At 32.4% G+C, this 113,404-nt stretch overlaps 15 protein-coding genes and 1 long non-coding RNA gene across 30 annotated transcripts; 9 read left to right on the top strand and 7 right to left on the bottom strand.

The window, feature by feature from the left end:
• Nucleotides 1-5,340: 5,340 nt before the first annotated feature.
• On the top strand, nt 5,341-6,963 carry LOC121211212 (heavy metal-associated isoprenylated plant protein 31). Of its 2 annotated transcripts, none has more exons than XM_041083745.1 (3): nt 5,341-5,621; nt 5,713-5,791; nt 6,469-6,963. In XM_041083745.1, exons 1-3 carry the CDS (start codon nt 5,613-5,615, stop codon nt 6,795-6,797), a joined length of 417 nt encoding a protein of 138 aa, XP_040939679.1. In that variant the 5' UTR covers nt 5,341-5,612; the 3' UTR covers nt 6,798-6,963. The 2 variants fall into 2 exon arrangements, with proteins under 2 accessions (XP_040939679.1, XP_040939680.1); XM_041083746.1 differs by having other exon boundaries at nt 5,484-5,614.
• A 3,773-nt stretch (nt 6,964-10,736) lies between these two features.
• Nucleotides 10,737-11,752, top strand: LOC107936861 (heavy metal-associated isoprenylated plant protein 39). 2 transcript variants are annotated; one of them, XM_016869637.2, is made up of 3 exons: nt 10,737-10,873; nt 11,002-11,080; nt 11,304-11,752. In XM_016869637.2, exons 1-3 carry the CDS (start codon nt 10,817-10,819, stop codon nt 11,555-11,557), a joined length of 390 nt encoding a protein of 129 aa, XP_016725126.2. In that variant the 5' UTR covers nt 10,737-10,816; the 3' UTR covers nt 11,558-11,752. The 2 variants fall into 2 exon arrangements, with proteins under 2 accessions (XP_016725126.2, XP_016725125.2); XM_016869636.2 differs by having other exon boundaries at nt 10,792-10,873; nt 10,999-11,080.
• A 2,065-nt stretch (nt 11,753-13,817) lies between these two features.
• LOC107936904 (pentatricopeptide repeat-containing protein At3g60050) lies at nt 13,818-16,850 on the bottom strand. 2 transcript variants are annotated; one of them, XR_005906542.1, is made up of 3 exons: nt 16,677-16,849; nt 14,798-16,453; nt 13,818-14,287 (listed from the first exon to the last, which is right to left on the bottom strand). XR_005906542.1 is itself a non-coding variant. In XM_041083747.1 (2 exons), the coding sequence occupies exon 2, from the start codon at nt 16,406-16,408 to the stop codon at nt 14,924-14,926; it is 1,485 nt and encodes a 494-aa protein (XP_040939681.1). In that variant the 5' UTR covers nt 16,409-16,453; nt 16,677-16,850; the 3' UTR covers nt 13,818-14,923. The 2 variants fall into 2 exon arrangements, 1 of the variants encoding a protein (XP_040939681.1); XM_041083747.1 differs by having other exon boundaries at nt 13,818-16,453; nt 16,677-16,850.
• Nucleotides 16,851-17,794: 944 nt separating this feature from the next.
• LOC107936859 (low-temperature-induced 65 kDa protein) lies at nt 17,795-20,049 on the bottom strand. Its single transcript, XM_016869634.2, has 4 exons — nt 19,893-20,049; nt 19,583-19,810; nt 19,027-19,494; nt 17,795-18,950 (listed from the first exon to the last, which is right to left on the bottom strand). Exons 1-4 carry the CDS (start codon nt 19,924-19,926, stop codon nt 17,989-17,991), a joined length of 1,692 nt encoding a protein of 563 aa, XP_016725123.2. The 5' UTR covers nt 19,927-20,049; the 3' UTR covers nt 17,795-17,988.
• A 1,837-nt stretch (nt 20,050-21,886) lies between these two features.
• Nucleotides 21,887-31,445, top strand: LOC107936874 (protein SHORTAGE IN CHIASMATA 1-like). Its single transcript, XM_041083748.1, is given in 11 exon segments — nt 21,887-22,215; nt 22,839-22,907; nt 23,014-23,100; nt 23,191-23,259; nt 23,768-25,418; nt 25,421-25,576; nt 25,579-26,038; nt 26,610-26,817; nt 27,881-28,369; nt 28,906-30,525; nt 30,616-31,445. Coding segments are annotated over 11 exon segments (5,205 nt in total). The 5' UTR covers nt 21,887-21,915; the 3' UTR covers nt 30,712-31,445.
• LOC107936889 (putative leucine-rich repeat-containing protein DDB_G0290503) lies at nt 31,338-36,611 on the bottom strand. Of its 2 annotated transcripts, none has more exons than XM_041083750.1 (9): nt 35,772-36,611; nt 35,484-35,684; nt 35,267-35,389; nt 35,131-35,168; nt 34,940-35,036; nt 32,763-34,778; nt 32,392-32,544; nt 31,892-32,007; nt 31,338-31,751 (listed from the first exon to the last, which is right to left on the bottom strand). In XM_041083750.1, exons 1-9 carry the CDS (start codon nt 35,841-35,843, stop codon nt 31,562-31,564), a joined length of 3,006 nt encoding a protein of 1,001 aa, XP_040939684.1. In that variant the 5' UTR covers nt 35,844-36,611; the 3' UTR covers nt 31,338-31,561. The 2 variants fall into 2 exon arrangements, with proteins under 2 accessions (XP_040939684.1, XP_040939683.1); XM_041083749.1 differs by having other exon boundaries at nt 31,338-31,754.
• On the top strand, nt 35,254-37,472 carry LOC121211213 (uncharacterized). Its single transcript, XR_005906543.1, has 4 exons — nt 35,254-35,501; nt 35,619-35,711; nt 37,051-37,097; nt 37,192-37,472. It is a non-coding gene; the product is annotated as an uncharacterized lncRNA (long non-coding RNA).
• A 5,415-nt stretch (nt 37,473-42,887) lies between these two features.
• Nucleotides 42,888-44,482, top strand: LOC121211214 (25.3 kDa vesicle transport protein). The gene is made up of 5 exons (XM_041083751.1): nt 42,888-43,142; nt 43,341-43,501; nt 43,606-43,749; nt 43,834-43,907; nt 44,163-44,482. The coding sequence occupies exons 1-5, from the start codon at nt 42,940-42,942 to the stop codon at nt 44,268-44,270; spliced, it is 690 nt and encodes a 229-aa protein (XP_040939685.1). The 5' UTR covers nt 42,888-42,939; the 3' UTR covers nt 44,271-44,482.
• Nucleotides 44,483-45,675: 1,193 nt separating this feature from the next.
• On the bottom strand, nt 45,676-47,659 carry LOC107936866 (transcription factor LAF1). Its single transcript, XM_016869643.2, has 3 exons — nt 47,255-47,659; nt 46,521-46,650; nt 45,676-46,409 (listed from the first exon to the last, which is right to left on the bottom strand). The coding sequence occupies exons 1-3, from the start codon at nt 47,394-47,396 to the stop codon at nt 45,803-45,805; spliced, it is 879 nt and encodes a 292-aa protein (XP_016725132.2). The 5' UTR covers nt 47,397-47,659; the 3' UTR covers nt 45,676-45,802.
• A 13,072-nt stretch (nt 47,660-60,731) lies between these two features.
• On the top strand, nt 60,732-68,908 carry LOC107936854 (DNA mismatch repair protein MSH3). Of its 5 annotated transcripts, none has more exons than XM_041083753.1 (13): nt 60,733-61,840; nt 62,359-62,541; nt 62,853-63,017; nt 63,490-63,588; nt 63,684-63,935; nt 64,343-64,606; nt 64,720-64,851; nt 64,989-65,249; nt 65,331-65,402; nt 65,917-66,073; nt 66,549-67,000; nt 67,192-67,511; nt 67,815-68,908. In XM_041083753.1, the coding sequence occupies exons 1-13, from the start codon at nt 60,860-60,862 to the stop codon at nt 67,816-67,818; spliced, it is 3,342 nt and encodes a 1,113-aa protein (XP_040939687.1). In that variant the 5' UTR covers nt 60,733-60,859; the 3' UTR covers nt 67,819-68,908. The 5 variants fall into 5 exon arrangements, with proteins under 5 accessions (XP_040939688.1, XP_040939689.1, XP_040939690.1 ...); XM_041083752.1 differs by having other exon boundaries at nt 65,917-66,066; nt 66,530-67,000; XM_041083754.1 differs by lacking the exons at nt 67,192-67,511; nt 67,815-68,908 and having other exon boundaries at nt 60,732-61,840; nt 66,530-66,889.
• A 1,962-nt stretch (nt 68,909-70,870) lies between these two features.
• LOC107936890 (membrane steroid-binding protein 2) lies at nt 70,871-73,445 on the top strand. The gene is made up of 2 exons (XM_016869667.2): nt 70,871-71,376; nt 72,761-73,445. The coding sequence occupies exons 1-2, from the start codon at nt 71,066-71,068 to the stop codon at nt 73,104-73,106; spliced, it is 657 nt and encodes a 218-aa protein (XP_016725156.1). The 5' UTR covers nt 70,871-71,065; the 3' UTR covers nt 73,107-73,445.
• A 4,392-nt stretch (nt 73,446-77,837) lies between these two features.
• On the top strand, nt 77,838-81,878 carry LOC107936902 (methyl-CpG-binding domain-containing protein 13). 3 transcript variants are annotated; one of them, XM_016869688.2, is made up of 6 exons: nt 77,838-78,284; nt 79,231-79,356; nt 79,474-79,569; nt 79,694-79,792; nt 80,044-80,224; nt 80,430-81,878. In XM_016869688.2, exons 1-6 carry the CDS (start codon nt 78,201-78,203, stop codon nt 81,596-81,598), a joined length of 1,755 nt encoding a protein of 584 aa, XP_016725177.1. In that variant the 5' UTR covers nt 77,838-78,200; the 3' UTR covers nt 81,599-81,878. The 3 variants fall into 3 exon arrangements, with proteins under 3 accessions (XP_016725177.1, XP_016725176.1, XP_016725178.1); XM_016869687.2 differs by having other exon boundaries at nt 77,843-78,284; nt 79,649-79,792; XM_016869689.2 differs by lacking the exon at nt 77,838-78,284 and having other exon boundaries at nt 79,227-79,356; nt 79,466-79,569; nt 79,649-79,792.
• A 954-nt stretch (nt 81,879-82,832) lies between these two features.
• LOC107936853 (ADP-ribosylation factor-related protein 1) lies at nt 82,833-85,520 on the bottom strand. The gene is made up of 7 exons (XM_016869625.2): nt 85,368-85,520; nt 84,506-84,702; nt 84,275-84,415; nt 83,909-84,017; nt 83,732-83,793; nt 83,203-83,306; nt 82,833-83,117 (listed from the first exon to the last, which is right to left on the bottom strand). The coding sequence occupies exons 2-7, from the start codon at nt 84,596-84,598 to the stop codon at nt 83,015-83,017; spliced, it is 612 nt and encodes a 203-aa protein (XP_016725114.1). The 5' UTR covers nt 84,599-84,702; nt 85,368-85,520; the 3' UTR covers nt 82,833-83,014.
• Nucleotides 85,521-86,595: 1,075 nt separating this feature from the next.
• On the bottom strand, nt 86,596-88,081 carry LOC121211482 (F-box protein SKIP23). The gene has a single exon (XM_041084246.1). The coding sequence runs from the start codon at nt 88,079-88,081 to the stop codon at nt 86,726-86,728; it is 1,356 nt and encodes a 451-aa protein (XP_040940180.1). The 3' UTR covers nt 86,596-86,725.
• A 757-nt stretch (nt 88,082-88,838) lies between these two features.
• Nucleotides 88,839-92,658, top strand: LOC107936852 (3-hexulose-6-phosphate isomerase). 5 transcript variants are annotated; one of them, XR_005906544.1, is made up of 4 exons: nt 88,839-89,541; nt 90,943-91,016; nt 91,658-92,319; nt 92,389-92,658. XR_005906544.1 is itself a non-coding variant. In XM_016869622.2 (2 exons), the coding sequence occupies exon 1, from the start codon at nt 88,931-88,933 to the stop codon at nt 89,528-89,530; it is 600 nt and encodes a 199-aa protein (XP_016725111.2). In that variant the 5' UTR covers nt 88,839-88,930; the 3' UTR covers nt 89,531-89,541; nt 92,389-92,658. The 5 variants fall into 5 exon arrangements, 1 of the variants encoding a protein (XP_016725111.2); XR_001694507.2 differs by lacking the exon at nt 90,943-91,016; XR_005906546.1 differs by lacking the exon at nt 90,943-91,016 and having other exon boundaries at nt 91,668-92,319.
• A 1,017-nt stretch (nt 92,659-93,675) lies between these two features.
• On the bottom strand, nt 93,676-97,161 carry LOC107936867 (berberine bridge enzyme-like 28). The gene is made up of 3 exons (XM_016869644.2): nt 96,444-97,161; nt 96,205-96,207; nt 93,676-94,685 (listed from the first exon to the last, which is right to left on the bottom strand). Exons 1-3 carry the CDS (start codon nt 97,130-97,132, stop codon nt 93,731-93,733), a joined length of 1,647 nt encoding a protein of 548 aa, XP_016725133.2. The 5' UTR covers nt 97,133-97,161; the 3' UTR covers nt 93,676-93,730.
• Between the last annotated feature and the right edge of the window lie 16,243 nt (nt 97,162-113,404).

Genomic DNA, 113,404 nt, shown 5'->3' on the forward strand with positions numbered 1-113,404 from the left:
CAGGGAGATATCTGATTTGTAATACACATATGTCAGAGTAGTCGAACCCTGAAACAGGGGAGACTTTAACTAATAAACTGTACTAATTGGCCCAACCAAAAATTCTAGAAAAAAATTAGTAGATAGATATATGAGTCTAGTTTCAGGAAAAATTTACGGAATTGGATTTCGAGTTTCGGAACTCGAGATATGAATTTTTAAGAAACTATGACGCAGTTGGACAGCTTGTCCGAATTTGTTTAAGTGCTCAAATAAGTTTAGTAATGCCTCGTGCTCGACTCCGGCGACGGTCTCGGGTAAGGGGGCGTTACAAACTCATGTTTAATTTACTCAAATGTTTCAAAAAGGATGATCGTACTTTAAAATATTTTCAAATCTTTAATTTTCGACATTAAGACGTAAACTAATCAATGAAGTACCGATTTTGGGCGTAATGGGGGTGTTAATCCTTCCTCATACGTAACTGACTCCCGAGCCTATTTTCTCAAAATTCGTAGACCTAAATGTTTTATAAGGTGGCCCAATCACACCACAAAAAGGATTGGTGACGACTCCGTATCTTCGTTTTCAAAAGTCGATTCCCCATTTTTAAAAAAATGGTTTCGACAGAACATATTTAAAAAAAATATTATACTAAATATTTAATACTACTCTAACATAAATATTAAAATAATGTTAAAATGACTATATAAAAAAATTCAATAAATAAAAAATATATAAATTTATTAAATATCAAAATAATATTGGTGGACTTAAATGGGCTTGGATATTATTTTGCAAATATGGACAAGTTTGAGGAGAGCTTTAAGCCCATATTTCGGGTTGAGTCGGGTCGGGCTTAGACAAGCATAAAGCATGTTAATATCATCTTAGTCCCGACCCTAACTCGAGCCAACCCAACCCATGAATACCTCTACTGTCAATTTTTATTTTGGTTTAATGCAATTTTTTTTGTAATAGATTTATTTATTTTTTAATAATTTTGAACCACAACTTTTAAATTTTAATTAAATTTGATTTTTTTAATTAAAATTTTAACTTGTTTATTAATATTTTAATAGCATTGATATGGTAACTTGTATGGTAGTCTATATAATTTCCGTTGCTAATGTAGATACTTTTGTTAAAAGTAATTATATGTTTTTTTTGGAATTTTTTTATATTTTTTAATAATATTTATGAAATACATAAGGACTGTCCCATGCTCTATCATTTCAATGTTATTATAATTTAAAGGTTTAACCAACTCTTTTATTTAAAAAATAACAATTTTTTAAGCTCGAAGGTCAAAGTGATAAAAATTAAAATTAAAGTGAGAGAAAATAAAAATAAACATTAAGGGTTAAATTTATTATTATACTATTTTATTTTAATTCAAGTTCATATTTTTATTTGACAACTGATACATTTTTGATATTTTTAACTGATAAAATTATGTCACGTATAACCATCTCACCTCTATAATTTTCACCAAAATATATATTATAAATTCCTAAATTGTTTAGCTAAAATTCGAAATATATTTTATTTAATTACTATACATTCTATACATGTTATAAATTCGCATTTAGCTAGATTCATGTGAAATGTTTCCATACGTTCTATTTGTCTAGATTCGATTTAATTTAAAATATGTACTTAATTATTTATTTAAGCTTGTCTTAGATATAAAATATAAAAAATTAAATCCATCTCAATCCAATTATGTTTTATATTAAAAATATTTTATTGAAATATTTATTAAATATTAAAAGTATTTATATTTTAATACTATTGAACATATGTTCAATCATTTGATTTATATTTTTAATTATTTTTATTTGAAGATAATATAGAAATATGAAAAGATAGAAATGCCATAATAATATTATTTATAATTTTAAAAAAGGGTTATTTTGACAATGACATAACTGAATTGATGATCCTATTAAAGTTGACATCAACTTAATAAAAATATTTTCTTATGGTAAAATAACTTGTCTTAAGAAAACAGGGAACATAAACAATACTAGAGATGTTCCATCGGGTTTACTCAATACACTCGATCTTAAATCTCTCAAAAATATCAGATAAATAAAGCCTTAACAGCAATGCGATCAGTGCGACTTGGACCTAGACTATACATAAGACGGTGAACACCCTAACTACTAGGCCACACGTGGTTGATATTAAAATTATTATGAGCCAAATCTGAAACCAAAATAGCGGAAATAAAAAGAAAGAGAAACATCCAACGATTGATTATTAAAATGGATTTGTATATTAGGTGAAGGCTTTGATTTAAAGCCACATAATTAAAATGGGTTTTGGTGTCTGGGCTCAGATAAAAAAAATTTCTGCCCCAAGGTTTGGTTTATATAAAAAATTTCTCATATTTTGGATAAATTTTTATACTTGAATGGGTCTAAAAATAAGTTGCTCAAAAGAATAAATATATTTAAATAAAAAAATATCTTAACAAATTAATTGTACAATCAATGCTTTTTAAAATAAAAAAATTAACTTCAATCTTTTTAAAATTTTAAATTTTTATCTTCACCCAAGATAAAATTTGTAGCTTGAGTGCATTAACTAAATTTTGGGGATTTGAGAGAAAGTTTAAGACAAATTATGTCTAAAAATGGTTTTTTAAAGGATAATTTATTAATTTATTCTATAAATAAGATTATATAATTTGAAAAAAATAACAACAACCAAACACTAATAGTAGGCCATCAAAAAACAAGCTTTATTAATATAATAAAAACTTTAATTAATTCTGATAAATTTTAACACGTAAAATGATTACAAACATTTAATGTCATGAGATCAATCACGAATAGGTGTCTTTTCCAAATTACGTCTCATGATTTGCCTTTGCACGTCGTTAAGTCATTAAGGTCCCATTTTGGTCGACTCCATTTCTTACATGTTTAAACATGCAATAATTTTGATTTTGCTTAATTTGAAATAGGCAAGATAGTGTTTTTTTTTTTAATTTTCAAAAGCTGGCTTTTAGCATAAAGACGTTATTTTGATTATCTTTAAATTTCTTGTTTTTTTTTTATTTCATTAATTATTCTTTTATATCATGTAAATTTATTTTACAATTTTTGTTTGGGGTTCGTGACTTCCATTCCCAACAATATTATTTTCAAGATTCGAATATACATTCTTTTTTTAAAAGTGCTATATGTATTATCATATATTTCATTAATTTTAACCCACCACAATATACCTTACCATGTATTAGAAAGATTTCAACTCGGTATCATCTCAGTCCAAATAAAAATAATCACACATTATAAAACAAACGAAAACACTAATAATTATAAAAAAAATCGTGTAAATTAATATTGGTATATAAATTTATACATCAAATAAAGAAAAAAATTAAATTACAATTAATTTTGGGTTTTGTTCAAATATGATTGGTTGGATTGTGAGCATGAAAGCTTTTTATTTCCCCATTATTCCAAAAACATCATTACTATGATGATTTTTTTGGGTCATAATATTACTACGATGATTATGCTCCCAAAATAATCCTAACAAATTATACTCTAAATTTACCTTTTTTCATGTTTGAAGAGACAAGAGCGACTGATATGTTCTTTCTAATCTTTCTTTATGTCAACCTCTCATTTTTGCAGCTTTCCAATAGAATATATATTATTGTATGTGTTCTTTATAGTTTGAAAGCTACTGCTACTCAAATAAAATTGATTTTTTAAATTATATTTTATGTAAAAAAAATTATGTTTAAAATAATAGAAATATTCAGAAATAGGAAACAATGTACTTTTATTTAAATAAAATTTAAAATTCATATGAAAAATTGAGAATTTGTCATAAATGATTTAAATATATAAACTCAGCCTTGCCAAAGCAAGTTAGCAGACAACTTTTCAGTGGTGATCATTGATAATTTGACATCATGAAAATCCTCATAATCTAACGGTCACAAATATCATCAGCTTTTAGACTGTAAGACCCCCTATATTAGGGAAACAACATAATCTGCTTTAGATAAGCAAAATTCATATATTAGGAAATACTTGAAAAAAAAAACTAGGTAATTCCGAAAAATAAATATTAAAGTTTTATATGCACAAATTTTAATTCAATATATTTAAAAATTATATAAATATAAATGATATTTTAAACAGGAGCTGTACATAGCTGCATTTTTGGCTGCGGATTATCCAGTTAGGAAGCTTATGTCACCGCATATCTTTGTCTTGTCCAAAAAATTAAACTTTTTTTTTTTTAAATTTGTTGATAGATACTTTGCTTTGAGAAAGGGAGAACTATCTTTTTGCAGTGCCAAAGTTGGTTCAGTAAAGCCGACTTTCTTTTTTTTGGTCTGTTAGTTTCTACCTTCTGTGCACTGTGTACACTGTCATTGTCTCTTTGCAGACCTCACCACATACAAATAAAGAACCCTATGAAAAACCACTACTTTCCTTTAGAGCGCGTCTCAAAGACTCAAACTAATATTTTTATAATAGGACATCAATTCGGTATGATGAAAATCTTTATATTAGAAATTAAATTATATTTTATTTATTCTATTAAAAATATATATAAATTAAAATTAAAAAATAAATTGATTCTTTATATTAAAAATTTACTCATTTGTATTATTAAAAATTAGTATGATTGATAAAATAATTAAAAAGTGATATATGACATGTCACATGTACATTATACTAATGTCTAAGGATTAGTTTTTAAGAGTAGAACTAAATAAAATTTTTAATAGAATGACCAATTTACTATTTAGTCTAACATATCGAAATTAATTTAACTATTTTTAACTAAAAATAACAAAATACAATCTGATTTCTAGTCAAGACACCTCTATAGTACTATTATGATTGGTGGATTACCAATTCAATCATTAAAAAAAATTCCTAATAATAAAATTAAAAACTAAAAAAATACAGATAAATAATAATTTTAATATATATTTAAAATTTATTTATTTTTTAGATTGGGTTTTGCTTATTTAAGCCATATTTTTATTTTGAGTTTTATTTTATAGTGAGGATTTACCGATTGGGCAAAATTTTATGGGATTAAAAGTGTTCAACCAATTCCGAGTAATTAGCTCAAGGCCTAATTTAATACCTGCTCCTGGATTGATATATTTATTAATTTTTGTCTAATCAATTCAACCTATTCATCCAATTATATTATTTAAAATTTAGGACTTGATGAATATATTACTATTCAAAAATTGTGGGTGACGATTTAAAAAAAAAAAAACTCCTCGAAGCTTAGAAACATTAAAGCATAAACATGGTGTTATTAAATGATTTTAAGTATATGAGGGGAAGGGGGGTCCTATTGTTTTTTGCCCCTTGATTTGTGAGTGTTGCTAATCATTTCACAAAAGGAGCGTGGCATGTCGCCATTTTTACACTGGCATTGAGAAAAAAAAAAGTCACGCTTTTCCAATCCCACGCGTGAAGCCTTCAAATTTCAAACCCCAAGGCTCCTTCATAAAACCCCCCAGGGCTTAGGTCCCAGCGCTTGCAAAACCTGGAGCTCTTTGTTCTTTTTTTTTTTTTTACCATACAAAGCTCCCATAATTTGTCATCTCTCTTATAGGAACAGCTTATACAACAATGTCTGCAGTGAGTTATTATTATTATTATTGTTATTTGTGTGTGTTAGTGAATGCTTTGGAGTAATAATAATTTTAATGTGGATGTAAACTTAATGCAGATGCTGGAAGTAAGAGTTCCAAACTTGGATTGTGAAGGTTGTGCTTCTAAGTTAAAGAAAGCTCTTTTAAAGCTCAAAGGTACTCTCTATCCACTCATTTAAAACTAATCTCTATCGTGTCGTGAGCGTCGAGAACGCTGCCTTTTCAACCAACATGTTGGGTGGCCTTGGTACTTGGTAGAGTTGCTTTCATAATATATACGAGAATTTTGGATAGCCTGGCTTACATTGCTGCTACAACATGGTGCTTGAATGGGTACCAAATGTTCCAATTTCAAAAATCCAACTTATGATTGTTACCGGTTTAGCCGATAATGCCAACATACTTCAAGAGAGTTAAGATTCATTAATACATAAAAAAAAAAGTAGAGGGTAAACTACGTTAGTAGTCACTCAACTATGAATTTTTTTCTAATCTAATTATGAAAAGTTACACAATGATCATTCAACTATTCAATTTTATTTTTTTAGTCACCCAACTATCATGAATTTTTTTTGAGTATTTCCATTTTAAAGTTAACCAGTTAGTGATAAAAAAAGACAAAATTGATAATTATTTTATAACTTTTTATAGTTGGATGAAAAAAAAACCATAATTAAATGATCATTTTGTAACTTTTTTATAATTAGGTGACCAAAAAAATAATTATAATTGGGCGACCTTTATTGTAATTTACCCAAAAGTTAAATTGGACCCAAGACAGCCCAATTGTCTACTAACTTGGGGTTCATATGTGTATATATATTTTTTTGTAGGGGTTGAAGAAATAGAGGTAGAAATGGAGATACAAAAAATCACAGTTCGAGGTTATGGCCTAGAAGAAAAGAAGGTGCTGAAAGCTATTAAACGCGCCGGGAAAGCGGCGGAGCCGTGGCCGTTTCCGGGATATTCTCACTATGCATCGTTTTACAAGTACCCAACCTATATAGTTAACCATTATTATGACTATTACAAGAATGAAGCTTCCAATGGTGTTCATACTTTCTTTCAAACTCCGGCTGTTTACTCGGTTGCCGTCGCTTCCGATGAGGCTGTCGCCTCGCTTTTTAGTGACGATAATCCACATGCTTGTTCTATCATGTGAACGTAGTTAATATTGCAAAATTTGTTTATTAGTTTCTTTCAAGTTTTGTATTTGAAATGACTCTTTGCGTTGAAAACTCATTTTTTTGTATGAGTTGTTATGTATGTATGGTGCATGCTTTTTGAGTGTTTGCCAAATATGATTCATAGCATTAAATGTGCTACAATTTTTCTTTTTGAGTCGGGATAAAGCAACTTTTGGTAATTCTTTTCATATTAGTTATTGATTTTTTTTCTATATTAGTCTTTAAGATTTATAAGGTTTTTTTTAGTTCGGTCCTTAATGATCATCTACCATTCTAAATTTGTTAGTCTTTGAACTTGGTAACTTTTGTCAATTTAGTCCTTGAACTTGAATTTTGTTAGGTTTGAAGATAAGCCCCTACGAGATTATGAAACATCATCGTTTGAATTTTAATTTTTTTTGTTGTATATTTTTAGATTTTAGATAATATTTTTAAAAATTTTCAAGTGACGGTATAATACAATTTTAAAATGTCACATCATTATAAATTAACAAAATTCAAGTTCAATGGTCAAATAGAAAAAGTTGTCAATTTACAAAACTAGTATAGATTTTAAAAAATTGAGAAAAATTACCGAGTTTAAAAAACTAAAATGTTGTTTTATCAGTTTTTAATTTTTAATTTTAATTTCACTTAAAAGAACACAATTTAAATGAGTTTTTAAAATGTAATTAAGCTATAAAATTAAATCAAACCCTTGATTCAAAACTCTATTAATATTATTTTCTCAATCACAAAACTCAAATAAAAAACTTTAAAGAAAATATCAAATTTCTAACAATTTGATCCAACAAGTTATGGTTTATGTCAAACATTTACAGGGTTTTGTATTTCTTTTATAAGAAATGAGATACGAAGTGTCTAAGAATCAAATCTAAAATTATTCCATCAATTAAAATCAAGGGCAAAGCTAGAGGGGGGCGAAGGTAAAGAGACAAGCGGGCCTGCCCTCCCCAAAAAAGGAAAATTTGTTACTTTAATCTCTTAAATATTTGTAAAAGTTTAAGTTAATTTAATAGTGAAATTGTATTTTTACTTTTTTTTAATTAAAATTTTAAATATATTTTTTTCTAAAAACAAAAAATCTATAATTTAATCCCTTAAAATTTATAAAATTTACATTAATACAGTGTTGACCCTTTCAAAAATTCATAATTCAAATTTCGCCCTTAAAAAGAATCTCCAAAAATTTACTACGTACTTTGGTGATTAAGAGGAAACAGATAATGGTGGCCGGTGGGTATTGATTTGCATGGAAAGTATAGGGCTGACCTGGTAAAGTGGAGATATTCAAAAAAATCATCCTAACTTCAATTAATTTGTAGGTCAGCAAAGGCCTATATTACTCACTTTTTGAATGGGAGAATCTTGGTAAAATTACAAAAAAAGGCCTCCCCTTCTCAGCTTGTCTTTCACCAAAATATTTGAAAATGACTCGTTAAGAAAAAGGAGCGTGAAATTTTAGAAACTGCCACTGCCACCCTCTAATGTACTTTATTTTTGTTTGGCCTTTTTTTTGTTGTAATTTAAAAAAAAAGGATAATATAATTAATTTTTCACCATTGAAATTATTGGTTTATAGCTCAATCTTTAAAAAGAAAAACCATTTATGATTTTTAATATTTGAATACTCTTTTTTGATAAAGGTGCAAAAATAGTCACTTTTTTAATATATGAATTAATTGTATAATTTAACTTAAAATTTTTGTTTGAAGTAATGAATTAACGTGACACATCAGCTTACTGTTACACCGTTAACAATAATTAACGGCTTAGCGACTAAAATATTACAACATCTTAACATAAGTAATTAAAATATAACATAAGGTAAACAAAAGTTACTATTTTGATAGTTTACTCTTTAATAATTAATAATAACATATTTTTATGATATATATTTTTAACTTAATTGTAACATATCTAACTACATATTCTGAGATATCCATTATTAAATTATTAGGACATGCTTTATTTTTGTAAATAACTAGTTTGGATTTGGATATCAAAATCTATTATCTACTTTATTTTTATTTAATTATTTTTTTTAAATTTACTAAAGGCTCATTTGTATTGAATTGCATAACTTTTAAAAGTTATAAAATGATCACTGAATTATTCAATTTTCATTTAAGTCACTGAACTGTTAAAATTATTGTTGTATGCCTTCTTTGTTGACACCGCCTACACTAATTGAAAACTCTCTTTTTTATTCTCCAAATTAGGCTCCCGTTTGTTTCACTAAAAATAGCTTTCGAAAAATGATTTATGGAAAATGACTTACTTTTCTGGAAAAATTGATATTTTTTTGTGTTTGAATAAATCTGTGTAAAATGTTTTCTGTTGTTTGGCAAATTTCCTAAAAATATTTCATAAAAGTTATTTTCATGAAACAAACATAAATTTGAAGTATTTTTTTCACTCTATCCCCTTTTCCTAGTGATGTTTGTCTATTTATATGATATGTGTATTGTTTATTGAGATGACAAACTAAGTAGGCTCCATGCATGCAGGCACATACCCTATTCTAGATTGAACACGTGTTATGCGTTCTCATGCACGTATAACATCGCAGAGGAGTAGGCTCAATGAGCGAGCTCTGTCTGCGAGCTCAGTTTGCGACCTCGTGGGTTTAGGCCGATGCTGGCCCAAACCCAAATGGGTTTTGGACTGATGGTGGTAACCATCTTAACAATGATAAGTAGTAAATTTATTACAAAGTGATGTTAAGGTGAAATTATAGTAAATAAATAGTCTTCGTGATGTTAAGGATTAAATTGTAAATTTTGTGAAATTTATAATTGAAACAAGAGAAGTGATATGTATGAAAATTTGTTATGTGAAATAAGATATTATGATGAATTATTTGATTAAAGTGCTTATATGGTGAAAAATAAATTACATGGCAATAGGGACTAAATTGAAAAATATACAAAAGTTTAAGTGTGAAACAATTTAATATGTGAATAAGGAAATTATGATAAAAGTTTAATGAATGTGTTATGAGATGATAAAATATGTATAAAGTATTGTAAAAGTGAAATTGTGGAAAAATATGGAATTTTTATGATGATAGGGACTAAATTGTTAACCTTGAGAAAATACGTGGATGAAATAATAAAAAGTGAAATACATAGAAATTTGATATGTGAAACAAGATATTGAAATAAATTATGTGATTAAAGTGTAACAAGAAAAAATATTGATATAATATGATTAATTAGTGAATATTGAACATTTATGATAAAAATGGACTAAATTGGAAAATTATGAAAGTTTATTAGAAAATATTCAATAAGTGAAGAATGTAGTTGAGAATGTAACATTCCAATGCTTTGACTTGATATTCGAGTCAAGTATGGGGGTGTTACAGTGAACAGAGCCTTATCAATTTGAAAAATGTCTTACGGAAAAAAAATTGGTAAGACATTTTATAGGAATAAAGGGGTAATTTTACGTTGACTATCCTATTTTACATGAAACAAACATCGGGAAAAAGCTAAAAATATTATTCGTAAAAGCTTTTACGTTGAAACAAATAAAGCTTTAACTATTCTCTTGAAACAACTTTAAACGTCATAAATTTATGAACCAAAATTCAAACAACTTTCTTCTCTAATATCCGACACTGACTGTCAGATTGGCTTAGAACTAATGTATATTCTTTTACTCGTCAATGAGTATTGATCCACAATACCGATTGTCAAATCGTCACTTAGAGCTCGTTAGTCAAATTTTAAGAAAAGAACTTAACAATATAATGATTTAAATAAAAATTTTGGAATAATTTAGTGACCAATTTATAATTTTTTTAGATTATACTATCATAAAATAAATTTACTAATAATTTAGTAACATCGTAATAATTTATCCATCGTGATACCTACGATGAACAGCAGCCACCAGTCCAGCGCAGCCATACACAAAAAGGACTCCATTGTAAATCACATTATAATTTTCACTCTTTATAAAGGCCAAAACTGGCCCTCGGAACATCATGTACTTAGCTATTGCTCTCAATTTCACATTATTTCCCACACCAAAAATGGCTCAGGTGTTTTTTCTTCCTTTGTTCTTTATGATTCTACTAAAAATCCCATTTATATTCAATTTGATGTTATTTTCATTTTCATTTTCATCCCCTATATCTAACGTAGTCACCTTGTTCACTGTGTTTAGCAGAAAGTGGTATTGAAAGTTCTAACCATGACCGACGAAAAGACCAAGCAAAAATCCATAGAAGCTGCTGCAGATATCTTCGGTATTTCATCAAACAGTTTGCGTGCAATATTAATAAATTCCTTTTTTTTCCAGCTCAAATCCTTATAAAAAAAAATTCAGATCTTGGCGTTAATATTATAAAAACTTTCTGGATCTCTACTTACCCTTTTTTAGATACAATTAAAAAATCAGAGAAATTACACAAAATTATAAAAAAAAAATCCTGGAATGCTTGTTTATGTGAAAACTATGGATGACAACAGGGGTTGATTCAATCGCTGCGGATCTAAAGGATCAGAAGCTGACGGTGATAGGACAAATGGATGCAGTGGCGGTGGTGAAGAAACTGAAGAAAGTGGCAAAAGTGGATATAATATCAATAGGACCTGCTAAAGAAGAGAAGAAGGAAGGAAAAAAGGAAGAAAAGAAAGAGGAAAAGAAACAGGAGAAGAAAGAAGAGAAGAAGGAAGAGAAGAAAGAGGAAAAGAAAGAAGAAAAGAAGGAAGAAAAGAAATAAATTTAAAAAATAAAATGAAAAAACCCCAAACCATCTTCAAGGTTTCTCAACAAATCTCTGCTTGTAGTGTTACAGTGTATGCTCTGTTTTTTCTTTTTTCTTTTTTCTTTTTTGGTGGAAATAAGGTTTTTTTTAGTGATTGTCTGAAAAATAATGAAAGGGGCAATTAGCAATGTGAAAAGGGTTTTTGCTTTAGATTATAATCAGATAGTTTGATTGTTAGATAAATAATGTAAAAAAGATTTAGCTTCTATGTTTCAATTTGGGTTAGGACAAGATTTATTGGATTTGTCCTTTTTCAACAAGTTGAAGCCTATGCTACGTTTAGTAGAAATAATTTTTTTTTAAAATTAGGATAAATTTCAATTAAGTTCATTAAACTATTAATAAGTTTATATTTTGATTACTCAATTTTAAAAAGTTATAAAATGATCAATGAACTATTTTAAAGTTTTGATTTAAGTCATTGAACTATTTTTTAAAAAATTATTCAAATCATTGGGATATTAATTTTTTTTTAAAATTCAGCCAGCAAGTTTCAAGTGATAATTGAATGATAGGTACAGTGAATCAATATTCATCAATGAGTAAAATAACATATCTTAGATTTAAGTCAATTCAACGGTTAGTGTCAGATATCAAAGATAAAAGTTGTTTCGATTTTAACTTACCAATTTGTGACGTTTAAAATTGTTTATTGAAAAAAAACTATTGAAAAGAACGGAAAGAATAGTTTTCGATTGTTGCAAGCGAAATGAACGAAGAAGGCCATACATTGATTTTAACAGTTCGGTAATTTAAATGAAAACTTTCAAATAGTTCAATGATTATTTTTGTAAATTTTTAAAAATTAAGTGACAGTTTTAATGAACTTTAGCATTTATTTAAAAATTTAATTAAGATCTGGAGGTTTATAATAATAATAAATTATATAAAAAATTGATTTCCAAAAAAGGAAAATGATAAACAAAGCGTTGGATTCACGTCACGAGTTTCCTTCCCAAACGGTTGAAGTGTTCCTTCAATGGAGGAATAAAGGGGGCGTCACGGTCTAAATACGGCAACACTTTAGTCTTATAAAGTATGATCAGTAAAATCGCATCATCCTTCCGCCCCATGTGGCCTTAATTCATAAAAACGAAAGCCTCGTTAATATACTAAAAGAACTTTTATACTTTATTTAAACAAATCATTATATTATTTTTGTAATTAACTAAATTCTTAATTATTTTTGTAGTTAAATAAATCCTTAATTTATTTTTACTTATTTTTACTTATAAAAGTCTCATATTTTAATATTAAAATAAAAATGTTTAGAATTTTCGCATTTAATGTTGACATAAATTTAAAGAGAATATAAAAATAAAATAATATTTTAAATTTTTTTAAAATTATTTTTATACATAACAAAATCATTCTGATTGCATTAATAAGAAATTAGGATAAAAACTTAAAATTCAAAATATTTTTACTTTAATACTAAAATGTATAAGAACTTGTTTAAATAAAGTGCAATTATTTAAAGACTTTTTAAAACTATAGTATTATTTATTATTTAATTTCTTAATTTGACAGTTTAATTTAATTTGATTGCTAAACTTTTTTATTCATATTAATCTCAAAACTTGAAAAATTTTCTCAATTTAACTTGTATTAATCTCAAAACTTAACAATTTTTTTCTCAATTTAACCCCTAAAAAATATCTAGCCCCTGAACTTAGATTCAATTTATGGTGTGATAACATAAGACTATCTCAAAGTTCCACATTGTCACCTTACTTTTAAAACCTTTATGTAAAATTATAAAAAATACTATAAAATTATAACATTTAAAAAAAATCAGGTGATGACATGCATGACTTCAAAATATCATATCATCACAGTTGAACGAAATCCATGTTTAGGGTATTATAGAGACAGTAATAACCCTGGTTTCCAAACACAACATTGTGATTCAATTACTCGACCAAAGCCGGATCCGGCTTTAATATGTTCACGTAACGTATCAAGTTCCAAAAGCAACAATGCTGACGGAGAAGTTGCCACATTGAAAATCCAAACCTAGCTACACATTTTAAGCATCAACACTATCTATAAGAGACCAAGACTATAAGAGACTATTCCTTGAAACTTTGAACAGTTTTTTTTTTTAATTAAATAAACTTAAAAAGTCCTCGGAAGTCAACTACGAGTAGGTACTTCGATTGTCTTCTCTAGGTCAACGTGAGTACAGGAAGATAAAGCAACAAACTTTAAGGAATTGCCAAAAACTGTTTGTGCTTGTATATAATATCATGAAATGTAAAACAAAATATAGAAGGAGGCAGTTAACTGTTCAACCTAGCTACATGTTTCTCCTTCTTTGTTACAATACCTAATGCTAAAAGAATGAAACCTTTATTCAGGCGTTGTTCTAAAACTCAAATGAATTGATGGTGATGAAAACCAGGAAATAAAGGCATGTTCCACATAAGCCTAGAAATAACAATTATTGGAACACTAACAGGAAATGCCATTCTTTCTTCTTTGTCAGGTCATTTAAGATTTTTCACCTTTGTAATGTTGGATTAAATCTCGATGGAAGTCACCAGAGGAGTGGCAGCCTTGTAAACCGGGAGAAGCCGGAAAGGTTACGGAATGAAATGACATACCGGACAGGCTACCTCCTTTGTCTGTCTGATATGGAATCATAGGCAAAAATACTTCAGTGATGCACGGAATGTTTGATACCTGCATGTCAAAGAAATAAAAGAGCTGAGTTGCATTATCCCTGACAAGTCAACAACCAGGTAAAAGTACCATGGAAACCCTTGTACTAGAAGTTGGATTGCATTTTGCCCCTTTTACTAAAAAAAGGGGCAAATAAATCCTTATACTTTATATCAAATAGCAAACTGGTCCTTTTTATTCAAAATTTCATCCATTTCTAATGTTAAAAACTAGGGTAACTAACAAAATAGCTAGACAATTCCACGTGACGTGCCATATATACCTCATGCTGACGTATAGAAATTAGGTTTTAGCATTCCTCCAAGTTTATCTAAGCTCCTGCAAGTGCATGATCCTTAAACGTAAAAGGACTTTGTTTACCATTATCGTTCAACACGCCTACTCCCAGGATTAGGTTATTAGTTTCAACTTAGAAAAATAAAACTAAAGAACAATAAGATAAAAGGGAACAAAGAATGCTATACAAATTGAATGCCAAAATAATGAGGAGGGAAAGAAGAATGTGCATGCTTTGTTCTTTCTACTCCCTTGACATCTATTACAGGCAGGAGGTACGTGGCGCTGACATAGCTGAACCAATGAGTATACTGGCAATTAAGTTACAATAAACAATCATTATATTGTACAATCTACTGCTTAGCATCTTCTATATCTCCTGATCTTTGGGAGTAGATGAACATACTGTCCTTTCTCCACCATGTTTCTTATTACTTCACGAGCTTCAGAAAGCTTTCCAGTACTCCGTAAATGACTCACTAGGGTACTGTACACGACAAAATTTGGGTTACATCCTCTAGCCTCCATTTCCTTAAGTATTGCACATGCCTCTTCGAACTTTCCAGCCATACAATAACCACGAATCATCGAATTGTATGTAAACACATTCGGAAGCTGTCCCTTGGTAATCATATCATCAAACATTTCCTGAGCTTTCTCTAGGTCCCCAGCGGCAATGAATCCTGTAATGATTACCGTATAGCAGACGACATCAGGCATGCATCCGTTCTTTATCATTTCATCAAAAAAATACTTGCAAGCATCCAAGTTTCCAGCACGACTCAGGCCATCAATCAATGTTGTGAAATGAAGAACACCTGGGTTTAATCCCACCTCTTTCATGTGATTCAATAGATTAAGTGCTGCAAGTGGTTTATCTCCTTTGCCAAGAACATGCAGAAGGATGTTATATGTATGAAAATCAGGGGAAAATCCGGATCTACTCATTTCATCAAGTAACCTGTGGAATTGATCTAACTTCCCCAATCTGTATTTTGCATACATAATAATATTGTAAGTTAAAATATCGGGGGAAAAACCCTCTGCTAACATCTGCTGGTACACCCACTCAATTAGCTTGTATTGATTAATGGCAAGTAATGTATGCAGAATAGCATTGTATGAATGCTTAAATGGCCTATAATTGAATGTCTTTGACTTAATGAACCTCTCCACAACTTTCTTAGCTAAGCCGGTCTCTCCACAAGCACATATCAAAATGTTAAATGTCCTTGCTGTTGTAGGCAAACCATTCTCTACCATCTCATCTACTAATCTCCACATTGCCTTGTATTCCTCACACTCTGCAAATATCTTCATTATCAAATGATACGAATCCACGGTATGCCTATAATTTTCCTGCTGACCAGCCCACACGAAAAACTTGTATCCGAGTTTTGCACACCTGGTCTTATTCGTATAATTTGTGTTCTTCAAAACTCCCAAAAGAACTTCTCTCACAAGGAACCCCGAGACCCTCACCTGCATTTTACTAATAGCAGCTTTCACATCAAATCCCGGTCCATCTTTTTCTAAAACTTCAAGAATCGTCCTAGAATCGTCTCTCCCAGTCTCAAAAAACCCTTTTCTAGTTGTAAATCGGAACTTAGAACTGTTCCTGTTCCTGTTCCCGTTCCCGTCCCCATCACAATCATCATGAATTTCATCAAAAACAGAGTCTAAACTGGTACCCTTCCACATTCTCTTCAAGGGTTCATCCGAACAATAAAAATCACTATCAAGTTTACCACTATCAAAACTACCACTACAAAATTTCCTCGATAAAACGATAATATAACATGATTTAAAAACATTCCTTACACCGAACAGAGCTAAAGAGTTCATTTTGTGCAACGACTAAGCATTGGGTCACTCCCATTATCTCTGAATCTTTACAAAACACAAAAAACCCAGAATCAGATTGGGATACCCAAACACGGAAAGCTTGTGAAACGCAGTGATCTTGAGTTGGTAAATACCCATTAAGCTGAAAACACTCGATTGCATGACAGCAGTTTATCGGGATAAGATATTTTCATTGAATAGCTACAGTTTCTTTATGAATAGTTGGAATCAGTTTGACGATGAATAAAGAATGGAAGGGGGGACTTACCTGGGATTTAAACTTGTTGACAGAGGGATTGTAAGCTTTTTTGAGGTGGTCGGAGTTTATTGGGCACCCAGGGTTTTTGGAGATTTTGGTGGTGAAAAGAGAGTTGAAGAGGCGAAGTGAGGAATAAGGAGATACGATATGTGAGGGAGTGTAATCGAGGAGTGCAGTCTCAATCAGGGTTTTCTAGGAAACGACGCCGTTTATTGTTGCTGCCGTTCTTGCAAGGGAAGTAAACATTTCCAATGGGCCGAGTGGCCGGATCCGACATGGGGTTTTGAAAGTTTGGTTTGGCCCGGTTCCTAAAATATTTCTTTTGTTAATTTTTATAGTGATATTAAGGTTTAGGGTGTTAGATAATGACTAATGTGCTACTAGTTTATTGGATAATAAATAAAAAAGACCCTTAAATTACTAGAATTTATCTAAACAAGCCTTTAAGTTATTTTTTTAGTTAAATAAATCCCTATCTTATGACTTTTCAAAAGTAAAAAAATAATTTTTAATTTTTTTAAAAGTAATCACCTTAAAATCTTTTATTACTTGTTTAAATTTTATGTACAAGAAGTTGAGATAAGAACTTAAATTTTAAAATAATTTCTTTAATATTAAAATGAATAGCAAGAGTTATTTTAAGAGCTTATTTAAATAAAGTATGATAATATATATAGAGAGAGAGATTGAGGCTAAATACATAATATACATATATCTTTGAAAAAGAAAATAATTTACATATATCTATTAATAACAGACAATCCACGGTCTTTGCACTATGCCAATGAGTAATTGACTTAATTGAATATCTAAATTCAAATTTTATAATAATTTAATACTCGAATGAGCATCAATTGCCCAAAATCCAAACGGGGAAAAGTATATCCAAAAGGAACCAAATTATATGTTTTAATTACTAGTCTATTTGAATTAATAGATTCCGGGTTGACGAAAGAAGCCGTATCCAATTCAAGACAAGGATGGGGTCTCAACTCTCAAACCCCAAAGCCCCAAATTAGGCAAGCGAGAATGGAAAAAACCGAAAAACAGGGTTGCTTCTCGTGACGAATATTCTCCCAATATCTGATTGAATTGCCAACAAATTCCCAACTTAAAAACCTGACTTCTTTTTTGGTGTGAAGGGCACCCAATTTTATTAACCAGAATATATACTAAACACTCTAAAAAAAGTACACACATGAAACAGAGGCCATAAGCCCTTGGCTACACACATTCAATGATTTTTTTAAAACAACATCATGATCTCCACACAAAGCGTAAAGCGAAATCGATATCATCCCTTGTATAGTTCTTAATTGAATCAATTGCCCGATTCCTGGAGACGTCGCTCGCCGGTAGAACATGGAACACCATTATTACCAGATGATGAACCATGTCCCTGTTCAGTTCCCTGGGAAGACACTTCACTTTTGCCAAACCAGGAACCAACAGTACCTTTAAGCTTATCCACTACACTCTTAGTGGGACTATTCATGGATCCTGAACCTACCCTTTCGTTTGTTTCGTCCGTCGTGCCCAATCGCCTTGCCACCTCCTCCGACTCCGTCACTTTCCCTCTTGCCGCCGTTGTTTCCTTCTCTGGTTCCTCTTTTCGCTTTTGCAAGGCCTCCGAAATGACTTCTGATAGTGCCCTGTCTTCTTCACCAGGCTTCAATTTCTCCGCGATATAGCTTTTCATTGAGACCCCTTTGTCCTGATCTTGAACCTGATCAGGATACACTTCGATTGCCGTCCCAGAGCCGGGACCGTGTAGCTTCGACACCATGGTGCTTCCCGCTCCTGCAACTTTCTCGTAAACAGGACTTAGTTTATCCGCCATAGTTGCAGCCATTTTCTTTCCATAATCTATAGCTGATCCTTGCGTAGTCGGACTTGATCCATTCGTGGTAGTCCTACTCTCGTCCTTTTCTCCATATCCGAGCTTTGAAGCTACAATGTTCTTAGCTGACACTGCTTTATCTGCAATAACAGAGGTCGCCGACGATATTTTCTCAGTGTAACTGCTCTGGTTTACCGGCTCATCCGCAGCAACATTACGTGGGTGTTCTTCAGGCTTTGTGTCCATGGTTTCTGCCGGAGTTCCGGTGTCTAATGGAGGACTTGGTCCGGGAGAGAACTGGTTATGGCTTCCAGTAGGGTATAATTCTGATGCAACAGGATGAGTTGGAGGAGGTAAATTGTCCTTTCTACCCTTGTCTTCCTCATAGATACTCATTTTATCCATTGAATGCAAAAGTGGGGTTATCCCTCTTGCTTCTCCACCTGTTACAATGTCACCATAAATAAGCAACACCAATTTATCATAAAGCTTATGATTTACAATTTGAAAGGACTTAACCTTCTCCTGTTGGATCTGTGACCTTGGACTGATAATTTGTAGTAACATAAGCATCAGGATTGTCCTTAGGAGCAGCAGGGTCTTCCTCCAACCCTATGGGTCTTTGTAAATTAACTTTTGGCTGCCCTGAATATCCTCCTCCTTCCCCATGAAGAAAAGTCCTCGTAGGACCGGTCGTATCTTTGCCTTGAGAACTCGGCATAGGTGTGTTTTGCGGCGCTAGTGGTTCCCCAACAGCATCAGTCCTCTTCCCAAAGTCGACCCTCGGTTGTTCTCTTACTAAGCCTTCCAAGCCACCAACAGCGCTGCTAGGTGGTTCATTGTCTTTTGTCCCGTAGTTTCCGGTTATTCCCCTTGATTCTAGAGGATCCAGGATCATGGGTTTTGACATTTCGTTTGTAATCCCAGGACGGCTCAAGTCTTCTGGTTGTCCAGACACAACAATTTTAGCAGCGGCAGACTCGTACACTTTCAAAAACACGACAAGACATTCCACAAGTCAATAAACAAAAAGAAAAAGGAACAGGGAAAGATGATGAATTGAACGCCAACATACTTGGTGCACCGTGAACTTCGGGATCTTGAACAATTTCATCTTCTTCTTCATCGTCTTCCTCGTCCAGGTCATGATCATCAGGGATATGACCTTCATGGTACTCATGACCATGATCATGGTTATGCCCATGCCCATGTTTTTTAATTGTATCCTTTATCTTCTTTGCTTTTGCCTTCACTTTTTTCAAAACTGAGTTTTTCTCATGGTGCTGGTCATCTTCACCTTCTCCTGTGATAAGAAATTAAAGAATGTTAAAAACTTAAAATGCATTTCTATAACTATAAATAGAAACAGAGATAGGTTTTCTCACCATGCTGGTGAGGATAGGCCGATTGGGTATTCATTTTTTGTTTCAGAAAAGTGATTTGCAGATAGAATAAGAGTATAAAACTGCACGAAAGGAGAAATCTCGAGTGGGAGGTTTTATAAAGTGAACTAAAATGCCATTGCTTCGCCACCTTTGCATGGCGGTGGCGGTCTAACATTGGCACACGTAGAACATGACCGACAGGATTCTATTACCAGCCACGGAACTAGAGTTTCATTGTCCACGTGGCAATAATTCCTGTTTTTATGGTATGGGATAATTCATGATTATCTTTATCAGAAGATATATGCTTTTATGTTAAAAACGACGAACTGCTGGACTTGGGGAATGATGTTTAATAAGGGGAGAAAGGTCCCATTGGGAGTAGGTGTCTGGTGTGGAAGGGAACACGCGTATTCAGTCACCTATCCAATAGCAACCTTCAAGACATCGACACACCAATTTTTTTTTTTAAAAGCTATACGCGCTTCAATTGTTTATACAAAGAATGGGTTAATATAATGTAGATTTTTTTAGTTCACTGATAATTAGATTTGACAATTAGGTGCTTACCCAAAAGGAATTTGACAATTAGGTTTGTTTGTGTAATTGAACTTAGGTTTTCACCCAAATTTAATCGCGTGGTATTATGATATTGTTGATTGGAGTTGAGTCCAACATCCAATTGAAGTTATTGTTTAATTAGGGATGTATCTTCTATAAAAACTGTCAAGAAATAATAGTATAAAATTATGATTTAAGTAATTAATGTTAATTATTTATAAATTTTAATTTGAATATATATGAATTATATTATAAATATTAAAATATAATCATTACAAATTCGAATATATAATGTTATATATTTGAAACAAATTTCAATAATGAAATAATTATATATCCTACTAAATATTGCATATAATACATTGAATTATAAATGAAGTTTAAAAAAATATTATTTTGACCAAAAAATGCTTCTTCTTTTTTAGCGCAAAAGATAAAATTTTTTAACTTTTGCATGTTAAGTAAAAATCACTTTTTAACTCCAAAAAGTGTTTTATTTAGCAATATTCATGGCCCCTGAAATGATTTTGAAAAGTAATGATAAACAAAGTATCAATTACTTGTCATGTTCATGTATTAGTGTAGAAAAAAAAATACAAATATTAAAATAAATATAATTGTAAAGTTTAGAGATTAAAAATTATATTAATCATATATAAATTAGAGTTAATTCTATAAGACGTACTAAAAATATAACTTTTGATTTTAAGTTGGCCTCCAAAATTTTAAATATTCCAATTAATAATTAAAATTATTAATATTTTATCAATTAAGGTTCTTCTATCAGCCTATTTATCAAATTAGGTGTAAAATGCCATTTTAAATTTCACATACAATATATTTAAAACACTTATGACAGATTTGATTTGACGTGTGTTGTTTGTGTAATAAATACATGCATGCCTATAATTTGATTCATATGTTCTAAATGCTACATGTTAGATTTAAGATGACATTTAATGCTTAAATTTAGAGGATGTAATCGATATAACACTAATATTTAAAATATTTAATTAAAATATTTTGAAAATTTGAAATTAATTTTAAATTTAAATGATAATTTAAGGTTGTTTGTTACAATTAAAATACATAAATTCGAGTATGTTTAATCATATAATTTATAAATATTGGTATAATTAAGTAGCACACTTAAAAGGGGTTTAGAATATGATGTTAGTATTTGTGCATGTATAAAATATAATTTTAATGATTGGATTGAGATTTTTAAATAAAAGATTTAATTTTTTAACCTTTTAAGCATAGGGACTTAATATCAAATTTGGTAAAAATACAGGGATTAATAGCATATTTTAACAAAACACGCACAAAAAGGAATGAACAACGGTGCGCGCCATTCATGCAAGTGGTAAGCGAAACAAACTCCACCAATTTAAATTTTAAGCGCCAAATTAAATTTCATGCTCCATTTTCACCTTCAACAAACTCGTAGAAGCCACCACCGATGCGAACTCGATTTCTCAACGTCGATTACTTGAGCGCCTTTCAATCCCCAGCCGAAACCCTAAGCTTCCTCAACCTACCGCCTCCTCACTTCCCTCCTCATACTTCCAACTTCACTGACGATCTTCTTCACTTTGATTCGTTCCTCAACCTCCCTCTCCAGACCGAGAGATTGCCTATCGATGCCGCTCTCTCCAACTTCTTGTCGGAAGCAATTCCTCCGTTCATCGATGTCGATATCAGAGATTTCGAGGATACTCGGTTTCCAAGTGGAAATGCCAGCGCAAAGTTCTCCACCGAGGTAAAGTGATGAGTTCAGTTCTCTTTAGTCTCCGATGCGATTTTAATTTTTTTTGCCGGATTTGGAATGAAAAATAGCTGATTATGATGTCAAGTATGAAAATCTCGATGGTTTTGGATTATACTGGGGAGATTCCATTTTTTACGTCGTTTATTTCCTAAGAGCTCTCTGTCTCTGTTGATCGATGAATCGTCGATTGTTAAAGGTGCTTCAATAATGGAAATTACGGAGTTGTATTTTCTTAATAGAAGCAATCTAGATTCAATAATGTCTAATGCTTTTCCTTTTTCTCCACGTCATATTGACTCGAGCTTGATTTTGCATACCCTGCTTTTGTTAAAAGAAACTGCGAAAATGCATGTAGAAAGTTTTTTTTCTAAATATTTTTAGTCAATGACTAAGACTAATGTTATTAGAGAGTCTAGGTTCTCTTGAAGGATTACAAACGGAAAATTAATGTTACGCATTTCGTTGTTGAGAAAAATTAAGACAGTTGAGGTATTCTTACAACTGGATTGTTTTATCATAGTGAACTTGTCTTTAGGAAAGATCTTTATAATCCAGCAGCTTTGCCACCGACGGTCTTGGTCTTTTTAGATCTAGATGATTTTATTGATGTGCAGGAGGAAACTACGGTTTGTAATGAGAAGGAAGCAGGGAGTCAGAGAACTTTTGGATCAGAAATTCAGGAGGTTAGATTTGCAAAAAGCTTTATACTAACTTTCTCAAATGATGTTAATCTTGTTTCACTTTGTTCTCTTTAGGATCTTCCATAAAGCTTAATTCATGCCACTGCAGGAGGATAATGTAACCTGTGGAGCTGATAAGGATGTTCGGAGGTTAGACGTGATACTGTTTGAAACACCCGAGCTGGATACTTTTTTGGTATTATCTATTGTTCGTTATATATATGAAAAGTTTATTCAGTATCACAGCAGGTATTTGGTAATTTATAACTTGTATATTTCTTTGCAGGATAATGCCCACTTTTCCAAGAAAGAGATTGAGACATTTTCTGGAATTTCAGAGATTGATAATAATAAGGTAAATAGTAATTTATTGAATAATTTATTTTGGAAGTCTTATATAGTATATACAATCGCACTTTCCAGTCTTCTTACAATTTCCTTAGGCTTAGCTTTTTTCCTTGTGGATGCAGAATAATAGATACTAATCTTTGGCTGAGTTATATTAAATATTAAAATTCATTTCTTTTTAATTTGCGTAAAGTAAGTTTACAGATCAAGTTTAATGATTACCTCAGTGCTTTAGAGAGGTTTTGTATATTTAATTTAACATTTAAAAACTCCTACAGATTGGTCTTAATTTGCTCAGTATGCTGATGGATCTGCTGTTTCTTCACATGTCCTATAGGCTTCTTTTTTTTACACTTGTTTCCTACATGCAGCTTTAGTCATATCTGGCTCGTGTATTACCTGGTTGAAAATTGGATGCAAGTTTTATATTACTGTCACTGCTTTAAGTAAGCTTTAATGATCCTTCAAATTCTTAGAAAAATTTGGTGTCTCTTTTGAATTGAATCTTTCTTCAGGATGAGACGGGCCCTATACTGCAGTTTCCTGACAAGATTCAAGAATCAGTTTATTCAGTTGAAGATGTTATTTCAGAGTGCAACAGGGAGCAAAATATTTATATGCTGGAAGAGGATAGTTCTTTTGGAGGTCGAGAGCCCTTACAGCATAGCACCTTCCCCATTTTGGAGGTGGACGAAATAAGTCTGGGTATCATGACAAGTCATTCTATCGATGATGTACTTCCTACTGCTTTTGAATCTATTGAATCCCAGCTGTGGACTCAAGAAAATGATGTGCTTACTGACAGCAAGGAGCTCTTGGGCTCTATTGGGAATGATATCTTAAAGTTTCTTTCTGATCTCTGTTCAGTGGAAAAATATCCGGAACCTGAGCTAGCCTTCCCAGAGATGTTCCTGGATGTGAACATTATATGCATGGTGGAAACTCCTCAAGCTGATGGGAATTCTGAACTTGTTATGGCAAAACAGGATGCTGGTTATCTTTTTCCCACAAACCTCGTTATTTTTGAGGAATTCCAGATTTTTGATGTTGATTTATCTCAAAACTTTGATGTGTTTTTGAACAGACAAATAACCCACGAGCCAGAAGCATGTAACCATATGTTCAAGGAAGACATGAATTTCAAGAGTTTCAGTGAATTGGTTGTTAGTCATGAACTTGTGTTGGTAGATGAAACATTCAAATCTTTGCCTATACCTGTTCTCTCGGATCATGGAAGGTTGAGGTTACCATGCACAGTTATCGAGGAATTACTGTCTGATTTGAAGCCGCTGCCCCTATCTGCATCTGATGGTATCTACTTGGACTGGTATATATTGGAAGATGATAAATGCAGCAGTAAAGTTCATGCTTTGTTTCAGAATATGATGGAGGAGATAGATGCTACCAGCATTGATTTTGAACAGGAAAGTTTTGAGGGTAGCAAGTTAGTTTCTGACTTCATTTTCTCAGATGATGCTTTAACAGGATCAGCTACTGAACAATACGAGGAAGTACCGAATGTAACTTTTGATCGCGTACCTATGCTTAATGATAATTTTATGGCTGTTGAGTCCAATAAGTTACAAGACAACGGTTTCCCAAAACCAGGAAACTCGGAACAATTAGCAGAAAAAGATGATAAGAGGGCTTCATTACTATTCAAGACTATGTCACAATTCAATGATCTTGCTTTTTTCTTGAATCCCCAGAAAAGTAGCGCTAGAGAAAATGCTGGACCTGAGGCCATGTCTTCCAATCCAAAGGCTGAATTACCCAATGTTTCATCTGGTCGTTCAGTTGAAGCATGTGAATCCACTGGTCTACAGTCACAAGTCAATGGTCCAGATTTTTTCTTGAATCCCCAGAAAAGTATTGCTAGAGAAGATGCTGCACCTGCGGCCAGGTCTTTTAACCGAAAGGCTGAATCACCCAATGGTTTATCTGGTCATTCAGTTGAAGCACGTGCTTACACTGGGCTACCGTTACAAGTCAATGATCTTGATTTTTTCTTGAATCCCCAGAAAAGTAGCACTAGAGATAATGCTGGACCTGCGGCCATGTCATTCAACCCAAGGTCTGAATTACCCAATGTTTCATCTGGTCATTCAGTTGAAGCATGTGCATCCACGGGTCTACTATTGCAGCAGTGGGATATCATGGTTTACAATATAAATTGTCAGATGATATCTTGGCACTGATTGAAAATTTTGAAAAGTGCTATCTAGCTATCTTGCAGAATGAGACAGAGCTAATTTCATTTTTGGGAGAAGATAGGTATGAATTGCTTAGCCTTCCAAAGAAAAAGTTAATGGACTGTATTAAGAAAAAATGGCACGAAGAAATACTTCCCATGGTGATGAAGATATTATGGCATTTGTCACGTTGTGCGCTATTAAGCAAATGGCTTGGTACATGTGTTTCTATGGCATCAATGCAGCTCACTTATACGTAGACAAGCTATGTCGAAGCCTTGGGTGCATAAAGTCAAGATTAAGTTTCCTTCATTCCTTGATTGAGGATGCTCGTGGCAAGGTTGATAAGGAAATAACTACATCACATCCCTCACTCTGTGTTATACGGGGAATTTTACAGTCAAAGTCCAGCTCAAGTAATTCCAAAGTGTTGATCTTGGCAGAGCAAGTCTTCTGGTGGTCTTTGAAGAGTTTGTTGATGTCTATGGGATTATCCTGGAACGAGCTATCAAGTTTCTGCGCAAACGCAAATCCATCAGGTGCCTATAAGATGGATTCTCAGCTAATTTCAGATTGTTGGTTGGTATCTCAGGAGTAAGTTCCAAACCTTCAATATCTAATATATTGTGGCATATTATTTGCAAAATGCTTATGAACAACTCACTTCATTTGGGGCTATATGATTTTTTTTTTCTTTTGCTCTGTGAAAAGGCCAACTTAATAAAGTTGTTACTGCTGGACATAGGAAATATACAGTATGTATAAGCTAACCACTTTTAAAGGATAGGTGACAAGCAGGAGACGTGATTGTGTATAGTCTGCAAATGCACAAATATTCCTAGATAAGATTGCTATGACACATCTAGAACCAAATATAAGATGCTTAGTAAATTTGGGAGATATTGTTGGAATTCAACAAATTATAGCTTTGATTTAACCATGTAGGTTAATTGCAGTATTTCTCATAGCAAAGGCATGTGGGACCTTTTTGAAATATTTATCCAACTTTTAAAAGTCGCACGAAAAGATTAAGAATGCAACGCATTGCACATTATGGAAAACTAAAGATAAAACTCTGAAGTGGGTGGGTCCATCCGAAACTTTAGTATGCCTGTTGTGCAGTGTTAGGAAGCCATATGTGATACTCTCTTTCTTTCTCCTCAAGGAATGTTTCTGCATCTTTTCCATTCAACAAGTTCAACGTTATTGTGGAATATGGAGGCTTTTGTGGCTCATCTAGAGTATCTTCTTTCCCCCCCAAATCTGTTGGCTTGACTCATCTTCACTTTCTGAAGATTGAACTGGATGACTCTAGTGCTTCCAAAGCACTTTGCGAAGGTGTTGATATCCCCCAGATTGCAAAGAAGTTGACGGTGACTCTCTTCTTTCTTATTTGATCAAAGAATTTATCTATTCATTGATGATATCTATTCAAACCTGCTATTTTGAGTAGGATTATGAACACAACTGCTGAGCTAAATGCGTGGGTGTACTATTTTGTAATTTTAGTTTTACTCCTAGAGCCACATTTTGTGTAACAAAATTCAAATAAAAATTATAGAACAAAAAGACATTATTAATTCTAGTAATACCGTTAAGAGGGTTTTGTTAGGTATTAGGTCAAGGAATGAAGACATTAAGAGTTCAAAAGATTTGTAAATTCTTATAAACTAATGAATACATCAATTCAACACCAAAGTTGAAATATGTGGTTAGAGTAAACAGAGGAACAAAATATTGCACGTAATTGATAGAATGACCCCTTGGAATATAAATTGTGAATTTAAGCATGTTGCTTGTGTTAGTAGTTTGCAATGTTACTGGTTTATTTAGCACATTGCTCAGAAAAGTTTAAACTAAATAATATAAAATTACCTATTCGTATGAATAAAAAAACAAGTTAAGTGCTAAGCTCAATGGATTAAGCTCATTTGATGGGCTTTATATATTATATGGGTTAAGCCCAATAGTTTTGCATTAGAATAGTTAATAATTGCATGCACTTTTATGATAGTCATTTAAAAAACTCAAAAGCCTCAGAGAAATTGCCTTATCCATCAGAGTTTGTTTTTTATTACTTTTCCATACATTATTTCTAGCAGCTTGTGTTTGAAGTTGAGAAAATTTCTCTAGGACTAGTTGGGGGTGCATAGCTGAGTTACAATATGGGTGCATGATTTGTATTAAATTGGTCTTTACCATTGAAGTTGATATCCTTTTCAATCCTTAGGAATGAAAACAATTTACAAATTATTTATATTCATCAATTAAATAACAGCCAAAAATTGACTGCTGCAAGGGATAAGTTCTGAACTTTAAAGTAATATATTTCCTTACGGAATTAGCTGCGTCTCTGATTCTTCATGTAATTGTTTATTGCTCTGTAATCATAGTGGTAATCACAGACATTCTCTGAAGATGGTACCAATGTTTTAGGAAGGGGAGTTTCATTCAATCCTGGCCCTTAATGTGAACTACGAGAATGTGGAGGACCTACTGAACTTTGTACCCATTGTAGACAAGCATAACAAGGGGTCTGTCGGAAGTGGGAAAGAAGAAGAAGCCTATAGTTTGCCTCTGCCAGTTGCAGTTGAAACCAATCCAAACCCGCAGAGATTGGCAGACATGGTAATTATTGTGAACATTCAAAATTTTGATAAGGAAATGATCGTATCCAGAAGATCTACTTATCAAAAAATTCTTGCAATGGAGAAAGAAGGAGCTCAAGTAGTGGAACGCGATTCAAATCTTCCAGTGGATGTCATAATTAGCTCTGCAATTTGCCTAGTATGGTATGATTCCAGAAACATAGGAAGGAAAGCTGCCATTTCAGATGAAACATCTTCTTGCTTACAGTTGTGCATTGAGAATATTGCAACTAACATTTTGACATTGCTGAGTTTTACTTTCAGTGGCTGTTTCCTGGTAATTTTCGCAATTTACATCAAATTTTTTAAACTTTGACTTTCATACTTAACTACTTTGAAAATCTTTAAGTTTCAAGAAGATAAATGCCAGGTTTTGTTTCTGGTAACTTGGGATGCTTAGAACCAGACAACCTAAGTTTTTGCTTCGTAGTACCTTTCTGTTCATCAATATGGTTAGTGTAGGTTTATTGGACCTCTAATAAAAAATCTTTAAGTTGCTTCTATTCATTTTCTGTGTTGCTCGTAACTGATAATCAATAAAAACGATTATCCTAATTTGATGCTGCTTATTTGCATTCGTAGCCATCTTTTGCTGGCTTGGTCAGAATCAGCAGATTAGTAGTTATAGGTGATGTTCTTGCTTTTCACTTGAAGTATGGACGTTTAGTTTAGGTTGAAAATTAAAATAAACCCTAGGGTAGACAATTTTGTTCATTAAATGCGCAAGATGAGACATGGTGCTCTTGTAAGACGGAAATTCTGCACTATTTTCAGTAAAACATTACTATAAATTTTATGTACTTTCTGTTCAAGGTATTTGAGGGAGGCATTGGCTTCCTTTCTACTGTAATGGAATCCTCAGCTGGACTCTATGCAGCAGCAGCAAGTTTGGGAATTGACTTCCAGCTATTTTGTTCTTATTCATCTGAATCAACTGATGAAATTATACAAAACTGCATTGACTATGCTGCAAAGACGACCAGGGGCCGATATCCAAAGATGCCTGATTCAGAAACTCTTGCAGAATCGTTCCTTACTAAATTTCCTTCAGTTAATCCTTTGACAGCGCATGCAATACTCTCTTCGGGAGGAATGCTCGTTGAGTTCCTTCAGTGGTCACATGAAAGCAGGATTCAGGCAGTTCAAAACTACTGTGTACCAGATGAAAGTATTGCTCTTTTCAGTGCTTTGTGCAAGTACGGTGAGCGGGAGGACTCAAAATCTGTAATGACAGACTGCTCTTCTTCTGTATCTTCGGGTCGTAACTCCGACAAGTGTCATTACAATGTTGGTTCTCAAGGAAAACAAGGCAAACGCAAAAATAGCTCTAATAAAGTCAGCACAAGGATGGATGAATCACAGCATTTTGAGCCTGTGAGCAAAGATGAGATCCTCCATCCTTCTGGACTGTCGAAGCAATATGATTCTTGGAAATCTACAGGTTCTGAGATGTTCCAGGATTACAAAAAGCTCAGTTCATCTTTAAATGATATATTTGATCAAGAGCAGGATTTTGGTTTTCTCCCTCAATTTCCTGGGCGATATGATTCTGACATCTATGAAGGTCCTAACATGTTAAAAGAGGCAAAAAAGCCCAAACTCGATGTACCCTTGAAAGATAATATATGGGATTACAATCTGGGAGAAAATGCAGGTATGCTGAATAGTTTGGACTGGCAAATCACCAATAGCTTTGAGAATAAGCGCGAAGAACTTACAAGTGAAGTTACTGACTTTGCTGACAGTCCGATGTCTGGTGAGGATTTCTCTTGCTTTGGTAACTCTAATCCTTTCTCCTCTTTGGTGTCGGAGATTGAAGAGGATTCTACTAGTAAATCCAAAATTGCTAGAAGATTGTCATTTACTAAAGACAGTCACACTGTTTTCCCATATGTTTCTGAGATCAACATTGGTTCAGATATGTTGAGTTCTGTAACATGTCCTAGACAAGGTCTTGTAGGAACTAGTCCTAATTCTGATGCAAGTCCCAGCAACCAAGAAAACTCCATACGGGATGTTTTAGCTCAGCGATCTGCAGCTTGCAAAGGATCACTACTAAAAAACGATGTATCAAATCATAGTGCAACATCACTCTCAAGGGCCATTCTTTCAAACCAACCACAATTAGATTCACCTTGGACGATAGAATTTCTTAACAGGATCAGGGAGAAGAGCAGATTACGTCAGCAGAATCTTCCTTCTGATACATCTGCTTCACCCTTTGGCAGATCAGGAAATATAGCAAAAGTTCCTAAGAGAAGAAGTCCATCAATTCTTGAGTTTTTCAAATACCAAGGAGGCAACACTCCTAAGAAAATACTAGAACAAAGGAAGCAGAAAAGACCTCCACAAGCATCCAGCTCATCTAAGAATAAAAAGACTTCATCCTCCCTTACACAAACATCGACACCCACTGATAAGAGAACAAGACAGGTTTGTATAAACTACCATCTCTATTTGACGTGTACTACACATACAACTGCATATGTCTACAATTTAAACCATGCACTTTTTCTCCTCCAGACTCTATCTTTTGAAATGAATGGAAGTGGAAGTCAAACTAAGCTAGTTTGGAGAGACGGAGGAGCACATGGTTTGAGCAAAAAGGTTCGCTATTAATAATCACGATCGAAACAAACGTGGTCCAATGTATAAGTGTATAGATTCATTTGTAAAATTAGCAGGTTGGTTCTATTATGCTCTCCAACAGTTTCTTTTTCCATTTAGAAATTAGCATTAAATACTGAGATACACTATCTTATTTAAATTTACTTGTTTTATGCAGAACTTCCTTTAAACATTACATGAACTTGGAGCAGTTGCGACACTTTTTTCAAGAATGTATCCATATGGCTCAACGGTAAGCTCAAATAGCAGAATCATGCCAGAAATATTTGATTTGCTCAGAAATTTTGAACTGACTAGCCCATAGGCAGCTAGGATTTATAAAACGATCATTAGGTGTGATGTGTTCAGGCTTGTTTGTTAGTTGGAATGATTGTTTTTTTGTTATAGTTTTATCTTTTATGATAATAGTATTATACCCCAAGAAACAGAAAAGCTCCATCTTAGTGAATCAGTTGTTAGCTTGAAGCGAAGTAGCAGGACTGGTGACAAAGACACGACTTATTAGTGATGTTTCCACAAAATTAATTCTAGATTTTAATTTATTGAGCAGAATGAATCGGTTCCTATATAATTAATGGGTCCCTGTGTATCTATAATTTAAAACCTCAAAATCCATATTTGCTGCTTGAGCTTTCATGAAATTGGTTGAATCTAATTTTTCACTGTTCCTAACAGGAGAGATGAGCAACAAATAAAGGAAGAATGCTATTTTCACAAATTCAAATGATAGGGATTTCTTGATTGGACTTTGATGTACCTATCAAACACATATTTCCTTTTAGAAGATCAGCTGCTTTACCCTGCTTAGCGTTCTGTCCAGCATACTGCATCTTTGAAAATGCTAGTTCTTCTTGCCATTCTTAAGGTTTCTCACTGTCATTACAAGTTGTTGTCTTTCCCCTTCCACTTCTGCAAATTTGAGACTTATTTCAGAATACCTTTCTTCCATGTCTTTAAGCTCACGCTCCATAGATTTGTTCCTTTCCTTAAGACCTTCCACTTCTCTTAGCAATTCGGCAAGATTAACATCACTGCTGGTATCGTAAGTAGGAAAGACATAAATGATTAGCCAATGAACTCATCTACAGTAAATATGTTGCTTAATAACTAACTCTGATTCTTGAGACAAACAGATTGGCCTTGTTGTTCACAACTTATTGTATGCTCATACCTTTCAACGGGTACTGCTGTTGTTGACAAAGGCATGCCTTCTGCAACGGTAGTCTTAGAATGGAGCTTATCTCGTGACTTTCTTCTTTCCTCAGATTTGTTAACATTTATAGGTTCCTGTATTTTGAACATTGGTAATATTGAGACTGGAGTAACTATCTAGAACTAAATGGATGGAATTGGAAGCATATTAACAATAAGGATGAAACTGAGATACAAGTTACCTTAACTAAAATTTCAATTGTGAGGTCTAGAATTAAAGGAATTTCTATCTCAATTATGCATTGATTGATATAGTTTTGAAGTGGCAACGTTATTTATGTCTTTATTTCTTTCCCGTTAGTACTGCTCAATAGAGTCACTCTGTTTCTATAGAGTTATAATAATTCTGAAATACTGTTTCCATGATTGTTTCATGAAACTAAAATATTGCTGTCTAGTTGCATGAGAAATAACAAAACTATATTATTCAATGCATTTTTATAATTGTAATCCACAAACCTTTTGACATCGATCTGCAGAAAAACAATGACAAACTTTGAGTTGTTCCATGAAGCTTTCGAGCTCTTCAATCATATTGCTGAGATTACTTTCCTTCTCCGGAGCTGAATTAGCTGATGTTTTCCAAGCAGTTTCCTTGAGGTTTATGCGTTCCTGCCAGAGGTGGTGATATTATTAAGCTTTGCTATCAATGAATGAGAACTTATATCGGCTTGGATGTTTGCATTGCATGAAAACGTAGAATGTAAACATTTCATGACTAGATGAAGGATATTATATATCAATGTGGTTTTCTTCCACCATTGATGTTTGTTAAATATGACACAGAATTTTTCCATGCATAACAACTAATTTTTTTATAGAACAACTACCTTAAGCAGCCTCATTTTTTTCAGCAAACTATGGATATCCTTGGATTCTTGAGGAGCTGAAGTAGAGTGGCTGCTCCTTGAGGCGATGTCAGCTTGACCACCACTACTTTTGAGTTCTTTCTGCATAGAGCCGATTTCTTCTTCCTTCTTCTGCAGGTCATTCTTTAATTGAGATACCTGTTTCCTCAGTTTATCTTTCTCCCTTTCTTCCCGGACCAAGCTATGTTTTAAGTCATTACACTCCACTCTAATATTTTCCATTTCCGACTGCAAATTTGAGATCACCATCTCCTTTTTATCCTTCAAAGACCTCGTGCTAATTAATTGTTTCTGTGCCTTCTCCGTTTCCTTCTTTGCTAAAGTGATTTTTTTCTCAAGTTCATCTCTTTCTTTATTCCATCTTTGTATCAGCATCTCAGTTTTTTCATTTGATGCCTTCACTTTTTTGGTTTCATCACTTTGCTTCCCATTTTCTTTTGCCAAATCAGAAAATTGGCTTCTCTGCTCTTCGAGCTTCTGGATCTCAGTCTTAAGCATTTGAATTTCTTTAGAGAATTCCTCCTGCTTTTCCTTCTCTTGCCTTTGTGCATATTCAAGTTGTGAAGTCTTATCATTAAGTTCCATTGACATTTTCTCTATTTGTTTTGCTTTGAGATCTAGTTGGTGTGAAAGGTGTTGCCATTCAACTGCAGTCTGATCTTTAAATAGCTCAAGTTCTTCATTGGCTTTTTGGAGCATTTCTTCCAGATCTCTTTTTTGCATCTGCAGGTCATTTGCTTCTTCAACCGCTTTCATGGTCATCTTTTCATTCTCATCAATCCTACTAGCCATTTCAACGGACAGCTTTTTAAATTCATCTTGAAGCCGCTCGGCATTTGCAGCATTTGTCCACCTTGACTTTCTTGATGCCTCCTCTGCTCGGATTGCCCTCTGTTCCTGCTCGGTTTTGGAATGCATCAAGCTGTTGAGTTCTTCTTCAAACCCTTGTGTCCGATTCTCCAGTTCTTTGTTTAATTCTTTGACTTGACTTTCTAATTCATTAATGGCAATTAAAGACTCTGAGTATTCTTCTGATTGCTGCTTGAGTTTGTCCTCTAGTCTTTGCACCTGAGATTCAAGTTCATCTATAGTAGCCAAATATTTTGAGGACTCCTTTTGTGCCTTTATCGATTCTTGTTGCTGGTTTTGCTTTAACTGTGAGGAGATTTCATTATTTTCCCGGCTCAGTTCTTCTATATGCATCTCTAACTCCTCCTTATGCTTCTTGTAGAACTTCAACTCAGCATTCAGGTCTGTGATTGTCTGCTTCATCATGTGTACTTCATCGGCATCATGTTGTTCATTCAACCGCACCTCTTCAATGCTGGTACTTGCTTCTATCTCACTGGAGAGGCGAGATATTTCCCTGTTCTTTTTCTCTAGCATTTCATTGAGGTCTCTTACTGCAAGAATCAAATTAGAATTGGAATCCTCCGTCTTCTGCAACTGCAAACGAAGATTGGCATTTAATTCCTTTTGATGATCCAGCTCCTGCCTAATTTCCTTTAGCAGAACCTTTGACCCCTCATTCTCATCTTCCGATAGACTTTCAAGTACTTCCTCATCTAGATTGTTCTTTGACTTGAGTCGTTCAAACTCCACCTTCATTGCATCTCTTTCTTCTTTAAGGCTGGTAACTTGTCTCGATAAATCTTGAGTCCTTTTGTTCTCCTTCGTAATCTGTTTCCGAAGAGATTGCAACTCTAATTCTGATACTTCTACCTGCCTCAATAACATAGCATTTTCACTTCTGAGTTTCTCAACAGGATTTTCTGATTCCTTATTCCATTCTCTTGGGACGTCTTCGGGGCTAATAGTTAACTCCGCTAAACTTCCATCAGAAGTTGAACTGGCCGACCAATCTGTGTTTGTTCTCCGGTGCATGTTCTTTTTAGTCATGCCAGTATCCACTGCTCTCTTAGGCATAGAGTTCTGCCGTAGAGATGAATATAATTCAGCGGGGTCCAACTGCCCATCCTATGAAAGAATTAAAGAATTCATAATTAAAGAACAATTTAATTGTAAACTTGCATAAAATAGCCATCTGTTCCAGGTAGTAATTTCAGGATGCTTTAAAACCCAAATCATTGCCATGCTAAACTATAGTAAAACCAGATAAGTGGGGCCTTGGAGCTTACTTCTGTTAAAGTTTGGACATTGTCACTGTAATTGATGCCTTGGCTTTGCAGGCTTCCCTCCCTGGAAATGGTCAACCCTTCACTATCTCCAATATATCTGATATTGAAATTTCGTATAGGTAAATGGAGCAAGAAAAAAAATTAAGGTAAATAGTGAATGAATAGAGATGGGTTATTAATGCTTGTATCACCTCTGATCTTCTGCTCCTTCAATTTTATGAATTGTCACCTATGGGTCATCATGAATTTCCAGAACCAAATTAGATTTTGAAATAAAAAAAATTAAAAATGCTTGAGGCGGTCACTAGACAGTGAGAGAGAACTAACATGTAGAATGGCACCGGAGTTGGCAAACTTAAGCGGCAGAGATACGGTAACAGGTTCAGTTTCTGCAGCAAAATCAGCAAAATCAATCGAAGCTTCACCGAGAAACCCTGCTTTTGAAGATCCCTGCAACCAAACCCAGAAAAAATCAGCAAAAACCACTCACCAGTGGAAACTTAAACAATGGGGAAGAAAAGCCAAAAAGCTGAGGAATTATTACATTTGAAACAACGAAATGGTAAATTTTTTCACTCAATTTCCCTGTTTTTATCTCTTTTATCATTTTCACAGTTTCATAAACAGGATTCTCCCACAAACAACTCCCATCTTGAACTGCCACTTTCTCTAATTTCAGCGTCGGCCTCCCAACCTCCTCCGGCACCAACGCTATCGTTACGGCGGACTTTTTCAACCGTGGCACCTGAAAAAAAAAAAGAGGCTAAATCAGGTAAGAGATCTTTCAAAAACTCTAATAAATTTCTTAACTAGGAATCTAACTCAGTAGTACCTGAGTTGCCTGAAACTGCAATTGAAACACTACTTTGATCTTCTTCTTGTCGCTCTTCCATGCCTTAAACATCGTTTACTTTTTTTTTTCAGTCGTATATATGCTTTTACTTTCTCTGCTGAATGTTTGCTGCAAATCGCACTTAATGCATTGGGATTCTGACTGAAAAATAATCCACAAAAAAAGGGGGTAGTTTATGAACAGCTGGGGGAATGCTAAAGTGTGGTGAAAGCAATTAGATCTTCCAGTCTGTTAAATTCCTTTAGTTCAGGAAATTAGAGATTGTCAAAATGGAAGATGACTCAGAGTCAAAATTAATAAATTTAGTGCATTACAGTGCAAATAAAGAAGCTTCTTTATAATATATTAACCAAAAGAAATCTACTTATAATTCTAAGTAATAAAAGTTTTGGAATTGGAACGTAGTTTTCTTTTGATTGCAGCAAGGCACGGGGTGCCAAACTTCAAACCAAACAGATGGCTGTTTCATCTTATATAAAATTTAATATATTAAAAATATATTTTATATAAATTTTACATACTTTTATATTAAATATCATATTATTTTTATCCACAGGATTAGTTAAAATGATAAGGATTTTTTTACTTTAATTAGTGATTGAAAGTTCAATATTTACTTTGAATATAAATTAATTTTAAAATTCATAATCAGGATCTATTTTCTTATTAGTAATTTAATTTTCTTTAATAAAAACCTTAAATTAAAGAAAACATTAGTGTGTTATTTCGTAAAATTAAGTTTGATCACGAGGAAAACAACGAAAATTAAGCAAAAGAAAGGAAAAAAAAAAGGCACGGCAGAAGTTAGCACTTAGCTGTTACTTATCATATCATTAAAGCATCTTCCTTTTTATATTTGTATCACATTTAAGAAAGGTATTGTGGACATCAAAATTACTCATTTTTAGGCATTTAATAAAATTTTAAATAATAGTAAATACCGTACAAAGTGAAATTGGAAGTGTCCGTTGCATCAAACCCCAATAAAAGGATACAAATAATAATATTTAAAGAAAATAATTAATAAATGGTTCTATTAAATTTAATAAAAACAGTATGATTAAATAAATTCAATGAATTAATTTTCAGTTAGAGCATTTAACCACTAATCAAAAGAAAATATTATTGCTTATTAGGACAGTATTGTAACTGCCAAATGATTAAACCATGATTTGACAAAAATTATAGAGATGTGATTTAAAGGTTTAGAATTGGATGGTTTTTGGAATGGATAAATTATAATTATGTGTGGTTTTAGGAATTATTGATTAGCGACAGCGATGGCCACATACCGAAACCCTTGAGGTTCGACAATTCTGATCCATGTTTAACAAAAGCTTCATCGTTTCCAGCAATGCTAAAAAGGCCTTGACATTTATTATTGGGTGCTTTTTTGTAGGTCAAATCCCCGCCAATTTGCTCTGTAACATGTGTGGAAACACGTTGATGCATGTGCTCTCTTCTCTCTCTTGTCCCCACTCACAGACACCCACCTAGACTTTTCTAAGATTGAAGTTTATGGGGTTAATTTGTGGAAGTGAAATATTTTAATTTTAAAATAAGAGTTAAATATTATCACATTTTCTATAAAAATTGTACTTATAAGTGGGATGTATCAATTTTAGAATTTTCCTTTTAAAACTTTCACTAATAATATATTAAATAATTTTTTTAATTTCATTATATTTATTTAAATATTAAGATAATACTTGAAAAATCACTTAATAATTGGATTTAGATATAATTATTTATAATTAAATAATGATGATATGTTTGAATAACTGTTATAATTAATGAGTCTTATTGAATTGGATATAATTGAAGCACTCTAATTATACTTTCACCCTATTAGGAGGAAAGTGAAAATTGAAATAATTACACAAGTTACATTCAAAGTCAATTTTTAAAAAATTATTTTTATACAAATTATAAAATTTATATTATAAACATGAACATGTATGAATATTTGAAATAATTATGGCAAAAAATTTCTTATATTAAAAATCCTAAAAAATTATATTATAAAAAATATGTAATTTTTATAAAATTATAATAAAAATTTATATTATTTAAATCCTAAAAAATTAAAGTTATAATTAAAAAGTTTGTAAAAAATTAATTTACATATTATAAAATGGTTAAAATATATTTATTTATAAAAAATTATAATAAAAAAATATGAATATAACTTGTTTATGTGTCCAAGATATATTAGAAGGTTCATTACTTCAATTGAGATAATGAAAAATCATTTCATTTTTTAGTTAGAATTTTAGGTGGTTCTTGAAAAAAGATAGCGAAAAAATTTATCCCTAAAGTAGATACTAAGAGGAATGTATAAACCAATGCTTCCATAAATTCAATCGTGGTTTACAATTATAGCTTCCATATCTATTTATTTGGAATCATCTCCCGAATAAAATAAAGAAATAACAAGAATAAAAGAAAAGACAGTGATTTAAATTAAGATTTTTCCATCAGTCTATAGCAAATAAGAATACTTGCATCAGAATACTTGTCTTCTTGTAGTTTGATCTGCAAGTTTTTGGAATGCTCCAAATTCTACTTCAGCATCCAAATCTGGATCAATACCTGCAAAAACATCGTTATAAAAATAATACAGTTATTCATAAAAAAATGTTATAATTTTTTATCAAAACTTAATTTATAAAAAATCCTTTTCTAGAGTTATGTTAAAAAATTATATCATTTATAAGAAGTGTTATGACAGTTATTAGATAATTTTAAAAAACTTTTTTTATGAATATTATATGTTATAAATTTTATATTGTTTTTTTATTTAGTTTATTTATTATAAAAAGGGATATAACCTAGCATAAGTTTTTCTCCAAATTAAATTTGTATAAGTTTTTATAATTAATGTTATAGACTATTTGGAATGTAAACTCAAATATTATAAGCTCGATGCTAATGATGCAAATACAAAAGGTTTTTTTGCACCATACCGTGGAGTATGATACCATTTGACAGAATTGTGCTAAACACAAATGCTATAGATAACTCACGAATTCTTTAATTTGAGACATTCAAGATTTGAAAATGTAATTGAAAAGACATTTGCGATTCTAAAAAAAAAAGATATTTTTCATATTAACAATATTACCCTAGTATAATATAAAAAATAATAAGGTTGGATCGTACTAACATATTGCATATTTCATAACTTGAATTATAGGTGAAATTGATATGATACTTTGAAAAGTACATGGAAGAAGGAGATATAGATAATCTTAATGATATAGATTCAAATTCAGGTGATGAACTCGGTTAATAACCAGCAATGATGATAAAAACATATGTTAAATATTAAAAAGGGAATAAGCCAACAAACATGCACCGGAAGAGTTAGGTAGAATTACTTATAATGCATAATTTTCTTTTTATTTTTATTAATAATTGCTTTATCAACAATTTTTTTAGACTAACATAATACATGTGGTGATTTAATTTTAATTTTTGTTACTTGTTTAGAAATTATTTTTACCATACTAGTTATTTTTTATAATTATTAATATTTTTTTAAAATAAAAATTATATAACTATGTAATTACAATTTTTATTACCAAACATTACATAGAAAATTATGATATAATTACACTCTATTAGTCAAACACGTATAATGAATATAATTATTTATAATTACAAGGGAGTGTAATTACTATCATAATAATTACACTTTCATTTAATCCCTCTGTGTTGTCCAAGTATACCCCAAATTCATTCAAGATGTGAAACCTTTTAAAATTAAGTTTCATTAGTTACTCTTCAACTTATGTGTTAGTTAACACATTAAAGGATAGTTTAGATATAATGTAAAGAATATTTAAAATATATAAATTAAATTTTAAATATGTAAGTATTATTGCATGGGTACCTTAGATCTACGTACTAAAATAATAATCTTATTAAAAGTTATAAAGGCTATTTTCTTTTTAAGTTTTCTTAGCTAATTATTGTGACTTTAAATAATAAATTGAATAGGAGAGGAAACATATTTAAGATATATAAATTAAAATTTAAATATATATACTATTACATGAATAGTTTGAGTCTCGTATTAAAAAATTAATTTCATTAAAACTTGTGAAGGATATTTCTTTTAACCTATCATATTTAAATTTATAGATATATATTTAATTAAAATTTAATTCATATATTTTAAATATGTTTTATATCGGAATTTATATAAATGTCTAATGAAATTAATCTAATTATATAATTGTTAATATTTAGATCCAAATAAGAAGGAAGAATTGGGTTTAGTGGCTAACACCTGCCATTGTCAGATGTCAGCACTCACATGGCGTTTCAGATGAGGTTAGTTTTTTTTTTTTTTTCTCTTTAATCATTCAACTCTAGAAAAGACTGATAAAAAGCTGATTGAATGTCTCCTTTCCTCAAATTGCAACAATTGTAAAGCAGTTTGTGTAAAGCCAACGTTAAAACTTATCTACACCATCCACAGCCAATGAACAAAATGGGGGTGTAGTAGGGGACTGAGTAACAACAAGTATTTTTTCACTATATTGTAATAAGTGGTTGCCATGGTCCACTCTCGTACCGCCATTTGTAAAGGAACAAGCAAAGCAAACACACTCGAATGGGATGTGGGGCGGGGCCTGGCTTGGGGTATAGTGCCAGGAAATTAGATATTGATGGTTATAAATTCTGGGTTTCAATTCAATTCTCACAAGGCAAGGCAATGTCGCAGCCTTGAATGGTAGTTTTCAGTTAGGTGTCAGCAAAATTCAATTCATGGCCTTAAATGAAATGAGGGAAGTATGTATGTCTGTAGGATTATAAAGCTTTCTTGTGATATGTTGTGATGCTTTTGTTTTTGTTTTTATGTGTACACGTGCAAGAGGTGAGTCTCTTTAGCTTTAAGTGAGTTTCAACTGCTTCGAAGAATTTTCTAAGTTGGTATGATAGTGTTGTTTATATTAATTGGATTAGTTTGTTGGATTGAGAATCAGACTGATTTTAAAGTGTATTGAAATATGGATGAATTGGTTTTATGTTTTTTGTCCAAAATTCATGACCCAAACTGGTTTTTTATGTTTTATAATTAGTTAATTTTGGTTGAATGAATGTTGGACTTTCGGATTAAAACATTTCAAGTTTTAGAGTTAATGTTGATAATTTTGTTAATGTTTTAAAATTTTAATTGAATTTAGAATGTATAATCGATGTTTATATTTTTATTGTTATTTATTTTTGTTTATAAATTTATTTAACTTATTTAATTTTTCCTATTTTTTTTCAAAATTGTCTTTATTTTTAATTTTTTAAAATTATTCAAATCAAGAATGAGTAGTCTAATCGATTCGACCATTGGTTCAGATCGAAAAATATTGGACATAATAATAAATTTAGCTTTCAATATTTACCTTTTTATCATTTTGACTCTAATTTTTATTTTTGGATTACTTTAATCTTCAACTTTCAAATTTTAATTAAATTATTTTTTAAAATGAAAATTTTGATTGGACTGTTGAAATTTTAATGGTACTAATGTGACAACTCAAGTGACAACTTAGGTGTACATCAAAATTTAAAAAAAAAATTGAAAAATATTAAAAAAATTCAACAAATTTAAATGCTCATATTTTTTTTTCAAAATAATCCATGCTAGCAATGAAGTATATGTAGATTATCATGCGAGTGGTCATGTTAGTACTATTAAATTTTTAAAAATTCAATTAGTTTTTTAGTCCAAAATAATTTTACTAAAATTTAGAATTGAAATGCCGAAATAATAAAAAAACTAAGGTCAAAAGTAGTTAAATTTATTATTATCCCTTATAAATTTGCATGTATAATTTATAGAGCCTCACTCTTTGTTTAGATTAAAAATTTAATATTTTTTAATAAAATAATTATTCAAACCCAAATTATTTTTAAAATAATTTAACATCCAAAAAAAGCCACAAGTTGAGTACGAAATTTAATATTTTTATTTTTGTGTAAAAGAATACTCTCAATTTGAAGATAAAATAGAATATTGGGCCTTTGTTAGATCCAAATTCCATTGGTAAATAAAGTTGGAAGCAACAGTATGGGCCAGCTTTATTTCGGTGCAACTTAAAGCCTGGATGAAATTTTTTTAATGGACAGAGAAAATGAGCCAAAGCCCCAACAATGAGACCCAGAAATTATATGACTTAAATTAGTTAAGCATCAATTGATCCAAATCCAAAAAAACCACTTGCGACGACAATATCTCATGGACCAAGACACTAGTGATCCCCAGACCCATATAGAATTATCTGCTTAAACTTGAAGATTCGTTTGATATTTAGTAGGATTTTGGTAAAAATATTAGGCCCTAAAATGATCTTGAACAATGCAGATATATATTAATTTTTTTAAAAAAATAATATAAACGGATCTAAAATAAATTTAGGTTAGTCATTTATAAATACAGATAAATTTGAGCAAAATTTTAAATCATTATATTAAACTAAATTGAGCTTAAATAAACATATAGTAATATCATACTTAAGCTTAGTTCAAATCTAATCTAACTAAACTTATGAACACCTAGCTTCTACTTTTAGTTACCATTCCTTCTCCTACATTCTAACTATATCCTTTTACTTCAAGCCCACAAGGAGAATTTCCTCAATCACCACCATCCCATCTTTATATCAACAACACTTAGTATTATTTTATCCTAGAGGTTCAACAAGATTAAGGTCTAAACTTCACAACTATCTTCACTGTATTAATTACATGTAGCCTTCATAAAATTTGCTGTTGCTTTTTTTACCCACAGGCTCCTCAAGAAGAGTAACTAATTCCCTTCAACCATTTAAGTTTCCATTATTGTTCTTAATTCCAAACTATAAAAATAACTTTGAATCAGAAAATGATCCTCGAATACCCCAAAAAATATATATTAAAAACAATAACATTTCTCCTCATGAAACTTGCTATTGACCCACCGCACAGGGTTTCATTTTTTAGCTTTTGCACGCAGCCGAAGTGGTATAACTTCGTCTTCATCTTCACGTCTAATATAATATCAGCTTTGCCTTCAAAGCAAGCATTTCTTCCCTTTATCCCCTATATAACCCATCACCCACGCCTTGAGAGACCAAAAAAGAAATTGTTTCATAATCAAAAAATGGTGAAGCTAACCATTGTTGGAAGAGTGAAAGATGGGTTACCACTGGCACAAGAAGCAAGGTACATGAACAACGAGACGACGACGTCTCACAACTTATCATCTAACTACAAGCAACAAGCTGAGTTCCTTCTCAATGAAATCTCCAAAGGAGCTTTACCACTTCCCTCAATGACCATCCGCGTTGATCACCATTCTTTCAAGTATCCTTTAACCCCACGCAAACTATATGTGTGTGTGTTTTCATTCATATGCATATATGCATACAACTTAATATTTCTTGAACTGCTTTCATTCATTTAATTGGTTTTTGAAGGCAATAATTACACCAACTTTTTGTTTTTATCCGACACGTATACAAACATATATTAAGATGAACTATTTTTGCTCTTTACCTTAAGCTATTTGGTGGTGAATGGAATCTGCTTCATCACATTATGCGATTCTTCATATCCAAGAAAACTAGCTTTCAATTATCTTCAAGATTTGCAAAAGGAGTTTGACAAGTTTGATAATGGCCTCATTTACAAAATTACTAAACCATACAGCTTTGTTAAATTCGGTATAATGTCCCCATTAGCAATTTTTAAGCAATAGTTCATTACATTTCAATGTTAAACAATCAAATACATATTGAATTAATATATTCTGGTTTTGAATTTGCAGATAGTATTATTTCTAGTATTAGGAAGCAATACATTGATACAAGAACACAGGCCAATTTATCGAAGCTGAATGCTAATCGTCATCGAGAACTCGATATAGTTACCGGAAACATGTCTGATATCGTAGAAAGAAGACGAAATTCGGGTAATTTTCGGTTTAGATTAAGGAATTTTTGTGCTTAATTAAGTATGAACATTGAACACATAAGAATAACTTTATTTTGTGCAGAAATATTAGAGACACCAGCAGCTAATTATACCCCTCAGAGCTCTTCTCTATTATGGGGTTCTCCACGGCTTGAGGCATGTCTTGATTTTTTTTTTTCTCGTTTGGGTTAATATAACTTTTAATACTTGAATTTAGTAATTAAGTCCATTCTAATCTTTAAATTTAGATTTCATCAAAATTTGATGAAATATAAATATCAATCTAGACTTAATTATCAAGTTCAAGCACTAATAATTTTATCAACTCTTTTTGGTTTCACCAACCTTTTTTATTGGGTTAATCCATTTGCAAATGTTAACCCTTTTCTTTTTCTTAACCATTGTTAACAGGCAATTGCATTGATTTGGACACCCATTGCAATCATTACTGTAATTGCTTGGATTCTTTTATGGGTTAGCCTAGTTTTTACAGATGACTACTTAATATCAACTTTGTAGAGCTACTCAAATAATAAATCATGATCAAAGAAAGCTTCAATTCACCGCAAGAACTTCAAATATATGTGCATATATATATACACGCCAAAAACCATGATATCAATTGATCATGCATGTATACGTTATGTGTTTCATGTACTATGCTTCCCATTTATTCAGATTGTAAATTAATAGACCTCAATCAATCAATTTCTCAATCCAAGTTTTCATCATTTTAGTATTGTCGCAAATTGAAATGGTAAAAATATTGTGAAAGCTCTATACTAAGATTCAAATTATATTTTATTTTTTTGTTAAAAATTTGACAATTTAGTCCATATATATTAGATCAAAGAGAAAATTAGTTTTTTCTTGTACAGTTAATAACTGGCATGAGTAACAGAATAATCAAACAGTGATATGTGGCATATCATGTGTACTTTATGTTGACATAAATAGATCAATTTTCAACCGTATAAATGAATAAATTTTTTAACAGAAAGACCAACTGCCCTTTTATCTAATGTATAAGGACTAATTTAACTATTTTTTAATAGAGAAGATAAATTACAATTTAGCTCCTAATATAAGACACTCTATAATACTTTTACCAGTTAAAAATTGGTACATGAAAACACTTTTAGTAACATTTACCACCCTTTCTCTCGATGTACCGAATTCAATGGCTTTTGGGTGAATTATTGTACTACCATTTGGGTTCATTGTTAAAGGACAAAAAAGAGCATCATTGACCTTACTAAATATGAATAAAACGTGAAGATGATGTAAGGCAAAACAGTTTGGCCTTTTCAAACGTACTACCAAAATCCCAATGGATGCTGCACTTAAAATTTATTTACAGAAGTCAATGAAACTATAAATATTTTCCAATTTCTCAATGATAATTTAGTAAATATATAATATGATAAATAAAAAATGGGTCAACCAAATGATTGAGTTCACAAAATATATAAAATTTTGCTATTAAAAAGAGAAACAAATACAATGTTACACTCTGTGAAACCTGTCCTTTTGAAAACAAACTATGGGTACACCAAGAACAACATCATGGAAAAATAACAAAAAAAATTAAAAATTAAAACTTTAAAGCTCTTTTATTACCGTATTTGTGGGGTATTAAGTCGGTAAAAGTATTACGAAGGTTTTTATATTAGAAGCCAAATTATATTTTGACTTTTCTATTCAAAAAATGGATAAATTAGTCTCTGTACATTAAATAAATTGATCTTTTTTATAAAAATTTCATCTATTTTTACTATTAAAAACTGACGTGGCTAACGGAATAATAAGACAGTAACTCATAACGTGCCATGTCCACGTCATGCCGACGTACAAAGAATAGTTTTGTAATAGTATAAATGGATGAAATTTTAATAGAAAGACCAATTTACTCTTTGATCTAATATATAGGTAATTTGCCCATTTTTGAGTAAGAGGGCAAAATGCAATCGGACTCTTAATACAATAAATTTTATGGCACTTTTATCTCATTATATCTCTATACAATGAAAGGAAGTATCTTTTTAGCCATTTTACATGTACATTACATTGTTATTCATATTGAAATCACTGCATATATCATCCCCAGATAAGGAACCAACGAACTCGTTCCCAGAAATTTGGGTTTCGAAATCGAATTGTGAGCTAAACATTTCGTTTGCCGACCCGTTGCTTAGTCCATCGTGAAGATCACTGCCACCGAATGTTCCTTCGTTTAACAAGAACGCGTCCATAAAAGGGTCTTGGAAGTTTGAACTTGAATTGTGATTAAATCCATAAGAGGTAGCCGCCGGACCGCATTCTTGATCAAGCGATAGCCATTCTGCGAATAAAACCTTTGGCAGGGGACTTCTTTGTGGCTCTTTGGAGAAATCGATAACATGCTGCGGAACGGCTCGATCAGTGCTTACCGAGAGTTTATCAATGTGATTGAACGATTCATAGGTTGGCATTTGGTCAGAGAAAATTCGAGAGGAGGGTGTGGATTGTTTGTTTTCCGAGCTTGAAGTTGTGCATTGACTCCTTGCTTGAGAATCCATTTCTTCAGCTTTTGCAATTCTTTTTTTCAGATATGAATGCCAATAGTTCTTTATCTCATTATCTGTTCTCCCAGGCAAATTTTGTGCAATTTGTGACCACCTAATCAAATACAATCATCATTAGTTCCATACATACATACAAACATACATACATACATACATACATACATACATACATACATACATACATACATAAAGTGTTGTTGCTTACTTGTTGCCTAACAAATGATGAAGGGTGAGAATCGTCTCCTCCTCTTGCGGCGTAAAAGTTCCTCGTTTTAGCCCCGGTCTCAAGTAATTAATCCACCTTAATCTGCAACTCTTCCCATTCCTCAGCAACCCTGAATGTACAATTATGCCAGAAAATTGTTTTAGGGGAGGTCAAAGTGGAATTTTACCATTATACTAATTTATAATTTCATAAACTTCATAAGTACTACAAGATATATTAAATACCGCTTATATACGCCTCAGAATTACGTAGTAAATACCGGTAAATTTACAACATCTACAATTTCATGTGAAAAAAACAGGGGAAAGCTGTTTAAAGTGTTAGATGATAAGTTCAGTTTAGTTATTTTTACAAACAGAAAGTAGTCATCAATCATCATCAATCCCTTTCACTTTCTTTTCACTTTTGCTTTAGCCAATAAAAGAATCAATCGTTTTCCTTTTAACTCAAGATTTTTTTTTACCACAATTTTTTTTTGTTTTGTGTTGACTCCCACCATCAACACCACCAGTCCACCACCACTACCAACAAAAACAGAAAAAAAAAATCTTTAATGTTTTTACACAGACAGGGCAAACCAAACAAAGTACAAACGATAATCTTTATCACATGACATTACTAGTTGCAAAATCATTTAAACACCAGTCAATCAACAAATAAAGAAAAAACCCAGAAATATAACAATGAATATGAGAAGGGAAATGGAAAGTAACCTGCATTGATGGGAACAGAGCTCCAACAACCATGGCCATGTTTAAGGACATAGTTTCTAAGCTTTAAATCTTCTTCGGGTGACCATAAACCCTTCTTATGCTTAGCTTTTGGCTTATTATTTTCAGATGGCTTGGAAACCATTTTCTTTTAGCTTTAGAAGGAGAAAGAAACCAGTGCTTGTCCTTTGGTACAAGCTTTAAAAAAAAGGAGACAAAGAGAAAAGGGAAAAATTAAGGGGCAATAAGCAATGAAGCAAAGGGCAGAGACTGCAAATGCAATAAATAGCTGACCCCCAAAAAGTTATTAATGGTATAAATCTAAGATTAGTTGTAAGTTCACTGATTTTAAAAAAGGAAATGAAAATAAATAATATTGAAGTACTTTTATTAATACTACTTAATTATGATATAACAAGTTTATCTTTGGTCCAATAAATAAACTTCTTTGAAATTTTGGGTAAATTGCCCTCAAGGTCATTAAACTATTAGTAAATTTACATTTTGATCACTTATCTTCAAAAAGTTACATAATGGTCACTATGAAACAACTTTGAACATAAATAAACTTCTTTGAAATTTTGGGTAAATTGCACTCAAGGTCATTAAACTATTAGTAAATTTACGTTTTGATCACTTATCTTCAAAAAGTTACATAATGGTCACTATGAAACAACTTTGAACATAAGGAATATGCGAACCAAAATCCAAACAGCTTTCTTCTCCGACATTCGACATTGACTTCAGACCGACTTGGATCTAAGGTATGTTACTCTACTCGCCGATGGTATTGACCTACTATATTGATAGTCGAATTGTCGTTTATAACTCGCTAGTCGAACTTTTGAAAAATAAAAATTTAATAACCCAATAACTTAAATAAAAAAAACTGTCGAATAGTTCAATGACTTAAATGAAAACTTTTGAATAGTCCAATAATCATTGTGTAACTTTTTGAAGTTGAAAGACTAAAACATAGATTTACGAATAGTTTGGTGACTTTAAGTGTAGTTTACCCATTTTTTCATTGAAGAAATAGTAATGATGATTATTTGTTTTGTTTAGAATCAATATTATTTTGCTTAATTACAATCTTATTGACTTTGTGATACCTAACTTTGATGAAGGGGAAAATTTATTAGATGAATTTTGGCCCATTTAAGTCTTAGAGTTATTATTCATGAATGGATTAGATTCAAATAATAAAATTATTTGTTGAAATTAATACAAGCCTGTTTAGACCTTAGCTGGTAAAATTAACTATACAATTCAATTTTTCTATTTTTTATTGTTTGGTAGTACAAAGGAATATTTCCAGATAAGAATAATTTCTTTTATTTTACTTTTTTGGGTTATGCTTCTTGCTCCTTGGCTTTGTACACCTTATCTTAATCTTATTAAATTATTAGTGGTTTTATATTTTGATCATTTAATTTCAAAAAGTTATAAAATGGTCATTGAATTATTCATAAAAAATTATTAAAGTTATTGGGTTGTTAAGTTTTTTTTTTTTTAAGTCTGGCTAACAAGCTCCAAGCGATTATCGGATGACCGATACAATGGATCAATATCCATTAATGAGTAGAAGAACGTGCCTTATATCCAAGTTGATTTGATAGTCAATGTCAGAAATCAAAAAAGAAAATTATTTGGATTTTACTTCCTAGATTCGCGATGTTTAAAATTATTTCATAAAAAAAAAACTATAGAAGAGAAGAAGAAAAAGAACTTTGCAAATAAAAAAAAAGGCCATACAAGAGTGATTTTAATAACTCATTGACTTAAATGAAAACTTTAGAATAATTCAGTGACCATCTTGTAACTTTTTAAAGTTAAGTGACCAAAACATAAATTAACTAATAACTTAGTGACCTTGGGTGTAGTTTGCCCTAAAATTAATGGCTAGGCAATAAAGGGTAAAAGTGTCATGGAGGCATTGTATAGTTGTATTAGAAGTCGGATTACATTATGTTTTATCTACTAAAAAAAAGGGTAAATTAGTTCATGTACATTAAATCGAAAAGCAAATTAGTTCTTTTGTTAAATTTTCATTCATTATTACTATTAAAAATTAGTCATTGTACATCAGCACGAGGCACACGTGGTGTGGCAAGTATAATTGTCTGATTATTCTTTCAACTACACCAATTTTTAACAATAAAAATAAATAAATTTGTCAAAAAAACGTATAAAAATTAATTTATTCATTATTTAAATAAAAAAGGCAAAACACAAATTTATTCCTAATACAAAAGATGTCCATGTTAAAGGGAAATTTTTTTCTATTATAACTGTTTTTTGTTATGAACTATTATGACCGTAAAAAGTAAAAGTAAGGGAAAAAAAGAATATAGATATAAAAGTAAAAAAGTAAATGTTTTACTGTGGATAAAAAGAAAAGGAATATAATTTTGGAAAGTTCCAAAATAATAATATAAATATTGAATCCAAATGGGTGAGAATATTTGTTTATTGAACTTGTTTTAATATATTTGCAATGTAATCCTTTTTTTTTATTCGATCCTTTTCTGTACCGACAATTTATATTTAAAATAAAAAATACAGATTTATTAAAAGAAAGAATACAAGCATTTTTAACACTATTTTAATATTGAAATTAAACACATTGGTGCATGAATTTCAACCTTTATTTAATCAATTTTTTTTTTGGATAAAAGAAAGAAAATCATTTTTAGTTTAATATAATTGAAACAGTGTTATGAAAAAAATAATTAATTAAACTTTTTTTACGAATTAATTAACTTATTTTCTAACAACTATAATCGTGTAAAAGTACTCGAAATTATAAGTTTATAAATAGGGTTTATATTCAAGGTGACTAAATTATTAGTAGATTTATGCTTTGGTCATTTAATTTAAAAAAGTTATAAAATGGTCATTGAATAATTTGAAAGTTTTTATTTAAATCATTAGGCTGTTAAATTATTGATGTATGGTCTTATTTATTTATACCAATTGAAATTTCTATTTTCTTTTCTTTTCTAAATTCAATTTTATTTTCATGATTTGCGAACCAAAATCTGGACAACTTTCTTCTTTGATATCCGATATTGTTCGTCATATCAACTTGGTTCTAAGGTATGTTCTTCTACTCATCAATGGGCATTGATCCATCATATTGATTGTCAAAATGTTGCTTGGAACTCTCTAAACAAATTAAAAAAAAAAAAAAACTTAACAGCCTAGAGACTTAAACTATGAGCGAAGCCAGGAAATTTTTTTAGGGGCGGATGAAATTTTAATTTTTTATAGTTTATATCTTTATAATTTGTAAAGGATTAAATTGAATTTTTATAATTTTAAGAGGGCCAAAGTACAATTTTACCTTTACTAATTTAAAATTTTTAAAAAATTTTAAGGGCCAAAATAATAATTTTACATTTTAAGGGGGCTGGGGCCCATGCCAGCCCCCCCTGGTTCGCTCTTGACTTAAACAAAAACTTTCAAATAGTTCAATTTTCATTTTATAATTTTTGAAATTGAATAACCAAAACATAAAATTACTAATAATTTAATTACATTTGATGTTATTTACCCTTATAATTATCATAATAAGTTTAATTGATCATCTATTCTTCTCAAACCGTTGTATACAAATCAACTCGATTTTATACACTATAGATAAAATGAATTATCGCCAACAAGTGGTTGGATGTAATGGTAATTCATATTACAGTTCTAAGGAAAAAAAACGTAAATTTAAACCATGAAGACAATATTATTAAAAATAGCAGCCACGAATCTCACGTATAAACTGTAAATGAATATCTAATCATATTAAAAAAAACTAAATTCGTATCATCTAATTATTTAATATTTTAAATTTGTTACAATAATTATTGAAGAATTTCGTTACGTAAAGGAACTTTCTTACTAAGATGCACTCAACTGTGAACGCCGCAGTATAGCTCATGGAGACAATAATTTTACCATCTATGAGACTATGACCTTATCACAAAGTTTAAAAATTCGAATGTCGGCTTTAATTAGACTGGTAAAGTCCATTAATTAATATATTTAGTGAGTCAATAAACTAAAATAATTCAAATAACTAATAAAAACCATAGTAGTATCATACGTATGTTATTCAGTACTTGACTTTAATAATTATATTTATAACAAGAGTAAATTTTATAAATAGTCATTTAACTATTAGTTTATTATTGTTTTAATCACGTAAGTGTAAAATTTTCAATTTTAATCATTATTACTATAGAAATTTAATATCTTGGTCACTATTTCGTTAAATCACAGCGTGATAACAATTCTTACATAATATATCAAATGATAAAAATGCCCTAATACTAATTATTGTAATTTTTATAAATATAATAAATTTTCAATAATTTCTCAATTAAATTGAGGCCTAATTGATTGGTGACATTTAGAGGTGTAAATGAGACACTGGTGCTAACAAACTACTTGAGTTTGATTAAAAAAAACTCAATTTAATAATTATTGAACCGAATATAAGCTGACTCGAACAACTCATTAACCTCGTTGAGATTTTAATCTTCAAACTTATGTTATTACCATTAATATATATTATTAACTTAAACTTAATTACAGAACAAAATTCAAGCTCGAGTTAGAGTACATATAAATTTAATTAAATTCGAGTTTAAGTAAAAAATTTGATGAACGAACTTAATTAAGCTCAAACCTAAAACTAAATGTAGATTAAGTCGATATAACATTTAATAATAACATAGGTTTATTATATTGAATAATTAAATGTTTTTTAATGAAGTAATGAAATTCATTGAATTGGGAACCTTGGGTTTTGTATTAATGTCCTATACATCAAATTTATTACTTTTATGAATTGAATTGAAATGATAGGAATGGTGAGATAAACTTAAGAAATGATTAATCAATAATTGCCAATTATGGACCCTTCACTCTTCTTCTGTTCATTAACTTCTAAACAATATATTTTGACAGATTGTATCTACAAAATTTGATTATTGTAATATATATTAATTATTAATTAAGCTCAATAATATTATTTGTTTATATATGTCAACTTCAACCTCTCATTGCTCCTTTGAATTAACCAAAATAAAATATATTTTTTTCCTCCTAAGTTTACTGCCGCTAAATAATCGCTAATTCGTTTTTTATTTATTTATTATATTTACCAAAAATGCACTGTCAATTAAGTCTTTTTCATTATACACGTGCCAAAGTGGGAACTGAGTTCATAGAATTAATTCAAGCTTGTTACCAAAATTCATATTAGACAGGTTTAATATAGAACTTTATATATATTTTTTAATTTGGTACCTAAATTTATTAAATGTAATACAAATTACGCAAAATATTAACGGTGTTTCTTTTTTTTTGTTATGCTACAAAAATATTGTCAATATTAGAATAAATTCATGTTAAAGAAAAAGTGTAACAATTGTTGTATACATCGTAACAATTGAATCTTTAAACCTTTAAATGTTTAAACCAAATAAAAAAAAGTATCAAATTCAAGTACTAAATATTATATTAAACCTTGAAAAAATAATAAAATATAAACATCGTAACAATTGAAGTGATGTAAATATATAAATTTATTAAAAATTATATAACATAAATCATGTTAAAAATATATATTACAGTTTAAAAATAATATATACATCACATAAATACACATATTATTGTTTTCTATAGAAACACAAAAATTATTGTTTTAGATGTTATTAACATCATTCCAGTAAATTCGTACTTTTTATTAACATCATTCCCGTTATTAAAAAAAGTAACATGTTAAGATGTGGATGGTTTACTTTCTAACATATGCATAAAAATAAATAAATGTCAAAATTACATGTAAATTTTGATTTAATAGTGTAATGTTATATATAAATTTTAATTTTTGTAATTTTATATATAAAATTTTAGTTTGATTTCATTTTTATAAATTATTAATGATATTATTGAATTAACATTATTTTTGTGTTGATATATTGCATACGTAAATAATTATATTAATCTAATATGAAAATAAATATATACAATTGACTCAAAATTAAAATTTCATGTATACGTATGTATAAATTGTAATTCAAATTTTATATGTATAATTACACCAAATCAAAATTTATATATTAAATTATATATTTCGCCGAAATTCGTGTATAAATTTAATATTAAAAAAAGCTAAAATTACTAAAAAGGTAAACTAAAAAGAAAAACACGATTGAATATTTTAAAATTTCTGTTGAACCTTCAAGCTTTCGTTTTCATCCAAGCCCCTGAGGTTGCAAGTCCGTAAGACTTTTTTTTATTTAAAATATCTATTTATATAATAAAATATATAATGATAATTTTAAATTAAACGAGCTTAAATGTTGAGATAAATCTGGTTTTAAATAAGTTAAAATTTTGTGTTTATGAACCAAATCAAATAATATTTTTATTAATTTAAAATTAATTTAAAAATTTTATGGTGTAAAAATTAATATTTTATATTTAAAATGGTGAAAATATTTTTTTTCGAAAAAGACTACATAAGAATTATTGGTTATTTTTTATTTATTAAAAAAAATATTTTTAGAAGAATATGTATGAAAAAGACTTTACAAAGGAATCTGAATTGAAATTCCCCCCCCCCTCTTTTAGCTTACATGTGGTTAAAATAAAGAGGCTAATAAGTGATTAATTGAATACTTTTTCTTTTTTTTGTAGGTTATTATTTAAATCTAACAAAGAAAGTTTGCCTGTTAAAATAAAATAAAACATTGAGATTTAACCTTTGCTCTTTTGAAGCTGAAAAAGATTTAGGGAATGATATGGCGTCATTGTGTTTATATCACAGTATATATATATTTAAAAATAAAAATAAATTATTGTAATGTCCAGAACAAATGAAACAACTATATATTGAATTTAAAATAGGGATCAATATTAGCTTTGTCATATTAGGTGTCTAAACCTTGCATTTTGCAATAATTTTTATTGGCATTTATGCAACTTGATTATGAATTTTCCTACAAATAACCAATGTGTTCATTTAATAGGGAAAAAAACATTATTCAAATAAAAGGCAAATGTTTAAAAAAAAATTTGGGGGGTTGGTTTGATTTTGTCTTGAGGCTATATATATATAAAAGGGTAAACTATAAAAATAATTATTTATGTTTGAAATGTTATGTTTTAGTCATTTACGTTGTCGTTTTGTTACGAAGTGGTCACTTTACTGTTAAACTCCGTTACCTTCTTAACGACCGTCCTATGTGACAGTCCAAATGGATTTTAAATGTTAACTTGGATATCCAATTACTGGGATAAAAATAGGTTTTTAATTAAATAAATTTAATTTGGATTGCCATTTAGGACATCCAAGTTGGTTTTTGAAACCCATTAGGACTGCCACGTAGGACCGTCGTTAGGGAGGTAATGGAACTTAACGGTAGAGTGACCACTTCGTAACAAAACGATAACATAAGTGACTAAAATATAATTTGAAGTAAACAAAAATACTAGTGACTATTTTTATAATTTAGCCTATAAAAAAAAAGAATGAAGAAAAAGGATCTACCAAACAATACTGTGACGGAAGTAATAGTTTTAAGTGTGCTGGGATGAATATATATATTTGTATTTATTAAGAATGGTGATTAAATTAAAATAATTAATTGTTTATAATAAATATTTGGCCTTTTTTCCTTGGCTTATAAGTTAAGCAAAAGAAAAGAAAAGGCTCAAAAATTCATTTCAAAGATTCCTAGTTAAACTTTTTAGGTATGTTGCTATCATATGAAATTTATGTTATGGAAAGTAGAACATTTTCCAGTGTTTCAATTTGAAAGCACGTTAAGAGATATCCAATTTGGAATGTGTTTTTTTCTAATTGGTTCTTAAGGTCTTTTTTAAATAATTATTAGTGTTGAGGGATTTTTAAGAAAATTTTATGAAATGTCGTTTGCTTAGAGTTAATCTATCTATCTCTGAACAAGTTTGATATTAAAGCAATTTAATGTTGTGAATGTTTTTCATTGCATTTCCAGATGAAGTTATCTAGATGGTATTTACATTAGTTTTTATGCAAGTTTAGTTATTTTTTAAATAATTAATAATGTTGAATGATTTCTAATTTTTTCGGGAGAAATTTATGAAACATTATTTGTTTAGAGTCGGTGAATCTCTTAATAAATCTGGTATTATTTATTGTGAGAGATTTTATCTCCCAACTCTAATGAGAGATCGAGTGCTTGAAGAGATAATAATTCATAGAGTTGAAACGCCTTATAGAGAGCCTAAGAAGGCAAACTATAGACAATGCATATCATTGGACTCAAACCCGTGCCTATAGTGCACAAGTGGTAGTCTTCTCATTCGTTGCCATGATTGTTTGAACCGAACTAGACCAAATGGTTGGACTGGGAATTAACTAGAGTATTGGTCCAAAGAAAAATATTATATTGGTTGGCTCGAGAATCGATATTGATTGATTGAATTGAATTTTTATGAATTTTTTAATGATTTATTTAGTTGAACTAGACGGACTAGCGAACTGATGGCTTAATCGATTTGACCACCAATCTAATTCTAAAAACTTTGTCAGTTAGTGTACTATAGGGTATAGATTCGAGTCCAACCATGCTCATCAATCATGATTTACCTTTTCAACCATACGAGAAATCACACCCCTACTTTGTTAATTCACTGCTTTAAGCGATCAGTTTAAGTTAAAAAACCAAAAACTCATTTCAAACCAATACCGATTAAAGCACCAGTTAACTCGAAACAAACCATACTTGTAAAATTCTCTCAAAACAATCAAGAATCTTGAAGAATGAAATCAATGAATTTAAAGCCTGTAAAAAAGAAAAAGAAACACAACCTATTGCGAAAGCAAGTGATGTGGTCAACTTTGGTTTGCAGTGACAATGTTGTCTGTCTTGTGGGGTTTAAACCTCTAATTTACACAATCGCTCAAGTCATCTTTTGTGCTACCAAACTTTCATAAAAATATCACAAACCTCACAAAACTTCAACATTAACCTACCCCTCTCTCTCTCTCTTTCTTTTTTTAATTTCCTTTTCAAGGAAGAAAAATACAAATACATAAAGTCAAAACAATACTTTTAATGATTCGTTCCTATGAAGACATGTGTAGTTTTCAATTCTCATTCTCATACCCAACAATTTAGTATCTTAAGATAATTTTTTAAATGATTGACAGCTAAAGTTAAATTTTTATGCTAAAAAATTTAAATGAGTAAATTATATTAGTAGTTATCTAATTATTAATATAATTATTTTCCGATCACTTAATTATGAAAAATTATAAAATGATCACTCAATTATTCGATTCTCTTTTTTATATTTTATTTGCCCTTATTAAAAAAATGTTTAAAAAAATTACTAAGTTGAGTAATTTAATTCCACTAGGCTACTTGTATTAAGTATATTTTTATAGATATATAAAATAAATCAATAAGAACCCCAATCAATAGACTTTTAATATATTTATCAAACTTTTATTCTCCATTATGTTTATTAATTTATCTCTTGATTTTAATTACACTAATTTTAAAATTTCATTGTATTGACCTGACAATATAAATATATGCTCTAATTACATGAGTACAACCAGAAAAGGCTAAACAATTACATAAACAAATATTATGTTCACATAAAATTTTTAATATTAGAGCCGTCTGCTCAATTAGATTTTGCAAAGTGTTCCAAAATCATTCGATTAAACTCCTTTATATTTTTAATCTTTTTTAAAAAAAGGTAATCTTATTGACATTAAATTAATTTTCTTGGTCGTCTTAAATTAATTAGGTAGCTTGGTAGTTAGCAAGTCACAAAAACAAAAAAAAAGGTTAAAATTGTTTATAGTCCTTGTATTTTTTAAAAAATTGGAATTTAGTCCTTTTATTTTTTCATATTTTAAAATTTAAATCTAACTGTTAATATTTTTTTATTAAATTTGTTATTGTGTCATTTTGAAATAATAATAAAAAACCCTACTCATTTTGTAGCTATGTAGTTAAAAAAAATATGTTGTAATTAACCTAAATTTGATAAAAAATAATATTAACAATTAGACCTGAATTTTAAAATCTAAAAAGTGAAAGGGCTAAATTTCAAAAAATACAAATGCATGGACTAAATTTCTATTTTTCAAAAAATACAAAAACTATAGGCATATTTTAACTAACAAAAATTTAAGAATTAAATCAATAATTTATTTTTGAGACAAATATATTTGACACACCATACACGCAATGTACCATGTATTAAAAGTGTTAAGCAAATTCTAATTTTACATGTCGCTAATTAAGAATAATTAGGTATAATTAATAATAATTAATTAGTAAACGAGGTTATCATGGACATAGAGATAATGTTAATTAAGCATTGAGAATTAATTGTTTTAGGTAAAGGTTTTGTGTGGAATTTGTTTCCCTATGTTGACATCCATTTTGCTGTTTCCCATTACCCTTTTAATGGATTAAATTGGTTATTTAGGTTAATGATTTTATTATGTTTATATTTATACGGTTAAAATGAAAATAAATATAAATATATTAATTATCAAATTTTACTTGTAGTGCAGTGCATGAGCCAAGAGTCTAGTGAAGGTATAGATTTTAAATTTCAGATTAATGTCATTAAAATTATTTTTTAAAATTTAAATTTAAGTATAAAATTATAAAATTGTTATTAAAATATTTGAAAGTTTTTATTTAAGTCACTATATTATTAAAGTTATTGCGGTGTGACCTTTTTCTCTATTCGCACTGCCTATATTACTCAAAAGCTTTACTTTTTTTTATACAGTTCAGTTTTTAGAAATAATTTTAAACGTCACAAATCTTTAAACAAAATCCAAACGGCTTTATTCTCGATCTCCATAGATAATCAACATATCAACTTGGAATTAAGGTTTTTTTTTATTCGTCAATGGTTATTTATCCATCGTACCAATCATCGAATCGTTACATGGAGCTCGCCAGCCGCACTTAAATTTTTTTTAACAACCCAACGATTTTAATAAAAACTTCAAAATAGTTTAGTAACTTAAACGAAAACTTTTGAATATTTCAATGACTATTTTGTAACTTCTTGAAATTGAGTGATCAATATGTAAATTTACTGATAGTTTAGTGACCGTGAGTGTAATTTACCGACTATATTTTAATAAAATAAAAACCAATTTTTCTAAAACGCACCTTTATTTATCTCCAATTATTCACAAAAAAAATAAGAAATTAATTGTACAATCAATACTCTAAAAGATTTTCATGTTGGACTCTATCATTATTTAAAAAGATATATTAAATATATCTAATGAATAACTAATTAAATATATTATATAAGTTCACCTACACCATCGAAGACTCAATCAATGGAAGGTTCGTTATTGACTGGCAACTGGCATGGGAAAGAATAAGACAGTAGATCGAGGAGTATCCCCGACCGTATCAGATATGTCTGTTACGTGCCCAAAAAACCCTTATACTTTACATTACATAAGCTATACGTATGCGTAAAAGTCTACATTACAATATCTATATATACATACATGTCGAGTATCAGACATTGACTTTAATTTGACACTAAAAAGCCATTGTCACCGTGACAGACCAGTGATGAAAATGGACTGAAAGTATATAGTTGCAATCAACTAATCATAGGATGTGATAAATACATATATGGTTATTTATTTGCATTAGAGAAGAATTGAATAATGATAGGTAACTGTTGATGGGAGGTTTTTTTTTTTAAAATATATAATTAAAAAATTAATATTTTTTATTTTAAATTAAAAAATTAATATTTAAGTATTTATGGTAGGGTTGCTTTTTCAAAAGTTTGAACTCGAATGGATTCTATAATGAATAATTTTTAGTCATTAAATCAATAAAAAGGTTGTGTTGATTAAAAATTAATTATTAATAAAATTATATTGAAATTAAATTTAATAATTATAATAAATAATGTAAAAGATTATTGGTAATTTTTTTAGCAATGTGAAAATAATAATTCTCAATCATTGCAGGATACACTATACAAAATTGAGAATAATTTGAATAATGCAAATTAAACAATAATATCATATTTAAACGTGATTTTGCAACATGAATATTGAATGATTGAGAAACAAGAATACTATAATGTGGAGACTTAATTATTGCTTAATTATTATTTTGGAGTAGCGGTTGAGTCTCAATTTGATTGGTATTGATATTATTGCCGGTGTAGGAGGACGTGGGTTCGAATGTGTTAAAGTGTATTGTCCTCCTATTTAAGGATCGGGGAGGGGCTATAGGTAATTATAGACATTGTATAAAAAAGAACAGATATGATAATAAACTATAATGAAATTACTGTTTAAAAAAAAGAGAGTAATATGCAAATGCATAAATATATCAAAATCTATATAGAACTAGATTTTTGGGGTTTAAACTAGGATGTCCTCCGGTGAAGCGGTGACTAAGACTTAGTTTAATATTGCTTCTCAAAAGAGTTTTTGAGCAAAAAAGTACTTTTGAGCAAAAGTTAAAATTTTCTGCTTCTACTTTGGACTAAAAAAGTGATTTTGCAAAACATTTTTGGTCTCAAAAGCACTTTTAAGAAGTTCCAAAAACATATTGTTCAACAATGCTTTTATCTCAAAAATACTTTTTGCCCTAAATATGTTTATTAGAAACAATGTTAAACTGGTCATAATTCTCAGATCGCTAATAATATTGACAAATTATAACATGTCACAACTCACAAATTATATAAAAATCCAATAAATATAACATTAACACGAACACAATATGTGATACAAAATTGAGAACTGTTTTGGATACACCATAAGTAGACACTAAAACGACATAATATGAGATAACATAAAAAAATAACACCAATGAAAATGTAAAAACATTTTTACTAAGAAGAAAGTAAATAACTTGTAAAACTTTTAGAAAAATGTTTTAATCAAATACTTAAATATCAATATCTTATCAATACCATTAAATGGCAATTCAAATATTGCATGGACTATATCTAAAACAAGTGGAACAAAATACTATTTATGTATTTACCGTATGAATTTCATGGACATGACGTGTTTAAAAACTATTCGTACAAATTTTTAACAACACTACTTGTTGGTAAATACGCTTGTATTAATAATTTGATCTATATATTTTACATGTGGAGTGTGATCTGGAATTTAATGCATAAACAAATAGCTAGTTGATGGAAGAAGTACAATACTTTTAAGGGCCCAAATAAAATGTTCTGAAGTTTACAAATCAATTTAAAATCAAAGCAACGATTTGGGCTTTTTTGTGCAATTAACTTTCTTGAAACTTTGGGTTATTTCTTAATTGTACCAAAATGGAACAAGCCCATTAGGCTCAAGTTTTGCCCAATGAAAAAGGAAACATTAACGCCGTCCAGATTATTGTCATCAAAGGCCCATTAGTCCTTGTTTAATGCAAATTTATCGTCGATTTAGCTGAGAGGAAAGCGCGCCAAATGAAGAAAACCCTCCGTTTCAATGGCTCCATTCGTTCGAAAATCATCATCTCTCTGAAAATCCATTGATTTTAGTTTATCAGTTTATTGATTTGCCCAAACATGGGCAAGCAAAAACAGCAAGTGATTTCTCGTTTCTTTGCTTCCAAACCCAAAATTCCGGCCGCCTCAACTCCTCCATCGTCAAACCCTTCGTCGTCTTCTCCTCCTCCGCCGAAGCCGGTGATTCCGTCTCCTAATGTTAAAACGACGGTCTCCTTTTCTCCTTCAAAACGGAAACTTCTGTCTTCCCACCTCGCTTCCACTCCTAAAAGACTCAAACCCACGCTTTCTCCTCACACCCAGAATCCAGTTCCTCCTCAGTCTAATCCTTCACTCCACCAGAAGTTCCTCCAGAAACTTCTCGACCCCCCTTCACCGCCTCTCCTGGAATCTTCTATCGAACCGTCCGAATCCGATCACAAGAAGTACACTCCATTGGAACAGCAAGTTGTGGATTTAAAAAGTAAGTACCCGGATGTTCTTCTCATGGTGGAAGTTGGTTATCGGTTTCGGTTCTTTGGGAAAGATGCGGATATAGCAGCTAAAGTGTTGGGGATTTACGCCCATGTTGATCGCAACTTCTTGACAGCAAGCGTGCCAACTTTTCGACTGAATGTCTACGTGAGGAGGCTGGTTAGTGCCGGGTACAAGGTTGGGGTGGTGAAACAGACAGAAACAGCTGCGATTAAGGCTCATGGTTCCAACCGGGTTGGTCCGTTTGGCAGAGGGTTGTCGGCGTTGTACACGAAAGCTACGCTGGAGGCGGCGGAGGATGTGGGAGGGAAAGAGGAAGGGTGTGGTGCAGAGAGTAATTATTTGGTTTGTGTTGTGGAGAAAGCTTTGGATTTTTCCGGGTCGGTTTCAAATTTTGGTGGGGCTAATGTGAGGATTGGTATTGTTGGAGTAGAGATTTCAACCGGGGATGTTGTTTACGGTGAGTTCGATGATGGGGTTATGAGGAGTGGGCTTGAAGCTGTGGTTTTGAGCTTGTCTCCGGCCGAGTTATTGCTCGGACAACCACTTTCGAAACAAACAGAGAAGGTATTTCATTTATTACTGTTACAGTTTGTGAAGTGGCATATTTACTTGTTTAAAAACCAAAAATATCCGATAAATCATGTGAGGAAATTTAACTTTACGGGGATAATTGGAAGTGTTGGCAATGACTTTGTTCCTATAGACCTCTGTAGTTAATAGCTGTTTCTAAGAGACAATGCAGCATGAAAGGGGAAGTTTTGACGAATTACTGGTATTGTTGGGGGAGTAAGAGTTAAAAAGCTGTTGAAACCTACCATATATGTAGATAGATAAACATGGTCTCACATTACTTGACCTTGTAGAAATTTGAATAAGAAACCAAATCTACAAGCCTTGATCCCAGTATATTTGGGGCTTGTAGAATTTGAGTATTAACTAAAATTTTGGTCAATGTATCTGGCTTGTTCAACCATGAAAAACAAAAAGGGGTATCGTGTAGAGAAATTCCATAAATGTACTGTTTCGCTATTAAGTGGCTCTGTCTTCCAAATTTTTTCTGATTATATAAATATATGTATCAGTTGTTAATGGCATATGCTGGACCTGCCTCGAATGTTCGTCTGGAGCACGCCTCTTGTGATTGTTTCAAGGATGGTGGTGCACTTGAGGATGTGATGTCCCTTTATGAGAAGACGGTTGAAGATAATTTAGCAGATGATGTGAATCAGTTAGCAGAGGGTACAGAACAAAGAAATTCAATTCAGGTGTGAACTTGGTTGCAACATTTTTGCTCCCCGAAAAACATTGAATTTGAACTATGGTTTGTTGTGGGGTTTGTTTTACTCTTAGTAATCAACTAATCTCTTTGGTTTGGTAATTTGTATGACCACTTATACATGTTTTAGCTGTAAATATTAAATATATTTTGTCATTTCTTTAAATCCAAAATTTTGCTTCTGGCCCACTTTTGCCATGTAATAATACTAAGTTGATTTCTTATTTTCATTAAGCCATTGTTTGTTATTGATCTTGCTTTAATGTATTAATTAATTTTCTTAACTTTGTTGGTCTTAAGGGAGTCCTGACCATGCCAGATTTGGCTTTACAAGCGTTGGCCTTAACTATTCGTCATTTCAAGCAATTTGGATTTGAAAGAATTTTGTGCTGTGGAGCTTCATTTCGCTCCTTATCAAGCAGGGTGGAGATGAACCTTTCAGCAAATACACTTCAACAATTAGAGGTAATAGTTTCATGATTTTTTGTATACGTCTAGTTCTGAAAATTTATCAGAATAGTTGTTCCCTTTACTGCCTAGTTAATCTTTTTCAAGTTGCCATTTGGCTCTCCCACCACAAATTGGCATCGGGAATTTGTGATCAGCTATTGGCTGTCATGGTGTTGATTTCTGGTCATTGTGATATTCAACTAGTGTACTGTATCAATGGATCTTCTCTACTTTGCAATTAGTTCCAAACAAGCTTAGACACCTGAAGCCAATCTTTTAACTAAAGACCGGTGACATGGTAAAATCCTGAATGGTATAATCTTTTTATATCAATGGTAACCAGTTGGAACACTAGTTGTTTTTTTGTTAATAAAAAGAAAACTTATTGTGTCGGGAATGGTTCCTTCGAAACTATTGTCTTTGGATATTAACTCTCTGCTTCTCTATTAAAACCTTGTTTCTGAATAGATGCTTTTGCTATCACCAGATTCTGAGGAATAATTCAGATGGTTCTGAAACTGGCTCGTTGCTAGGAGTCATGAATCATACTCTCACTACTTATGGATCAAGGCTTTTAAGACACTGGGTATTTGAGATAAAACTTGGTCTGGCTTCTGGTGGTGGTTTCTATATTTGTCCTAATGTATGATTTCACCTTAAGAGTTTTATTTCATTAAACAGGTTACTCACCCATTATGTGATAGAAACATGATAACTGCTCGACTGGATGCTGTGTCAGAAATTGCTTTGTCAATGGGGTCTTATAAAGGCTCTCAGAGTATTGTTGAGATTGAGGGGGGAGATTTTGATGCAACCATTATGCAGCCAGAACTGTCCTGTTTGCTTTCCTCAGTTTTAACTTTTTTAGGAAGATCACCTGATATTCAACGTGGAATAACAAGAATCTTCCATCGGACTGCCACCCCATCAGAGGTATTGTCATTCCCTTTATCTTGTTATTGTGCATGCTAGGGGAAGCAACAATTACTCAATTAGCTAGGTTCTTAAGGTTCTTCCTTTTTTTTTGGTTGAAGCTCTTTCTATTTCATTTGAATGTAAATGTTCCGCTGTTACAATATGGTGTTTTGGCACTATAATTTCTTAAGTCTATCGATTGGCGCTTCATCCAGATTTGTACTGATGAAGGAATGAAAAGTTAAATTTTAATTTGCAACTGCTAGGTGATATTCTGTTTTTTTTTTCTTGGTTCTTCTCCTGCATTTAAGCCTTTTAAACAATGCTATGTTTCATTGTTGGAAAATAGCTATAGTGGTGGGTGCTATTGTGTAAATCCCTCTGCTTGGTTCTATTGATAAATTCCTAAGGATTCAGTTGTATAGTTCATTGCAGTTATTCAAGCTATTCTGTCTGCTGGAAAGCAACTTAAGCGGCTTCATATTGATGAAGAATATGAGGACTATGGCTGCAATAAAATTGGAGTTGCAATTGTGCAGTCTGCTCTGTTGAGAAGGTTGATTTTGACTGCTTCATCATCTAAAGTACTTGGCAATGCTGTGAAACTACTGTCTACCCTAAACAAAGAAGCAGCTGATAAAGGGGATTTTACAGACTTAATCATTATATCTAAAGACCAATTTCCAGAGGTTTGTATTTTGGATGAAGTGAAGATCTGTTTAACTTTAATCTTGTTCTTATTGTTGCATTTGATCTTGTGATCTTTTCAAATCCTGTTGGGTTGACTTTTTACTTGCTGCAGGTTGCTAGAGCTCGGAAAGCACTTCAGTTGGCAAAGGAGGAACTGGATAATTTGATTGGCTTGTATAGAAAGCAATTTAGGAATCACAAATTGGAATTCACGTGTGTTTCAGGAACTACACATTTGGTAGAGGTAGGCTTATTTGTATATTCTGGAATATCCTAATAATAATGTTCTCCAGACAGCTATTATATCATCGCGTACAGTTTTGTTTTTCTTGCACCCCGAGTTGGTTTTTGTGGCCCTGAACCACTTCAACTTCTATGCAGCTGTCTATAGATGCCAAGGTACCTTCAAACTGGGTTAAGGTAAGCAGTACCAATAAAACAGTAAGGTATCATCCACCTGAAGTATTGACAGCACTAGACCAGTTAAGACTGGCAAATGAAGAGCTCACCATTATTTGTCGAGCTGTGTGGGGCAGCTTTCTTATGGAGTTTGGAGAATATTATATGGACTTTCAAGCTGCTGTTCAAGCACTTGCCACTGTGGACTGTTTGCACTCTCTTGCAATTCTTTCAAAAAATAAGGTACCTACTTGGTGAACCTTAATACTTTAATCTTGATCTGGCTAAGTTGATATTTTTTATATTTTCAATTGTTTATTGCAGAATTATGTCCGTCCTATCTTTATGGAGGACAATAGACCTGTTCAAATACAAATCCACGCCGGCCGCCACCCTGTAAGTTGAAGCTTATGTTTGAAACATATGATATCTAACTATACTTATTTATAACTGAACCTATTTGGAAGGTTTTAAAGATTTTTTAACCAAATGCTTACATATATTAATAAATTTGATATGTCAAGTGCTTATTGCCACTAACACAGAGAGCTTCTCTCAACATGCTTGATATCTGTACTTCATAGGCATCCCTAAAATTTATGTTATGAAAAATAAGCTTAAATAATAATGAATTGTTTTCTATTATTTGTCTGTGTGAAACTCTCTCTAATAAGTTAACCCAGGATGCTTGGTTGGCCTAATTCTTATATGTAAATAAGAGTACATCTCATAAGATAATTCTTTTCTTAATGCCATATCCTTCTTATTCTATTCTTTTGCCGCTGGTAAATTAATCTCCATGATTGATGATGATGACGTTTATCCAAATACTCAAACTAAGTTCTTTATATAAATTATAGCCAATATTTTGCCATGAGGTGTTTGCTTACTGAGTGCTGTGTTTGATCAGGTACTGGAGACAATCTTACAAGACAATTTTGTTCCAAATGACACAATATTGCATGCAGACCGAGAGTATTGTCAGATTGTTACCGGTCCTAATATGGGGGGAAAAAGTTGTTACATTCGCCAGGTTGCTCTAATCGCTATGATGGCTCAGGTAGAATGTGAGCTCACTATTACTTCTCTCTGTCTCCCTCCCCTCCCCTGCCCTCCTTTCTTGTCTTCAGTTTCATTTGGCCCTTCAGCTAAAATTTTTTTATCACAACATGTTTGACACTTTTATGGTTTCATACAAAATATTGCTCAGTATACTTCTCTCATTTTCCCTTAGTTCTTTTGGTAACCATTAAGTTCGTTTATGTGCATCTGCAAAAGATAGTTCATGTGCACTTGTCCCAAAAGCTATATATATGGTATTTACTTATTGGAAGGCATGATTATAATATGTGATGGTGTTAAGTTGGATGTTGGCCCTATTCTCTTCCTTTGCGAACTCTTCTACATGATTTCACATTATGCTATGAGATATAAATATTACCTCTGATGTTGAATTACTCTCATTTCATTGTGTTTCTTGAAGTAACCCTTACCGTTTTGAACATGCCTTCTGATCCTTTTAGGTTGGTTCCTTTGTACCAGCAGAATCAGCCACTCTGCCTGTCTTAGATGCTATCTACACAAGGATGGGTGCTTCCGACAGTATCCAACAAGGGAGAAGTACCTTTCTAGAAGAACTAAGTGAGGCTTCTCAAATACTCCACAATTGCACTGCAAACTCACTGGTCATCATCGATGAGCTTGGAAGAGGGACTAGTACACATGATGGTGTAGCTATTGCTTATGCTACATTGCATTATCTACTGGAGCAGAAAAAATGCATGGTCCTTTTCGTGACCCATTACCCTAAAATTGCTGATATTAAAGTCGAATTTCCTGGGTCTGTGGAGGCATACCATGTCTCGTATCTGACCTCAAATAATGATGAGGGCACTATGGATTCAAAATCTGATCATGAAATAACCTACCTGTATAAGCTTGTCCCTGGTGTTTCTGCAAGGAGTTTTGGTTTCAAGGTTGCTCTGCTCGCACAGGTAACTCTCCCTCCCTCCCTCTTGGTTAAAGATCATTTCAGAACACGGTCTCCCAAATGGAACAAGACTGGCCCGATTCTTACATGTTCATGGATGATGTTCATTGTTCCCACTTAATTTCTGTGAAAATGGATGAACTTTTTATTCAAACATGCTTCTCATGTTAATTGTTTGAATGCTTTACCATGCAGCTGCCTTCATCGTGTATCAATAAAGCAATGATAATGGCTACAAGACTGGAAACGATTGAAAGCAGCAGAGCGAGGAAAAAATCAGGAGAAAAACAGTTGCAGGAAACACCATCAAGTGATCAAGAACTAGAAACACAAGCAATTGTATTAAAATCTACTGCTAGCTTCCATGGTGAAAGGACAGAGGATTCAGAAGAATTTGTTAGCGCTGTCAGGGACTTGCTTTCGAAATTGAAGTCTGCAACAACGGATGATGACTATGCAAAAAGTTTGAAGTTATTGAAAGAAGCTCAAGGCATTGCAAATGAATTAATAAACAGGTAAATATTAATTTGATAACAACTTTTTTATATTTTTAATTATAATCTCTTACTTTTATAAGGATATATAATATATATTTGATTGAATTTTGTTAAATTAATAAATTATAAAACATCGAGTCGGGGTGGGGCGGGATTGGGTAAGCTATTTTGGAGTCAAGGATAAAAATATTATATAAAGTTCGGGGCAGGGCGGGTGGGGTTGGGGCCGGGGTGGATTGTTCATTCATTTTTTATCTCATTTTGCCCATCACATGTCTCATTTATTTGACTCAATACATTCAAATAATTTTGGTGGTCCAGATAAGAGGCAGTTAGTTCCTCAAGGTGAGACAATGGATATAGTATGAAGGAGAAAAGCAAGATGAGATTTGAGGGACGATTTTGTGAATAGAATAGAATACTATTGTATATGAGCAAGTTTTGTAATTTTTATAACCAACCATAGTTTCATGTTGATTTTCTGGTGAAAAATGAGGTTGGCATTTCATATATAAAATTATGTTATATTAAATTTTTCTTACTTGTATCCTAATATCTTGAACTTAAGAGTAAGCACATAAAGGCAACAAATCCCCTTATACTATACCTGTAGTTTCAATTTATTCAATGTGGTAGAAAAAAACGAGAGACCTACAAACAGTTGTACCATTTTTAAATTTACGTTTAATTACCAAACGAAGCAGTCACTTAATAACTCAATTAAGGGACCTGAAACGTGTCCCGTTCCTTTTCTTTTCATCTAATGACCAAATAAGTATCTTCATTTAACTATTTAACCCTGAAAACTGAGTGTTTTTTTCTCTCTCTCCTTTGTAACCCTAGCCGCCGCGACCACTCCGGCATTGTCTACCTCTCGGGCACCTCCAAATGACAACCTAAAGCCTCCTCTTTACCTTTGTCTCTCTGGATTCCCCGGAAATCTTGTCCAAATGCTCAAATTGAATCTTAAAATTCAGTTTCTCATCCGATCCCAAATTTCCATAGTCGGATCGATTTTGGTTTGCCTCTCCTCATTTGCCTCTTAACCGTTGGGATTGGCCACTGAACCAACGAAACTCCTCTTCAAGGTTTTTGATTTTGCGTTCTATTGATCTCTAAGTTAAACATGTTGGACCGACTTTGATTTGCCCGGTTGATTGTTGACTGGCGATGGCCAGAGTAGCGTGAAGATTGGGTCAAAAGAAGTTTTAAAGTTTCAAGTTTTTTTGGGTTTGGTTTTGGAAGATCTGAACCAGGAGAAGCGAAGGGGAGAAGGATAGAAACCTTTCGGTGGCCTCCGATCACCGTAAAAGGTGGCGGCGACGCTGCCAGAGACAGGAGGGGACATCTCTTAATGTATTTTATTTGGAAGAGAAAATTATTTTAATTAAAAGTTAAAATGTAAAATTAGTTAATTAAATTTTTTATTTTCTTAATGCATGTTAATTATGCAAATTAAAAAATAAAATGGACTAAATTAGAAGGAAACATGTTTTATTACAAATATATATTTATTTTATTTATGATTTATTTAATAAATTTGAGCTTAAAAAATAGAAGGGAAAATTTAATTCAAGTCCCTATTTCTTTTCCGTTCAGCTTTTATCTCTGGCTGAGATTGTCATGTGGTACTCTTAAGTGGTCCAAATGTCAATTTGCGTCAGGTATTGAATTGATAGACGAAATAAAACTGTAGGTATTACATATGACAAATTGAAACTACATGTATCACATTACAGGAGATTTTTTGTCATTATCCCTTTTAAGAAAATAAAGTGTGAATTTTTGTTAAAATCATTGTTATATGGTCTTATCTATTGGTCTTGCTTGCACAAATTGAAAGTTTTCGTTCTCTTTCTCTTTTACATTTTAGTTTTTTTTTTCATGAAACAATTTTAAATATCTTAAATTTACGAACCAAAATTCATACAATTTTCGTTTTCGCTCTCAAACGCTGATCATTAAATCGATTTGGATTTAAGACATATTATACTTAGTTGATGAATATTTTCACTCTATTAATTGTCGAATCATTGCTTAAAACTTGCTAGCCAGACTTTGAAAAAAAAATATTCTAATAGTTCAATGACTTAATTGTAAACTTTTGAATAGTTTAATGACCGTTTCGTAACCTTTTAAATTTGAATGATCAAAATGAAAACTTTATAATAGTTTAATAATATTGAGTGTAGTTTATCTTTAAAAATTCATTAAAAAAATTTATTTTACAAAATTCGTGCAATAACTCTATACGGTTGATTTTTTGAGCCCACTTCAAGCATGATTGACTAATCAATCTGTTTTTAGGTAAAGATTTTTTCTGCTTCCGTTTTTTTCTACATAAAAAATGAGATTCTTTAATTAAACCAAAAATGAGATTTTTTTTGTTTAATTTACTCTAAATTTATAAACTGTTTTCTTTCGCTCATATATAACTATCTAATTTAGTTTATTAACCCAAACTAAAGGATAATAAAAAACGAAGATATCTTTAATCTTTATTTACTTATTAGAAATCAATTTAATTTTGATATCTGAATTAATATATTAATTAATTTTTTATTTACTTACTAGAAATCAATTTAATTTTAGTATTTGAATGTATATGTGGATCAATTTTTGGTTTGAATTGATTCGTTGAATCGTGTGGCTAAAATAACACATGAAAAAGCTGGTATTTCATTTTTGCCAAACATTAAGATAGTCCAAAATGGTGGCAAAAGAATTCAATATTCTAATTTTACCAAACATAATTTATATGTTGATTTATCTGTTTATTATTATTATTATAATAATATATATATATTCCTTGAATTCCAACCTAGGTGTTTTCAGTTTTGAAACATTGACTATCATGTCTCATTTGGACTTTTTAATTTTAAAATTGGACTTGATTAGTATATGATATTTCTATTAAAATATAAAAATATAAAAATTAAATAATAAAATGCACAAAAAAATATGTTTATGATTCCAAAAATAAAAAAATTGTAACCCCAACAAAACCTGGACATTTTACTTTGAAATAAATTATATATATTTTCAATTATAGCATATCAATATTTTTATTTTTTATTAAAAATATTAGTTGTGGCATAATGTTTTTTAATTATAAATACAAAATAAAATTGGTAACATTTCTTAGTTTTAGCATTTTTCAAGCCTGTCTGCTATGGTGTGGAATGTGACTACCAACAACCAAAATAAATTATTTTATTCCTTTAATCTTATTTTTAATTATAAATTATTTTATTAATAAAACATATATAAACACTTTTTGTATTAAAAAATTAAATGTGGAAATGCACAATATTTCATATAAATAATAAATCAAAATTTAATAATTATTTAAAAATAGCACAAGTCCATATATTCGTACCAAAGTTTATTTTTAATTATTAAATTAAATGTAATTAAAAAGAGGAATTAATTAGTATTTTGCGGGAATATAAATTACAGACAAAAAACTCTAATAGCAAAGCGTCAAAGCCAATTTCTATTCTTTCAATTTTAAGACCAAATCACGAGCGACTCACTCTCAGACTCAGCTGAGTTAAAATCGCTAAAGCGATATGGCTTTGCAGCTATGGGAAACGTTGAAGGAGGCGACAACGGCGTATACGGGTCTATCTCCGGCCACTTTTTTTACGGTTCTAGCTCTGTTATGGGCTGTTTACTATGTAGCAAAGGGTCTATTTGGGTCATCCGATGATCATATCCATCAACGGTCTACGGCTTTCGAGGAGCAGATGGAGCCGCTACCGCCACCGGTTCAGCTCGGCGAGATTACCGAGGAGGAACTTAAGCAGTATGATGGGTCGGATTCAAAGAAATCACTCCTTATGGCCATCAAGGGCCAGATCTATGATGTTTCTCAAAGCAGGTTTAAATAAAGCTTTGATTCTTTTTTCTTTGGGATTTTTCTTTTTGGGTTCTTTTAATTTTTTCCATTCTTTGTTGGGGTCAACGGGGTGTGTTGGGAAATCAGCTTTGCTTTGGTAACTTTCTTGGGGGTTGGCTGCTATTGAGGTTTTTGCTAGAAATTAATTTACTTTACATATTACCTTTTTACTTGCCTTTTAAGTTCATGGTTGAACTGGAAAGCTTTCTTGACTGCAGCTTTTTGCTATTTTGCTGGTTTCTTTGCACTTTTCAGTTGATTGATGGTAGACTATCTTTTTTTTAAAATTAATTAAGCACCCTATGATTTTGCTACCATATGATACAAACTTAAAAAAGAAAAATTATGTTGTTCCATGTAAATACTGTGATGAATATGATAAATCATGTATGAGATTTAACCAAAGTAGTCATTGCAAGTAATTTTCTGTTTAGTTGATTTTGCTTGTCTAATAAAAAGTTCTAGATTTTGACCCTGAATCATATATTTTGAAATGTGAGTATACATACATACATATATTTATTGGTGCTTTTCCCTTTCATCTGGATATTTAACCCGTTTCTGTGATCAGAGGCTGTTACCATGTTTTTGTATCTTAGTTGATACAAGTTTATTTCAATTCTCGAATACTACTAATATGTACTCAATCCAATTAAGCAAAGAGATGAGATAGCTATGGCTTCTTTTCTGTGAATTTTGTTTCCCTCTAACACAGTAGTTGGAACACTATTTTTCAGTAGTTATAGGAACACACATGTGTCCTGTGTCTTCCCTTTCTGTCTCTAATACTGTAACATGCATGACTGTAATGAACACGGTTGAGGTAAAGAATTCGAGGTAAGCCTTGTACTTTGTTCTTATGCCACCCAACTTTTTTCCTATGCAATTTGTTTTATTTTTTAACAGAATCATTTATGTTTTTAAAGCTAAAATAATTATGCACCTTAGTTTTTCTCTTTAAGCTTCTTTGTGTTTTTTGAGTTTGATAGTTTATTAAAATTTGGTGTATAGTGTCAAAAGGCAATCAACTAGCATAGTTTTAGAGTAAATTGCATTGTTTGTTAAAATTGTTCATATTCTTTAAGCTTCTTTGTGCTTCTTAGTTTGGTAGTTTATTAAAACTTGCTTTATAATGGCAGAACGGTAATCAACCAGTGTAGTTCTAGAGTAATTTGCATTGTAAGTGGCTAAGTGAAGTGCAACTGATGATACTGAACTGGTCTGATACTATCTTGTATACGTAATGCCTTGGGAATGGTTGAGTATCACCTTCTCAAATCTCAAGTGACCTTTACATATTAAAGAATTATGAATTGAATGAATCAGAAAGTTCTCGGCTTTTCCCTGAATATAATCTTTCTTGCAGAATGTTTTATGGACCTGGTGGACCTTACGCGTTGTTTGCTGGAAAAGATGCGAGCAGAGCTCTTGCAAAGATGTCTTTCGAAGAAAAAGATCTGACAGGTGACATTTCAGGTCTTGGTCCATTCGAATTGGACGCATTGCAGGATTGGGAGTACAAGTTCATGAGCAAGTACGTGAAGGTTGGAACCATCAAGAAGACAACAGTTCCAGTAACCGAAGGGGATGCCAGTGGTGAAGCCTCAGGAGCTGCAGAAACTGATACTAAGCCAACTGAAGATGGTCCATCACAAACTCCAGTTACTGGGTCAGAGGAAAAATCTTCTCCTGCAGATACTAAGGAGGAGTAACATGTTCGAGCTTTAGCTGTTTCTGTTTCGAACAGGTGATCACTCTTTGTACTGGACATGCCGGAAGAGACAGCATTGTGTTGTTCGAATGAATGTGAATCGTCTTCTATATATAAACTCAAGTTAGTGCAGATACTGTTTCTAGCAAAACTTGCCTCAATATTTAGTTCCATCAAAAAAATAAATGTTAAAAAAACCTGGGATTCAGACAAATACTTATTATGATGAACTGATATGTGTGGGCAGGAATTAATTACTTTGTTCAACAAAATAACTAGTTGTTGCTACTGCTGCTGCATTATAAGGTATTAATAGAGGTACTGTGAGTCCTTTTTCTCGCATTGCATGATGGATTTGTTGAATTACAATGTTTCCCTTGAATTGCTTATGCTATGCATTTCTTTTGGTACCAAGAGTTGCGAGAGATAACAGGGGAACTAAAAAAAACCAATGATTTTTTTGGTATTTTTATTATTCACAATGAGCTGAAGAACATGGCTATAATTTTCAACACACTGTTTTAAGAATTCACGGTCTGGAATAAGGAGTCAGATTGGTTGATTTGTAAACTAGTTAAATTGGTCGATTTGACAGTCGGACTGGTTGAACCAACGATTGAATTGATTTTTTATTTTATTTTAAATATTTTTGACAAATTGATCGGATAGATCAAATCAATTGAACTAGGAATAAGTGATTTGATCCTTTAAATCATCAGTTTTGTTCTAAAAACAACTATAAACTCATCAGTTTTGTTCTAAAAACAACTATAAACCTTATTTTTTAGTATAAAATTTCAAATCTTTGTATTATGCCTATGTTATGAATTTTATTTTATTACAACAAAAAATATTGGAGATTGCTTGACAAAGCAGTTCACATTGTGGGTGTGTGGACAGACACGAAGATGAGCCGCAATTGTTGTGCCCAAAGGATATTGAGTTGTTGTTTGAGCAGGGTTTTCGCATGTGCTATTTTTCCATTTTCTTTTCTTGAAAAAATGGACAAGGGCCTTCATAATAACCTTTACACAGAGTTCAATAATAAGTTAAGGTTATAAATGTGGGTAGGACTTGATCACTTAATATGAGAAATGGAACGAGTAAAATTACCTTAAAAGATTGATGTATTTGGAAAGTTGAGATCACTAAAGGAGATTAAATTTGACGCGATAACTCTTTAATAACATTTCGGCTTTAATCATTAAATTATTTGTATTAACACGATATGAACTCATATGAAATAACATTTTAGAGATGTTATGATATAGGAGATCTGAAAAATTCTTATATTTTTTATTTAATTATTTTTAATACCGTATTTTAAAATTTTAAAATTTTAAATCTTAATTAAATAATAACCATTAAATTCTAGTATTATTAAAATACTATATTGCAAAGATAAAAATGAAAAACTAAAACTAAATCCATCATCAACTAAAAATAAAATTTCGTCACCTCAAATACATAAAGAGAGAGAGAGAGAGTCAATGTACGGACAACATATGAAGAAAGGAGAACACACGATTGGAACACTAACCAAATAAATACAACATATTCTTTTATTTCATCATAGAAAATTAAATTTTCATTTATAATTTTCAAATAGTGAAATCCAAAGATTTATCTACAAACTATGCAGGGAGTTTGCTGAATCCAATGGCTGAATGCCAAAAAAGTCAACTGTTTTTTCTCCTATAAATTAAAATCCAATTTAATTAATAAGCAATTGCAATTGGTCAAATATCAAAATTGACAACAAAATTAGGCACCATTTTTTCCTATTAGCTGATGCCATTGCCATGTTTAGGCTGCTGACAGCTCATCACAATTTTTTTTCTATGAACTATTTTAAAGCTATATGATATGATGATGAATTGACACAATACCTAAAATTATCCATAATTCTTTTTAGTTCGTAAATAGGAGAATAATGTGCTTTAACGCACTCGAATCCATATCCTCCTGTATTGGCAATAATACCCATGCCTATCGAGTTAAAATTCAATCGACTATTAAATAAGAATTAAATAACTTAAAATTATATAAGAGTATTTTTTAAAGGTAAATAAGAGTAATTTTAAGTTATTAACAAATGGTTTATGAAGTCTTAATTATCACAGAGACGTTTTGTTTTATTTTCTTAAAAAACACCAAAAATTCAAAAAGTATAGAAATGAGTTGGAACTTTTGAATTAACCTTATATATATTATAATATTTAAAAATATCACAAACTATATAAGGGCAGAGTAATTAAGGTCCTTTATTGGGACCAAAAATAATATTTAAAAAATTACATCTTAAGCTAACAAAATTTTAATTCAATTGACATAGATATTGTTGTTGATGTAAGAGAACATCGGTTCGAATGCGCTAAAGTGTTATTTATGAGTTGAGGAGGAACTATGGATTGTTCTAAATATTATGTCAAAAAGAACATATATGATTAGAAAAAAATATATGTTAATATGTATATCTATATCCAAAATATATATTTATTTCATTAACATAAAAATAAAAGAAAATGATAAAATTATACTTTGATCCTTAGAAAAAATCCTATTTAATCCCTTGAAAAATTATAAAATTATATATAAATTATATTTTAATTTTTCAAAAATTTATAATTAAAAAATTAGCTGGTTTCAATATGATAAACCAATTAGAAAATGACATAAACCATTATATATTGAGTGGGAAATTGTGAAGCTCAAATGCCACATCAAACCGTTGACATTCACAACATAAACAGAAGATGTGAGTCCAACAAATGTATTCTTTGGAAACAAATTCTAAATATTTTATTTATCTATTTCACCAGAAGTCAGCTGAAATCCTTCGTATATATAAGCATTTTCCAACACAAAAAAACAAACCTTCTTCTTCTTCCACCATTTTCATCCTTTCAAGCTTTTTCTTTTTACCATCACCATGAGAACTAAAAAAAATACTTTAGTTATGTTCCTTGTTTTTCTGATCATCCTAGGATTATTTGGAGTTACAAGTTGTCGACATATCAAGCAAGAAACAAGCAGCAACAGAGAGTTAATTGATGAAAGATTAAGGGACAGGTATTCTCCCATGTTCTTAAGAAGCTTCACTGTTATCCATGGTAGGGGCCCTATACGGAAGCCTAAAACCAGTTCATCGGTCCATGTAGTTTCACGTAGACTTGTCCCTGGGGGACCAAACCCACTTCATAATTGATTTGTACCCTTCGGCTGTGTAATAAAAGTTCCATTTATGAAGATGAAGAAGAAGGTGCTCTTTATTGAATTGTTTTTAGTAGTTATGGATGTTTGAAAACAGTAAAAGATGAATATATTGGATTTCTTTTTTCTTCTTAGGGTTATGTTCTTGTATTAATACGATGCGTATCGTATTTTGGACTCTTTTAAATTAAGTGTTATTGATTAAAGTTTTTAACTTATAATTCGGGTTAATTGAATAATTTGAGTACATTTTGATTATTTTAATTTTTTGAATAAATTATATTTAAGATTATTGAATTATTAATATATCTTTAAAATATTATAAAATGATTATTAAACTATTCGAAAGTTTTTATTTAGGTTGTTGGACTGTTAATTGTTACTGTATACATTTCTTGTTCCCATCTTCGACTACTCCTATTCTATAATTTAGTTTTTTTTTATGAAATAATTTTAAACGTTATAATTCAAAATTCAAACAACTTTCTTCTCTATTCTTCTTCTAGTCGATGAGTATTGTTCCATTGTATAGATCATTGAATTGTCGCTCAATAACCAGACTTAAAAAAAAATAAAACTTAATAGTCAAATAGCTTAAATCAAAATATTCAAATAATTTAATAACTATATTTTTAACTTTTTAAGATTAAATAACTAACCAAAATATAAATTTACTAATAATTTGTTGGATGAAATAACTTTCCTTTAAATTATAAACTATAAAGATATTTATTTTCCTAACTCTTATGTCCATATCTCTTTTAACTAATAATATTTTTTTTCTTATATATATAACTAATTATGCAATTCTTGACGAATGAGACGACCTTTCACATAAATTCTACTTGTTATCCAACCTTTATATTTTATTTTATATATATATAATAAGTAAAAAAAAAAAGAATTGAATAAGTAAAAGGGTTTAATTTCTGTAAATAAAAAGAATTGAAGGACTAAACTTGAAAGAATACAGGGACAAGATAAAATTAAACCATTTCATAAATGGTAAACTAGTAAATTCGGATTTCACAAGGTAGGCCCTATGTGATCGTTTTTGAAATCACTGGAGTTTATTGGGCCAAAGAGGTCCATTCTAGAGAAAAAAGCAATAATGAAATTGCGAAACATATAATATAATCACTTGAACAAATAACCACCACACACTTTAAATAAAGTTTTATACTCATTTTTTTTAAATGAAAAAAAACCCCTTAAATTTAAATCAAATTCGAATTTAATCCAAAATTCAATATAAATTATACAGTTTTTAAAAGAAATTATAAAATCACAAATTAATATGTTGGTTAAGTTACACTTTAGATCCAAAAATTTATTATTCATTCACGATCAGCATTTTTCTACGAGGAAAAGACCGATTGGTCCAAATATTACATCAAGGCACTGTTTAGTCCAAAAATTACAACGCACCGAAACCGAAGCCAAGCTGAGCCAAGCACATGTCACGTAAATTTTACCTTCACCTCTTCACTTTTTCTTTTCTTTTTTAAATTTTTTGCAATCAAAGCTAAAGAATTTAATACTAATAAACAACAAAAAGGGAAGTGGCGAAGCAGAATATGCTGTTTATTATTTACTTTCTTATACGAAAACCCAAACCCAAAGTGTAGTGCTGTGAAGAACGGGACTCGTCGTTTTTAGTGTATAATAATAATTATTATCTTGAGTTGAAGCACTGTAAGTTTTATGGCTACACGTGGTTTCTGAGGAAAACCCTCTGTTTGAATTTACACTTTCCCTTTTTTTTGGGGGGGGGTTCAACTTGTTAGTGTTACTTCTGGGCTTTGAAACAACAATACCCTTTTTTTCTGTCGCCGGAAAGTTCTTTTTTTTTTACCGTCAAGGAGGGTTGAGAAAAAAAATAATGGAGGACCAAACAAGTGATGATTGGTTACCACCTGGTTGGAAAGTAGAGGTGAGGCAAAGAAGGAATGGTAAAAAAGATAAGGTATGTGTTAAATTTGATTAATTTTTTCTGTTAATAAAAAACACCTTTTTTTTTTTAAAAATTTGTAGCTATTTTGTTTGATTTTTCAAGGTTTTAGGTTTAGAAAATGTAAGATCCTTGGTTTGCTTTTACCTAATTTTACTTGTTGGGAGTTCAATTTTTTGAGTTTTGACCTAATGTTCTAAGTTTGTAGCATGTTAAAGATAAGATCTTTGAACTTCAACTATTATAACTTTTGTATTTAGCTCCTTTATACTTAGTATTTTATAATATTTATTTATTTTTTCCTCTTTTAGTTGAGTGCTTGTAGGATGTAAGAACTACTATATCCATTTAGTTTTATAGTTGTTGGAAGGTTGATGATGATGTAGTGATTGAATTGTTTAATGTATAGGTTTTAGTGCATGGTAACTTGTTTAATGTTTGAAGGGAACAAATGGTTCTTATGTAAAGCTGTAGTTGAACTGCGAAATTCTCGAAATTATTTGATATAAAATTTGTGAGAAATGAGGTTGTGTGTGTTCTCGTAGGGAAGGAAATCATTAGAAAAATTTTCATTTCATGCAACTTACATAATATGCATGCCTGAGGGTACGTCTCCATTAACAATTCTAGCAGTGTGCTTTCTAATTTTCGGGTTTGTTCTGTTTATCTTTGACTTACTTTGGAGTGGATGCGATGCTGCTTAAGAAGATGCTTTTTTAACTTGTACCCTCACTTTTTCTTCTAAACCGAATATCTAATAATATTGTCTTTGAATGAGGGAAACACTTGTAGTGGTTGTCTTTGTTTTGGTAATCTTTACTTATAGGTGGTTTGTTATGTATGATGTGTTGGATGACTAGCATTGGATCAAACAAATAAAAATGGTCATGTTCGCAACGACCAATGAATGCTAGATGATTTGTTTTTGAAGCTTACATGACGTTTTGGACTTATATTGCAGTGTTACTATGCTCCATGTGGTGAACTTAGATTCATTTCCAGGGCAGAAGTGGTTCGTTATCTCGAAAAATGTGGTTCTAAAACAGAAGAGAAGGAAAAAGTTCCGAGCAAACAATCTTCGAAAAATGTCTGTTGATGAAATCTGTTCTTTCCTTTTTTATTTATAACTTTAAATATAAGCCGATTTTTACCGTAATTTGTTTGACTAAACAAAAACCTGTTTTTGATTGTTCAAGCAATATAGATTACAGTTGAGAAGGCCGAGGCAGAAGGGTTACCTCCAGGATGGACTAAGGAAGTTAAGATAACAAAGAAGGGAAATAAAGTCAGAAGAGATCCGGTATTGCAAGTATCCTTGTTTTTGTTGCATTTATGGATGTTGGCTATTTCTACTTTAATTGATATATATATTTCTGCAGTTTTACACTGATCCTGTGAGTGGATATGTGTTTCGTTCCATGAAGGATGCTCTTCGTTATGTTGAAACTGGGAAGCTTGGAAAGCTTGCTTTCAAGCCTAAGGAGAATGAAAGCAATGAAGAGGATTTGGAAGAAGATATCTGTGTATGTATAATTATGTTCGGTTTCTCCAAGCTTATGTATTTGTATTTCTCGGTTGCTTAGCGTTAGGTTCTCTCATCTCATTTTGTTTCCCTGGTTATAATTATCAGTCATTGGTACCGACATGCTCACTATGGGTTTACAAATCTATGTATCTGATTTATGGTATCCCTAAGTGCTTGAAGCATCAGTATCTTGATACGAATTACCCTAAACTTTAACTCGGTTCTTGATTTTTGTTTGCTGTCCCTTAGGAGCCTGTAATTGTCGAGAGCAAGAAGGTAGCTGTGAATGGAACGACTGATGAAGTAGAGAAACAGACTGCTGAACATGTTTCGAATTCGAGTGGGATAACAAAGGAAGAAGAGATGCTTAATTCTGCCAGTACTGGAGAACAGATGTCCCTTTCTGAACATACTCCCAATCAGCATAAAGGTTTAAAGTTGCAATCCCCTGAAACTCCGGTTAATGTTGTTGTTCTATGGTATTATTAATTATTCTAATGAGATATTATAATGCTTTAATCTTTGGTAATGGACTGTTTGATGCTGAAAGTTGGGGTGTTGGATTCCGATGTAATTTTCATTGATGGCACAAGATAGGGTAATGAATTTGATTCAATTTATCTTCTGTGCCTCAGCTGGAGTAGATGCTGAATCGAGCAGCTTGAACCAGTCAGAAGCTAAGGACTCGGAACAGATGGGACAAAAAGAAGAAAGTGCACATGCTTCGGGTGAAGCAGTTGGGATCAGTTTAGATGAACATTGTAGAGACGATGGGATGACGAATGATGAAACTGAAAAAACCCAACAAGGAAGGAGCAAGACCAAGCTTAAGAAAGATGTTAGTGCTCCTCGACGAGCTTCAAAGCGACTTGCTGGAGTTGCACTTGATCCAACACCGGAAATAAAAACTAGAGCTCGCAGATCTTCAATTAAGCAATTAAATGAAGTACTTGATGGAGAGGAGAAGTCTTCCCCTGGTAACTGTATCAATAGGGCTTCCAAGCAGCTGGATTTACCTGAGTCTTCTTTGGAAACAAGCTGTGCCCTTGATGCTTCTAAGAGTAAAGAACCGATACTGGCTATGAGTAACACGGTTTCTTCCATGGACATGCTGGTCGTGAATGGTCATGTTGGAAATTTAGAAACAAAAACTAATGCAGGCGAAGATAAAAGTGTTTTGCCTCTCGGTTCCAGGACGCTTGAAAGTGATGATAAAGCTAGTGGCGTGCCAGAGTCTCTCATTGATATGCCTATTGCAGATTTATGGACAGATCCATGCATTGCATTTGCCATTCAAACTCTCACTGGAATTCCCTGCGATACTCCAACGATATCAGAGTCAAATAGTGGAAAAAATCCAGTGATTCAAGCTACTCCGGAAGCTCGTGCCGAGAGGGAAGGATGCGGTCTCGATATGACTCTGACAGACCCAGCTATTTGGAAAGAACATACAGGAAAAGTCGAAAAAGGCCACGATATGCCTGAATCATCCCTTGAAATGCCTTTGGCAGATATCTGGGCAGACCCTTGCATTGAATTTGCAATAAAAACTCTTACAGGGGCAATTCCGGTCGAATACGGTCTGGACAATCAACATTGCTTTCAGCAGCAACCAAGCTCTGTCCCGAACCAATCTGTTAACCACTTGACATTGCCAGACGTCGGTCTTGATAAATTCTCGCAAACCGAATTCATATGCCAGCAATACGACGTTACAGGTAAGTCAATGTCTAAAGAACATGGTATTAGAAATCCTATATATAATTACAGTCACCATCATCATCGGAGTGGAGAGAGGCCATGATTGCCGAAGGCTATATCGTCTTTCTAATTTGTATAGAGCAGGAAACTAGCCAGAATTTAGACAAAAAAAAAAAAAGAAAAAGAAAAGAAGACTAGTAACCATGTTGTAACATTGCTCTCTTTTAACGTTTTTTATTTGTTTGACATTTTAAGTATGATTATTGTTTCCCAGTTGGGTACACACAATGTTAGGATGTGGTTTGCATCATTAAATCCCACCAGTTGTGTTTGGCACTGTTGACACTTATGTGGAATTTGTAATCAAATCCTTTCTAACTTTATTGTTGGTAGAAATATTAGATAAGATATGATTATATTTTATTGTTGGTAGTATATGATTACTTATTTTTTACATTTTCGAAAATTTATCTTATTTAAATGGTATCACGAATGTACACAGTAATTCTTTTTACAGAAACTGTTGTTTACCACTCATTAAATACATTAACCTTATGAAAGCAATCTAGATAGCTACTTGCCGCAAATTCCATCTATATATATTCAATTGAAAGCCGTCTCCACTTTAAAATGTTGTCCATTTTTATCGTGCAGAGGAATTCAAGCAATTTATTACTTAATAATTCTCATTAAAACAGAATGCAGATCCAGTGGAGCAATGAAATGCCTGAATGGGCCATTATCGAGTTACAATGAAAATCCTTACATTGAAAGTTCGGAATTATATTCTCTCTTTTTTTACTCAAAAAATAAATTAATTAATTTTTATATATTAAATTTAAGATTAAACTAATTTTTTTATTAAAATTTTCATTCATTTTTACTGTTAAAAAATTATTCATAAATATGAAACACATTTATCTAATTATTTAATCAGTCAGACACTAGTTTTTTTTTTTTTTTGGATAATAGTGTTTGAAGTCTAAATTTGATGTCTTCCAAGGAAATGCTAATCCCAAAAGTGCTCCAAATCTGTGTATTCTCCAGACTTTCAAAAATAGTCTCTTTTTTTTTTTAATCCCTCAATGGAACTTTAATTTATATATTAAACAATTGAGGGATTAAATTCTTGAAATTCAGAAGGGACATGTATAATAAAACCATTTTAATTAAATCAACTTCAACAATAAAACCATTTTAATTGAACAAATACCAAGTACGAACCTTGGACTGTATAATTTTATAAGAACTATCAAAATTTGAATTCTGTCATATAAAAGAGCATCTTTTACAATTATTAGTTTGAATGGAAATTGAGAAACCATTTCGAAGGGTGATAACTTGCAAGACATTAGTATCATCTAAATTTCACACATGATCAAAACAAGAAAAGAACAAAACTTGATCAACTGTTAATCAATATGAAAATCTTATGTGAAAACCCTGAATTTATTTACAGCAGAGCTACAAAAGCAGGGTAAAAGCAACTTTAACAAGGTATCTTTCCTCCCTTTAGGGTCTAAGTAGGACCGGTCATACCTGCACGATTTCTCAACATTTCTGTTCTCTTGCTTCTCTCCATTACCTCCACTAACCACTCCGCGCCTTCTTTAATCCCCGTTCTGCGGTAAAAGTAGACTTTAATGTTTATATCTTCTCTAAATTTAAGTCAAGGAGACAAGATTTTTATGAATAAACAGAACTTACCCATCAAAAGCAGAAACAGCCTCAAACATGTAAACCCTTTCATCCAATTTTTTAAGGTCTAGATATCGGGCGAGTTCTTCAGCTGTTACAGCTTCAGAAAGATCCTGCATCAAAGCCACAAATATTGACCTCACTGTTTATCATAAAGAACAAAAGGAAAACATTTAACAGTTACTAAGCTCAAAAAAATGAAAATCATATTAATTTACCATTACATCCTTTGTAAATTAAGAAGATTTTAAAAATGATGGATAATCTTTGTAAATATGCATGCCTAAGTTACATCTATCATTTTCTCTTCTTTTATTGTCCTAATTTGGAATGATTTGTTTTTGTATATATGAGTTAAAATGGTCATTTTTCTATTTTCTTTCCTCTCACTACCATCTCTTACTAAATTAGAGCAGTAATAAGAGAGATATGGTATAGAACAAGGATCTCTCATAGAAGCTTTAAAGAAGAAATGATAGAATTTTCATTGTCCACTTTTAATACAAATAGTTAGGATTCTGGTAAGGACTAAGGATACCTGTTTGTTTGCTAATATCAAGAGAGGGGCCCCCTGAAGATCCTCATGTCTAAGAACTTTCTCTGGACAAAAAGTAAAACATATTAGTAAACTATAGTAAAGTTATGCAACTGTATACAATACCCTCGTACTGTACCAGTAGAAACCCATTTCATTAAACAATTGGAAATTACTTACCAAGTGCAGATTTTGAATCTTCAAAACGTGAAGGGCAAGCAGCATCAATTACGAATACCACAGCATGTGCCTCTTCATAGTATTTCTCCCAAATTGAGCGAAGACCAGGCTGATAAAGGTAACAAAGGGGATAAATAAGTGTCACACACTGAACTTGCTTTGGACATTACGCCATGCACGACAGAAAATATATTATAAAAAAATGCCAAGCTTTTGCCATCAAACACTGCAACTACATATTTCCAGTCTATCTCCCTTATCTACATTTCAATAAAAACCGCGCAGAGTGCTCTGAGAAGTTATATCGAACACATTGCAGCAAAACGAGTGAATAGACCCAAGGCTTTTGATTCAGCATCCACTTACCTGGCCTCCCAAGTCCCAGAACACAAGTTTTGTATTTAGAACTTCGACGCGACCAATATTAAGCCCAACAGTTGGAACAATTCGATCAGGTGGTAGACCTTCCAAGTTTGAGTATACGGATTTCAATTTCTCCAACAAAGTCTAGTCCAGAAAAAACAAAAATGATCAGCACTGAAATTAATATTTCAATATAAATGAAATCTATGAGAGAAATGAGTTTATTGTAATCACTGTTTTCCCAGCCTTGTCGATTCCAAGAATGAGTACATGAAACTCTGTCTTGCTAAATAGGTACTTATAAAGTCCATAAAAGAGTGAGAACATCTCTGTCTTGTTTACTCTCTAATTAATTACACGTTCCTTCCGGTCTTCACCAATACAATTGAATGTCAACTGTTCTCATAATTTACAGTCCCGACTCCAGATTCCTAAAATCAGAAGTGAGTCAAATTAAATAAAAGATCAAACAGAGCGAGTCAAATACAAATAACTCAGCCCAGTCAAGTGTTCAAAGTCCTAGTGTTCATCGCTCAAGTTATATCAGTAAAATCATTTCAGAAGCCTGTTATTCAGCAAATTATCTGCAAAAAAACAGCTCTTGCTTCTATTTTAGCTCTTCCTACGATACAATTTAACATCTCAAGATGCAAACATGCAACATTCATTATTTCCTACCAAAAAATTAACGAGCCAAATTTACTCAAATTAACAAATAAAATGGAACATAAACCACGAATGTATCGCTTCAAATCCAAACTTTTAGTCAATAAGGAAATCAAATCAAATTTGACAACAACGATGAAAAAAACAATAGATCCAATCAAGCGGTGGAAAGATACGGTTAAGATCTCATCTCACAGAACTAAAAAAATAACTATGAATCCAGATTAGAAGAAGCGATAAAAATAGAAAAACACTAACAGCTTCGCAAGATCAAAAAGAAAATTAAAAAAAAAAAATCCATGACAAGAACTGCCAGATCGAGAGTGAGAAAAGCTATCACAAATTTAAGGAAGAAAATTAAAAACAACGAAAACTTAGATCCAACGAAAAAACATTATCAAGCAAGTAAAATTTGAAAAGAAATACTTACTATGGATGGAATTTGATTGCAGGATTCTGCTTACTCCTGCCGTTGAGCCTTGTAAAAATAAAAAATAAAATAATTAATTAAGAGCTACTGCTTTTAATTTCCAAAGAAATCTTCTTTTCTGTATTCTTTTGCCATATTTTTTTTCTAGGTTCCCCCGGTGCGCCTAACTATTTATATTCCAGTGCTGCCCTTGGGCCACGTCAGTGGACACCAAGTCGCTTACGTGGCAAAATCCTAGAGGTTCGTTAAAATTTAAGATTCTGGTTCGACGTAAAAGTCAAACAAATCGAAGGTGACGGCAACCATTGCGTCCGGATTCAACCGGTAATTGGAAATGTAGAGAAGGGCAGAATAAGGAAAAAGTAATAATTTAAAAGTAAAAAAATATCATATGAATATTTGATTTCGTTAAATATTATAAGTTTATTTTAGAAATTTTTATATTATAAAATGAAAGAAAATTAATATATTCAATTTTATTAAATATAAATAATTGATAAAATACTTCTTCGTTGTTCTCAATTTCGATATTGAGTAAATTAGTCTATTTAAAAAAATCAAAGTAATTCAATTCTTGTCAATTTCGTAAGTGAGCAATTAAGTATAATTAAACATGGTGTTAATAATTTTCGTTAATTGTACACAATTTTAATTGGTATAATAATAAATTTAATCATAGATGTTTATATATTATCTTTAAATGCTATAGATTATATTTGTTAAATAAAGAACAATTTGATAGAATGTATAATAATTAAGTAAAATTTTTTTGTTAAATTCACTAGTACGACATCTTGAAAGAAAAAAAATACTCATTTAATAATCATATAACAAATAAATAGTATTCTAATGAACCTTCATTAATATTTATAATAATAATACTAATAACTGAGCTTCTATTTTTATTTCTAAAACAAAAAAATTAACTTCTAAACTATTATACTATTCGTCGATAATGACAATTGTAATAATCGTAAAGTAGTAACAAAAAAAAAATATATTTTACATGAAAAATTTTTATCAAAAAAAATCAGGGATAGTAAAAGAAAAATTCACTCATATTGAAAAATAATTATACAAAAATTGTGTTATAATTAATATCTAATAAAAAATATAGTGCTATTTAACTTCTGCCGCATGATTTGGATAAAACTGGATTAGATTTACATAACACAAACAATGAAAGTAAAAAGATTATACATTATGTTATATTCTTATGATCGTAATTAATGTTATTATTCTAACGAGAACATGGCAGAGACATTAACCAACAAGGAAAGCAGCCGAAATTAAATCATACAAATATAAACAAAAATAGAATAAAAAGAATTTATATTCATATCTGATGAAAAAAAAATTTAGTTACAGCCCGGCAAGCTTGCAACACATTGTCCAAGCTGGGATTCTAACATAGATGATGGGATGATCCAACAAGGTGGTGGTTGAATCTTGTCTGAAGAAAACTCATAAATTGGCTTGAAACTTTCATCTTTAATGTTATATATGCCCATATCATGACCACCATAATTATAATCTTCTTCCATTTTCTCCCAACAATCATCGGTGAAGTAAATAGAATTTGTTTCGCAGTTTGGAAAAGATTGAACGGAGACCGAAACAGATTGATTCCCACCCAAGAACAAAGCTCGATCGTTTAAAGATTCGACTTCCACCCATTTTAGTTCATCGAAATCCAGTTTATAAACATGGAAGAAACATGTTCTGTAAGGACATATTTTGGGTTGGGTGCAGGTTTCAGTTAAAAGATCCCACTCAGTAAGTAATGTTCCATCAAGATCCACATAATCCCCAATGAATCTCACAATAAGGAGAAGATCATCACATGATTCGACCAAATAGAACTTGCTGGTACCAAAACCTCTTAAAGAATTTCCTTTGGTATGTGACTTATCGGGACATGGAAGAACGATATCGGACTTTTTGACGATCCGGCCAACGTAGTCCCTGCCGCCTAAATCCCATACTTCGATACTATTGTTATTACTCAATGCGTAGATATGGTTTTTATAGCAGATTATGTCTTGGTAAGGTGGATGGCTAACATCAATGACGGTCCAAGAATTGTATCCACGTTGATGATAAGCAATCTCTTCACGATTGTTGCATAACAAAACCACACCGAAGTTTTCATTACAATCTGGTTTTCCAGACAGGATTGCCTTCTGAATAAAACATTCTCGTACTTGTTGTTTCCCGCAGACCTTGAAAAAAAACCTTTGATTCTTTTTAAGATAATCAAGTTCATACTCACCATCTTCGTTTCTTGCCATCTTTTTTAACCCTAAAAGATAATCAACAGAAGGGAGGTGTATTTTGATTTGCTTGAAAGGGTTGAATAAAAAGGGGACTGCCTTGTGTTCCAAGAAAACTAACCATCCATTCGATGAACCAATACAACAGCTTTCCCTGAATTCCATTGGCGTGGTTTTCAAGTTATAAACCCTATTTTCACACAGATTGAAAAACCCATTGTAGCCATTGTTGTTAACAAAAGCACCGCCTCCTTCTTCAACTTCTTTCTTCGAAGGAAGCATTAGCCATGGCATCTTTGTAACGAACTCTTCTGCAGCTAAATTCCAAGAAGAACAAACAGCTTTGGCTTGAATCAGATCTATGAAACTTAACTTGTTGAAGATAGACCAAAAGATTTCAGTGGGAACTTGGTCAGCAAGGCTTTTTCTTCTTTTCGCCATTACAAGAGTAGTAATTGTAAACGGATTATGGACGCTTATATAGGCAAAAAAAATACATTTTTATCTATGTCGGCTATTAATTCAGCTATTTTTCTTATTTTTGGCCTTTTTATGGTGAGAATCGTAAAACTGGCCAAAACTGTTAAATAGTCTCTTTGACCCAACAATGCTATTAAAATTTTAAAAATTTTAAAAATTTAAATTATTAAAACAATAAAATTTAATTGAATTGATTTTTTAATCTATTTCAACTTTTTTTCTTTCCGAGAAACAATGTATGTCGTATGAATTTAATAAGATTAGATTGAATTTAAATGAAGAAGATTTTGAAATTATTTTTTATAATAATGTAAATTTTTAATTAAATTTAAATATTATAATAATTAAATGATTTATTGTAATATTATATCTACTTTTAAATTTTTATTTCAGTTTCAATAATATATTTAATTGTAAAGATAGCAATAAACTTAAAAAATATTTTTTAAACCATTTTAAAATTTACAGTTTACATATAAGTTGGAAATTATTGGATATAAATACATTAAAAAAAGTAAAAATGCAAAATAAAATATCAAATTAAAAGCTGTAAGTAAAAAAAATAATTATTTTATAATTTTTATAATTGGATAATTATCAATGTAGTTATCTAATTTTTTAAAAAGGTTAATGAGTAAAATTATTATTGTATTAATTTGTAATTTCACACATTTTGGCAACTTCACGCCCCTTATCCAAATCCTCCACCGATAAAATAAACCGCTCGAGGACCCGTCAGCAAATATATATGCAGAGATAGTCTTCTCAACTCGGCTGACTCCAGTTCAATAGCCCTGAAACTCGGTTACCATGGACACTGGTAACGGTTCAATGGCAAGCTTAGCCTCACAAATATGCAACCATATAGCCTCCATCTTCTCCAAACCCAGTATCCACCCACCAGCTTTGGACCTAATGGTAGCAGAATTGGCCTCCATAGCGTCCCAAAAGGGTCGCGTTTTTCTCTATGGTGTAGGCCGAGAGGGTTTAATGTTGAAGGCCCTCTGTATGCGCCTTGCTCATTTGGGTCTCTCTGCTCACTTCGTCTTCGACATGACTACTCCACCAATTACTTCCAAAGACCTTCTCGTAGCATCAGCTGGCCCTGGAGGGTTCTCCACTGTCGATGCTATTTGCTCGGTGGCACGGTCCCATGGTGGTAGAGTTTTGTTGCTGACTGCCCAGCCTGAAACGGGATCCAGTGTGAAGCATGCAAATGTGGTAGCGTATGTTGCAGCCCAGACTATGGCTGATGATGGCGGTGGGGAGAAATCAAGGGCATTGCTGCCTATGGGGAGTGTCTATGAGGGGGCCATGTTTGTGTTGTTTGAGATGGTGGTTTACAAATTGGGTGAGGTTTTGGGAGAGAGTCCTGAGGCCATCCGAGCTCGACATACCAATCTTGAGTGACAAAATCCCTGGTAGGTTCTGTATCTCCAATTTGAGTGACAAATTCCGTTTGAAGATCTGGTAGCTTTAGTTTTTGCTGTTGTTGGTTTTGTTGTAATGGTCCTAGGTTGTTCTGCATTTTTCTGCAAAACTTAAATCAATTGAAGGTATATGTATATATATATATAATCATATGAGATAGTACTTTAATTTAGTATACATTGCCTGGTATGAAACTTGAAACAATTAAGATTATTGCAACTTGCTTTCATGAGTTATGGGTATCTATTGTGATGGAACCTTGTATTTTGGATAATAAATGATATATCAGCTTTCTGAAGACCCTCAAAAATACATTAGAAGCCTTCTCTCAGTCACCAGTAACTGTTTCATTTACAAATATTCTGTGAACAGGTTTCGATGCTCTAAATCCTATGTTACTTGGACTTGAGTGTGAATATCGGATATATGCATATGTTCAACATTTTTTTTTCATATATTAGGAATGTACTTGGAGGCTCATATCCGGATAGGTATTGGGCAGCATGGGTACTTTAGGGAGCACAATAGTTCAAGTCAATTATCCTGATCTTAATCATGTTTAATAAAAAAGAGAAACCTATGCTCTAACGAACTAGGTCATCTTGGGAGTTTTTATAGTAGGTAGCAGAGTAAGATCTAGCCTAAGATCAAACTTGACTGTTCATCAGCCATCTCAAATTCCTAACACCTGCCAATATTATATTTCTTCCTAAGAGAAAAAACTTTTAATCATAATTGATTACCAATGTTCTTGAGGTTACTGAAATTCACACTTTCATCAGCAATTGAAGTCTAATAAAAAGCTTTGCAGATACATTGATTACTTTAATGCTGTCCTAATTGAATTCTTATTAATTCAGACATTAATAGCTGTCTCACCCCCAAGAAACTCCAGGAGGCTTCTGTTAGGCCATTAGATAGGGATCTTAAGAGTGCTTGTGTTGAGCTTTGGATGTTGAAGGTTTATAATTTGACATGAATTTTACATGTAGGCATAATGGACCTATCATGTGGCATAAATGTTGCATCGTAACCATAAAAAAACCTATCCCAAATGGAGGAACAAATAGGACAGCTTGCTTTGATACCTGTTTGAATATTAAGAGAATAAGAACAATGAATCCTCAATATATTACAAGCTGGTAATATGTATAGCCACAACCGATTCTTCAGTAATGAAAGAGTCAAATGCAAGTTAAATAATAAAACTATCCCTCTTTTATTTTTTTGTGCTAGCATCTATTAATTGCTTTTGAGTTGGGATATACGGAAAAGATTTACACCCTTCTTCTAGCTTTTCTTAGATGAAGTGCCGGTCTACTTCAATGTGCTTTGTCCTGTCATATTGAACCAGGTTATGAGCTATACTGATAGCAGCTTTGTTGTCACAGTGAAGTCTCATAGGTGGAGAGTTAAAAGCCTTTAGGTCTGAGCAATTTCTCAAACCATAGCAATCTTCTACCAGGTATTCCCTTCAAGTATTTAAGGATCCCATGAGTGACTGACGCTTGAGCACATGAGTTGACTGAAACTATGATAGTTCAACATGATAACTCATAATTATTTTTTAGAGTTTAGACTTCAATTTTGTTTCTTTGGTATTGAACTATATTTCTCATCAATTTGTCAAATATTGGATTAGATTAAAAGGAAAAAGGAAAACTTGGTTGAGAGTTTAGCTTTAACATAGTCGATCATTCATCAATAGAAAACTTGCCAAAAAAATCTATATTTGAGCTTACAAGTTTCCATTATGATTAAGGTTGCTCTAGTTTGCTCCCTTCTTTAACAATCACAAAAGAGGAGGGATGCTCTGTTCTGCCTGAAGAAGTTTTGGGACCAACTTTTGTCGTTATATGCACCAAACTGTTGAAGTTGTTCTTAAAATATTTAAGACCCCAAATCCTAGCTTGTGCATAGCTTCCTTTGTGGTTGTTAAATTTATTAACCCCAATATCAAAATCTCTGTAATTAATATATATTTCTCGTGGAGATTTTGTGATGAATGGAGTCATGTAATTCTAAACTCTCCTCATCCAACTCATGAACTTTTCAGAGTTTATATTTTCTTTTTCTTCCTAATCCACCATGTATAAAATGATGAAGATGTTACCAGCTCTGTGAGGATGAGGAGTTTCAGTCTCAGGAATTTCATTCATTTGCCCTCCGTAGGCTACAAATGCCATAGCCGTGGATTTGCTTCTTCCTCGTAAAACTTGGGCCACAACCATTTCTGGAATAGGCTGTTTTACAAAGTCAGATTTTGCTTTGAAGAAAGATTTCGAAAGAGCAGACTTGTGATTCCTACCAAGTAAAGTTTCCAATGGTGCACCGATTGGAAATTGTTCAAAGTAGAGATCAGATTGAGCCCAACTCATTTCCAAGCAATCTTCTTTCACTAGTCCAAGTTGAGGGAATTTCTCTTCCATCAATTGAAGAAGCTTGTCGGTGCCTCCAAGAAACATGGAACGTGCTTGAATTGTCATCTTATCATCATCTTTACTTGATTTCACCCTTTCTCATGTGGATGCTCATTTGTATTTCTTTAGGAAACTTGTGTGCAACATACTGCCACTGGTGAATTAGTTCCGTTTTGATCCAACATTCTGTGAACTCTGAAAACGGTGACATTAGCTGGAACTGGCACCGAGTTTGTTTTCCAAGCTAAGACTACCCCAAAGCTACCTCCACCACCTCCTCGAATGGCCCAAAACATATCTTCTCCCATGGATTTTTATCAAGAATTCTCCCATTAGCACAATTGAGCTGTATGAAACCAAAAATAATATACTTCACAGGTTCAGTTCACTAATCACTAATGTGCACTTTTCCTGCAGGTTTCGGGTTTGAGTGGATTTACGCGCGTAGGTATATTTAGTCAAACAGCATGGTAGTTGTTTGAAGAGATCCGATATTGTTGTTGAAACTTGAAAATTAGAATAGAGTTAGCCAGGGAATGTTGCAAGCTTGTTGTATTAGATATCACCTTTGATCCAATTGGAGAATAGCTAGCAAACGTCACAATCTCTACTTAGCTGTTGGCTATTGCAGCTGAAATCATACAAAACGTAAATAGTAACGCTAGGTGCTCAAATGTTTTGATTCTACTTTCATTCCATTAGCATTTTCTTATAACGATATACGTACCAGTATATACGCGTTGGTTAAACGTATTGTCCTTTTTGAATATCCATAAATGGTTACTTGAACTTTATACAAAATCAGGTGGAAAGTCCATAAATAATATTATTTCTCCTCGAAGAAGGCATTATTAACGTATAGATGCTAAATGAGGCCATATATTGCTCCACATTTCAAAGCAAACACCCATTTTCAGTGTTACTATAGTGCTAGACTGACCATACAAAATAAAATAAAGAAAGCAGTACGAAGGGTGAATCATCAACATTTCAAGACAACACTTCTTTAATTTCTTTAAGTATTCGGCAGATGAAGTAGCCCTTGAAAACATAAATTCATAAAAATCAGCAAATTCATAATAAAAAAGTATTCATTCTCACATGCACCATGGCTTAATAAATCGCCGCATAGATTGGTCAAACAATCAGCAAAATAACTATACGGAAAGCTCCTTAATTAGAAAAAAAAAAAAAACTGTAGGGAAAGCCTACACTTTAAGGCTCAATCCACTTTATATATTCGTGCATGGGTGGCCCCAAATAGTGTAACTAACGGATAATATAAATTAAAAATATTCAATACTATGTAAGAAGTTTAGCGAGTCTTATTATTTAAGATTAGGAGCAAAAAATAAAAAATAAAAAAATCAGTAATTTATTTATTTATATCTCTCTTCAATCATTCACCAAAAGTCTTTGTTTATGGAGATTTTTGAAACAATGTTCGAAAATTAATATACTAAAGAACTCAAAGAACAAATCATAGGCCATGTGACCTGTTGTTTAACTTATCTTATTGGAAGCAACGGGCAGCGATTAAAATTTTAAATTACAATTTACATTATTTTAATCTTCGAATCACTTTGAAAGTTAAATAATTTAATTTATGATTTTTATATTTTCAAAATGTTACTGAATATATGACAATAGCTGTTTTTTTTTTAATTTTAGTATTGTAATATGATATCAGCAAGGATTTAAGCAATACAAGTATAATTCATCAACAAAAAACTTGGCCAAGAAACAATATGATCTGATCTTACAAGCTTCCCAAGCTGTTCGAGTTTGCTCCCTTCTTCAACAAACATGGAAGAGGAGGGACACTTTGTTCATGCCTGAAGAAATTTTCAGGACCAATCATTGTTTTTACATGCACTAACCTGTCAAAATTGTTTTTAAAGTATTTAATACCCCAAATCTTGGCTTGTTCGTGGCTATTTTCTTTGTCATTAATTTCATTAGTCCCAATATCAAGGTCTCTGAAATTAACATACACTTCTCGCGGAGATTTTGAAACATATGGCGTCATGTAATTGTGAATTCTCCTTATCCAACTCATGAACTTCTCAGAGTTTTTATTTTCCTCTTCTTCCCAATCCACCACGTATGATATGCTGTAGAGGTTGCCAGCTCTGTGAGGAAATGGAGTTTCAGTCTCGAGAATCTCATCCATCTTCCCTCCATAAGCCACAAATACCATAATTGCTGATTTCGCTTCTTCCTTGTAAAACTTGGTCCACAATCCTTCAAATGTTATTTCAGGAATAGGCTGTTTTACATAATCAGATTTTGCTTTAAAGAACAATTTTGAAAGAATTGACTTACGGTTCCTATTGAGTAAAGTTTCCAACGGTACTCCGATTGGAAATTGGGTAGAGTAAATATTAGATTCAGCCCAACCCATTTCAAAGCAATCTTCTTTCACTATTCCAAGTTGAGGGAATTTCTCTTCCATCAGTGGAAGAAGCTCATAAATGCTTCCAAGAAATACAGCTCTAAAACTTGCTTGAATTGTCATCTTCTCATTTTCATTTGATTTCACCCTTGATATACCGATGCTCATGTGGATTTCTTTGGGAAGCTTGTGCGCAATATACTGCCATCGATGAACAAGTTTGGTTGCATTTTGCTCTAACGTTTTGCTTACTGTAAAAACAGTAACAATAGCTGGAACTGCAACTAATTTCAATTTCCAAGCAAGGACTATCCCAAAGCTACCCCCATGTTGGGTTTTTGACACACTTTAACCGGGTAAAGTAAGAATTTCAAACAGAGCACCAGCAGCAACGTATTATACCCGGATAAAATATGAAGGAAAAATGCTTGAAGTTCAAGCTTTTAGCTATTGTTGGGGATTTTTGACAGCAGAGGAACGGAGCAGAGGAAGAAATACAGGACAGAACAAGACAGTATTTTTACTTGCTCACAAATGTGCAGCAAGGGAGCTATGGCTTCAGCTCATTTAGCTCATTCATTCAATTAGAAAAACAATACATTTATAGATAAAACACATTACCAAATACTACCTACTCCCACTTAGTAGCCTAGGGACTTGCTAAGCATTACTTGTACACATCAATAAGCTGAATTATCAGCTCAATCATCACCTAAACTCATCAAAACATCAATAACTAAGTTCATTTTCAACCAAACTAAACTAAATTGCAACTACAACAGTCAACATGTTGCTGCAGCATGCAGCATGCATACAAGCCGTATGCACTCAACAAAAACATAACAGTAGCATGGATGGCCAATTTCCAACACTCCTCCTTGGACTCCATGCTGCAAATGTCATTCATTCATCAAGTTTTTGAACTTGGCAGTCCTTAGATGCTTTCTTTCAAGCTGACCCTGCACAAGCACTTCATTTTCAACCTTGGCAAATGGAGTCTTCTCCTCCTTCACAGCCTTGGTTGACAACACATCTTGCCTTGTTCCCTATTACAGTCCTGCTTCTTCTTGCATAAACAACTTGCAAGTATAGTTTGCTTGCCTTCAATCTGCCATTTTTGGCTTGCACCCACTCGGGCTTGCATTTTGCTGCTCGCAACTATACACCTTTGACAGGCTCGCTTTTTTGCTTACTGTCTTCAACAGGTGTCTTCAACTTTGCTGCTTGCAACCATACACCTTTGACAGGCTCGCACTTTGGCTTACTGTCTTTAGTTGGTGTCTTCAATAGGCTCGCAACTATCACTTCTTGCTAAGCTTGCAGCTTGCACATTGGAAAGCTCACATTCTTTCCTTGAAACTCCTCCTTCAGTCTATCCCAGGCTTGTTTTGGTGTCTTCATTTTAACCACCCATATGTAATAGCCTTCTCCATTGGAGACTGGTGGTGCAGCTGGTGAGAAGCTTGATGAAGCCATCGTTTTTTTTTTAAGTTTGCTAGAACAGGTCCCTTAAGAATGCAGCTCTAGATACCAATTGTTGGGTTTTTGACACACTTTAACCGGGTAAAGTAAGAATTTCAAACAGAGCACCAGCAGCAACGTATTATACCCGGATAAAATATGAAGGAAAAATGCTTGAAGTTCAAGCTTTTAGCTATTGTTGGGGATTTTTGACAGCAGAGGAACGGAGCAGAGGAAGAAATACAGGACAGAACAAGACAGTATTTTTACTTGCTCACAAATGTGCAGCAAGGGAGCTATGGCTTCAGCTCATTTAGCTCATTCATTCAATTAGAAAAACAATACATTTATAGATAAAACACATTACCAAATACTACCTACTCCCACTTAGTAGCCTAGGGACTTGCTAAGCATTACTTGTACACATCAATAAGCTGAATTATCAGCTCAATCATCACCTAAACCCATCAAAACATCAATAACTAAGTTCATTTTCAACCAAACTAAACTAAATTGCAACTACAACAGTCAACATGTTGCTGCAGCATGCAGCATGCATACAAGCCGTATGCACTCAACAAAAACATAACAGTAGCATGGATGGCCAATTTCCAACACCCCACCACCACCTCGAATGGCCCAAAACAAATCTTCTCCCATTGATTTTCTATCAAGAATTCTCTCTTTAACATCGATTAAACGAGCATCGATTACATTGTCAGCAGCAAGACCATATTTTCGAAATAATAAGCCAAAGCCACCTCCACTCAAATGCCCACCAACACCCACGGTGTGTCCAATACCAGCAGGAAAGGCAAGCGTTCTACTTCTCTTAGCAATTTCATAGTACAATTCACCAACTTTTGCACCGGATTCAACCCATGCTGTACCTTTTTCAACATTAATCCGAACGGATCGAAGATTCAACAAATCGATCACCACAAACGGAATTTCATAAGTTGTAGTATAAGAAAGACCCTCAAAATCATGACCCCCACTTCGAATTCTGAGTTGCAGTCCATGTTTTTTGCAACAATGAACAGTTGCTTGGATGTGGGATGCGTGGAGTGGTGTTATAATGACCAAAGGTGTAGGCGTAGATGGTGTTGATAATCTGAAATTTTGAGCTGATGACTTCAAAACAGAGGAGTATGATGAATTATGTTGTGTGTAAACGAGTTCTGATATGGAAGAAGAGTTGTGAAAACGAAGGGAAAGGCAATGAAGAAATTCCTCAGCTGGCTGAGTTGAATCACTAATTTTCCATGACAAGGGAAATAAAACAACAATAAGAAATGGGAACATGTTATTAGTAACCAAGTAGGATAAACTAAAGTTGGTTTCTGGGTCTAGTTATGTTTAGAGTGCAATGAAATGTGTATTTCAATAATGCCATAATACATACTTTTTTAAAATTATAAAACTAAGAATCACCATAAAGACAATTCCAATACAAACAACAAACTTAAATTAAACTAGGAGATTAAACAACATATAAATACATGCAATATGATAGCATCAAACACTAAATTTTCCACAATTTTCAAGTAATTAAATAACATGTTAACAACGTTTATATAAAGTAATAAAGGATTGGCCGTGCAAGCCAACTGTGTTCCGGGCTGCCCCTCCCTTAGCTGTAGGTGTCACGGAGGGTCTTTTGCTATCTTTATTTCAAGCTCTTTTGTTTAATCTAGATCTAATCATAGGTTGGACAATTTGTCTAGACTCGAGGATCCGTCTGAAAAATAGGAGAATTTTGGAAAAAAAATATAAGTTCGAAAAATGGATTTAGATAAAAAAATAAAATTCGTTTTCTAAACGAGTTAGACCTCAAGTAAGATTTTTTAGTTCGAGCCTGACTTGGTCCGAATTTGCCTAAAATTTTTTCATTGCTACTGTTTTATTATTATCTTAGTTCTATGTATAACTCTTATTTTATTATTAATTTTGCTACTACCTTTGAGACATTTGCTTGCTAACTTGTAATTATATTAATATTATTTAAGTATAAAATTTTTTTATTGTATTTTCAATTTGTCGAGAAATATTTATTTTAATATTTTTAGTGTATTTGATGTATTATATTTTTTAAAATTATTTTTATAAAAATACAATATAAAAAAATTAATACAGACAGATTAGGCTCGAATTTAACATTTTTTATCTAGGCTAGTTTAGACAAAATTTAAAATTCATTTTTCAAATGGACTTGGCCGGGCCTAGAAAATATAGATGAAATATATATATATATAATGACTTACATTACTGTTGGATGTTTTGATAGATGAAAGTCCACCTTTGACTTTTTTCAATCATGGACAAGTGTTAAATAATATGTTTATTATATTATTTCTAATGAAAGTAGAGTTTATGACATGTTTTGATGACATAATTCACACATAATGGATGTAGAAATTTATTTCATGACTTGAAATATTTTTTTTCTAGAAAACGAAAATATTCCAAAGCTACAAAGCTATTTTTCCATGAAGGAGAAAGCTCAGGAGCAAAAAGTGTTTAGAAAGCATATTTAGATTATAACAAAAATTAATTAAAGGGGTATTATGTAAATCGAGATATGATAACGTAACACTTTATGTTTAATTAATGTATTTTTAATATTAAATTAACATATTTTTGTTTATTATGATTGTATATGCACATACATTTTTTAAATTTATTTGTTAGTAAGAAGATTTTTATAAGATATTATTGTGACCATGATGTAATATGTATATTACTTAAAAATTTATCATATTGAGTTATAATGTTATTGTAACAGCCTAATTTTTAGTGGTATCGGGAATAGAGATTTGAGATCACTAAATCCGATGGGTGAGTTGAAAATTTAATAACTTAATACCTATGAGTCAAATGTGAATATAAAAGCATTTTTGAATTAGTGAATTTGGTGATTTAAAAGAATTAATTAGGTAAATTGGGTCGAGAATGAGGTATCGAGACCTCGACTTCATAAATCGAGCCATAAATATTGTTAGAAATATTTATGGAGTGTTGGTGAGGTAGTAATAAAATCTAGTTAGAAAATTTTGACGTTTGGGTGGTTAATTAAATAAAAAAGACTAAATTGAAAATGGTGTAAAAGTTGCTAAAAGGATTAAATAGCTCAATTGTCAAATGAATAAGGACTTAAAGTGAAAATAATCCCAAAGGAGATATTTTGGGCGAGAAAAATCAGGAAATGGGTGAAATAAGGGCAAAATTGGAAAATTGACAAAATTGGCTAAATAAAAATGGGACTAAATTGGAATATCTAGAATTATCTTCATTTCTCTTCATATTCATCAGCTGAAAACAGCCATGGAGGAGGGTTCAAGCTGGTTTTCATACTCGAGCTTCATGTAAGTTTAATTCTTGCTTTCTCCTTGAAATTTTTATGTTTTTAGACTTTTACAATTGGGTCCAACTTACTATTTCATTAGTTTTTGATTCCATGTCTAATTTTTGAAGTTGTTATGGATGAGTGCTGGAAGTATATGATGATTTGGCACGGAATTAGAGCTTTAAATTGTTTATATTCTGATTTTATTGAAAGAATTGAATAGAAAGTGAATGTTTGGGACCTAAATTGTAAAAGAGTTTGAAGTTAGAGTTTTATGTGGAAATTCTGAATTTCAATAGTTATGAAATAACTTATAATGTCTAGAAAAAGTATTAATTGAGAAAATTATCTTAATTGAGGGGTTAATTGAGCAAGGAGTGAATTGTATGAATTGTGAAATTTGGGGTAAAATGGAAATCAACATTTTGCACTAAAACTGTTTTAGGCAGCAGCAGTAGTTTAACTTTGAAAAATCACCAAAAATTGTATAAATCGAATTAGAGGATGAATAAAATATTAAATTAAAGCTTATTGAGTCTAGTTTCTTATAAAAGAAATTATGTAAGCAATGGAATTGTAAATCATGAGATACAATAACTTTTGTGAGACAAGGTCAGAATGATTTCGGGTTCCCCTGTTCTGAATTTGGAAAATCATAAAAAATTGGATAAAAATAATTAGAGGCTTAAATTTATATGTTTAGAATCCTGAATAAGTCTATTTTCAAGAGAAACAAATGAGGACATCATTCGAATCTTGTACGAGAAGATAATTAATTTTTAGTGAAGAAGGGTCGGAACTGTTAGACAGCAGAACAGGGGAGACTTCAATGAATAAACTGTATTAATTGGCCCAAAAAAAATTATGAATTTTTTATGGTAATAATAAATATAAGTCTAGTTTCTGGGAAAATTTATGGATCTTAATTTGGAGTTCTGTAGCTCAAGATAAAAATAATTTAGTGACTATGACATAGATGGACAACTTGAATATTCACATAAGTAGATAGTGAAAATTATGGATAATGTTACCTACAAGTGTGTTGTTTATACTAAGGATGTGGATTGAGAGGAGGAGGAGGAAAATATACAAAAATATATGAATGACTCGTGTATAAATTGATCACATGCCCGATTATAATCGATAAGTGTTGGATTAGAAATGATATAATGTTTTATTTGGTATATTTATTATGAAATTATGATTATCGTTATAATACAAAATTGAACTTGTGAGTTTATATGGCTAAATTTTAGTGATTATTTGTTAATTTTATGAATTTCATGATGTGTTATTTCATATGTATTGATGATAAAACCGTGAATAATGTAAAAGCATGAAAATTGAATAAATGATCAAATTGAACATTTCAATTCAGTGACAAGATGAATTGAAGGAAAAGACCATGGTTAGATCATGGCAACAAGTGATAAGTGATAGCTTCGGCTACACTTATCTGATCAAGGAAAAGTGAAAGTGATAAGTGATAGCTTCGGCTACACTTATCTGATCAATGACAAATGACAAGTGAAAAGTGGTAGCTTCAGCTACCTGATCAGTGAAAAGTGGTAGCTTCTACTACCTGATCAGTGAAAAGTGGTAGTTCCGGCTACCTGATCAGTAAAAAGTGGTAGCTCCGGCTACCTGATCAGTGAAAAATGGTAGCTCCGGCTACCTGATCAGTGAATAGTGGTAGCTTCGGCTACAAGTGACAAGTGACAAGTGATTTCCGTATAAGACCATATCTGGGATATGGCATCGGTGTGATATATGCTACTGTATAAGACCATATCTAGGATATGGCATCAGTGAGATATGTGATTCGTGTAAGACCATAGCTAGGCTATGGCATCGATATATGAATATGTGTAAGACCATAGCTGGGCTATGGCATCATTATGTGAAGATGTGTAAGACCATAGTTGAACTATGGCATCGAGAAAACGAAGTACTAAATTTCGCAAGACGTTCACTAATTTGACAAAGTTTGGTAAGTGTTACATGGAATTATGTGATACAAGGAAGTACGAGTTGATAAGATACGAGTATAGAACTTGGTTGATAAATGAATTCATTTGTGATTATATAATTGTTCATCTTGAATGTACTGTCCATATGTATTGATAATTCAAATGTTTTAATGAATAAAATTCCGATATGGAATAAATTGAACACGAGACAAATAATTATGAAATTGAACTCGGAATTCATGAAAATGACGGTTATTGATATATGGAGACATGAGACATTGATATATGAATATGGAAAATGTTTGATAAATGTGTTTATTCATAATTATAGAATTATATACCTCATGTGTACTATTTGCATAAAGATGATATTTCAAATACTTTGGTTATTTAAGCTTAAATATGAAATAGTCTGAAATTAAGATAAGTTGTTATTAAAATATATTTAGATTACAGAGATATGACTGATATATGTTGTATGATTACATAACGTGAAATTGTGTATATATATATGAGAAATTGAATGAGAATTAAGCCCATACACGTTTCTTGTTATTTATATGAAGTGTATGACTGACAAGGGTGATGAAGTTATAAACAGAGAGTTACACGGGTTGAAAACACGAGCGTGTGACTCTCCAAAGTGTGAAAATTTTCTAAGTGTTGCAAAAGTTTCATATGTTTACGGTTTGGTCCCGAACCACCCTGAATGTATGTTTTGGGCCCCGTAGGCCCATATAAGGGACGTTAAACATATGTATGAAAGTTTTTAATTTAGAAAAAATTTTATGGCTGATTTTTTTACATGATCGATCATATTAAGTTTGGTAATGCTTCGTACCCTATTCTAGGCTCGGAATACGTGTAGGGGGTGTTACAGTTATTGCATAAGATGAAGGAGAGTATATGGCTTGAACAATAGACAACCGCCATAACTCACATTTGCAATTCACTATAGTATGGTAATCATGATGAATATTATATTTTGTTACGTACACTTAATGTTTATTTTATCAAATTAAGTGGGAAAGTGTAAGAGATTTTGGCGTGGTTAAATTATAACTAAAATCAAGTGATCTAGTGATTAATTACCTAATTTAAAGTAATTAAATCATTTACTTTAACAGAAATTAAGTCATATCAATTCATTTTGTTGTTTGATGAACATACCAAATTACAAGTTGTTCATATACATAAAATGCACCATAAACAAATTGTCATATAATGATGGTTAAAATTTCGTCGCTAAAAAAACAATTCATAAATTTAGATATGAGATGGCAGTCAAAAAAGCTATTCCGATGGAAAATAATCGACGCCACATGTAACGTTATTGACGAAAAATGTAGCTGTCGGAATAGGCTTAAAAACAATGGAAAGGAAAAAGATATTAATTATAAATAAATTTTAAAACTTGGATCTATGAAATTAATTTTTTTTAAAAAGAGAGGGTGAAAAAAATATTTTATGACTTAGTTAAAAATTAAGCTTTAAAAGGAAAGAAAGAGATAATCAATTTTCTTTCCTTCCTCTTGTCCTAGTTAAAAATTCAACACAAACAAAAGGAAAGGATTAGGAATGATAATGGAGTGGGGCTGGGGCGGATAACTCCTCTTCTCTTGTATTGCTCAATTATGGACATATAATTTTGAAAATTATTATCACTTCTATGGATGTTAAATGCATCCATCCTCGTCCCATACCATCCCTCTTCGTATTTTTGCTATTATCTTTAATATTTTTAATTTTTTTAAAGTCAAGTAAATATGTAACCATAATTCTTTAAAAAATATATTTTTTTAAATTATGTTAATACATTTTTATTTTTTAATAGTTTATATATACAAAGATAAAAAGATAATTTCATATATTGAAGCAGGTCGGGACATGGTAAATAATTATCATAATCGTTTAATACTTATTATCTAAAACAAAAAATTTACTTAACCCGTCTCACATCTACTTTAAAAAAAAAACTCTATTAAAAACAAATTGAACGATTCGGATTTCACCTTAGAAAAACAATCTTTTTCCTTTCCTTTCCCCTTCCGTAGTCCAATCTAAACGTGGAGTAAGATTTTTAGTTGCCGACTTGCTTGTCCACTTAGAATAGAATAAGAAGGTTTTGGTGGAGGCAGGTGTTGACACCATTTTTTTTTTGAAAACGGGGTCGACTTGGATTTAAAAAAAAGAATGAAAACGGGAGTAAACAACCAATCCTTTTTTGACGAGGTGTGATCGGGTCACCTCACAAAAGTGGTTGTTTTTAATAAATGATTTAATTTTATTAAAACAACGATTTTGGTCTACGAAATTCAGAAAAATGAGTTCGGGAGCCGGTTACGCACGAGGAAGGATTAGCACCCTCGATACGCCCAAAATTGGTACCTAGTTGATTAATTAGTGTCTTAGTGTCGAAAATTGAAAATTTGAAGAGTTTTAAAAAATGCGATCCTTAAAAGAAAATCTGATATCGTGAATTGAAACATAAGATTCTCTTGTTCCGGAGGAATATCACATCCAGCACGTTAGGACACGATACTCTAACCATCGAAACCAAGATCACCTTATAGTTTAATGAAACCATACTTTGAAGCTTTAAGAGGATATTTGGCTATTTAGTCGAACGAGGAATCGAAACCCAGCACGTTAGGGCACGTTTCTCGATTTTCCAAACGCGAAATATTGCCTCATTTAGAAAAATTTTCTTTTGATGTTTAGTGTCAATGCTTGACAAAACAACAACGAATACGACGAGGTGAGCAAAGTAAAATGAGTAACAACAATGCAATAGGCAAAATGAAATGACGAGGCGATTACATAAACAAAGCATACAAATAAATAAATAGAACTATCATTTAAAGAGTGAAAGTGTTCATGAATAGAGAAACAAACACCAAATAACAATGATGACAATAAACACAATTATGTAACAATGTGCATGCATGTATAATTATAAGCCATGAAAGTACGAAATGCATATAAATTATAGAGTATGAAAATGTATATAAATATATACATATATAAAAACTGTAAGTATTATAAAATAAAAATGTAGGTATGTGCATATGTATACTTAAAAATGTATATAGGTATACTTATTTTTTAGATTATAAATATACACAAAAGAGGAATATATGTTTATACATATGTAGGAGTTATAAAATATAAAACACGCGTATGTACAAATCTATAACATAAAATGTGTGCGCATGTATATTATAAAAAAATGTGTATATACGTGTATATATGAAAATAAAAAGACCATATAGATTGTAGCATATAAAAAGTATAAGTATGTATATATATTGATTGTAAAATATGTACGCATTAAGAAGCATGCATGTACATGTATATGACGAAATCTGAATTTTTTTTATATATATGTATAGCATTAAGTAAAACATTAAATGAAACTGATTTTTAAGCATGCATTTTTATAAGAAATAAAAATAAATAAATGATAAAAAAAACTTAAAGTAAAAAAAAAGGGTCGAGGATCGAATTGGAATCAGGCCAATAATTTGGGGCCAAATTCGTAAATAAAAGGTTCGAGGGCCGAAGTGAAGCACGCGCAAAATGTGGAGGACCGATTGGGGAAATATGCCCAAGTCCAGAATGCAGCGTTTCAACTTGAAGAACCGCATGTGGTCAAAAGACCAGATCGAAACATAGGCAGAATTTAAAGCCAAAATCGCAAGAATAAAAAAACTACATTGAGTGCGCCTAGAAGAACCGGGGACTTAATGCGCAAATGTCCCCTTTAACAGGAATGCGCGGACCTTCAGCGGGTCGAGTCGCGCATACGGGTCTGAGGGGTAAACGGCGCCGTTTCAATATTTTATAAATTTAGAAAAAAAATTTAAGAGAAAAGAAATAGAATGAAAATTCAGTTCTGTTACGAAACCTAAAAAAACTAAAACTCTCCTACTTCCCCCATTTTCTCTCCGATCGACGGACCATGCCACAGCCATGGCGAACGAGCAGTGGCCGAAGGTGGGTTTTTAACCTCTCTTCTAACAACCAATGAAGCCTGAACCTTCATGGCCCTAAAGCTGCGGGAAAGAAACCCAAACGCCACCCGTTCCGGCCCGATTTGGGTGACCCGAAGGATTCCGACGGCGGTACATGCGGGGATTAGGGTTCGTTTCCTCCCTCTCCTCTTTTCATTGCTTTCTTTTTATTTAACAGATTCATGAAACAAAATAAAAATAGAAACAAAACGAAAACGATAAGTCAATAGATCAAAAAATATCAACCTTTGTTGTTCTTATTTCTGCTATTCGAAGATGTGTTCCCCCCTTTTCCTTTTTTTCCTTTTTGTTTTAATTTTTTTCTCTGATATGCGTTTTCTTTTTAAAAAAAGATCCCCCCATTTTCCAAAATACCCTTTCCTTTCAAAGTTTTCTCCCCCCGTTTTATAATCGATTACAATAACAAATAAAAAATGCCCTATTCCTCTGTTGTGGCTGCCTTCTTGTTGTTTGTGTTTGCAGGGTATGGCCGGTGTTGGTGGTGGGGTGTCAGACGCATGGAGCGTGGTGGACGAGGGGGTAGTGCGCAAGGTGGCCAATGGTTGGCCGATGGTGGGAAGCGGCGGCTGACAAGGTGGGAGCTAGGGCTTGCTGCTGAAATCTTTTAAGCAGATGGGCTGTTAGGGTTTTAAAGTTTGGGCTCAGGTAGTTTTAGGATTGGGCTAGGTTGGTTTAGGGTATTGGGCTAGGTTAGTTGGGTTTTGGGTTTAGCCCAAAATTGGCCTGTACAGCTGCCCCTCTTTGCTCATTGTCGTGTAACGGGAATGGAGCAAAGACATAATGAAAGGCCAATTTTGCCTGGTCTTGCTGGGTCTTGACTTCATTGGTGTTCTTCTGGTTCAGATAATCTTCTTCCAATCCACTGCATCTTGTAGCTTTAGATTCAATCTACTACATTTTCTGACATATGCCTTGTAGCTTCGATCTACTCCAATGTAACTTCATAAAGATAAGATCTAAGCTTCAATCTACTCTGTTACGACTCTATGGGGATGAGATTTGTGTTTTTCTTCGTCCGCTCAATTACTGCTTAGGGAGACAAGATTTGTGCTCTTCACTCTATTCCACTGTTGAATGTAGGGAGATAGAGTTATTGGCTTCAATGTACTCTACTGTAGTCAGGGAGGTAAAATCTGCCATCGTCGATCGGCTTTCTTCGATCTACTTCACCACCAGTATGGGAAGACAAGATCTGCATCGTCGATCCACTTCCTACCAATATAGGAAGACAGGACCTGCTATCTTCGATCTACTTCACGCCAATACATGAAGATAAGATCTGCTTTCTGCGATCTACTTCGCCACCAATATGGGAAGACAAGATCTGCATCCTTGATCCACTTCCTACCAATATAGGAAGATAGGACCTATTTTCGATCTACTTCACGCCAATACATGAAGACAAATCTGCTTTCTGCGATCTACTTCGCCACCAATATGGGAAGACAAGATCTGCATCCTTGATCCACTTCCTACCAATATAGGAAGATAGGATCTATTTTCGATCTACTTCACGCCAATACATGAAGACAAGATCTGCTTTCTGCGATCTACTTCGCCACCAATATGGGAAGACAAGATCTGCATCCTTGATCCACTTCCTACCAATATAGGAAGATAGGATCTATTTTCGATCTACTTCACGCCAATACATGAAGACAAGATCTGCTTTCTGCGATCTACTTCGCCACCAATATGGGAAGACAAGATCTGCATCTTTGATCCACTTCCTACCAATATAGGAAGATAGGACCTATTTACGCCTAGTGTTTAGGATGACATGATCAGAATGAATCAAATGCTCCTAACTAGATGTGTATGTATTATATTTGTAGAATGTCATGAGAATGATCCATTTTTTAATGCTTAGGTTGTCATTCCTCATTGTTCATCAAGGTTCTATCACTGATGCCTTCTTGTTCAGCCAGTACCTTTGACAGAAAACCTAAAGAAATAGATGCAATTTGGACTATTCTTCCTCCAATGCTTCTAACCCTTAAGTTTGGTCAGCTCTAAACAACAGTCCTGTTTCAGGTCCTCGTGTTATTTAGAAACTTTCAGAGTAATACGCAGAACTCCTTCTGCATGTGTATTGTCAATCCATTAATCGCTATTTCAAAGAAAAATGCTTGAAAGATTATCAAAATGGACAAAATAAAATTTTGCTGAGAGCAAAGCTTGAAATGAATAAATCAATCAAGATAGCAAATTTTGCTGATATATGATGAAAAAGATCATCACAATGAATAAGATGGAATTTTATTGAGAGCAGAGCTCTAAATGAACAAATAGCAAATTTTGCTAAGATGTAAATAAGAGAAAAAAAAAAAAAAACAGGTGCCCCAGATATCGCAGCATGAGCTTATCTGCACAAACTCTGTGTTTAGAAGTCCTAAAAGACTTTGTTGATGCCCCAAGATGTAGCATCTCTCCTTCTTGTTAATTCGGAGAAGACAAAACTACTCTATGCCTCATTTTTGATCGAAAATTTGAATTGCCCATTCCTGGGTTTTCAATTCAAAGCCCCTTTGGTCTCAAAGTGCCCTTTGCGAGTTTTCGCCTTGGCCTCTCCTTTTTTTTTTTTATTTAGGCAAAGTACCTCTTCACTGAATCTGAATTCACAGGATTGGGCAAGCTTTTGCCATCCATCCCAGTTAAAATTAATGCCCCTCCTGAAAAGGCATTTTTTACTACATAAGGTCCCTCCCAGTTTGGCATCCACTTTCCTCTGAAGTCCTTTTGTATGGGAAGGATATTCTTCAGTACCAAGTCCCCTTCATGGAAGTTTCTAAGACGAACTTTCTTATTGTAAGCTCGCATCATTCGTTTCTGGTACATTTGACCATGACGGATAGCTCTTAACCTCCTTTCTTCAATCAAGTTCAGCTGATCATATCGGGCTTGGACCCATTCTGCTTCGTCTAACTTTAGTTCTGAAAAAACTCGGAGAGAGGGAATTTCAACCTCAATTGGTAGCACTGCCTCCATTCCATAAACCAAAGAGAATGGTGTTGCCCCGGTAGAAGTCCTGACGGACGTTTGATAAGCATAGAGGGCGAATGGCAACTTCTCGTGCCAATCTCTATAGGTCTCAGTCATCTTCCCCACAATCTTTTTGATATTTTTATTGGCTGCCTCCACCGCACCATTCATCTTCGGACGATATGGCGATGAGTTGTGGTGCTTGATCTTGAATTGATTACAAACCTCTGCTATCGTGCTGTTATTCAAATTTAATGCATTGTCTGATACGATCCTTTCAGGCATTCCATACCGACATATGATTTCCTTCTTTAAAAACTTGCTGACAGCTGTCTTTGTGACGTTGGCGTAAGAAGTAGCCTCTACCCACTTAGTAAAGTAGTCAATCACTACAAAAATGAAACGATTTCCATTTGAAGCCTTTGGCGATATTGGCCCAATGACGTCCATGCCCCACATGGAGAAAGGCCATGGGGAAGTCATGACGTGAAGAGGTGATGGAGGCACATGAATTTTGTTTCCGTAAATCTGGCATTTATGGCACTTCTTAGCATACTTGATGCAGTCTCCTTCCATGGTAGACCAATAATATCCAAATCTCATGATCTGCCTGGCCATCGTGAAACCGTTAGCGTGTGTTCCACAAATACCATCATGGACTTCTTCTAAGATCTGCTTGGCCTCCACAGCGTCTACACATCTTAACAGCACCTGATCTTTTCCTCTTTTGTACAGGATTTCTCCATCTAAGACGTAACCACTGGCCAGCCTCCTCAATATTCTCTTGTCATTCTCAGTTGCTTGGTTTGGGTATTCACAATTTTTCACGTATCGCAATATGTCCTGATACCAAGGGTTGTCGTCCTTTTCTTCTTCCTCGTCAATATTACAACAGTGGGCTGGAGCATCATAAATGCTCATTTGGATAGGCTTCACATCCTCTGGTCTATTTACTTTGATCATGGAAGCCAATGTAGCTAAAGCATCGACCATCTGATTCTCGTCTCGTGGGAGATAACAAAAGTGATGTCGTCAAACTCCTCAATCAATTCTAGGACTATTCTTCGGTAACTAATCAACTTAGGGTCTCTTGTTTCCCATTCGCCTTTGAGCTGATAAATTACCAACGCCGAATCCCCATATACCTCAAGTACCTTGATTTTGCGTTCCATAGCCGCGCGGATTCCCATGATACATGCTTCATATTCCGCCATGTTATTTGTGCAATCAAAATCTAGTTTACTGGTGAAAGGATAATGATCACCGTTTGGAGATACCAAGACTGCCCCAATCCCGTTGCCCATGGCATTTGAGGCTCCGTCAAAATTTAATTTCCAAGTATCGCCTTCTTGTGTGCTTGCTTCAGTAGTTGCCACATACATCAGATCCTCATTTGGGAAGTCAAAGTTCAAAGGCTCATAATCGTCCAGGGCTCTACTTGCTAGAAAATCTGCTATCGCGCTCCCTTTTACAGCCTTTTGATTCACATAGGTTATGTCAAATTCAGATAGTAGAATTTGCCATCGGGCCATCCTTCCGTTTAGAGCAGTTGACTCCATCATGTATTTCAGAGGATCTAACTTTGAGATTAACCAAGTCGTATGGTACAACATGTATTGTCTCAATCTCCGAGTAGTCCAAACCAATGCGCAACATAATTTTTCAATTGGCGAATATCTCGTTTCGCATTCAGTGAACTTCTTACTGAGATAATAGATCGCTCTTTCTTTTCGTCCTGACTCATCATGTTGGCCGAGCACGCACCCCATGGAATTCTCAAATACTGCCAAGTATAGTATCAGTGGTTTGTCAGGGCAAGGTGGCATCAGTACTGGGGCGTTGGACAAGTAATGTTTAACTCTTTCGAAAGTTTCCTGGCACTTCTCATCCCATACACCTGGATTGTGTTTCCTAAGAAGACGGAATATGGGGTCACATTTCTCAGTTAATTGTGAAATGAATCGAGCGATGTAATTCAGTCTTCCTAGGAAACCCCGAACTTCTTTTTGAGTACTTGGCGGAGGTAATTCTTGTATGGCCTTAACTTTGTCTGGGTCAATTTCAATTCCCTTTTCGCTGACTAAGAATCCTAGCAGTTTTCCTGATCTAGCCCTGAAAGTACACTTGGCTGGGTTAAGTTTTAGTTGGAACTTCCTTAACCTCAGAAACAGTTTTCTCAGAACTTGCACGTGTTCCTTTTCTGTTCTGGATTTTGCGATCATGTCATCAACATAAACTTCTATCTCTTTATGCATCATATCATGGAATAATGCTACCATGGCTCTCTGATATGTTGCTCCCGCATTTTTCAATCCAAAAGGCATCACTTTATAACAAAACGTCCCCCACATCGTTATGAATGTGGTCTTTTCCTTGTCTTCAGAAAGCATCTTAATTTGGTTGTACCCGGAGAAACCATCCATGAAAGAGAACAGTGAGTATCCGGCCGTGTTGTCTACCAAGGTATCGATATGAGGCAGTGGGAAATTATCTTTTGGGCTGGCTTTGTTCAAGTCTCTGTAGTCCACACACATTCGCACCTTCCCATCTTTCTTAGGAACAGGGACTATATTGGCTACCCATTCTGAGTACTTGACCACCTGTAAGAAACCAGCGTCAAATTGCTTCTTGACTTCTTCCTTTATTTTTAGCAAGACATCAGGCCTCATCCTTCGAAGCTTTTGTTGGACTGGTTTGCATTCTTCCTTTATAGGCAATCGGTGCACCACAATATCAGTACTTAAACCTGGCATATCTTGGTAGGACCATGCGAAGACATCTTTAAACTCTTGAAGCAACTCACAAGGTCTCGCCTTGTTTCCTTGGTAATGCAAGCGCCAACTTTTACCTCTCTGCCCTCTTCTAAGATTACGACTTCTACTGATTCCTTATAGGTAGAATTTGTTTTTCTTCTTCTTCCATCATTCTTAACAAATCCGGAGATAAAACGCTGTCTTGGTCACCTTCAAAATCTTGAGGATTATCTATACTCATGTCTTGCTCAATAGAGACTCTGAATTAGTAACAGAGTCGCTCATCTCGTTGATATCTGAAGACCTGTTATTGGAACAAATGGAGGCCCAAATAAAAGAATCTAAGAATACTTGTATGCATACTATGATTATAAAGAGAATGAAAAGAATGAAAGAATATTTGCTCAAGATGAAACTGAATGATAAGTTTTCACTGAAATTAGATTTGGACATGTGCCTTTTACAAAAGATTCTTATCACCCCAGGCTTAGGGCACAAGTGTTCTGATATTATCTGAATTAGTTCTAAATGTTACAGGATCTCTTCTGCAGTCCATTATTCAAACACTTCCAGGTTCGCAAGAACGAATGCCTGATAAATTCCTTCCACCCTTTCTTCCGCGGATATGCATTGATGTCCAACCTCTCAATCCTTCCTTCTGTAACCTCATCCTTTCTTCAGGGTAGACATTCCCTTGAACAAAAGTCTTAGATATATGGGAAGGTTATCGGTCCCACTTGACTTCTATCCCGCCAAATGTGCTCTTCTCTTTCTTGCTTTTTCTCCATCTCTTTCCTCCTTTCCCTCGCATTAGGCTTATATCCCAAACCATAACGGTCCTGTTTGTTAACTAGGATCGGTACTCCGACCCTTCCCTGGAGGTATTTTCCCAATCCTCTTCCAGGCAACGCTCCCTTTCCCATCGTTAGCTGTAAGCTCATTGACGTAGCTTTGGATATCTTAGGCTCTGGGATTTTGCTCATCTCGATGACAAATGTGGCATTTACGAATTGCAATGATCGGAATGACATTCTATCGCTTCACTATCGGCCTCTATGTATGGCATATCATCGGTGACTGATGCAATGATGTCTTCTTCTGCATCTATAGTCACCAATCGACCCTCCATCACCATTTTAACTTTTGGTGAAGTGACGATGTACAGCTCCTGCAGAATGGATCCAAGGCCTCCCCAATAGGCAATTGTAAGATGGTTTAATATCCATTACCAAAAAGTCCACCTCGTATGTATTTGGACCAATCAATAGAGGTATCTCGATTCTTCCCATCACTTTTCTCTCAGTGCCATCAAATGCTCTCACTATATTTGACATGATTTCATGTGGAACTATCCACAGGTAACCTGTTTATGTGGACAGGGGTAAACATTCAGGGCCGATCCATTGTCCACGAGTACCGCCGGTAGTATACACCCCTTGCAACGGGCAGTGATGTGCAAGGCCTTGGTAGATCCCATACCACCTGGCGGGATCTCATCATCGTTGAAGAAGATGAAATTATCGGCATTTATATTGTTAACCAGGCGATCCAATTTGTTCACTGGATATCTTTAGCGACATAGGTCTCATTTAGCACTTTTACCAGCATTACGATGTATCTCTGACTTAAGTAACTCGAGCACTGAGATGCGAGCGGGTGCTATGCATTGTTCCACCACGCTATACTCGCTATGCTTCAAGAATTTTAGAATTCTTAGCCTCATTTCAGTCACCGTGTGTTATTGCGGTCAATTCCGGTTGTCTTCGTTTTATTTTGTTTCAACCGCCAAGGCTTTTCCTTTTATAGTTCCCTTTTGTATTTCCCAGGTCGTAACGTTTCCACTACGCGTATAGAAACCTGCGTCATTAGCCTCTTCTGAAGCATTTATCGGGTTCTCCTCTCCCGTGATCATCATATTGCAGTCGTAATTCCAAGGAACCTTTTTGCTATCCTTGTAAGGAAAGGCTACAGGTTTTTGGATTATGACCCTTGGCGCCAGTTGTATTCCAGTCCTGTACTCGTTGGCCTTGAAATAATACCACTGGGTGATTTGGGCCTTTCCCGTAGGCCCCTCCTCCGAGGCATAAACTTCTCCATTTTCAAGTCCTTTGATCTCTTCATAAATCTAGCTCTTTGTTGTCCATCAAATTTTGTACTATGGCCTTGAATTCAGTGCAGTTTCGAATGTCATGGTCTTCTTCAGCATGAAACTCGCAGTACGTCTTCGTTCCTTCGGGCCTTTCTTTGAATCTTGTTTGATGAGACCTCCTTCTATCATTTGTCTCCAGACCCAACTCAATGGGGTTTTTATCTCTGCAATGTCGGTTTTGATTCTCTTTTCTCACCTTCGATTATTGCGTTTACCCCTTTCAGCATGGTTGGGTAACGGATTCGCTGCTACGTTGGGTCCTAATGGGTCGTCAACTTATCCATTCTAATGACACCGCCTTTACCCGTTTCTCAATTACTGTACCCGGTTGGTATTCACCTGG

Source organism: Gossypium hirsutum, chromosome A12 (genome assembly GCF_007990345.1).
Source record: "Gossypium hirsutum isolate 1008001.06 chromosome A12, Gossypium_hirsutum_v2.1, whole genome shotgun sequence".
Taxonomy (NCBI): domain Eukaryota; kingdom Viridiplantae; phylum Streptophyta; class Magnoliopsida; order Malvales; family Malvaceae; genus Gossypium; species Gossypium hirsutum.

What these genes read in the sequence shown, in the direction of transcription:
- LOC107936890 (XM_016869667.2), top strand. Translation starts at nt 71,066, where the DNA reads ATGGCTTTGCAGCTATGGGAAACGTTGAAGGAGGCGACAACGGCGTAT. An exon ending in TATGATGTTTCTCAAAGCAG is followed by an intron (nt 71,377 to 72,760) that starts GTTTAAATAAAG and finishes TCTTTCTTGCAG; the next exon opens with AATGTTTTATGGACCTGGTG.
- LOC107936889 (XM_041083749.1), bottom strand. Translation starts at nt 35,843, where the DNA reads ATGTTTAAGGCATGGAAGAGCGACAAGAAGAAGATCAAAGTAGTGTTT. An exon ending in ACTCCGGTGCCATTCTACAT is followed by an intron (nt 35,169 to 35,266) that starts GTTAGTTCTCTC and finishes GATGACCCATAG; the next exon opens with GTGACAATTCATAAAATTGA. An exon ending in ACAGCAGTACCCGTTGAAAG is followed by an intron (nt 31,755 to 31,891) that starts GTATGAGCATAC and finishes TTACGATACCAG; the next exon opens with CAGTGATGTTAATCTTGCCG.
- LOC107936904 (XM_041083747.1), bottom strand. Translation starts at nt 16,408, where the DNA reads ATGAACTCTTTAGCTCTGTTCGGTGTAAGGAATGTTTTTAAATCATGT.
- LOC121211212 (XM_041083745.1), top strand. An exon ending in AGCTCTTTTAAAGCTCAAAG is followed by an intron (nt 5,792 to 6,468) that starts GTACTCTCTATC and finishes ATTTTTTTGTAG; the next exon opens with GGGTTGAAGAAATAGAGGTA.
- LOC107936902 (XM_016869687.2), top strand. Translation starts at nt 78,201, where the DNA reads ATGGAGGACCAAACAAGTGATGATTGGTTACCACCTGGTTGGAAAGTA. An exon ending in GGAATGGTAAAAAAGATAAG is followed by an intron (nt 78,285 to 79,230) that starts GTATGTGTTAAA and finishes CTTATATTGCAG; the next exon opens with TGTTACTATGCTCCATGTGG. An exon ending in ATAAAGTCAGAAGAGATCCG is followed by an intron (nt 79,570 to 79,648) that starts GTATTGCAAGTA and finishes ATATTTCTGCAG; the next exon opens with TTTTACACTGATCCTGTGAG.
- LOC107936853 (XM_016869625.2), bottom strand. Translation starts at nt 84,598, where the DNA reads ATGTTCTCACTCTTTTATGGACTTTATAAGTACCTATTTAGCAAGACA. An exon ending in TCGACAAGGCTGGGAAAACA is followed by an intron (nt 84,416 to 84,505) that starts GTGATTACAATA and finishes TTTCTGGACTAG; the next exon opens with ACTTTGTTGGAGAAATTGAA. An exon ending in AGATTCAAAATCTGCACTTG is followed by an intron (nt 83,794 to 83,908) that starts GTAAGTAATTTC and finishes CTTTTTGTCCAG; the next exon opens with AGAAAGTTCTTAGACATGAG.
- LOC121211482 (XM_041084246.1), bottom strand. Translation starts at nt 88,081, where the DNA reads ATGGCGAAAAGAAGAAAAAGCCTTGCTGACCAAGTTCCCACTGAAATC.
- LOC107936859 (XM_016869634.2), bottom strand. Translation starts at nt 19,926, where the DNA reads ATGAATACCCAATCGGCCTATCCTCACCAGCATG. An exon ending in GGCCTATCCTCACCAGCATG is followed by an intron (nt 19,811 to 19,892) that starts GTGAGAAAACCT and finishes TTCTTATCACAG; the next exon opens with GAGAAGGTGAAGATGACCAG. An exon ending in CGAAGTTCACGGTGCACCAA is followed by an intron (nt 19,495 to 19,582) that starts GTATGTTGGCGT and finishes TGTTTTTGAAAG; the next exon opens with TGTACGAGTCTGCCGCTGCT.
- LOC107936861 (XM_016869636.2), top strand. Translation starts at nt 10,817, where the DNA reads ATGTACTTAGCTATTGCTCTCAATTTCACATTATTTCCCACACCAAAA. An exon ending in CCACACCAAAAATGGCTCAG is followed by an intron (nt 10,874 to 10,998) that starts GTGTTTTTTCTT and finishes CACTGTGTTTAG; the next exon opens with CAGAAAGTGGTATTGAAAGT. An exon ending in AGCTGCTGCAGATATCTTCG is followed by an intron (nt 11,081 to 11,303) that starts GTATTTCATCAA and finishes GGATGACAACAG; the next exon opens with GGGTTGATTCAATCGCTGCG.
- LOC107936866 (XM_016869643.2), bottom strand. Translation starts at nt 47,396, where the DNA reads ATGGTTTCCAAGCCATCTGAAAATAATAAGCCAAAAGCTAAGCATAAG. An exon ending in CTCTGTTCCCATCAATGCAG is followed by an intron (nt 46,651 to 47,254) that starts GTTACTTTCCAT and finishes TTGTACATTCAG; the next exon opens with GGTTGCTGAGGAATGGGAAG. An exon ending in CATCATTTGTTAGGCAACAA is followed by an intron (nt 46,410 to 46,520) that starts GTAAGCAACAAC and finishes GTATTTGATTAG; the next exon opens with GTGGTCACAAATTGCACAAA.
- LOC107936854 (XM_041083752.1), top strand. Translation starts at nt 60,860, where the DNA reads ATGGGCAAGCAAAAACAGCAAGTGATTTCTCGTTTCTTTGCTTCCAAA. An exon ending in TTTCGAAACAAACAGAGAAG is followed by an intron (nt 61,841 to 62,358) that starts GTATTTCATTTA and finishes TATATGTATCAG; the next exon opens with TTGTTAATGGCATATGCTGG. An exon ending in GGACTGCCACCCCATCAGAG is followed by an intron (nt 63,936 to 64,342) that starts GTATTGTCATTC and finishes TCAGTTGTATAG; the next exon opens with TTCATTGCAGTTATTCAAGC.
- LOC107936852 (XM_016869622.2), top strand. Translation starts at nt 88,931, where the DNA reads ATGGACACTGGTAACGGTTCAATGGCAAGCTTAGCCTCACAAATATGC.
- LOC107936867 (XM_016869644.2), bottom strand. Translation starts at nt 97,132, where the DNA reads ATGTTCCCATTTCTTATTGTTGTTTTATTTCCCTTGTCATGGAAAATT.
- LOC121211214 (XM_041083751.1), top strand. Translation starts at nt 42,940, where the DNA reads ATGGTGAAGCTAACCATTGTTGGAAGAGTGAAAGATGGGTTACCACTG. An exon ending in ATACAGCTTTGTTAAATTCG is followed by an intron (nt 43,502 to 43,605) that starts GTATAATGTCCC and finishes TTGAATTTGCAG; the next exon opens with ATAGTATTATTTCTAGTATT. An exon ending in AGAAAGAAGACGAAATTCGG is followed by an intron (nt 43,750 to 43,833) that starts GTAATTTTCGGT and finishes TATTTTGTGCAG; the next exon opens with AAATATTAGAGACACCAGCA.